The sequence below is a fragment of the Cydia fagiglandana genome, chromosome 10, assembly GCF_963556715.1.
Source record: "Cydia fagiglandana chromosome 10, ilCydFagi1.1, whole genome shotgun sequence".
Taxonomy (NCBI): Eukaryota; Metazoa; Arthropoda; class Insecta; order Lepidoptera; family Tortricidae; genus Cydia; species Cydia fagiglandana.
In genome coordinates, this window is record NC_085941.1 from 10,577,870 (window position 1) to 10,722,048 (window position 144,179).

The following is a 144,179-nucleotide window of genomic DNA, read 5'->3' on the forward strand; positions in this document are numbered from 1 at the left end:
TCACTCACGTTTCGCATAAATAATGTTTAGTTTTAAGTTTATAAAATACATATGTATGTTAGTCTGTAAGGTATTTGTAATATGGGCCTTGTTCCCTGAATTAAATATCTAAATAAATAAATAAATAAAATAAAAAATACATTGTTAAAAATTGTGTAATATACGGAATCCTTGGAACGCGAGTCCGACTCGCACTTGGCCGCCATTTTTTAATTTTTTGAATATATATCTATGTACATAAAAAGTAAATGTTATTGGTAAACTTGTCAGTTAACATGGATTTTTACTTTTTTTTCGTAAAACATAGTTTTTGCAACGTGTTACTTAATTGTCACTTTTTGACATATCAATAAGGATATTTAGGTGTCCGTGCCTTCGCTTGAACCACATTATGAGATAACACCCTTGTAACTCAGCCCTAATCAAGCGAATTCATCACCTAGTAGCGCCATCTATCGCGCCACTCAAGTACTAATGTCGCCCGGTTGCCAGCGCTCGGCTGCTTTCTCTTCAGTACGCTTTTGTAACTCAGCCGAGCAACACGTTTACAAAGCAAGTTTAAAAAGATCGAGAAATTTAAATCGAAAAAATATTTTGAAAATCTCCGACTTCGTGACATTCCGCTCGGTGCCCATGGCCCAGCGACGAGACGCAGTGACCTTCCTACAGGCACCGTCATAAAAAGTACACGGGTACGCCTCATGGCCTTGTCCTGTGGGACAACAAGCGTCGTCCCGTGAGACGACATGGCGTCGTCCCGTGAGACGACAAGCTTCGTCTCGTGAGACGACAAGGCGTCGTCCCGTGAGACGACAAGGCGTCGTCCCGTGAGACGACATGGCGTCGTCCCATGAGACGACATGGCGTCGTCTTGTGAGACGACAAGGCGTCGTCCCGCGAGATGACATGGCATCGTCCCGCGAGACGACATGCGTCGTTCCGTGAGACGACATGGCGTCGTCCCGTGATCGTCCTGACAGACGACATGGCAGCGTCTTGTAAGACAACGAGCATCGTCTCGTTAAAAGACCTTGTGACATTCGGCTCAGTGCCCGTGGACCAGCGATGAGACTAAGTGAGCTCCTATAGCCATCGTCCTTGAACAGAATACGGGTATAAATGACTCATGGCGTCGTCCCGTTGGACGACAAGCGTCGTTGCGCGAGACGACATAGCGTAGTCCCGTGAGATGACATGATATCGTCCTGTGGGACATCAAGCGTCGTCCTGTAAACAATAAGGCGTCATCCTGTGATACGACAGGCATCGCGATGAATTACGTCATCATGTGAGAAGACATTGCGCCATCTTGTGGTACCGTCCCGTAAGAGGATATTGCGTCCCAAGGGACTACATTGCGTTGTTCCATAAGGCTACATTTTGTCGTATCGTGAGACAGACATATGAGACGATATCGCATCGTCCTTGAAATGACATTGAAATGACGTTATCTTGTTAAACAAAAACCGTTGTCTCATCAGTCTCATGGCCTACCACTAACACGATAGTGGACGACTTATTGGTCGCTTTATCGATCGATGTCTGCACGGCGGACTCGCATTTAAAATCTGCATGGTCATGAACCAATGTGCGACCCACTTAGTAGACGTCATCATCATTGTAGCCGACCAAATGGTGTGTCACCTTTTAGAACGACGAGCAGCAGAATTTCTATTGGCGGATTTGGCGCGAAATTGATAACGAAATGTAGTTACAGTAATTGTTTCAACCTGCCGGGAAAAAAGGACGGTTTCCGTCTTGGTCGTGTACAAATGTTGGTCTTGGTCGATAACTGCCATCTCAATTGCCGTGAGATACCAAACAAACCAAAAATATACATTCTGAGGATCCTAAACTGAATGACTAACTGGCCATGGAAAATAGCAGTTAAGAAACTGTGAAAAGGGAAGAGTACAAAGTGAAAAACCGTGTGTTATACTTTGCCCAACTAGATCCTATACCAAAAAGAGAGAGGGGGAGGCAAGAAAAATTGACGTTAGCTTTAAAGAGGAAAGAAGACTAAAACTCTCTCTTCTAAATAGGAATACCAATACACGTATAATGCCAATTCATTAACGGCTCTGTCATAGGCTAACAAAAGATATCTCTTTATTGCGGCTCTAAACCTGAAAATAAATAAAGAGTTAATGATATATATGAGTGTATAATCATCGCACTAAATCCCTCTCTTAAATGATGAATGACTATAAGACTTAATAGTGTCTTTGGGAATACTGAAGCATCTCTAAATATTGACCATTAGCTAAAAAATTGCGACCTGTCACAGATAAATCTTTTACTTAGGTTAAATCGTCTACTATGTAGCTGTGAAACTAAGACCGAACTGACAAAGGCATTTTTAATGCTGTAAGCAACAAGCTCCACTTCGGAAGAGTATCTAAGCAGCGGGTTGTCAATCAACCTGCGCCGTCGGTATAACAATCATGCATCATAAAACGTTGACCGTAAACGTTACATAGTTCAATTTCAAAGGAAATGAACTCTTACTGGTGATATAACTATCGGAAACAGACGGCATTTGTAGGAGGTGCTTTTACATAATGTCTAAAAGGACCCTACAATATTAATTTAGTACGGCAATCCGCATAGTTACCCATGATTGTTCAATAGGAGGTGAAACATCGGCTTCTTTAGTGGTAATTGTTATGCCTATGTAGACGATGAAGCGCCCCTTCAAATTACTTATGTAAATAAATAAAGAATTTATGAAAAGATTTTTCGTAAGTTTAGTTAGAGTGGAGTTACTGATTTTGTTTCGAAAAATCGCGTATTGAATTAGAGGTGAAGCCGACTAAGGGACTAAACTGTCGAACCAACAGCCACGGTCCACGGCTTTACGTCATCTAAACGATGATTGTTTAATTTTTCCAAATAGATATATTAAAATGAAGTCACTTCAGAAACTTTAAACCAAGTGGACTGTGGAGCAAGCCAATATACATACAAATGTACAACGTACGTAAACGTACATACTATCCGTAATATGTAGAAAATATTTGCAGGCAGTCACCGATAGCAGATACCGGATTCTGACCAGAAATATCCTTCTTTTGATTTCCAGATGAGAGGCTTCCTTGGCAGATAAGGAAGTACTCACATGATTTTATAAAGAATAACAACATACGGTGGTTCAGGCAAAATGCAAGATCTAAGCGAAATGTGATCCTGGTAGTGAATCATGACTACAAATATGTTCGCCGGTTAAATAGAGCCTGCAATTTACTCTAAAAATCAACACTAGTTCTGCTGACATTGCAGCATTGCCAGATCTAAGTACTACAAGCTTAGCTGAAAGGTAGTAGTCCAGGGACTCCAGGGTTTACAGCATACTGTTGTAACAAGTCTCGTAGGGCATGTAATTGGAAACATCATCGTCAATGCAATCAATTAGAGTTCCAGGTGTAGTACCCTACAAAATCATCGTATCTTGGTTATAGGGCAGATGTGCTGCTAATAGAATTACAGCATTAGTTGTGAAGACAACTACAATTCATATATTCATATTGTAGTATATGTGAAATGGAACGTTCTCTTCTCCAGTGTCACTCCTTGTGTGTGGTTTAAGCTCCAATAAAATAAATCTACAAAATTAAGTAGTTTTAATCCAAGATATAATATTGGCGACGAGGACACTCGGACAGCACGCTGCATCGATTAAATTAACCAGGAGAGCATAAAATCGGTCACAAGTAAGAAATTAATTACTATAAATATACGTGATTGTAATGGCCGTGGCAAACGAACTTTGAGGTATCTACAAATTAAAAGGTACCTTGATAAATCGTTATTACCCACATTCATGGACCGACTGAACGTGAAATGAAACGTTATTATGACAGATGTCACTGCGGGTAAGAATGAAAATCAATTGACATTGACAGAAGACGCTGACAATGTTTTGATATCTTTGGTAAAACAAGGAAAAAGAAGTTACATTTACCGGTGTGGAAAAGACATTTTAATAAAGATAGTAAATGAAGAAGGTTTACAGTGCCCGCAAAATCCAACGGTGGACGCGTTACGAAAGTTGTTAAGTGATTACTATCAAAATAAAGAGCAAACCCAACCTAAAATTTCAAAACACAAGACCATGACAAACTACGAAATAAAACCATTTAACGGAGACAATTGGGAGGTCTTCGAACAACAGTTAGAATCTCTAATACTCCTAAATGATGTGCCAGAAGATAAAAAAGTGCCATTGCTTATTACTAAAATAACCTCAAATGTGTTTGAAACATTACAAATTTTGTGTAAGACAAAAAAACCAATAACATTAACTTACAAAGAGTTGTGCGACACGCTACGAGAAAAATATAAACTAACTAAGACACCATTGTTAGACAGAGCTGAGTTTCGACGACGCAACCAACTACCTACTGAGTCAATAGAAGAGTATGTGTTAAATCTCCGAAAATTATCTCGGAAATGCCAGTTCAAAGACGAAGACGACCAGATTAAAGAAAAACTTGTTGACGGAGTGTACTCTAAGCTAATTAAATTTGAACTGATGAAACAAAGTGCACAGGCAAAATTAGAAGACCTTATAAATTTAGCAAAAACAGTAGAGTCCGCATATAAGCAAGCTAATGGAGAAGAAGAAACTAGCAATATTTCATATGTTAAACCTAATTCCAAAACGCCAAGACAGAGGTATGACAAAAATACAAAGAAGAATAACAACATCAAAAATAAATGCTTCTGCTGCGGGAAGGACAATCACGTCAAAAAAGATTGTACCCTGAAGACAAAGTTTTGCTCGGAGTGTGGTCAGCAAGGTCATATATATAAAATGTGCCCAAAGAAGTATCGACAGACAAACATGTTGGATGTATCAAAAGAAGAAGACAAAGAGGATCAAGGATTGGAAGAAGTAAAAAACTTGTATGAAGAGTATGAAACTTATACCTTTGACAGAATGCCAAACAACTAATTGATCAGGAGTTCGCAGCAGTATTCAGCCCGGGGTGGGGTGCATTTAAAGGTGAAGCAATTTCATTAAAATTAAAAAAAGATGCCATACCCAAGTTTCTGCCGGTTCGTCGTGTTCCGTATGCACTTCGAGATAAGGTAAAACATGAAATTGATAGATTACAGAAAAATGGTCGCATAGTTCCAGTCGAACAGAGTCAATGGGGTACACCGGTAGTACCAATTATAAAACCTGACGGCTCTGTAAGACTTTGCGGGGACTATAAAGTCACTTTAAATCCAAATTTGGAAATAGACCATTATCCTCTTCCACATGTGGAGGACATTTTTGAAACTTTAAAACAGGGAGAATACTACTGCGAGCTCGATCTTCGGGAAGCTTACTTACAAGCTGCTTTGACTGAGGAGAGTCAATTGTTAACCACCATAGTAACAGAATTTGGAACATATAAGTACAAATACTTACCCTATGGAGTTAATACTGGCCCTGGTTCTTTTCAAAGACTAATGTGTAAAAAACTAATTGGTATACCAAACACAATTGTGTTTATTGATAATATCTACGTGGCAGGGAAAAGTTTGCAAGAAACGTATGAAACCCTCGTCAAAGTGCTTAAGAGGCTACAAGAATGTAACTTCAAATTAAAACCTGAAAAATGTAAGCTTTTCACTAGCCACATAGACGTGTTTGGTTTTCGCATAAATAAAGAGGGAATGAGTCTCATAAAATCAAATATTGAGCCATTGCTAAAGGTTCCAGCACCGACTAATCTAACAATGTTAAAATCATTTTTAGGTAAAGTTAATTATTACTCCCGGTTCCTAAAGGACATGGCTAAGATTCTTAGTCCATTATATGAATGTACTAAAATAAATAAATTTAACTGGACAGCGGACTGTCAAAAGTCTTTTGACACCATTAAAAATAAATTAGCCTCTGCTGACAATTTAAGACATTTCAACCCGGACCTCCCAATAATAGTAACTTGTGATGCTTCAAACTATGGACTAGCCGCTGTTTTATCAAATCGGGACCAAAATGGTATAGTTAAGCCTATAGCATATGCTAGCAAAAAATTAAACACAACTGAACAGAAATATGCTGCCATAGACAGGGAGGCCATGGGAATAGTGTTCGCGGTCACCAAGTTCTACAACTATATTTATGGCCGGCAATTTGAGTTAGAAACAGACAGTGCTGCACTAGTCAGGATTTTTGGACCAACTAAAGGTATACCAAAAATGGCTGCAAAGCGGCTACAACACTATGCTATATTTCTATCAGCTTTTAACTATAAAATTAAACACATAAAAACTAACAATAATCCAGCAGATTATTTGTCCAGAAATCCTGACAATAAAGAATGTACCAGCCAACATATCCATCCAATATATTATAATGTAGACAAATGTATGCATGTATTACATACAAACAGCACGGAAATTGACTATTTGAATTTCAAAACAATACAAGAAAATACAGAAAAGGATCTACTTTTGAGTAAAATAATTGAATATTGTAGAACAGGTTGGCCTAATAAAAATCTTATAAAATCTGAATTTTTACCATTTCATAATAGGAAAAATGAAATTAGCGTGGAGCAGGGCTGTTTACTTTGGGGACATAGAGTAATAATTCCAGAAGTGAACCAAAAAGCAGTGTTAAAAAGTTTGCATAAAACACACTTTGGCATTATTCGCATGAAAGAAATAGCACGGTCTTATTTTTGGTGGCCAAATTTAAATTCAGAAATAGAAAATATTGGAAAGTCATGTATCATCTGTTTATCAAATCTTAAAAATCCCATAAAATCCCCACAATCATGGCCAAAGCCACCTACGCCATGGTATCGACTTCATGCGGATTTTTTGGGGCCATTTTATAATAAAATGTATTTAGTAATTATAGACAGTTTCAGTAAATGGCCCGAGGCTTTTGAAATGTCAAACATGACAGCCGCTAAAACAATTGATGTACTAGATAGGCTATTTAGCCGATTTGGATACCCAGACCAACTAGTCACAGATAATCAGACTACGTTCACAGGTACGGAATTTAACAAATATTGTAAAGAAAATAACATTAAACAAATATTAGCGCCACCTTACCACCCAGCGACGAACGGGGCTGCAGAAAGATTTGTACAAACTTTTAAATCAGCTGTTACCAAAATAAGAGAGAGTGGATGCAGTATTAACTCTGCGATCAATTTATTTTTGTTTGATTATAGAACTACACCTCAAAGGACTACAGGTGAAACGCCGGCCCGTTTGTTGTTGGGGAGGGAATTAAGGAATAGATTTAGCTGCCTTAAACCTCCACCTATAGTTGAAAGTTTATCTGAAAGGGAGGGGAGAGAGGTATGTAAGAGAAAAGTTAAATTTGTAACAGGACAAAAAGTGATGGTTAGAGACTATAGAAAAGGCCATAAGCCTTGGATAGTAGGCAAAATAGTGTCAGAATCTGTTCCAGATTTAACTTATATAATTGAGGTTCAAGGTATGATGTGGAAACGTCATATTGATCAAATGGTGTATTGTAATGATGATGTCGATAGTAATTAGAATTAGGTTTTGTATCGTAGGCCAAGTTTAACTTGCATTTATTTATAAATGATGCCAAGATATGTACTATGTACTACTCCTTTTGGATAACTCTAAGAGTTAAGTTTTATATCGTAGGCCAAGTTGAACTTGTATTTATTTATAAATGATGCCAAGATATGTACTTGTTTTGAACAACTCATTAACCAATATGTTAACTCTAGGTTCAAAGCACACTGTAACTGATGTAGTTTATTTAGGGCTACAATAGCCTTAATGAATAATTCATTGCCATGTATTTAGTTTTAAGTAAAACTAGAGTAGTTTTAGAATAAGTCCGGGAGAGTGTAGTATATGTGAAATGGAACGTTCTCTTCTCCAGTGTCACTCCTTGTGTGTGGTTTAAGCTCCAATAAAATAAATCTACAAAATTAAGTAGTTTTAATCCAAGATATAATACATATATTCATGATAATATGCTTACATCATTGAATATAAGATATCTGTAGACATATATCAGTGTTACGTCAGGCATAGCTCACTCCGCGATTTTGTCGCGTCGCTCCAAGTACATGCGGCCCACACCAATTTTGGTGTCTAGCACTAGTAGTTGCCGCGCACCGCTATGTAACGGACACCTGCTCGCGTTTGAGCCACCTTGCGGTCATAATCTGTCGTAATAGACGCGTTTTCTTAGAGAGTGAACCTTCTGTACCTACAGTACATACTATTATTTATTTTATGATTACGTCAAGGTAGTGACATAAATATAATATGTCGCAGAAAGGCCAAGATCATCAAATAATTGTATATTTGTGGCCATCATGATGCCTAATTAACCCTAGGGTTCCCCCACGACCATAAAAACAGTCTAAAATCAACTGATACACAACTTAATTGCACGAAAGCCAATAAACAACATACAACGTCCTTGTATTGCTAAATTTCTAACCAAAGTACCTACAAATTATTAATAATAATAATTCAGCCTATATACGTCCCACTACGGGGCACAGGCCTCTTCTCACTCGCGAGAGGGCTTGGGCCAGGGTCTCCATGCCGGCCTAATGCGGATTGGGGCTTCAAAGTACAAATTAAGTAATCAAATTAATATTTGGTAATGAATGCGTCTACACAGGTTAAGGTTTGACAGGAATTGTGCCACAGCATCGCCCGCGCGCGCCGGTGCTGGCGCTGCACTTGAGATTAGATGATATCATGAGACACCCGTGGCTTGTGCAACTACAATGCTATAATGCCAAGAACTTATTGGTTCTCACCATATACAAATAATAATAATGTTTTAATTTGTCTGGGTGTTACGAAAGTTTCGCAATTGGTTTGTAAAGGTTGCACTACAATTTAAAGTGGATAGGTCCACCTCCTCTTTTCTTAGTCAAAGTGTCTTCCACCATCAGTCAAGAGGTTTTTACACTCTTATAGAATATTGTATGTATACAAAAGCATTAAAAACTCACAAATCGTGCTAAGTCTAACAATAAAGCATCGTACAATCCATTACTAGCGCGCGAACCATAAAATCTTCAGTTTGGGAATCAGCTTGCCACCAGAAAGAGTGAACATTAAACAACCTACAATTACAAGCCTTTTTTATATTAGCCTAAAAATTATAGGTGAAGGCATTGGAATTATTCAAAGATCAAAAAATCTTCTAAAATATCCTACTTGGTAGACGGATCTTCAGTCTACGCACAATATCATGGAGAGATGTCATCCACAACAACTGGAGTTGTCAGCATCACTTTAAATTCATAATCATCGCCTTCATACGATTGTCACCTGCGTGTCGGTGATTTTGTTCAGTCGTTAAATACATTCGCTTGCATCACTGACAAGCATATAATATAAAAGCTTGGTTGACCCGGCACCAGCTTAATTGGCATGTTTCCAGTTATCAGTTATCATGTTATCAGTTATTCATAATTAACACTTGAAATAGGTAGGAGGACTAGGAGGCCTACCTTTTCATATAAGAATTAATGAATTACTATTAATATGGTTGTTTTTTTAAGCAACCCTCGCCTAAAACTAATCAGTAAGGTAGGATGTATTATCGGCTCAGTTGAAACTACTGCTGAGTGTTGTTACTAGTTAGTAACGCATACATCAAATCATGAAGTGTTGTATTTTCTTCTTCACTTTCTTACGCTACTTTCAGGCAGAGGAGTACTCGATTCGAAATAAATCTCAATGGCTTCCACAAACAAGTACATCATGTTTATAATTATTTTTTTTTACACATTTGTTTACGGAATATGTTGTCCTTATGTAATGATAGCCCATTAACAAATAAACCTGGTATACCTAGTCAATAACTATTTATATCTAAATAATGACAACGTCGTATTCTAGTGGGTACCTATACTTACGAACATTTGGTTATTTGTCCACATAGACGTATATAACATTACATTTGGCCTATCATATGATGCAACTTACCAATTTATATTAAATTGTTGGAAAATACGATAAATCAGAGAGGACCCAAGCTTTTCCAATTAGTTACAAATTTTAAACAGTTGATGGGCCGACAGTGCTATTTTTGTGGTAAGCAGTAGATAAGTAGTAGTAATATCATTACATCATACAACAAAACCTTTTTATCACCTAGTGGGCTATTGTAAGGAAAGCATCAGAGGTAGTTTGGACGGGTTTAATGTAAAACTCACTCGATGTGGTTCACGTTACATGCATCAGAGCTACTACTTCAGATAGTGGTTACACTTAAAAATTGTACGACCTACAAGTACCCTTTTATATCTTTAATTATGATTTTAGGGACAGTTTTTCAACTAATAATTACACAGTTTTGTTTTATATAAAAAGTAATTTTATAGTCGCAACAGATAACTTATGTTGCAAGTCAGTGCTAACAATTGTCTCATCTATCGGTAATTTAAAAATAAGGAAAATCTAGTTTGACGCAAACAATCCTTTAATATATCTATATGGAATAAATTTCAAGACCACATTCTTATTATGTGATTTTTGCATAAATATAAATATTATCAGTCACAGTACGCCCGGACCAGCGCCGGCAGAGGTTTAAACACGTCTCATAATGTGGTTCAAGCGAAGGCACGGACACCTAAATAGAACCGTTTTTCCCCCGAAGGGTAAAAAACGGATATTTAGGTTCCTGCCGAAGCTTGAACCACACCTAAGGGCCTTGCCGGCTTATGTGGTACTGAAGAGAAAGCAGCCGAGCGCTGGCAACCGGGCGACATTAGTACTTGAGTGGCGCGATAGATGGCGCTACTAGGTGATGAATTCGCTTGATTAGGGCTGAGTTACAAGGGTGTTATCTCATAATGTGGTTCAAGCTTCGGCAGGAACCTAAATATCCGTTTTTTACCCTTCGGGGGAAAAACGGTTCTATTTAGACTAAATCCCATAGTAACAACATCGCCATCAAAAAGGCGTTTTGAACTATGTAACAATAAAAACTTGTTTTATTTTTTAAAATTGGTATTAACTCTGAAACTAGCCGCATTTCAAAAAAGTTTATAGGACATTTTTGTCTCTAAATATGATCAGGAATACGCTGTCAAAATTATTCGGTTTCCTCGTGTTACACCGTGTATAATAAATGAGTTTCGAATCCTAAGTAAAAACTATGTTATTTCGAATTTTAACAAGCTAATACATGAATGTGCATCATGTAAAAAAATCAATATGATCTTTTTTATTAAGAATTTATTAAGGATTATTTCTTTCATTGACACTTTTTTCCTAAAATATATTCTTTCCTCAAAAAATGTAAAAAACTGTGAACCGGGACATATTTCATGCAAAAAGGGGGGGTTGCGTCAGGGGGAGGGGAAGGGACGCTAGTGTGCGTAAAGCACCATACCCTATGGTATCATACTACATTCATAAAAGGCTGGCTATAATTAGTTTGTCTTCCCCATACATTAGAACACAATTTAACCGAATCAATAGCATGAGAAATGAAACGGATATTTCTTGTTTTCTTTGCATTAGCATTTTTCTCTCGTTAATTTAATCAATTTGCAACATAAGTAGAAGAATCCTCATATATCCATAAATATCAAAATATAAAAGGACATACATTTTCAGAAGAATTCCCCGTGCGACGTTGCCAAATGGTTTAAAGTACAACATGCTCGCAACGTTTGGATGTCAATAAGTCGACAATGAAAAATTATATTTCAAATCAATTCAAACTTGATATTTTTGACAGTAATGGGTTACTTAAATAAGAAGGCATTTTTCGCCCGGGTCTACTATGGTCAAATAGTCTAGTGGCTTTTAGCTACTGAGTATAAGTCTAACAAGTTGAACAGCATGACAGGGTTCAAACCACGAACAAAGACTCATTTCTTTTTGTATTTATTTATTTATTTTGTTTCATCTTTTTGGTAATTTTATATGCCTTATTTTTATAAGTTATTTTAAGTAAATGTGTTGTATTTGATTATTTCATGTAGGTATATCATTTCAATAAAATTTTGGAAACTTTTATTTTATACCTGGTCAAGCAAATCTTGTCAGTAAAAAAACCGGGCACGTGCGAGTCGGACTCGCGCACGAAGGGTTCCGTACCATAATGCAAAAAAAAAACGGTCACCCATCCAAATACTGACCACTCCCGACGTTGCTTAACTTTGGTCAAAAATCACGTTTGTTGTATGGGAGCCCCATTTAAATCTTTATTTTATTCTGTTTTTAGTATTTGTTGTTATAGCGGCAACAGAAATACATCATCTGTGAAAATTTCAACTGTCTAGCTATCACGGTTCGTGAGATACAGCCTGGTGACAGACGGACGGACGGACAGCGAAGTCTTAGTACCCCGTTTTACCCTTTGGGTACGGAACCCTAAAAAGGCGCGAAATCCAAATGTTCTATGAACGATATCCCTTCGCGCCTACATTTTTCAAATTTTCCGCCTTTTTCTACTGACAAGATCTGCTTGACCAGCTATACTTCGTCGATAGTTGACTTCTTATGTACCTATTCTGCGATCCTAATTAGCCTCATGCATGACTTTTTTTTAATTATTTTAATCATTATTTATATCCTTTGAAAACCGGAAAATAAAAATACTTTTATAAATCTTCCCATAATATTATTAAAAAATAATTAAAATACTGAAAATATTTTACTCACGTAAGTTTAGTTTCGAAGAATAACATACGCTTAAAATAATTCAAAAGAGAATGCTAAAATTATAAAATAAAAAAAAACTGGCATTGTCGGGGTTTGAACCATGTATCATAGCTACAATCTGATTTTTTTCAAAATAGAGGCTACGGGTGCCACGAGCACATGACAGTTGATGGTCGAAAACATTAGTTGCTTCTGAATGCCTTGTAATTCTTAATCTTTGCTCAAACGAGAATTTATTATTTAATTTCCAATCTTTTTTCAACAATAAACATTTCATCCGCTGCGCCCTCTAGGTTACTTTACTGTAACATTACGAATCTGCTGACATTTGACACTGACTTTAAGGTGACTTTAAGTACGTAAGTGTGCGTGAATGCAAGAAATTGCAATATTTTGCAGTTGGATTCCGGTAATAACGAAATGAGACAATGTTGAGTTGAACATGTCTCGATTTGGATGTAGTATTTTTTATAGTTTTCGCACATATTAACACATCTTATGAAACTTTGTATTTTGGGAGAAATAGTGAAAATCCACAATTCGTGCACAGTGACGCCATCTTTTGGCTGATAATCGGCATCCCATCCCTAGACATCCACCTTAAGGTGGTTCTCCTTGCTCGATTTTCATACAACTTTCTTGGCACCCTAGCTCCTATTATATAGGGTTTCTTCACTTGTATATGTAATGTTTGGGTAGTATATATATTTCTGTCTTCGCTTAACGTACAAAAATACTAGATTTTGATTAAAATTATTAAGAAAAAAGCCTTTGAATATTGGTAAAATTTTGCCTCATTGCTTGTTTGTGTGAGTGATGCTTATAGTATCGGTGTAATTCTAACATGGCGACTTCATTTGACAAGCAATCATTTTTAATTTGTCAAAGGTGTAACAGATGGCACTTTAAAACCGCAACACAGATTACCTGTGTATTTTGTTTTATTTTCACTCAATAGAGGGAGGTATATTTAATGCACAAAGCATGTTACGAGTATACCTACTCATTTAAGAATCTCCTTTCTAATATAATTTCATTCCCAGATTTAATATAACTTAATAATTATTATGATTATTACACAATAAAATACATTTATATATTTATAGAAAGGTCAGTCCAAACAATAATTCGCGTTACGGTCGTCCACCGAAAACCCTTGTGAATTCTGCTTTCGTTTCGGTAGAAATATAAATGTTCTCTGGAAAAGCCTATATTTATTGTAACAATGATTTTTAAACTAAAATACCTAGCTATATTTTTCTCAAAAATATATAGGTATGTGGAGAAAAATGTCATCTTCTTGTAAATAAACAAGATTCTATAATATCTTCTGCTTGTGCATAACAATAACATTAGTAGATGATATTTTTAGGGTTCCGTACCCAAAGGGTAAAACGGGATCCTATTACTAAGACTTCGCTGTCCGTCCGTCTGTCCGTCTGTCTGTCACCAGGCTGTATCTCACGAACCGTGATAGCTAGACAGTTGAAATTTTCACAGATGCTGTATTTCTGTTGCCGCTACAACAACAAATACTAAAAACAGAATAAAATAAAGATTTAAATGGGGCTCCCATACAACAAACGTGATTTTTGACCAAAGTTAAGCAACGTCGGGAGTGGTCAGTACTTGGATGGGTGACCGTTTTTTTTTTTGCTTTTTTTTTGTTTTTTTTGCATTATGGTACGGAACCCTTCATGCGCGAGTCCGACTCGCACTTGCCTGGTTTTTTTCAAAAATGCTGCCTTTCACCCGAGTTAAAACACTCTACTTTTCTTTTCGCATACGAGGAAAGTAAAATGCATGTGTTTTTTTAAATACATTTTTATAGTAGGTATTTTTGAGAGTAGGTATTTTCAATTAACAATTTGGCCAAAAGTATCGTTATTTATGGAATGGGGAGTCAAATATCAGAATGGAAATTGTATAAAAAATCCATTTATACCCAAATTTCAATTGCTTATTGTCAAAAGAATAATAAATTCGTACTTGGAATTGTAACCTAAACTGCTCTAGTGCAGAAACGTATCATTTCCTGCACACCTTTTACAACAACAATGACCCTCTTTCATATATTCGGTCAAATTGTGCTTTTTGAAAAACTAATTATAGCCAGCCTTTTATGAATGTAGTATGATACCTTAGGGTATGGTGCTTTACGTACACTAGCGTCCCTTCCCCTCCCCCTGACGCAACCCCCCCTTTTTGCATGAAATATGTCCCGGTTCACAGTTTTTTACATGTTTTGAGGAAAGTATAAATTTTAGGTAAAAAGTGTCAATGAAAGAAATAATCCTTAATAAATTCTTAATAAAAAAGGTCATATTCATTTTTTTTATATGATGCACCTAATTCATGTATTAGCTTGTCAAAATTCGAAATAACATAGTTTTTACTTAGGGTTCGAAATTCATTTATTATACACGGTGTAACATGAGGAAACCGAATAATTTTAACAGCGTATTCCTGATCACATTTAGAGACAAAAATGTCCTATAAACTTTTTGAAATTCGCCTAGTTTCAGAGTTAATACCAATTTAAAAAAAACAAGTCTATTGTTACATAGTTCAAAACGCCTTTTTGATGGCGATGTTGCTACTATGGGATTTATGTCTAAATATCCTTATTGATATGTCAAAAAGTGACAAGTAACACTTTGCAAAAACTAAGTTTTACGAAAAAAAAAAAACATTTTAAGTGACAAGTTTACCAATAGCATTTAATTTTTATGTACAAATTCATTCATAAAATTAAAAAAAACCAAACAATATTTTTTTTGGCGATATTGACCTAAACACATATTACATATTACATTTTAGGATAAAAGTGTCAATGAAAGAAATAGTTCCTTATTAAATTCTTAGTAAAAAAAGTTATATTCATTTTATAACACTTATTATACAAGGTGTCCTCAAGAAATGCGAAAGATTTTATTTCTGAGGTCAAAAGAAGGAAAAAATGTATGTATGAGTTTAGGTCAATTTAGCCGAAAACAATTTTTTTTATTGTTTTTAGGGTTCCGTACCTCAAAAGGAAAAAACGGAACCCTTATAGGATCACTCGTGCGTCTGTCTGTCTGTCCGTCTGTCACAGCCGATTTTCTCCGGAACTACTGGACCAATCAAGTTGAAATCTGATACACATATGTAAGTTTGTAAACAAATGAATTTTAAACATGGGGGCCACTTTTGGGGGGTAAATGAAAAAAATCAAAAATAAAAAAATTCAAACTATATCATGTTACATATCAAATGAAAGAGCTTATTGTAAGGATCTCAAATATATATTTTTTATAATTTTCAAATAAACAGTTTAGAAGTTATTCAAGAAAATAGGCAAAAAATTACTATCCCCCCCCCCTTTATCTCCGAAACTACTAGGTTTAAAATTTTGAAAAAATACATAAAATAGGTCTATACCTATAGATGACAGGAAAACCTATTAGAAATCTACAGTCAAGCGTGAGTCGGATTTAATTACAGTTTTTGATCCGACTCCTACGGATTTTTTAAAGATTTCACTCACGTTTCGCATAAATAATGTTTAGTTTTAAGTTTATAAAATACATATGTATGTTAGTCTGTAAGGTATTTGTAATATGGGCCTTGTTCCCTGAATTAAATATCTAAATAAATAAAATAAAAAATACATTGTTAAAAATTGTGTAATATACGGAACCCTTGGAACGCGAGTCCGACTCGCACTTGGCCGCTTATTTTTAAATTTTTTGAATATATATGTATGTACATAAAAAGTAAATGTTATTGGTAAACTTGTCAGTTAACATGGATTTTTACTTTTTTTTCGTAAAACATAGTTTTTGCAACGTGTTACTTAATTGTCACTTTTTGACATATCAATAAGGATATTTAGACTAAATCCCATAGTAACAACATCGCCATCAAAAAGGCGTTTCGAACTATGTAACAATAGAAACTTGTTTTTTTTTAATTGGTATTAACTCTGAAGCTAGCCGCATTTCAAAAAAGTTTATAGGACATTTTTGTATCTAAATATGATCAGGAATACGCTGTCAAAATTATTTGGTTTCCTCGTGTTACACCGTGTATAATAAATGAGTTTCGAATCCTAAGTAAAAACTATGTTATTTCGAATTTTAACAAGCTAATACATGAATATGGTGCATCATGTAAAAAAATGAATATGACCATTTTTATTAAGAATTTATTAAGGATTATTTCTTTCATTGACACTTTTTTCCTAAAATATATACTTTCCTCAAAAAATGTACAAAACTGTGAACCGGGACATATTTCATGCAAAAAGGGGGGGGTTGCGTCAGGGGGAGGGGAAGGGACGCTAGTGTGCGTAAAGCACCATACCCTAAGGTATCATACTACATTCATAAAAGGCTGGCTATAATTAGTTTATCTTCCCCATACATTAGAACACAATTTAACCGAATCAAAACGGATATTTCTTGTTTTCTTTGCATTAGCATTTTTCTCTCGATAATTTAATCAATTTGCAACATAAGTAGAAGAATCCTCATATATCCATAAATATCAAAATATAAAACGTGCGACGTTGCCAAATGGTTTAAAGTACAACATGCTCGCAACGTTTGGATTTCAATAAGTCGACAATGAAAAATTATATTTCAAATCAATTCAAACTTGATATTTTTGACAGTAATGGGTTACTTAAATAAGAAGGCATCTTTCGCCCGGGTCTACTATGGTCAAATGGTCTAGTGGCTTTTAGCTATTGAGTATAAGTCTAACAAGTTGAACAGTATGACAGGGTTCAAACCACGAACAAAGATTTCTTTTTGTATTTATTTATTTATTTTATTTCATCTTTTTGGTAATTTTATATGCCTTATTTTAAAAGTTATTTTAAGTAAATGTGTTGTATTTGATTATTTCATGTAGGTATATCATTTCAAGAAAATTTTGGAATCTTTTATTTTATACCTGGTCAAGCAAATCTTGTCAGTAAAAAAAGGCGCGAAATCCAAATGTTCTATGAACGATATCCCTTCGCGCCCACATTTTTCAAATTTGCCGCCTTTGTCTACTGACAAGATCTGCTTGACCAGCTATACTTCGTCGATAGTTGACTTCTTATGTACCTATTCTGCGATCCTAATTAGCCTCATGCATGACTTTTTTTAAATTATTTTAATCATTATTTATATCCTTTGAAAACCGGAAAATAAAAATACTTTTATTATAAATCTTCCCATAATATTATTAAAAAATAATTAAAATACTGAAAATGTTTTACTCACGTAAGTTTAGTTTCGAAGAATAACATACGCTTAAAATAATTCAAAAGAGAATGCTAAAATTATAAAATAAAAAAAAATTGGCATTGTCGGGGTTTGAACCATGTATCTTAGCTACAATCTGATTTTTTTCAAAATAGAGGATACGGGTGCCACGAGCACATGACAGTTGATGGTCGAAAACATTAGTTGCTTCTGAATGCCCTGTAATTCTTAATCGTTGCTCAAACTAGAATTTATTATTTAATTTCCAATCTTTTTTCAACAATAAACATTTCATCCGCTGCGCCCTCTAGGTTACTTTACTGTAACATTACGAATCTGCTGACATTTGACACTGACTTTAAGGTGACTTTAAGTACGTAAGTGTGCGTGAATGCAAGAAATTGCAATATTTTGCAGTTGGATTCCGGTAATAACGAAATGAGACAATGTTGAGTTGAACATGTCTCGATTTCGATGTAGTATTTTTTATAGTTTTCGCACATATCAACACATCTTATGAAACTTTGTATTTTGGGAGAAATAGTGAAAATCCACAATTCGTGCACAGTGACGCCATCTTTTGGCTGATAATCGGCATCCCATCCCTAGACATCCACCTTAAGAATAGATTATTTGATACACTTTTACATAATTAAGTAACTAAAAATAACGATTTACTTTGTGTGCTCGTCGCTCGCATATCTTGATTTTGAACTTCATTATAATATTTATAATACACCATTACATTGCATTTTTACATTATAATATTTTGTAACCACTTGTTGGGTGGAGAGGCGGATGAAAGATATATATATTTTAAGTAAACGTTTGTTTTATTTTACTAATATTAAATCAACACAAGATCATACATTTTTCAGTTATATATCAGAATTGACAGATAGCTAAGTGACACACTCTTTATCCTTTGTAGTGGTGATGTGCCAGTATCTTCTTATTTAAATACTGGTTCACCCGAGGCAATACGCTCTGTAAGTTGTAAGAATAACACAGGTCTTATATTCCCAATATTACCAGAAGTCGTCAGGTGTCATCAGTGCGATCTCCGGTTACGCACATAGATAATAAGTCTCGCGGTTACAAGTATTTATACAAGTCCTTCTTTAGGGAGCTCGGGAGTCGCTTGCGCGAGACGGGTCTTGATCCCCGCTCCGGATCATTCCTGGTCCAGAGGCTATCTATCGCGATTCAACGCGGAAACGCAGCGAGCGTGGTGGGAACTTTTGCGCCTGGAATGACTCGGGGTGGGTTATTTGATTAGTTTGGTTTTATGTGTTTTTTTTAATGATTGCTTGTGTTTTTGTATTTTATGCCTATTTGTATGTAATGTGTATGTATGGTTTTGTTGTGTATTAGTTTTATGTTAAGTGAATTATACAAGTTCGTTTAGGATAAACGCTCGTCTGCGTTCAATAAGAAAAGGCACGTATTTAACCGGTCAACTAATTAATCGAATTTGGGTAGTTCAAAATGATAGAAGTGGGTACCAAAATTAATAGTTTGGCAACTAAAACGGAGCCTTAAAATATATCAATATGAGTTGTATTTTAATGCCGTTACAGCTTTTGTTTATTTTTAGGCAGGTACCAAATATTTATTTGTCAACTGAATTATTATATTGGAGACTATTTATGAAGCACCTTTTAAAACCAAAACGGCTATCTATTCATTTAATAATGATGTTCTTTTCTAAAATATTTTGTTTGGTCACTACACGTCAACCTAACACGCTCCTCTTCGCTTCGCTCGTCGTCGCACCTATCTTTTGACTCTGGCCGAACACAGTGGTAACTATTGAAATTAGTAATTAAAAATTTAAAGACTTAATGGTATAATGGCCATTAGGTGTTTCATGATTAGGAATTTCGATTATAAGTAGGTATAGTATGGTATTATTGGTAAATAAATTTTTGGTGTTTTGTGGACTAGGTATGCATATGTTTAAATTTCAATTATTTAAAAATGAAGTATTTAATGCTTATGTATATAGGTATCTTAGGTATTCTGTTTACGTACAAAATATATAAACAACCAAATTTTATGATCGCTTTACAATATTAGTTGCCAACTTATTATTCTAGACGCCAACCTATAAATTCAAGTTCCCTATAATTTTTTTGGGTGGCATGATTTTGCTGCCAGTTTTTTAATAATGTGATGCTTAAATTTGAGGCTAATATAAATTTATTGGTGCTAAAATATTAATGCACAGCTAAATTATATTATTATAGGCCCAGTGAAAGTTCCTGTTTAATATTTTAGTTGCCCGGTTAATAATAAGCCATAAGAAAATACAACTTTTATTTTACCTCAATATTCATAAAGGGGCCTACTGATTACCAGTTCGCCGGAAGATATCAGCCTGTCAGTTTTTCTTAGTGTCAATTTTTAGCAACGAACAGTAGGTAATACCGGAATTACCGGACATAGATATATGACTTGAATGTTCATTCCAAATTTCGTGCCAAGTTTCATGTCGCTTCAAAATGAGAGTGTAACTTCGATTGTATTGAGGCGAGTGTGTTCTTTGGACCCCAAGAGTCTTTTGAGGGTCGGCGTCTTGTCAGCGCTAATGGAAAATGGCGTCGCTGCGCAGTTGCGCCTACGTTGCGTTGAGATCAATAGAGGTTGCCTAGACTCCGACGCTCGAGAGACGCTAGTATGTGGTCAGTTTTAATCTGGTTCGATAGTCTACAACTCGCTCGTGATGCAAGAGCAGACAACCGCTGCCCCCCTCGAGGCTCGCGGCTGGCATGCGCGCGCGCCACTCGCTAGTGTCAGCCATGGAGCACGCGCGTCTCTCCTCGCTCCTCGTTATAGCGCGTAAGTACTTTTGACTCTAGTGTTTACTAATACATTCTAACACCTTGTTCCCGTATACCCAGTACGTAGTATCTTGTGATTCTGTTTTCATTTAAGACATTTTTTGTGGTAGAGAAGGACGTATGTGTTTACTTATTGTGGTTTGAAACGCCTTTCGAAATACGGTGACAGACTTATCTGTGGGCAAGAAATCTGAGCTGGTTTAGTTCCTTTATTCCTCCTAACCAACCATTGTTTGTGAAACCGCTACTGGTGAACTGGTCTACTTTTCTTAGAGCTTATTTTACTATGGACACTATGGTAGGTACCTATATACAATTGTGGTTTCAAGCAACATTCTATAGTAGGTAATGTCTGGACCATGCAAGAGTCGAAGCTCTCTCGGTAAATAAGTACTTAGTGTTTTCCCTATATTTTTAGGTAAAAAAAATGGTTGTCTGTAAAGTCGGTTTACGGACGATAATTTAGTTAATTTTGCGTGATAACGTTATAAGAAAACATTACCATTACATTACGTAACGTTACCATGGAGATCTGTCTATAACGTGACACTTTTTCGTGCATGCTACCTGTGTTCATCGATTTATAAGACGTTATTCACGTCAAAAATATATCGCTACACATCCTTATTTCTATAGCAACACAGTGTGTTGCATGTATTGGGCCATTTTGGCCGTTACTAGGTACCTATCTATACACATTTGTTTCATGAAAAACCTACTTATTCTAATTACTTAATGACTGCCCTGTGACTGTGACAGTCTATAGAGCTATTTATACACCTACTAATAATAGTAACTGTCATTTGTTTTGATTTTATCGCTAAGGGCCACTTGCACCATTATTTACATCATAATTTCATAGAAGTTCGACCTTTAAAATAACACTTGCACTGCGTGTGTTATCAAAAGACTTAAAATATAATATAACACATATGTCGAAATTCCACTATTGTGTGTAATGTCCTCCAAAATATTGTTTTTGTTTAAATTAGGGTCTGTAATTGTATTTTAGATGGTACATGCTATTTATTTAATACCTACAGCAAGGGCACAGGTGTTGTTATGATGAAGCATTAATAATTTGGGGACAAACTTATGAAGGTTATTCTGTATAAGTATATACCTACATATTATGGCCTTGTAGATTTGAAAAACCCAATGATGTTTATCAAGAATACCTATCAAGATGTTAATAGACGTGGTCACATCATAAGAACTTGTCTGATTAATTAGGTGTAAGTAGTGGGAAGAAAATATTTAGTTTTCCTTATTTTTGGAAATAACACCTAGGTACTTAGGTACTTACAGTTCACACCATAGGTGGAAAATATGACAAACAGGTCAAAAACGTTCTGGAAAGTCGGTGTCTTTTTTGAGGACATAAGAAAAATTAACTATATGGTAACATATTTTCTCAGACTTTCATCTTACAAATTGTTTATTTTATGTCCACAGGACGGTAGGTATTTATGAACTGAATTAACCAAATATCAAGTTGTGCGTGACAAAGTTCAAATTCTAACAAATACCTAAAACATAGAATACCTACAACAGAATGAAAAATACAATAGGTATAATATAATACACCTTTCCTGTTAATGCATTGTTGGAGTCAGTCAACTTTCGATTCCCATAGTTACTTCGTGCATTGAAGCCATAAACGCGAGCAGAATAGACAATGGGCCCGATTCGGATTATGAAATAGACATCTATTAAACATCACCAAGTACTATAACGATATGTTTAAGATCTAACCTGTCAAATTTGGCATTTGCGCGGTTCTGGAGATACTCTTGAACGATTTCCACAGGATATGACTGAGAGATCTAATTCACATCTAATAGATAGATATCTTACTCTATCTAACGTAAAAGTGACATTGGGTGCCCGAATTGCGCTGCAAAAGAGAACTAGTTGATATCTAAACTATAACGTATCTAGAATGAATCTAGTACGTGTCATCTCTTGAATATCTTGAAGTTCGAATACGGCATAATGTCACAGTAGGCGTGGTGTGTGGACCACGTGATTCAGCTACAAAGTAGGTACCTACTTCTGGTCATAGACGAGTATTTGGTATCTTCTTCTTTAGGATGAAATAGTACCAGTTTAGACTTTAGTCTAATATCTAAACTCATCATAAATTATTTATTTGCATGAAAAGGGTACAGTTACAGATGTTCACGTTTGTTGTTGTCCTTATTCAGCTGATGCTGTTGATGTTATGTCCAATAAGTAAGTAAACATCATTCTATATCCTCGCCTTTTTTCATTTCGTGCATAAAAGGATTTAAAGGAGGCCTGCACTCAGCGTGGGAGACGTACCTATTAGGTAACGATAATACAATCTACATACCTATACTCTCAGATCATTTGTAGATTGTAGAACCTACATGTTAGAATATGTTATAGGTATTGTAATAGTTACCATTGTTGCGAGAAGCATCCACACGCCGATACCGTGTCCGTTTACACATTAATACGCATACCACAGATGCCTGACCTGATTGAAATGATAATATAAATATTAACTAAGAGCCATTCAACGTGCACACTAGCGCCACTACTAAATTATCGTGATTATTTAAATTTCACGAAAGATATTTAAAAAAGGAGGCCGCTACGGACTGTATTGTGTATTTAAGTACCTTTATGAATACATCAAACTATTTTTTATGTTGCTGGATTTGTCAATCTATGCGTCCAAAGTAAAAACGGCCGTTTTTGTTTTGAGTTCCTGGATCGACGAATCATGCAACATAAAAACTAGTTTGATGTATTCAAAAGGTGCTTAAATACACAATACAGTCCGTAGCGGCCCCCATTTTTAAATACCTGTCGTTAAATTTAAATAATCACGATTATTTAGCAGTGGCGCTAGTGTGCACGTTGAAGGGCTCTTAATGATTCTTCTTCTGTCTTGCGCTATCCCGGCATTTTGCCACGGCTCATAGGAGCCTGGGGTCCGCTTGACAACTAATCCCAAGAATTGACGTAGGTACTAGTTTTTACGAAAGCGACTGCCATCTGACCGTCCAACCCAGAGGAGAAACTAGGCCTTATTGGGATTAGTCCGGTTTCCTCACGATGTTTTCCTTCACCGAAAAGCGGTTGGTGAATATCAAATGATATTTCGTACATAAGTTCCGAGAAACTCATTGTCGATTTCTATAAGTGTATACACCTACTAATCCCAATCGTACTGCCCTCCTAACAATAAGTGCAATAACTCATATTAAATAATCATTAAATAATATACCTTGTTCTCATACAATGTGTCACACAAGCGACTGAGATTTAAAAATTAGTTATTGCACTTATCGTTAGGAGGGCAGCGTAGGTAACTCATTGTGGCATCAAAGAAGTTTGCAATTCTTGGGATAAAATTAAATGCAACAATGAAAAACTTGGTCTTATAACAGAAAACCCGAAAGTTATTCAACTAAGTCATGTTCATTACAACCGGTATAACACTTACTTTATTTGGTATTTTGAACGTAATCGCGCGGTATGTATTTTTTTCTAGCATTTTGCATGAGCACCTTTCCTCGCTTTTTTGCGTTGGCTGTAATCATTAATCAACATTAAAAACACTTAAGGGAGTACCTATGTATAATGTAATGTAATATCTTTGCATTAACACTGCGGGTGCAGTCAAGTATTACCTAGTACATAATACCAAAAAGAATGGTTAGTATAGAGGGGTCCTGTCATAGTAAATGTTGTAGTCACTGTAAATTTACTGCCATCTATCGACACACTATTGTAACTCAAAATAAACACGTATAAAATTATCAAAAAAATGAATATATATGGATAAATGATTTTATTATTTTTATATCATTTTGACCCATGTTCATTCACTGATATCTATGTGTTAAAATTGTTAAATATGAAACGGTGTCGTCACGCCATCTAGCCGAGAATAGGCTAAAGGTGTGTGCACCATCTATCCGAGAATGACTTTTTCTTGATTTCCGAGGCACGTTTTTTTCTTAGACTTTATTCATCTTATACGAAGTTACATATGTCTTGGATAATAGTAAGTACATATAGGCATAGGTAACCTATAATATTGATGCACATGATCAATGGCAGTCTTCAACACTGCGACATGACGCTAACAATGAAACCGGTGAAAATTCTCAACAATGAATCCCATGCTTTTACGATAGTAAACAATGTCTTCCGTAGCTACTGAATGAGTTTGGTGTCTGTCACCGGCCGGGTCAAGTACCTTGGGTGGGATCGCAAAAAGCGGGCCTTGAAAACCAGTTTGATACAAGCTACTGGAATAAAACTACATACAACGCAACATGTTTGCGTATAAGGAACTTGGAATTATGGGCATGTCGTGCGTTAACTTTACCTATATTACTATCAAAAAAGCTTATAATGTACTTACTAAAAACTTGGCAGCGCAAAGCAATAGTGGGGAATTTAAATAAGAAGCTCGACAAATATAACATATGGGCCGTAATTATCTGTAGGTACTTAAGTACGCTTCGACAATCCGTGCCAAGTCTACGACGATCATTACAACTAGGTACCTAAGTATGTTCGAAATTTACGTGCCTTGAAATGCATTAAATTTTTTAAATAATACATACCTATTAGATGTTAATTTAGGAAGTTCGATATTCATTCTAATAACTTCGTCGTAAAAATAAATCGCTCAATGTTCTTTTTTTCTCTTGCAGTGTTACAACTCAGCCAAACTGAAATCTCAAACACTCTACCAGAATCATGGTACGCCGCTAACGTTATAAATGATGGATCATACTCACCGAAGCCCTTATCTGAGATATTTTCAACGCAATCAACTTTCTCTTCGGCCAATCCAATCGTCGTGCTACAATCCACCACACCAGATCCGATTTTGTTCACGACACCCTCAAGTTCAACATCGACAAGCAGACCGAATGACAGAATAACAGAAATATCCGTTGTGCCCTTACCGACTGAACAACCTGCTCAGCCACAGTCGACAGAGTCAGTGACGTCGCAATCTCCACCGATCATATTTGCTGATACGCCGACAGCGCCACCACGGCTTCCCGAATTATCTCAGTTCCAACAACCACCCGCCCCGCCTTCGCCCCCACCAGTCTTATCAGCTCCCCAGCAAATTCAAATACAAACAGCGCCGCAAGGAGCGCCGCAAGTAACACCACCTCCTCCTACCTCTAATACACTTCCACCAGTTACGACTACCTTTTCTTCATTTCCACCATTTACGTCTACATCTTCTTCATTTGTATCAGTTACATCTACCTCTTCGTCATTTGCACCAGTAACATCTACCTCTTTGTCATTTGCACCAGTAACATCTACCTCTTCTTCATTTGCACCAGTCACATCTACCCCGTTTTCACTTCCACCAGTTACGTCTACCCCCTTTTCACTTCCACCAGTTACCAATAGTACCTCTTTTTCGGTTCCTCCAGTAATTTCTACCTTGTCTCCAGCAGTGCCTAGCACTAAGAATTCCCCTCAAGCACCCTGCACAAACAGCTCAAGATCAGGCCCTCAGCTTCCATCATTCAGAATTCGCCTGGTAGCTCCAAGCGGATCGGTGACCAAAGTCGAAATCAATCCTCCAATTACAACCACCACCAGAAGGCCCACTACGACGCGAACTCGAAGAACGAGGAACAATTACGACGGTTGCGTCAGCGGGTGCGGAGGAAGGAAGATCCCTATCTGTGCCAGTCCCTCGGGCGTGTCTCCCATCGACCCCAACAGACTTAAAGGATTCCCATCAGTGTGCCACATGGCGTGCCACAACTCATTTAGGAAGACTTGTAAGTAATTGCTTTATTTTACACCTATCATAATTTATTTACAAAACTTCCGTGAGACTCAGATTATAAATTTATAATAAGTACAGGTGGCAAAAAAATAACTGCATTTTCGTTGCCGGGGAGGTTTTGGGATTATACTGAGCAACTTTTACTATGGGACCAACGCAGAAAAAGCGAAAAAAAATTTGGCTGATTAATACGTTTTAGCTGGTCCATTTTCTAATATGGGAGGGTAAAATTTGTTTTTCTCGATTTCGGGATTGGTCTCATGGTAAAAGTTGCAGTATAATCACAAAACCCCCTGTCCCTGACAACGGGAATGCAGTTATTTTTTAGCCACTGTGTATATTAAAACGTGAGTGACCATTTTGAATAAATTAACTAGGTACTTACAATACTTACATGAATATTCAGCTTTATTAGTCAGGCGTAAAATTACGATACCTAGTTAATTAAATACAATTGGACAACGATCGGTAATTTTATGAAGGTCCAAGTCTAAATTGATGACCGGAGGAGAATTAACTTTCGGTTTCCCCGGCGTTGTGTGCGTGAAATAGTGCGTATCATGCTGCGATCACAACAAATGCAGACCGGTTTGTTCGTGCGAACGTTACCTCATTCGCGTTTTGTAACGGGCCCGATTATTGACAGATTTAGGTGCGCTCACTTAGTTTTACTCATATATAAGTCATAAAAATGACAGTTGAATTGGCTGAATTGATAGGTTCATTACGTTTTCACACAGTTGAACAATGCGTGATAATTTGGTGCGCATGTTAAATTTAAATTATAATAATTTTGCAAACAATTAAAGTTCAACTACTAAGGTTAGGCAAACCTTTCGTTGTATAAGGCAGGCAGATGTAAGGTTCATCATTATACCTATAATTTCAATCGGTCTCTAGGTTAACGGATTGATTGGGATGCATTGTGAGATCCCATGAAGCCAATTAAGATATGCCCAATATAGGTACATACAAGGTATCTACATACCTGATACCTGAGGGTACAAAGTTGTCTAATTAACGTGAATGAGTTTATTTTACGTGGAGGCAAAGGTGTTGTTCAACCTCTCGTGCTAATATTGATACTCGAGCAGCTACCGAGATAGCGAGTGGTTCGAAAAATGGAATCTTTAGCGTTTGGGCTTAAACAAAGTTTGCCACTGAGTGAAACATAAAACTTTTCACCACATCAACACGAGGAAGATATTAAAGCTATTAGATAATAAAAATAAAAAAAGTATTAAAAGTTAATTTGACCAGACAACACGAGGGAACAATTCAAAATTTGCATAAAATTACTTTGCCATTCTAGTGGGTAAAATGCAACTATGTAATCACTTTTTAATAGGTGTAATAAAGAAGCTTTTATGAGCTCGTGTGGTAAAAATGAAGTTTATTACCAACTTACACTTGTAAATTGTAGACAAAAAAAATTAAAAACGGCACTGGCTTTCGCAAACGCTCAACCGAATGGATGAAAACACGACGCATAGATAATCTTAATCAGATTATATTTAAATTTAATTTATACCTTATTGGGTAACAAACTAAGCCTACAGTTTTTGTTACAGAAGTTTATGGGAACCTTCACGTTACATCATTTAGCTTTTACTTAAGTATATTTATACATTTATAGCCCAATCCCTCTCGCGCGTGAGAAGAGGCGTGTGCCCAGCAGTGGGACGTATATAGGCGGAAATATTATTATATCTAATGTTTATATTATTTCCAGTGTACGAAAAGGTGGCTGATGGCCGATGCGGCCAACTACGCACGCGAATCAGGCCCCTTGGCTCCAAAAACAAGCTCAAGAAGGACGAACTCCAGAAAGCTACATATACTGTCGTTCAGGCAGGCCCGTCAGTCATCGAGTTTTCACCCTTGAACTCTTAGAGACGATTTTTTTTCGTAATTTTACAGTCAGCAGCAGAAGTTGCTAAGCGGGTGAGGTGTTCAAAATTACCTTGACACGCTCTTACTCTCATAACAATAAAGTAGCGTCAAGATCATTTTGAACACTTCGGCCGCTTAGCAACTTCTGCTGCTGACTGTAGTAATCTCATCAACGAGATTATGTCCAATAGACCAGTACGGATATGATGGTCGTTCTTGTCTACGTGACAGCGTGATAAAACAGTGTCCGTCACTTTCTATCCCATGGTGTTAAAAAGTGATAGTTATTTTATCACGTGGATAAATATGGATAAAGCCATCCATAATACGCCGGCAGGTACTGACTGAGACTATTTAAATCGTGCCACTATTTAGTAAAATTTATAGAATTACAGTACATTTGTGCTATTGTAATAAGAGTGAAATAAGACCAGTTAAATGATACTATATTATAGAGATTAATGAGATTTCATGTCTTTCGAGACTATGTACTTTGACTATCTTTCAAAATAAGGCGTCTTTAGAAAATAAGAATACGACTAACAGATTCTATCACTGCCAAATTGTACAGCGTACAGTAGGTATTAGAATATAATTATGTAATTATTTGAACAGGATTAATGTGACAGTCATATAAACACAAAGGAATATTGCGACACGGCATAAAAGCGTAATTTTATAACTACTAAGCAGTCATATAAGCATTGCCGTACCTATTCTCATGAAGTAACGAGTTATGAAAGGTAAATTAATTGATGTAAATGAATCAATAAAGTTTGCGAAGGAGAGCGCAACTTTCTTATAGAGGCTTGTCAAACGCATTTCAAACGTGTCAAATACTCTAATAATACTCTAATAATAAGCTGTTGGGGAGTAACGACCCCACGGACCCGAGTGCTCCCGAGAGTCGGTCAGGGTCTCCGTCTCCGGCGTGTCTTCGTCGGTCGGAGTGGACCCCAAGGGGACCCGCAGGACTCTCAGCTCTGGCTCGCCTTCATTGGCCGTCCAGAGAGGAGTCGCTAGAGCTATATGCTCCAGGGGTGGAAGTGTTAAAGGGCATAACGCCGCGAGTAACTTCGGAGAAAGCGCAGCACCACCTCTCGACACCCCTGAGCCGCTCACGCCGGTGTTGCACCTGGCCGTCTTTACGATGGCACATCAGGTGCCCATCTAACGAGTGGCGAGTCACCACCTGTCTCGATAACTTGTGTAAGCAATGTTATGGCAGGTGTCCGGACTTCTTTGCAATAGCCCAGTCTTTTTTCCCCCCAAACTTAAACCATAGACCAGTATTCTGACCATATTCTTTACAATAGCTTCCAATGCCTGCTGAAACCGGTTCACGGGTATTTATTGATGTACCCGTGAATGGGTTCCAGCAGGCGTTCTACATGACATCAAATCTCTCCAAACGGCCTCTACGTGTTGGATCCATATCCCCACGCACGCCTTATAAATGACCGGGCTCGAAAGACCCGAGAGTTTTAAAACGGAGATACAAATAATAATACTCTTTGTTATCAGATCAGTAGTAGTTTTAGGAAAAAGATGAACCCTGACTCTTATTGTAATTACTATAAAGTCTAATTTTATTAATTGTGAGATGCAAGAATATATTAAATTTGTCACGTAAGACGCTAGAGAAAACCTGAGATACTTATACTTATGATGCTTTATCACGTACTATCGTAAAACTGTTAACTGATAAATCATAAAACCTTAAAACTATTCGTGTTGCTGTTACTAGTCTGTCGGTGAACGAACGATATAATCGTTGCATAATGCACTCTGTTTATGCGATCAGATACATCTTCGTTTACTTTCAATATTCGATAGTCGTACGTATGTGTGGAAATATAACGAAGTATTTCACTTACCTACACATTTTAAAACGGGATTTATGTAAGGTTAATTCCGATTTTTGTAAAAATTACGAAATTATAATGTATTCTAACTGTGACTGAATACTTAGTTTTATATCAGCATTTGATATGAATGTTGTTGCAAGTGTTTGCCAAATGTTATGAGTCCGTCCATATTTTAACATTATTTTAGTAGTAAGGTTGTTTTTGTACTTAGACTATATTTTTAAAATTAAAGAATTATTACGAAAGAATAGTTTCAATCAATAAAAAAAAAACAGCTTTATACTTTTACAGTATTAAAATATTTTTTATTGTTTTTCTTGTCATATTCTACACTATTTACAATTCATTAATTATTTCAGTCCGTATTTGAAATAGTACAACTTATTGAGAATCATTTTATTCTTACATTATAAGAGAGTATTTTAGATAAACACTGCTCACAGAGCTAAACAAACATTAAATATTTCAAAACATACCTACTCCTTTACACCATATGGAATCTGCAAAGTTTAAAGGTCCGATTCGAACAAAAACGTCATTTTTAACACTGATATATCAAATCCATATCGTATCCAGACGTCGTATTTGACGGATCTTAAAGTTCGAATCGAGGCGATAGTTATGCCTCGGTCAATCTATTAGGAAATAATTTTATATTTATCAAGCATCCAAAACTAGCGCTAATTATTGATTAGGTACGCTTCATTCATCAAAGCGCTACTTTTTCTTATTAAATAAAGATGCTTAATATTACGGTCTTGCCAGAATAAAATAGAAATAAATAAATATTATGGGACAATTTTACACAGATCGACCTTGTGTTGTGGGTACTAGACGACGATAATATACACATAGAAGTAATATACACATAGAAATCATCCATAACTCTGCAACAAATATTTGTGATGAACACAAATAAATGCCCTTACCAGGATTCGAACCCGGGACCTCCTACTTACTTCGTAGGCAGGGTCACTACCCACTAGGCTGGGAGGCCGTTAAATATGCACATAATGATTAGTATCCAAGTTATTATATATGCTACATCTAATCGTAGGAACGAATATGTTCACACATCGGAGCATGGCTTACTAGTGTTGAAGAAATTCGAACCTTTCATACAGTAGCAGTCAAACATACCAGTCGGACAAGACGGAGCTAATTCGGCCTGATTTTTTTCGGTGCCTATTAGAAAATAACGAGCCGAATGCCATATACGCATTCGACTGAGCAGTTTCCTAACCGGCTTTAACGATGCAGTTGCGATGGTTACGCTAAAATATTTTCAACTGATTGATCTAAGTAACTTTCCTTGACACGTGTACAGACAGACATGTCTCGCGCACGTAGACACTAGAACAATTTCCGTACTAAGGCGTATACGCTCTGTGCCACAAGCCTTTCTCCTTCAAATTAGAGTGAGAATCAGCTAGTGCTATATTCCAGAAGTGTTGTTGGAAGTTGCCTTGCTGCTGGTTGCCTAGAAAAGCAAGACTCAGCAAAAAATTGTAGGTTAACCTAACCACAAGCCTTCCGGTCAGCGTGTGAATGCTGGTGGAATATTCTAGAAGCGTTACTAGAAGTTGCATTGCTGCTGGTTGCCTCGAATAGCAAGGCTTAGCAAAAAATGAGTAGTAAACTTAACCACAAGCCTTCAAGTCAGCGTGTGGAATATTCTAGAAGCGTTGCTGGAAGTTGCCCTGCTGCTGGTTGCCTTGCTGCTGTTGCCCGAACATCATCTGCTGCTGGTGGAAGTCCTGCGGCGCGCCGCCGCCCGTATTGTTGCCTTGATTCGGACCTGGTACCAAATTTCATCATTCATCATCAATCGTTCAATAGTTTCTTGTAATGGGGTTGGCCGGTTGAAATATTGAGCAGATGGTGGTCGACAATCGTCAAAAATAGATGACATAATTTATGAACTATGAACAGCCCCCTAGCAAGTGTGATCAAAATATACGAGCATAGCCTACGTATAATAACAACTTTTACGAGCAAGTGTTATGAAAAAAGCAGGCTGCAACGGTATTGAATTTATATTACCTGGCATCCTCATTCGTTTTGCGTTGCTGGCTCCGTGGTCATGGTTATTGGCTTGCACCTGATTCTGCTGATTCTGTAATAACGTATAAACAAATTACATAATATACCTCTATGACAGTGAATATTCGCTAGGCGGCTCATAAAGTTTGTATTGAATACTACGGTCGGAACATAAGCTGCGTTCTCACGCGCGAGTCCATACTTGAAGTCGCGCTTGATGTATGGAGTCGCGCGCGAGAACGCAACTTATGCTACTCATAGACCGTCAGGCGTGGCTCACTCCGCGATTTCGTCGCTTTAGCTACAGATAGCTAAAAGTACATCCGTTCCACACCAATTTTGGTGGCTAGCCATAAGCCGCGCGTGGCGCTGTCGCCACCTAGCGGCCAGAAGTATCAGGCCGCGTAGCCAAGATGCCAATCGCTTACGCTCCGTAGCTATCGAAACGCAACTGTCACTGTCACACTCATAAGGAAGAGTGATAGAGAGACATAATGCTTTTCGTTGTCGAAGCGATAGCGATTGTAACCTTGGCTAGGCCGGCAGTCCTGATCGTAACAGACACAGAAGACTCACTCTCTGACAAAACGCGTCTATTATTAATTCTGTGATACTACTAATTATTATTTTTTTAATAATTGAAACTTACATTATTTTGTTGCTGCTGTTGTTGGTTTTGTCTCGCTTTTGAATCACTCTTGTCATCCTGGTCGTCATCAGTCAAGAACTCCCTCTTTGGATAGGGAATGGGGCATCCAGAAAATACATCCTGAAATATTTATTTACGGTCATCATTTGGAAGGAAGTAGCTTACTTATAGGTAGTAGTGTACTTTATACTTAGAATAAAGATATATCGCGTCCCAAATGATAATCAAACTTCAATTCTAAATCTAACACCTCAAGGTTGTTTTTCGCCTACCCAAGTTAGACCCCAAGGACTCCAGGTGTTAAAACAAAGAGAATTTAGAGTTAGATTAAAGGGATATTGCCAAAGTAAATTATGTAGTCAGTACATTTACTGCCATCTTTCGACACATATGATTAACACTTTTAGAACGCCATTTGACTTTGGGCCTTATTTTTTTACTAATATGTGTTAAATTTGTAAAATGTTCAAAAGTACCGCCATCTAGTCGAGAGTAGGCCAAAGGTATGGCGCCATCGCTCAAAAAGATGGCACAAATTCTCTTTGACTAAAGAATAAATCGTTGCAGAAACACCTAATTTAATAAGAATTGTGTTAGCAAGTAATAAACAAATGCCTTACCTGAGTGGGCAATGGATCTTCGGAAAAGTACGGATCTTGCATTGCCATTTCCGACGTTATTCTCCTATTTGGGTCCATCAACAGAAGCCTTTGCAATAGACTGAATGCTTTGCTGTCTGGCTTGATCTTGTGTCTATCCATATATTTTCCTAGTGAGCAGTTTTGGTAACTGCAAAAGATATAAATGATTCTCTTTAGCATGTTTCAAGTGAGAACATGTCAACTGAGTCATTGTGAAAGAGATGACTTGGCTACCATCGTAAACAGTACGTATATGATGGTCGTTCTTGTCTACGTGAAAGCGTGATAAAACGATGTCCGTCACTTTCTATCCCGCAGTGTTAAAAAGTGACAGTTATTTTATCACGTGGATAAAACCATCCGTGATACGCCTGCTACTGTAGATATCCCATTCTTTGTTGTGTTTCTAATAGTAAGATGCCAGTGCTCCACAGAATACAATTTTGCTGGAGGTTGATGTACATTTTTCGTTTACCCTACTTGTTATACTGAACTCTTTTTATTAAATTGGCATTTTGCCAGTTCCCAAAAAAATTGAGGGACTGGTTTGGGGCTGACATTGAGTATGCCATACTTTTTTTCTGTTGTGCTAAGAAAATGTTGTGTAAGCATCATCTTATAAACATATTTCAAAAATACGATAGATAAACAATTTATATTGTTACCCCAAGTGCCACTTTTAGGTTATTGCCACAGAATAAGTTATAGTATTATCATACAGAACGGCCACGCACCGCCCCGCTCCGACTCGCATTACCTCGGCCCGCGACTGGCCGCGACATGAATCTGATGGACTTCTGGCGTCCTCTCAGTAAAGCGACTTACCGACACATACACAATGACGCGTGTACAGACGTGCCGCGCAGACATATAAACCTTTTTTAGGGTTCCGTACCCAAAGGGTAAAACGGAACCCTATTACTAAGACTTCGCTGTCCGTCCGTCCGTCCGTCCGTCCGTCTGTCACCAGGCTGTATCTCACGAACCGTGATAGCTAGACAGTTGAAATTTTCACAGATGATGTATTTCTGTTGCCGCTATAACAACAAATACTAAAAACAGAATAAAATAAAGATTTAAATGGGGCTCCCATACAAAAAACGTGATTTTTGACCAAAGTTAAGCAACGTCGGGAGTGGTCAGTACTTGGATGGGTGACCGTTTTCTTTTTGCTTTTTTTTTTGCATTACGGTACGGAACCCTTCGTGCGCGAGTCCGACTCGCACTTGCCCGGTTTTTTGATGTATGGCGTGTCCGCTCTGTTCTAATGTAGTAGCCCAAAAGTTAAAAATGGATGAGTTGTACTTACTTAGATCTTTTGAAATCTTTGACTAGAGTAGCATGCTCTGGCATCTTCCTGATGTCTTCCCAGTCCTTCTCCTGCGGAAAGCCCATGACATTGAATATCCTGTCCAGCTGGTCATGGTGGTACGGGTTGCTGGTCTTTATGTCTTCCTGTCTGCAGTGGAATATCGGCTCGGACGTGAGTAGCTCAGCAAAGATGCAGCCTATGGCCCAAATATCTGAAAATGGAAAATTTACAGTTTAAGTGCTCCAACCGCGGAAAATGGCGAGTATATGTACGTACGGCAAGCAACGTCTGTGCCTGATGTCAGAGGGCCTACCGTGAACCACGCAAAGAGTATAACGACAAAGAAGAGTGTTCCGTACCCGTAAGGATCATAAACGGGACCCTATTACTAAGACTCCACTGTCTGTCTGGCTGTCACCAGGCTGTATCTCATGAACCGTGATAGCTAGGCAGTTGAAATTTTTACAGATGACGTTTTTCTATTGCCGCTATAACAACAAATACTTAAAAGTATGGAACCTTTGGTAGGCGAGTCCAAGTCACACTAGTCCAGTTTATATTGAGTCTATACTTCATTGTTTTTAGCATTAGAAATTAGGTAAACAATCTTGATGTGTCTTTTAATTGAAAAACACGTTTTAAAAATAAGTCACGGCAAATATGTAACAATTATGAATCTAATACGATCATTTATATTCTTCTGCTTTCATAAGTAATAGTTTTTGATTTTTAAAAAGCGTTTTTCAATTAAAAGACATGTCAAGATCGCTTACCTTCTTGCTGAGTTCTTGCAAGTTCTTTCTAATGCTAAAAAAAACGAACTATAGTGTACAGAGTTAAGTATAAAGTGCTCTCTCTTTCTCTGTTTAGGAAAGTCTTAAAAGCTGGAATAATAAACTAAGCCCAAAGACTGCCACAGCCACACAAGGTTACAGTTTAACCCTTTACCAGGCTGACATTTCAAAAACCGGGCAAGTGCGAGTCGGACTCGCGCACGAAGGGTTCCGTACCATAATGCAAAAAAAAAACAAAAATAAAAGCAAAAAAAAAACGGTCACCCATCCAAGTACTGACCACTCCCGGCGTTGCTTAACTTTGGTCAAAAATCACGTTTGTTGTATGGGAGCCCCATTTAAATCTTTATTTTATTTTGTTTTTAGTATTTGTTGTTATAGCGGCAACAGAAATACATCATCTGTGAAAATTTCAACTGTCTAGCTATCACGGTTCGTGACATACAGCCTGGTGACAGATGGACGGACGGACGGACGGACGGACAGCGAAGTCTTAGTAATAGGGTCCCGTTTTACCCTTTGGGTATGGAACCCTAAAAATGACAATTGAATGTCAGTCTTACTCATCGAAAATAGAACACAAGTTTGAAGTGCCGTATGTGGGGAATATATATCCCTTAGCCTGGTAAATCTTTGGGAATTTAATGCTACTAAACATCAAATAATTTTACCAATAGCTTTAGTATAATGTCGTGCCCCTAACAAGAGTTCTGGTGCCCTGTACCAGAAGGTGACCACCACTGGATCCAAGTCAGCAAGGGGCTTCAATGGGGCATTGAACAGTCGGGCGAAGCCCATGTCTGCAATCTTTACCCTGCCCCGCTCAGGGCCCTCACCCATCACTAGAATGTTTGCTGGTTTCTGTAAATTTAAAAAATAGGTTATATTTTATTATCAGAAAAATTAAATGTGAGATTGAAGTTGTGATTGAATTGATTACATATGAAGGCAAATGCGCCTGTGTACAGGTCATTCCTAGAGGACTGCCATGGCCTGAGCATCTCACTTCATCCTTGACTATAATGTAAGTATTGAGAAATATTGTGATTTTTCTCCTTGTAATGATGAAATAGAACTATAAACAATAAGAACATAAAAAAGCTGGAATGCTCATTAGGGTAACAGGTGAAACCAGCATATTTTTGACACAGACATATTCATGTGGTCTTTCTTCAATATTGCAAACAGCTTTATTGCGAGTAACATGAATGGATACTTTTAATTGTCTTCAGGTTTCTTTTCTTATAATACAAAAAATCTTACCAAGTCTCTATGTAAAACCCAGTTGGAATGTAAATAATGTATCCCATCTAAAATCTGATACAGCAAACTCTTGACCATGCCCTTAGGAACCATAACAGACTTTTTGTTAGCCTTTGCAGCCCTGTGGAACTTGATGATGTGCCACAGATCATGCTCCGCATAGTCAAACAGCAGCCACACCTTCCGATCCGTGTGTGACAAGAAAACTCTTATGAGGTTTATCACATTTGAATGCTTCAACTCCCGGAGTAGCTGTGAAGAATATGTTAAGAGTTATTATTATAATTTTTAACCTTTATTAGTCCGAGTTTCTATATGGGTCTAACAATAAAGTAGAAGATCCCAACAATGCTTATGAAGTAATTTATTCATAACATAATTCTTAGCTCCATTTGAAATGAGGGATTTGACATTTTAAGCAACAATAACAAAAGTTGCAATCCTCTTAACTCCATTCAAAGAAGATAAAGGTGTAAGTAAACCTTTAACCGACCATTATTATGCAATACAATCAGTCAAGATTTGGTTTGTTAGACAGTGACCCTGTGGTGGTGCTGGTGTGATAGTGTCTAAATAAAATCTCTCTCTATCGTTCCAAATATCACTTTATAAGGCCTGTAACCAATAACTTGCTGCCTCAATATGTGAAGGATTCTTCACTAAATGATTTGAATTTAAAATTCTAAGAACTAAAAATGAAATAGACACGATTCCAAGTAGCATACTGGCGAAATTCGCGAATTTTGCTTATTTTAAGCTAAACAGAGATACACACCGCAATCTCTCGACAAGCAGACATCGATAATCCCGTGCCCTCGATTTGCTTCAACGCGTAGTCTTTTGTATCCGAGCCGTCTTTCCTCCTTGCCTTGTAGACGTGCCCGTAAGTCCCTCTGCCAACCTTGCAACCTTCGAAGTCAAACAGATCCTCGACTTTTGACCGCTCGTTTTGAGTCTTTATTTTAAAATCATAGTCCATCATAACCGGAGCCATTGTTTTATTTTGAAAATTGTCACCCATGGTGCTAACTGGTTTAGGAACTTCAGAAACTAGGTGCTTGTTTATTATTTACACTAGTATTATTGAAACTTACTTTGTAGATTGTACTTTACTATATTATGTTCTTATTATTACAGGTACAAACATAAAACTGAACATTTACAGAATTCGGCTCAATAATTCACTGAAGGAAAGTACTTCTACGTTAAATACTAATTTTCATTTCGATCATCTCTTAGTTTCTATTATTTTAAATACATTTAGGTTATGTTAGGGCCTCTACAAATGTCATCGATTTCGATTATCCCATGTCATTTGCGTTACATTACGGGTTTGATCGATCGATGGAAGTCTTTGGAATTTAATATCTAAAATCGCAAGCTATTTGTTGTAGATGTGTTGCAGAGTCTATAGAAGCTTTTATGTGGTTAATATAAAGTTGCTAACACACTATCGCACCGCACCAAGGTCATTGTGGGACGCACCCATAAGTAAGAGGGAGAAAGAGATATCGCTTTCTCCCTTTTACTTATGGGTGCGTCCCACAATGACCTTGGTGCGGTGCGATAGTGTGTTAGCAACTTAAGGCTTTTAAAGCCGTAACACACTACCGCACCGCACGAAGGAAAAAGAGAGGAAGAAATGTTTTGACCGCACCAAGGTGCGGTGCGGTAGTCTGTTATGGGTGATTTACATTCTCGTGCGAGCCACGAGTGCAAGCGGGGAGCTCGTGGCTCGTCTCACGCTCGCCTGGCTCACGTGGAGCAGTGGTTATTGGGCACAAGTCAGGGACTCGCGCAGGACGCGAACTTGCGTTTGGTTTGTCATTCGATTACAATCTATATAGTGCCGTTTGTGTTTGTGTTTGAAATTGATTAACTCGACGATCTTACGAGACGAGCCACGCGTGTAATCATTAGCTCGCCGTGCTTACGCGCTCAAGGCGAGCCACGAGACGCGCCGCGAGCCGCGAATGTAAACCGCCTATTACAGCTTTTAAGTAGCTAACACACTATCGCACCGCACCAAGGTCATTGTGGGACACACCCATAAGTAAGAGTCTTTCTCCCTCTTACTTATGGGTGCGTCCCACAATGACCTTGGTGCGGTGCGATAGTGTGTTAGCTACTATAAAGGCTTCTGTACGCACTGGGCCAGCGTGGGCCAGTCTGGGGGACGCATTTACGCGTTAGAGGGAGCAAGTGATATTGCTATCTCATTCTACCGCAAGGCTGCGTCCTTTGGACTGGTCGGCGCTGGCCCAGTGCGTGTGTACAGGGGCCTTAATAGGTTGTCAATAAAAACAACTCGATAACAAAAGTTAAGACGAAAGTGGAGGGCCCGCGCGAAATCGCCTTTTCATACAAACATAGTCCAGACGTATATCCAGAGAGGAAAATGGGAATGTATGTATGAAGACTATGAAGCTACCATCCCCTTCTTAAACAAGGACACAATTTAATGATGATGGATAAAAATAAAAATACGAAAATATATTAATATGCAGTTTTTACCTATATTAAACTATGTAAAATAAAAATGTACTTTAATAACTAATAGTAATAATATTTACAGATAACCAGCTATCAAAAGTTATCATGTTATCTGTAGACATTTCAATAAAATTTTTGGTTTGTTTTTGTACAGTTTGATGCAAATAGTCATACTCAAAAATATTATGCAGTCACTCGGATGAGTCTACAAGTATAGCCAGTGCCCGAGAGGACACAGCAGTTTCCATGATCTGGTTTAGTAACATACCCATATGGCCATATCATTATGTAATTTATTTCCAGACTAAAGGTAGTCTTGTGTGTGTTAGAAACATAAATCATTTGCATGTGGCTGTACTGACAAGAATAAAATTTAAAAAATATCATCATTTCTTTGCTGCCAACATTACTCCAGCGATGAGAGCCGTAATAGTGAATCCTTGTGCTACAATGCGGAGACGCATCATAGTTTGAGACATCTTGGATCTGCCTTGCCTGAATGACCAAAGCCCATATGATAATGCACCAGCAGTTGCTAAGCAGCCTGAAAAATTATCAAACAATACATTGTGATTAAAACATAGTGTAAAATTTGACCAGTTTCCCACTATTTGTAGGATTGATAGGTAAAACCTATAGCCCCCTCCAGACTATGCGCGTGAATCGCGGGCGAAGCCGCGAACGCGAGTGTGGAGTCCAGAACGCAGACCTGCGAAATCGACTCCACACTCGCGTTCGCGGCTTCGCCCGCGATTCACGCGCATAGTCTGGAGGGGGCTTATGATTATGCTATCTGTGAAATACTTTAAGACTGGTCAACCCCCCATTATGTTGTCAATAATACATTATTTAATTTAAATTACGCATCTTATTTATAATTTTACTATAAAAACCATTAGCAGCTCAGTTTCTTCTACCCTACCAAGGGTTAAATTAAGTTGTTGCTGATAAATCAGCTATAAATAAAAGCATGTAAATAAGAAATAAGTAAACTTTTAAACACATACCTATAGGGACGAACGGATTTTCCTCAAATTTTCTTGAAAATTTTTCTTTCATCGTTTCCCCATGATGCGCTCTTCCCATATCTTTGCGCAGTTGCACCCAATCTAAATCGGTCGGCTCTGGTTCAGTCGTCATTGTAAACAAATTTGCTGGTAGACAATGAGTAAATGAAGCAAATTTCCGATTATTGTATAGTTTTTCTTGCACAATAAAGCTGTTTTATAAATTGTACATGAAAATTTAATGCTAAAATAGAACAACAAATGAAATTACAAACAAGACATGCACTCGTGACATAAGGTCATAGATATAAGAATATATACAGATGCCTTCCAAGCGAGCTGTCAGTGGGACCACTTTTTGTTTAGTGTACGATTAACAAAGCGACCCACTTTGCTGTAGCCATGTCGATAAAGTCATATCGATAAACTACCGACATTTCTTGCAATTTTAATTTTACTTCAAAGGTTTAACTATACCTAAAATGAACAAAAACGCTTTTTTTCTTTATTGTGGTTATCAGATCACAATTTTGTAGTCACGCCCCAGGAGAGAACCAAGGGAAAGTTTAGATATTTAATTAAAATACATAAATACCTATTAAAATAGGTGGTCCGCAATAATTGAATTATTTTATTACATTATAATATATTCATTATCCATTAGCATTTCAATTATGTTTATGTTTAACGAAAATATTGAAGCTTCAATTAATCGCTATTTCGTTCCGCTGTGTAGCGTTTATCGATATATAACATGATTAAAATCGACTTTTCACATCCCTAAAAGAGCACAAATATACGTTTTTACGCACACATGCACAACCTGGGTCGCCTAAAAAGGGGCCACTTGGATTTGAAGTCCATCTTGTCAACAGTATAGTTGTCCTTTTTTGACAAATGGCATTTTAAAAGAGCGAGGAGAGAGAAATGATACTAGTTGCTGCGCCGTCAAATAGAACAATAAAGGTAGGGGCCTTGCATAAGGTCCATAAGGATGCTGTCACTGTCAGCTCACAACTGTCAGTGTCAAATCCTACCGCCAACCACGTGCGACGTCTTGCCTCTCTGTCGCACATGTAAATTCGTACGTAAGTGTGACAGGAAGGCTGTTGGCACGACAGAGACAAGAAAGGCATCACGTCGAACCATAGATATAAGAATATATACAGATGCCTTCCAAGCGAGCTGTCAGTGGGACCACTTTTTGTTTAGTGTACGATTAACAAAGCGACCCACTTTGCTGTAGCCATGTCGATAAAGTCATATCGATAAACTACCGACATTTCTTGCAATTTTAATTTTACTTCAAAGGTTTAACTATACCTAAAATGAACAAAAACGCTTTTTTCTTTATTGTGGTTATCAGATCACAATTTTGTAGTCACGCCCCAGGAGAGAACCAAGGGAAAGTTTAGATATTTAATTAAAATACATAAATACCTATTAAAATAGGTGGTCCGCAATAATTGAATTATTTTATTACATTATAATATATTCATTATCCATTAGCATTTCAATTATGTTTATGTTTAACGAAGATATTGAAGCTTCAATTAATCGCTATTTCGTTCCGCTGTGTAGCGTTTATCGATATATAACATGATTAAAATCGACTTTTCACATCCCTAAAAGAGCACAAATATACGTTTTTACGCACACATGCACAACCTGGGTCGCCTAAAAAGGGGCCACTTGGATTTGAAGTCCATCTTGTCAACAGTATAGTTGTCCTTTTTTGACAAATGGCATTTTAAAAGAGCGAGGAGAGAGAAATGATACTAGTTGCTGCGCCGTCAAATAGAACAAAGGTAGGGGCCTTGCGTCGAACCCATGAATCTTGACCACAGAGGTACAATATAAAATAAAGCCCCCCATTCACATTCCTCCCTCGTAGTCCGCCTCGCAGGACTACGGCGTAGGATATAGCTCACACACCCTCCTACGTTGTAGTACGCCTTGCAGGACTACGGAGCAAGAAATAGCTCACACACGGTAATGTTTGTTTTGCCGTCCATCACCAGTACTGCTTCGTTTCTAACAAGTGTCGGTCTACTTACTCTTGAAAATGTTACGTGCAATTAAAAAAAACCGGCCAAGTGCGAGTCGGACTCGCGTTTCTAGGGTTCCGTACATAAGTCCGACTCACGCTTGACTGCACATTTCTTATAGGGTTTCCTGTCATCTATTATTATAAGTAAAGAACTATTTTGTGTATTTTTTTCAAAATTTTAGACCCAGTAGTTTCGGAGATAAAGGGGGGGGGGGAATGGTCATTTTTTGGCAATTTTCTTAAATAAATTCGAACCTATGTATTTTAAAATTATAAAAAAAAATATGTCCATTTTTGGGTCACCAATTTACATATGTGTACCAAATTTCAACTTAATTGGCTCAGTAGTTTCCGAGAAAATAGGCTGTGACAGACGGACAGACAGACAGACGCACGAGTGATCCTATAAGGGTTCCGTTTTTTCCTTTTGAGGTACGGAACCCTAAAAAAGAAAACAGCTCTTCTGCTATGTATTTTCTTGTTATTGGATAAAAATAAAAAAGAGTGTGGGAAAAGAAACTGCTAAAATTTCGCCAGAAGCCCACTCCACACTCGTGCGCGAATCGCGGCGCGAAGCCGCGAACGCGAGTCTGGAGTCGATTTCGCATATCAGCGAACTAGACTCCACACTCGCGTTCGCGGCTTCGCCCGCGATTCACGCGCATAGTCTGGAGGGGGCTAGAGAGCGTCATATTTCTTAAGTGTTGGTAATAATAATGCCTATTCCTCAATTGTTTGTTGGAGTGATTCTGTGATTTCTGGTCCCAAAAACAGCGATTTTCTTTATAAAAATTCAAAAAAATGCCGCGCACTGTTGTCATACGTCAAACACCGTAGTCCGCAACGTAGGACGACAACCCATACACAATTCTACGCGGCGGACTACAGCGGTGGGCGGGGGCTTGCAGGATTCGTAGGACCCAAGAGGCATCCTACTTGGGTTTGTACAAGGCCCCTACGCTTTCTGTTCTCTTTGACGGCGCAGCAACTAGTATAATTTCTCTCTCCTCGCTATTTTAAAAATGCCATTTGTCAAAAAAGGACAACCATACTGTTGACAAGGTGAACTTCAAATCAAGTGTTGCCTTTTTTGATGCATCCAGGCTGTGTATGTGTGCGTAAAAACGTGTATGTGTGCTCTTTTAGGGATGTGAAAAGTCGATTTTAATCATGTTATATATCGATAAACATACACAGCGGAACGAAATAGCTATTAATTGAAGCTTCAATATCTTCGTTAAACATATACATAATTGAATTGCTAATGAATAATAAATATATTAGAAGATAATAAAATATTTCAATTATTGCGGAACACATATCTTAGTAGATATTTATGTATTTTAATTAAATATCTGAACTTTCCCTTGGTTCCCTGCTGGAGCGTGACGATAAAATTGTGATCTGATAACCACAATAAAGAATAAAAGCGTTTTTGTTCATTTTAGATATCGTCAAACCTTTGAAGTAAAATTAAAATTGTAAGAAATGTCGATAGTTTATCGATATGACTTTATCGACATGGCTACAGCAAGGTGGTGTTAAATTGTTAATCGTACACTAAACAAAAGTGGCAACAGTGACAGCTCGCTGAGACACCGTCTCTATATATTATAAGTCTATGGGTTTGTAGGATGGCACGTAGTCCGCAACCTCCATACACAATCCTACCCAACGAGGCGGACTACGAGGCGGACTACAAGGTAGGAGTGTGAATGGGGGGCTTAAGTAAAATAATATGCTACTTCTATGACTATCTATGACTGACCAATAGAAAAATGGAAGTCTGATATATTGGATTGATCGGATTGGACAATATGAATGGCATTTATTTGACGGCTCAACTCAAGAACGCTTTACTACGCTGTGTGCTGTGTGTGATTGACTAAGCTTTTGTACACGTTTCCTTCTTTGGTTTAATTTTAATAACTTTAAAATGTTCCATAATTGTGCTAAAAATTCTTATTTAAAAAGTGTAAGTACTATTTCTTTCTATCATAGTCTTATCATAATAAGCGGTAACGATCAAATCTTTATGATCGTTGAAACTTGATTAGCTACCGTCGTAATAGGGTTTTAGTTAACTTTCCTCATCCAAAAACGAAACGATATTATTCGTTATGCATGTTTTAGACGGCATAGGTACGTCATACAATATTGAAATGCCCTATTGTATTGTCCATTAGCAATTGAGCTTACATAAAATACACAGCTAATTTACGTTAAGTGGCTATTATACGAAGTACTACATATATTATTGCATTGCAGTCGTGCAGATTATAACCTACTCACCCACGCAAAAAAAAATAACGCATCCATATCATTTTAATGTCGCTTAGTGATTGATTATCTAAGCCCACCTTGAACCAATTTAGTACCTAATGATAAATCTCTTATTGTTATTGGAACTGAACCAAAAAAATTAGGTCCTACGGTTATTGGAGTAGCAAATAATGTGTAAATTTGGTGTTATTATAAGTAACTATATATATATATATCTCAATATTATCCTTTCTTTACAGATGACTTCTGCGAATCAGGGTTTGAAATCAACTGAATCCCAAATATCCTGAACGTAAAATTAAATATTGTAATTTATAATCTTTTATTCAATAACATTAACTCGTTTTTTACGTGTCCCCAATATGTTTCTATCCAACACTGATAAGTGAGTCTGCCTTATCATTTCTGCTCAAGATAATACTTATTCAGTCATATTCACACCAAGTAAACAGGTGTCTCTTGAATATTAAATATATTTTTTTGAATAGTGATTTGTTATTTGCTTTATTATTTTGTGAAAAAAGTTACAAAAAGTAAAAATGGCATCCAGTGACGCTGAGATTAAGGATGGATTCAACCTGCCTGTCTGGATGAAGATGAAACCTACTAGGTGAGTCATTTATTTTATGCTTTTTAGGGTTCCATATCCAAAGGGTAAAATCGGGACCCTATTACTAAAACTCTGCTGTCCGTCTGTCCATCTGTTTGTCTGTCTGTCACCAGGCTGTATTTCAGGAACCGTGATAGCCAGACAGTTGAAATTTAGCTCAGATGAAGTATTTCTGTTGCCGCTATAACAAAAAATACTAATTAATATAGTATAAAATACATTTTATACTATATAGTTTACCTTAATCTACCATAAACGATTCTATGTGCCTTTGGGCAAAAGCCTCCCCCAGTCTTCTCCACAAACATGATTATTAGATAGCAAACATTTTGTTGTAATTAATACCATAGTGCACAAAGAAAAAATCTATAACTAAATTTTCTGCTTAATTAATACGACTGAACTAGGGTATCAATGTGTGTACCTACCTACTCACCTAAATACAAGCGTAATGAACTGATTCATTTTTAGTTTAGGTCTTATTGAAATAAATTGCCACACTAATAGAAAGTAATAGAACAAATAAATCAAATAAATGTAAACTTAAATGGTGGTGTTAAATAAAAAAAAATCTCTCTATAATATTTAAATTAGTTATTTTTGATATGTGTCGACAACTTGCCACTACTGCATGATTATAAGTTTCCATTTTTAATTTTCGCTACTGGTTAGTTTAACAATTTGACAGTCAAAACTGTCCACAAATGTGCACAGTTATCATTTAATATGAACCTTAATGCATTCAGATAAGGTTTACAATGGAGTGTTATATGGAATAGTTTTGGCCTTGATAAGCAATTTGTCTATAAATATTTACTTGTTGTATGTGTAAGTAGGCACCTACACCTACAGTTGTACTGTAAACAACAAATGAAATATTTAACAGGTATCAACGTTGAACTAAGTACTCAAGGCTAACATCATTGCGTTTTGTGAATGCAGCCAAATGGGTTTGAGTTATAATATTGGCATTTCTTGCTGCAATTTCAAGGTGAGAGAATACTTCTAATTTTAACTATGACTTAATAAAGCTTTTTAAGCTGCATATTAGGAAGAGACACTAAAACACCTAATGTGTGAATGTCACGTCCTCGCCAGACAATGAATGAAGGACTTTGGAGCAGGATATCTGGAACCAAAGTACTTTAAAACGCTACCCATGAGCTCCATCATCCGACACATGGATATGGTGGGAATGGTGCACACCATGGGGAAACGTGACATAGGGCGGTGCAGACTCTGCATGAAGGCAGAGGAGACGCCCTTACACATCCTCACAGAGTGCCCTTGCCTAATGCGTACTCGTGACCTAATCTTGGGCGGACACATATTACGCCCGGAGGAGGTAAAGTCTCTCGAAACCAAGATCCTGCAGCTATTTGAAGTTGCAGGGTTGGATCGAGAGTTGTAGTAGGTGGCGATCACAATAGATCAGGAATGGTCGCAGTGATACATAGGCTTTGGAGCCTTATATAGCCCCTAATAAAGAAGAAGAAGAAGAAGATGGTGGGAAAGCTGTTGAGTAGTTGTCGGATCTTTCTAGGGGGTAATTGCACAAAAGATCGCTATGGGTCAAAGTGTATCCGCAAGGGCTCCCGAAAATAATAAGGCTGCGTCTTAGAAACCTGATCTTTCGTTTGAACGCAGTATTTAATATATTAATATCGCAGAAAAGCCATTGGCAGAAGCTAGTTTCTTACATTCGATTTTGTTAGGACCAGGAAATTATAATACTAAAATACCTGTCTGTAGTATCGACTTTCCTGTGACCTTCAGTTGAAAGCAAAATGAATTATATCTTTTACCTATCTACATATTTATCTTTGCAAAGTTTCTTGATATGCCCGGCATTTGTGACGTCACAGTCTATATTTACACGTCTGATGATTAGGATATGGATATCAACCTAGTTACCTAATCAATAAAGTATTATTAAGGGAGTAATGAAATAGTTGTTTAGGATACAAAAGTGCAGAAAAAAGGAAATTCGCAACGAGTGGTGATAAATTAAAACACGACTAATGGGAGTGTTTTAAATCGACACGAGGTGCAAAATACCTATTCGCACGTGTACCTATACGTTATACAGTACATATGGCCCTTTAAATTGCTTATTCCCGCCCTAGTGCGGGAAAGTCGCACTTTGTGGGAAATTCGGTAGGAACATATACTTTTATTTACGTGACTCCATGCCCCTAATTTTAATCATATTTAACATAAATATTAGAAGCATTCGTTTTACACATATATATATTATAAATAAACAAGAATTGCTCATCATCAATCTATACGTCCAAAGTTAAAACGGCCTTTTTTGTTTTGAGTTCATAGATCGACGAATCCAGCAACATAAAAACTAGTTTGATGCATTCAAAAGGTACTTAAATACAAAATACGGTACGTAGCGGCCCCCTTTTTTCAATATCTTTTGTTAAATTTAAATAATCACGATGATTTAGCTGTGGCGCTAGTGTGCACGTTGATGAGCTCTTAAAGGTATAAGATTTTCAAAAGTGAGTAAAATGTCTATGCGCATATTGCGCTTAATTTACCTTAAAAGGTAATAATGTTCCGTTTTGTATGAGTACCTAACCTATTGTCATTTATTCCCAAGCTATTTCCTCTAGTCACGGTATCAGTTATTAAAATCACATGCTGTGACGAAGTACTTTGTGTACTTACCTACAAAACTTCGTACCTACCTTATTGTTGATTGTACGGGAGGTGTCTATCACGTTTAAAACCTCGAGTATATTCACCGTCTACGGAATATAAAAACTTTCGGCCTTAATACAAAGGAATAAGATGCATTGTACTAACTACTGGCGAGATAAGTGTGACGTTAATACGCTGTATTTATTTAATTAGTGTCAGTTGACACAAATTTCCCATTACAATAGGAATGTGTAGCCAAGATTTTGACGGTATATATTATTATATCCAAGCTTGCCAACTGCGTAAAAGAACTAATTTATCTAGGACGGAAACAGATTTCGTGGAAAGGTCGAAAAACTTGAGTTTTCTCTTGGCCACGAGTTGTTTTTGCTTTAAAACATTACAGTAGAAACCGCTTAATACGATCACATCAAATATGACTTGGGGGTTACTGCTTTAGGATCTTGTAATAGGTATCTATATAATTATGATCATAAAAATATGCAGTCCATTTACTTATCAAAGACTATTGTAATCAGAGACAGGTAAAATACCTATTTCGAAGCAATTGAAGGTGACGTAGGAATACACATGTTTGTTTTATGAGTTGTCAGAGCCGTTTATATTTCATTTGTATGACATTTTTATTGTTGAGATCTTAGCTAATTAACCGGGCGAAGCAAGTTAATTAGCGAAGATTTCCGTTCAGCTCGGGCACAAGTGCTTTCGTATCTCCGGATATTCTCCTCTACAGATCGCAATTCTCAACCGGATCTTGTAAAATTTTGTGAGGAGGCTCGATGATTTAATATATTTTTTGTCGAATCAGTTTTAAACTATGCTCGCGAGGTCTACCGTTCACAGAGCCACTAGTACCTATATTTAATGCCAAGAAGTGTCTTCATCTACACTACACTGGACTTAAAGTCGCTGTCAACATGTTATGATGGTGTGGGTCTGTGGGTGTGTACTTTTCTTGATTAGCTGTGTCGTGAGATGAGATAGTCGATAATAACTTATACATATACACACCTACACTGTCGTTTTGTATTCGATCTACCTACCTGTTTGTCGTTTGCTTGGTAACTGGCACTTATTGGATTGCAAAACAACCTAGGGGGCTTGGCAAATACGTCACATCACGTCAAACGAGTTCGGTTCACGTGTGTCGCAATCGATCTTGAATATTCTCGGGATTCGTGTGCTACTCTGCAGCGGCGCCACCATAATGAATACCAATGAATTATATGGTGAAATGATGTACCTAAAAGGTACATCATGTACATATAATGTTTATGGCCGTACCTGTGATAGGAAACGAAATAATCGGCATTGAAAGTGGCGCCGCTGGGGAGTATGCTCCCCAGCGGCGCCACACAGTACTCATAGATAGAAATGATATTAGCTATTTTTTTCTTATGTAAATTGATGTACTAATGCTGTTTATTACGTACCTATTGAAAAAAAGAATTCTTTTGCATTGATTAGTGATTTTATTTACATTTTAATTCCGCATTCCGCCTTAACGGTATGAGTTGTAAGAGAGGCGCGCGGGTGAGCGAGATGGAGATAAAAATTCTTCCCGCGGGACCGCGCTCCCGCGGCCCGCTCCTGTTTTCAGTAATAAATACTTTTGTTTTTGCTTTCGTTATGTTTCTGTGTCTGTACTTCTGTATCAAAAGGAAAATTAAATATATTAAGTACGTTGTATTTTTTATGATTAAAAGTATATAATTAATAGTAAGTTATTTGAGTTATTTGTTTTACAAGGGGGAAAAGTTATTGTTTAACCGCTCGTGCTAATATCGATACCCGAGATAGCGTAAGATCCCAAAATTTAACCACGAGCGTAGCGAGTGGTTCGGAAAATGGAATCTTGAGCGTTGCGAGGGTTTCAAAGCACGAGGGTTAAACAAAATTTGCCCCCGAGTGGAAACACAAAATTTTTCACCACACCAACCCTTACCCGTAGCAAATATTAAATGTAAAATATTAAACGAAATCAAATCCAAATGAATGTTATTAGATATTTATCATCTAAAATCATCATTTAAGAGTCAATTCTTCCAGAAAACATAAGAAAACAACTCAAAATGTACAGTTGATTACTTTGCCTCACATGTGAATAAAATGCAACTTTGCTATCAGTTTTTGAAGTGCAAAGTACTTAAGCCTTTCTGAGCTGGTGTGGTGAATTTTACATTTTCTGTATGATAGTTTCAGATGAGAATTCTATGTTGTTTCATTGTGATTTTCAGTAGTCTGGTTTTAATTTTTGAACTTATTTATATTTTTGTGTTGGCTTTCGTTATGTTTATGTGTCTGTAATATAGAGGTACAATAATATAGCGATGAAACGGGGGAGGCGCCTAATGACTGAACGAGATACACTTATAGAACTTTCAGTAGGAGTAGCAGAGAAAGCGGTACTATTGCTTGTCCTTGTCACAGTCTCACTTTTTGTTTGTTCCCCACCATAAATTCAGTATGGGTTATGGTGGGCAACAAATAACCCGACCGAATTACGTAGATTGTTTTTGGTATATTGTCAGGAATGTTAAAACGTGTTTTTAATATTGTCGCATTGCGTATGTTTTGTCCCTCACGGAGGAACGCGCACACCACTTCTATAGGATGCTACCTTCTATGGTCTGTAAAAAGAAAAATAGTTATTTGTTTTACTAGGGGGCAAAGTTGTTGTTTAACCTCGCGTGCTAATATTGGTACCCGAGCAAGCGAATGATTCCAAAAAAATAAAAACAAAATCAAACCAAATCAAATTCAAATTAATCTTATTAAGTATTTATCATCCCAAAAAATCATTTAAAAGTCAATTCTACCAGCAAAAAAAAGAAAACAATTCAATATTTGCATTTGATTACTTTGCCTCACATGTGAATAACTGATAGCAATTATTAAGTGCAATATTGCTAGCCGTTTTTGTGCAAAGTAAGCCTGTTTCAAGATGGTGTGATGCTGAAAATATTTAATAACATTCATTTGGATTTGATTTTGTATGACATCTTACAGTTCATATTTTCTCGGGTTTGTGTGGTGAAAAATGTTTTATTCTATTCGGAAAAGAGCTTTTTCTTCCCTGTTAGGATGGTCAAACTGGCACTTTTCCTCCCTACAAGGAGGAATCAAAGTAACAGTTTTCTGTTCTAGCACACAATTTTTACATTATTCGCTTAAATAATCTGTTTAAGCATCAGATTGTGTCAACACTAAGAATCTTTAGTTTCCTCATAGTTGATGTGAAAAGCAGTATGGGTCACACGGTATCAAAATTATTTCGTCTTGGGCGTTAACACTTGAATCCCTCATCACGCTCAGGATTCTACTTTAGAAGGTTTGTGTGATGAGCACTTGATCACAGATATTTTTTTCTGAGTCATGTATGTTTTCTGAACTTTTTCAACTTTGCCCCCTTGTAAAACAAATAACTTACTATTACTGATTTAAACTTTCACGATTATTAAACATTATCAAACTGCACAACGGGACTTAATCGCGTATTTAAGTTTTAAGATTTACCTCCGACGTTTCGAGGACGGCGTTGTCCCCGTGGTCTCGGAGAAGACTGGCTCAAGTTGACATCAACATCTTCTAGCCGCGAACTTAAATACGCGATTAAGTCCCGTTGTGCAATTTGATAACTTACTATTAATTATATACTTTTAATCATAAAAAATACAACGTACTTAATATATTTAATTTTCCTTTTGATACAGAAGTACAGACACAGAAACATAACGAAAGCAAAAACAAAAGTATTTATTACTGAAAACAGGAGCGGGCCGCGGGAGCGCGGTCCCGCGGGAAGAATTTCTATCTCCATCTCGCTCACCCGCGCGCCTCTCTTACAACTCATACCGTTTAGGCGGAATGCGGAATTAAAATGTAAATAAAATCACTAATCAATGCAAAAGAATTCTTTTTTTCAATAGGTACGTAATAAACAGCATTAGTACATCAATTTACATAAGAAAAAAATAGCTAATATCATTTCTATCTATGAGTACTGTGTGGCGCCGCTGGGGAGTATGCTCCCCAGCGGCGCCACTTTCAATGCCGATTATTTCGTTTCCTATCACAGGTACGGCCATAAACATTATATGTACATGATGTACCTTTTAGGTACATCATGTCACCATATAATTCATTGGTATTCATTATGGTGGCGCCGCTGCAGAGTAGCACATATCGTGATTCGTGTTTTTATATAAATAACTAATTGCTTATAAATTATTTACCTATATTATTACAATTCTTGAGTGGAGACCGCGACTCGGCAAACGTAGTGTAGGACGCCCTCCGACCAGGTGGGATGACGATCTGCGAAAGACTGCAGGCAGATGCTGGATGCGGCAAGCTGAAGACGCTCTTTGGCGCTCTTAAGGGGAGGGCTATGTCCAGCAGTGAACTAATATAGCCTGATGATGATGATGATGATTTACCTATTAGCCGAAAGTCAGTGAGATTAAAAAAAAAATTAGACGGTCCAATTACATATTGCATTTTTTGATACTTACTTGAAAAATAAACTATCTGTAATGAATGAGAAATAAACTTTCATAAATGAAATTTCATTAAGGTAGAATATTGATTCCTGTCACTAAAGCATGTACTTACAGTCAACCATAGTGACAGTGCCAAAGTGGCCAAATATATCGGTATCGGTAATAAAGGTGTGATAGTATATGTCTATTTGATGCAGACTGCTCTATTTGATGAAGCCTGGTAGAATCTCAATATAAGTACAGGCTTCTAAAATCATACCTACGCGTAAATGAAATTAGCACATTTTAACCTGTATTGCTATAAAATTTGATGCCCGTTTTTTTAAGGTGTCTTAATTATACAATATAAGTTCTTGTCAATTAATATCCTGTAATTTTCTTAATGTGTATTGCTGGTAATTAAGCTTTACGAGCTACAGATTTCGATGGTCTAAATTTAAATCGGCTATAGTATCTACTTAGAGTTGGACTGTTGCCAATATAGCTAAGGAATATAATCGTTTTGTTCCTTATCAGTTATCACAATGAATAAAAATAACAATACAAGCGCCCTGTGCTGATAGCTTGAGCCCGAACGTCTAATACGAATTGTCATCGTGACTGGCCACAATTCGATAAGCTTTCACTTGTTTTTAACATTCACGTGCTTTTGGCAGTGACGTCACACATGATCAGATCTCTGATCAAGTCCTTAACATATTGTCAAAACGGTTATTGTTGCTAGAGTTATTGTCTTTACTTAGATAAGTAAATGCCTTTCATGGCATAAATCATTTTAAGATAAGTTGGTGACACTGGTCTGGTCTGATTGATCATTTGTTATATAAGTACTTTCTTTTTGATAAGTACCTACCTACACTATCAATCACACATTGAAATCATGTTTTCCCCTATGTACCCTGATCGCCATTCAGGTATTTAAATGGATGTCCAGAAAGAAATCTACTCAAAATTGTATGTATAATGCAGGTAAAAAACCATGACTACATCTAAACCTAATTATATTCGCACGAACAGGTTAAAAATGCATGGTCACTATGGTCAGGGTATCATGTCCACGCGACTTGTTCTCTGCATCTCTTCAATATGCAATGGGTACTTACATCTAGTAAAAATCTTCTATCATTTGGTTGTTTGGTTAGGCCACTACCAGTAATTCGAGCTACCATTTGTTTATTTGGACTAATGGCCAAGTCACGTGGTTTTGTTTATTTACATTCCTAAACGGAATAGTTCTGTATTTTGATACTGTCAACAACTGAAGACGTCATCAGTTTCAAATAGCCTATTTAATTAAGTAATATCTGGTTTGTATAATGAATTAATGATATTGATTATAGAAAAATGTATTGGTGGTTACTGCGGTGTTTCTGTTTACATTTTTCACCAATCAAATTTTAGATTTTAGGTTGAGAATATTGTTGATGATATTGAAGACGTTCTTCTCTAGCTTTAAGTAAAACTATGACATTGTCACTGTATTGCCCTCTTAAAAGATTTTATCTATACGCAATGTTGTTCAATGTAGTACCCAACCCAAGGTAGGAAGGAGTACATCATAGTAGAAGGTACGGATCGACGCGGGCTTGCAACATAGTCTAAGCAATTTCGAGGCCAAGCTCCGAGGAATGTAGGCTAACCTACCTACAATCAGTCGGTTAGAACAAATATTATTAGGCCGAGCGTTACCAAAAAAAATCAAGCGCCTCTCCCAACTATAACAAAGGTATTTTTCGGTTGTTTTTTCTTCTATACATGATATAGTAGGTTAGGTTAGTATTTCTTTTTAAACAATCGAGCTAAGGTAGTTTTCCATCACTTTTCCATCCTATAACGGACGTTCTCAATACTAACAACGATTAACTTGACTTATCTTGAAAATATACTATCACTATAAACTTCGTTTTTTTTAGCATTAGAAATTAGGTAAACAATCTTGATGTGTCTTTTAATTGACGAACACATTTTAAAAATAAGTTACGGCAAATATGTAACAATTATGAATCTAATACGATCATTTATATTCTTCTGCTTTCATAAGTAATCGTTTTTGATTTTTAAAAAGCGTTTTTCAATTAAAAGACGTGTCAAAATCGCTTACCTTCTTGCAAGTTCTTTCTAATGCTAAAAAAAACGAACTATAAGAAATGCTGTTTTTTCCTGTTGACTCTGTTGAAGGCTGAAAGACGCGCGTGACGTCACACTATCAATCTTTATTGACATGCAAAACAATGTATATATTCGCTAGTCGACCATCATGCGAGGGAAATGACATTGCTAGTGAATTTTAGATCAATAGTATAGGAAATCCTTTTATTTGAACTGAAAATAGGCGTAGGCGGTTAGGATAAATTATATAAAATTGCATAGGTGGAGTAATTTGGCGTCATCGTCACCACGTCGCAGAAACACTTAGGTCTGCGTCCTTCAACTTTGCCCGTCATTACGCGCTGTCACTTCAAACTGCATAGTTAACATGGTTCGACTCTAAAATTAATTGCTATTGTTTTATTATATCAATCTTATCAAGGCCAAAGGTGAATTGTGCCAATAACTTCAAAACAATATCACTTTTTATCAAACTTATCATGTTTTTCCTAAAGACCTTAGTAACACGAGCGACGATTGCTAATAATAAATGAAAAATGCCTACGGTTACGTAGTGAATAACACCGAGAAATTAATTCATTATGAGCAATTTTAATCTTTATGGAATGAGTCTTAATGCCTTTATTAGTCTGAATACATTGAAGGTGCCTTGGTACGGGCCTCGTTGCTATAGGTACATGTGTATAATACACCACCACGTACATGTACATGTTCCACGGAAAAAGGTACCTTATGGCGGCTGGCGCTTACGTCGCATAGCGCCGCAATAATATTAGAGCGGCGTTAATAATAGCGTAAGCGCCAACCGCCATAAGGTACCTTTAGCTGTGGGACGTCACTATTATGTATGTATAGGGTAATAGGTACATCACCCCACACGAAGTGTGTATTATCAATGATTTATCGGGCGTTGTTCTGAACTAGCAAAATTAATCTAAAAATGTGATATGGCACGGTACTTGAGCAAACAGATATTCATTGTGTGTATCAAATATGGAGTCATGCTTTGTTATTTTCTGTTCTAGAAATATTATATGTACTTTAGCACTTTATCACAAATATCTCAATATTGATGGCATTATGGATTATCGTCGATATTTCTTGTTAGATAGTTTTGTTTATGTCATCATAAGTTTATCTTATTGACTGAGTTGTTATCAAAACAAGTTGACAGTAATTGAATGTTTTTCTAAAACCACTTAGCCACTTGCTAATGCTTTTATTGATTGCACTATTAATAATATAATATTTAATTAATTTAATAGTTCAACATTACTCCTGCAACATATTTAAAAATATTGATCTTGCTATACTTAAGTAGTTAAGTTAGGATTGTTTTCAGTTTTCAATCTGAGATTTAGGTTTATTTACCACAGACAGACAGACGGAAAGTGCAGTCCTAGACAGAAGATAGGAATAGAGTCCCGTTTTAACCCTTTGGGTACAGAACCCTAACAATAGTTGGAAAGTTTTTACAACACTGTCGAATAATTTTAACTTCTTTCATGTTTGTGCCAAGAACTAGGAGCCCGACGATTTCGCGAGTGACCTGTGACGTGACGCTATTCTGAGCTTGTTGACGTCCTGTCTTTGAACTCTAGGAGCTTGAATAAGTTCAGGGAAAATGGATCTTAGTGCGGCAGGCGCTTAAGTCATTATTTCACGATACTCCCGTACATTTCCGACGCTAGGCGACGAAAGTGCCTAACGCATTACAAGCCTTTTTTTGCCTGAGAGTGACGTCAAGTCACGCGGTTATCCGAGGGAGTGCGTTCGCGGGCAGCTCCCATTGGCCCGTGCATATAGTGACGTCACAAGCAAAATAAATGTTATTTTGAAACGTTATCGAGAGATTAGATACATGTTTATGTGCCTACAACACGGTATATAAAGCATCTGCGCTTATTCTACAGTTTCAGTCTGTAACGCCTATATTAAACGCTCCTGTAGTTTTTAGTTTTATATTAGCGCCACCTCTTGAAGAGCGTGTGTTTTAACTCTGTAGATATAAATAAACTCTCTTTCGCACACTCTTGTTTTAGGACAGTACGGTGTGTTGCTTACGGGAGATTGTGTGATATATTTTCGTTTAAAAGATGTTTAGAAAACAGCGTAATGTGTTGGCACAAGTCAACAATTACTTTACGTAAGTGCTTTAACATGATAAGGCATTGTATTTTGAATTGTTTTGTGTCGATTGTTTGCGTTATCATTATCATTTTACATGGCATTGTTCGGGAAAACCCTTGTAACGTTACGTTGCGTCTTAACGTGGCATATCTATGTATATTTAATTTGGAGCGCGGGAAGAGTTGTGAAACGTATTAATACATATAACTACATAAGTGAAAGCTGTATTTTGTACTAGCAGTGATCGTTGCTCCGCTTGCAGAATTTAGTCTGCGGTCTTTTTCTACCCTTTACAATAAGGGAACGTTTTCTTAAAATAAATCCTTTGTTAGAGTAAGAGCTATATAGGTACATAGATACGCATATATACGCACTAGTTTAGCCATGGAAATGTAATAGACAGAGTTAGTTTCGCATTTATATTTAGTATTTATAGATTGCTGTTGCTATGTCGCAACGCGATATCGACATTGCTGCTTATCTTACATCAGTGCAAGTGACCGCTTACAATAACTAATTAATTATTATCTTTCCAGAGATTTCGAGCCTTTCGCGGCCTCCCCCCCCGGGCAGGACGATGCCTTCTTCATCCGATACCCCAACACCAAAGCCATGTTCGGATCCAACCTAGAGCGCGACGTCGCGAAAATCGTCAAAGAACCAACGGGTATTAAAGAGAAGGATTGGTCGAAGCACACCAAGCCGTGCCAAGATGTGCTTCACGGCATTGCGCCAATCAACACAGCTGGTAATTCTTTTATTATAGTTTGCTCATCAACTTGAAAGTTTCTGGCATTTTTAACCTTAACGACATTGGGATAAGGCACAAAAATGCGTACATAGTGTAAGAGTAAAAACACCAGAGCACCACTTATTAACAAGATTTATTAGGGAATCACAATATGAGAGTATAGATCTGAAAATAATATGCGAGGACGCTCTCGCGTAAAACCAATCTAAGATGGACGACCACCTCTAGTGATGTGACATTGTCGGTCATCGTAGTGATGTCAAACACCGACGGATGACGATCTCGCCGTATAGCTCGGCCATCTTCTGACCCGACCTACGTCCCGTCAGGTCACCGTTATCAAGGCCGCCACTGAAGACTACCGCAGCCAACGCAGTCGCAGCAAGCTGGGCCTTCACCAGGTGGCGGTAGTTGTTTAGTAGGTTCGTTTAGTTAGGTTAGTTTTGTAAGTTTATCCTTGTAGGTCTTAGACGGTAAGACATTGTATATTTTAATCCCTAACTGATGAGTGGTGTTGATGCGTTTACTCATTACAATCAGAGTAATTATTTTATATAACGATAACGTTCACAACAATGAAACAAGGAATGACTTTTCCGACAAATCATATCATAGTAGGCGAGGAATCACTATCGCACTTCTGAAGCTGTAAGAGTAAAAACACCAGAGCACCACTTATTAACAAGATTTATTAGGGAATCACAATATGAGAGTATAGATCTGAAAATAATATGCGAGGACGCTCTCGCGTAAAACCAATCTAAGATGGACGACCACCTCTAGTGATGTGACATTGTCGGTCATCGTAGTGATGTCAAACACCGACGGATGACGATCTCGCCGTATAATAGCTTTTTAGTCGACTGCGATAATCGCGAATTTAACCTTGGCATTGGTATTGGCTTTCATGTAATGAACTCGAATGTTCTTTAAATGAAATTCAGTTGTCAATGGTTTTACATTCTAAATGGACTAAAAGATAATGAATTCCTGTCGGTATTCTACAGGCTGCACTTCGGGGAGTGTGCCCAAGAGCTACACGAGCTTATACCACCGTCCCCATTCTACCATCGGACTTTTAGACGCACGGCCGGTTTCCATCCTTACATGGTAAATATTCCACCAATTCGCACGAAGCGCTTTGCTTCTACTTTCCTTATGCGAACTGCCAAGGAATGGAATTCCCTGCCGGCGTCTATATTTCCGTGTTCTTATAACCCGGCAACCTTCAAATCAAGAGTGAACAGGCACCTTCTGGGCGAGCTCGCTCCATCGTAGGCCACGTCTACGCCTCGGCTAGTCTGTGGCCATGAGTAAGCCCATTCATAATAAAAAAAAAAAAAAAAAAGAATTAATGATCTATAAATGTGTCACCAAAAAATGTATAGTTTTTTTTTTGTAGTTCGCGAAACAAGACAAAAGCTGGTTTCTAAATACCATTTTAGTATCGATATAAGAAGGTCAAGACTGATTATTGATTAATTATTTCTATCATTCCAACTATTATCACTCTAATATACCAATTATCGCTACTAGTGACCTACACTAATTGTGTCAAAGGGTTAATGCACTAAATTTATGTTTCTGCTACTAATACAAATATATCATCATCGAAACGGTATTAATGTTTTTATCTATGGACAATTTTGAACATGGATCGCTTAGATTTTTTCAGTATTAGAAAAACTATTGTATTGTACATGTAAAGGATTCAGAACGTCGGGATGTATTTTAAATCCATTATATACGATATAATCCGTTTCCATCGTTTTATTTCATGAGTAACTATGGCGGTAACTGAAGAAAATATTCCTTTAAAGTAGGTAAAGGTGGGCGATGTGTGCAGGTATCAGTGAATAGTGCTTTGTATGCATGTATGCCAACACTTTATTGTACAATAAGACAGGCTATGATACAATTAAACAGAAACTATACAATGTACAAAGGCGAACTTATCCATTATCCATGGTAATTTATTTACTGTCGTAAAGCCCGATTTAGACGATGCGAGAACTCGCATGCGAGTTTCATACCATTGCGGGTTTTGATTGGTCGGTTGAATTGGACGTAATAAATACACAGTCCGCAATGTAACTAAAATCGCATGCGAGTTCGCGCGCCGTCTAAATCAGCCCTTTGTCACGGACTTATACTCACGGAAGAGGGGTGCCTCCCAACACAAGCAAATATATTGCTACCTACATTTTTTTAAGAAATAAAGAAATTTGTTTTTTTTTTATTTCAGCGAACCCGATATCGCCGAAAGTGTTGGGAACCGATGAAGAGTTCAAGGGCGAGGGCGCCGCGTGTGGCAATTCCGTTGTCAAGGTTAGTTGATACACGATATCATATCGATCTTAACATAATAATACTCCTTGAAGTTGATTTGAAGCGGGGCTACCTTGTCACAGCAGGCGTCTTCTCAGAGTAGACTTAGGGCTGATTTAGACGGCGCGCGAACTCGCATGCGATTTTAGTTACATTGCGGACTGTTGGTCACGTCCAATTCAACCGACCGATCAAAGCCCGCAATGTAATGAAACTCGCATCTTCTAAATGAGGCCTTAACCTACCGTCGCTGTACAGAAGGAATTTGAAAATGGTTAGATTTCTTCTCGGGTGTTAACAAGTCAGGGAGGGCGATTCGAACTTTATTATCTCGTTATGAAAAGGTTATGGATATGATCTGTCAGCTGTCAATAGTGATCATTATTCAGAGATGTTTCATAACAAGATTATGATTAACGTAACGTTTAGTCAAGGTCACGTCCAGGGAAGAGCCATAGGTATCGGAAAATAATTTTACCTATGTTTATTATGAAAATTCAATGACTATCGGTATCGTCACATTAATGACCGACTGCGAACGAATACAAAGTGTATACTTTTGTAGGACGAAATGATGTTAAAGTATATTGACAATATGACATTTATGATGTAGTGCATAATTGTTTTCCATCGTATTTTCTTGGAAACTTTCGTATTTGTCATGCTGCTTTAACTGAATTAATAAGACACGTTCGTACGGCTCCATGAAAATACGATGGAAAATAATTATGCACTACAAGGTATGTACATAATAATTACGTGAGTATAACTTTACATCGCTTACAATGAATCATTTAATGCATCGCATCGGATTTTGACAACCTGGTTATCACTATTTGTGACTAATTTTGTTTTGAACAGTACACGTTTATGATAAAAAATGATGTTATGTTATGGTTCACCGATTATTAGTAGGTATCTCTGTTATTGCAATGTTTATCATTAATGTTATTGTTACTCATTGGTTACACAAGTGCTAAGCAATCTAAGCAAACCGCGGTTATTCTTATGACTTTGGAACAGTAGGTACAAAGTAAAGTAGGTGTAAAGTCAGCATCATAAGTAAAGGATGGCCTACGCGTCAAAAGTATCTACATCTACCAAACGATAGCTAACCATAAAATAAATATGTCTGTATATGTAGAACAATTAGACAGTAACTGAAAGTATTCCAGGGTAGTAGGTACGTACAGCTGTGCCGTTCTCGAGAATCTCCGTTTACAATGGGGAATATTCTCGAGCGAGAACATAAAGAGAGAACATTCTCGAGAATGGCACAACTCTAGTTGTAAAGTTTCATAAATCTTTTATGTTGTGCGATTCCATTGAGTAAATTAGGCTAAACTTTTGTAGTGTTTGTTTTACGTCTTAACTTATTCCTTACCTAGTACCTATAAGGGAATGCTCCCGGTACTGAGTTTGTATGGCGAGAACAGGGAATTCCCGGTTCCGGTACTGTATTTGTATAGAAAGCCAGTACCGGGAGCACTCCCTACATACTATTACTAAAACTTACTTGGTTTATGTGACCTCAATCCCACCTCTCGATACACTTTAGCTCATTAATCTTAGGTTAATTGGCTGATTAATAAATCAGCGTGAACGCTACGACTTGGGGCCCGATAAGGACTGAGCAGGGGGTCGCTCGAACACGGTCAGTTCTCGTGGTAGCGGAAGCAGTTATAAAGTTGACCCAAAAATTTTTTATTAAGCTATGAGCTTCATCACATATGTTCCTTGAGTAATTCTAAGCATTTCAAGCCTGGGAGGCAATAAGAAATGTGTGTCTACTCGGATTTGTAATGGATTCAAACTTTCAACCCCTTTTTAACCCTGTTAGGGGATGAATTTTACAAAACGCTGAAATTACTTTTCCTGTCTTTTAATAATATCCCCAAATACAAAGATTCAAGTCCCGCGTTCGAAAATTTTTTTGATATCCATACAAACTTTCAACTCCTTTTTTACCACCTTAGGGGATGAATTTTCAAAAACGCTGAAATTAGTTTTCTTGTATTTTAATAATATATCGTTTTACGAAGTTTCAAATTCCTAGCTTAAAATAAAACTTGAACCCCATACAAACTTTCATCCCCTTTTTAACCCCCTTAGGGGTTGAATTTCTCAAAATCGCTTCTTATCTCTTGTACACTTTATAAATGTAATCTAGTGTGCAAATTTCAACTTTCTATCTTTTGTAGTTTCGGCTCCGCGTAGCAAAAATCTCCAACCAAATTTTTCACCTTTTTACGTTTTTCTTGTAAAATTACTATGAAATTGAAAAAACAAATATCAGCAATGAATTCTACGTCTTTGGTTTATACGAAAATGATACCAAACTTGCCCTAGTACCCACCAGGATCAGAGTAGATTTTTTTTAAAGATGACGGATGGCGGCCGTCTTTGTACCCCACCCTCCCCCCCACTTCACGCTAGAAATGCTTAGAATTACTCAAATATCAGATGTGATGAAGCTCATAGCTTAATAAAAATTTTTTGGGTCATGTATGGCAGCGTTACATAACTGACTCCAGTATGGCGGAATAGCATGATTCTAGTATATATAACTGGATTTGGCATGAAAGGTGGGGGAAGTGACCGAGGATAGCCTTATGTATCTTTCAGTAGGAGTAGCAGCGAAAGAGCTATCATTGTTTGTCCTTGTCACAGTCTCATTTTGGTGGGCAACAAATAAATTCGACCAATCATAGTGTCCGCAAGCATTGCGTATGTTTTGTCCCTCACGGAGGCACGCATATATTTACCACCTCTATAGGATTCTACCTTATTATAGGAATAGGTATTTTCCTCAGCCAAGGCATGTCACCTGCGGAACTACCGAGAAGATTAACATTTCGCCATCTGTCTTAATCGATCGAATATACTAGTGCAGTGGTTCCCAAAGTTGACTGGGTTCCGTCCCACCTGGCAAAAACTGCCATTTATATGGCCCGACTCTTGGCCGCCTTAAATAGGGGTGTAAAATATTGGTAACCCTCAGATTTCCTACTAGTTTCAGGGCCCCCTAAATATTCGTTCGCGACACACAGTTTGTGAAATGCTGTGCTAGCTAGAGCAATCGAGAGGCCGATAATTAAATGTCCATGTTCGCGGTAGGCCCTCAATTCTAAACATTACAATCGTTGTTATACTCTGTTCGAGGCAGGTATTCCTTCTTATAAATAGGTATAAGTACTTAATGTAGGTACCTATAGCCTGATAAAGACTCACGGTCGGTCGGACCAGAAGGCTAATTCGAACGACACTTTGACATCATAATAATATCTTTAATGATGTCATTTTGTTATCATTCGCCTGCGCGTCTTGCTCGTACCAATACATATACCTACGGACAAATTATAGGTAGAGTGAAATGCACGCGCGGGTGATAACTAAATTACATCTTGAATTTCAATTGGCCTCCAGTTCTCTCGGCAATTTTTATCTATGTTGCGTATTGCCATTGTTTATAAACATTGCATCATTGGGAGTCTAGTCATGTCTATATTCTGTTATTTCTCCTCCGTATGGTCAAATGTAAGTAGGTATCTTGAGTTAGTAGCAATGCATTCTGTGAATCCTACAAGAAACATACATATGGGGCATTTCATATGAAGCGGACAGGAAAAAAAAAAGTGAGGTTCCCGAATTTTTTTATATTTGGTTTAGTTCTTCTTCTAGTAGGTATAAAACCGGACGCCAAATATTTTTTATATATGACGTTTATTTTAAAAATTATGAGCTTTTCAAAAATTACCGTAATTGAAATTCCGATTTTTTGAAACTCGAATATCGAATAATTAAAATATATAACTTATTATTAAACCAAGCGTTTTGTATAGAATTTTTAATGATATTTTCAGCGAAGAAATCAATTTTGAAAAATAAAAAGAAAATAATGGTTAAAACCGGAAGTAAACTTTTCGAAACCATTTTTCGAAAACTTCGACCAGTTTTTTTTTATTTTTTTTTATCTCAAAATATAGCCCTAAGTATGTACAAAATACACTAGAAGTTGCAGAATGGGATCTCCATTGGTTAAGACAATAGGTCAATAAATGTACATACATGTCGCCCTGAGTGCGACGTACCGTACTGGTAAACATACATATAGCAACTGTTTAGCTTATAAGAACATGTATTCAGTAAGACTGCTGGTAAATTCTAATCATAACATAATGAAATAAGAAAGTCAACAATTCTAACCAGTTTATTTCATAATTTTTATTATTTTACAATAAGAATCTATGCTAGAGCTCGTTCTTTTTACAAGAAGACCGTCAGTCTTCGGAATAAACGCATGAAACTTTTTTGTTCCTGGAATCGTGACTGCGGAATCAAACCTGGCCTGCAAAAATATCCTCTGACGTTGAATATCGTCTTTAGAGCAATAGTAGATTGCCGTTTGCTTCAAAGATGATTTTGCCCAGTCATACAATCGCATTGGTGAAATTATTGATATACTTGGAGGTAACTGCAAACTTGCACGCGTCGCCAAACGTTTCAGGTTCCCTCCGAGACCGTCGAGGCCCTTTACCGTGAGATGTTGCGTTAAAATGTGCCTCTGCATTCGTATTAAAATCATCCTTGTAATAAATAAGATTAACAAAGTTAAACCTATTGTTAAAATGTTGTGAGGCACCATCGGTTATGTATATGATTTTAGACGCAACTATTTATTTTTCTGAAAGGTGCTTGTGGAGTTATATCTGGTAGGCATAATAGGTAGCTGTGTCATGTTTTGACACAGCTACCTATTATGCTTGTCTGGTAGACGACCGGTCTGGCCTAGTGGGTAGTGACCCTGCCTGAAAAGCGCTGAAAAGATCATTAAAAATTCTATACAAAACGCTTGGTTTAATAATAAGTTATATATTTTAATTATTCGATATTCGAGTTTCAAAAAATCGGAATTTCAATTACGGTAATTTTTGAAAAGCTCATATTTTTTAAAATAAACGTCATATATAAAAAATATTTGGCGTCCGGTTTTATACCTACTAGAAAAAGAACTAAGCCAAATATAAACAAATTCGGGAACCTCACTTTTTTTTTCCTGTCCGCTTCATATGAAATGCCCCATATTCCTGAAGTGTCATTATGGAAACTTCTAACTATGTAAACAAACCGCCATATTGAAATTGTCAAAGAATGATGAATTTACTTGTGTCATTCTATGGAACTTGCTAACTATGTAAACCAACCGCCATAAGTACTGAAATCATCTTTGTTTTGTTTAAGTACATAGTTAGCAAGTTCTATAGAATGCCACTTTAGTGACTTTTGTTTACACAGTAAGTTCCATAGAATGACACGTTAGCATAGGAGCAAGTTAATAAGTAAAGAAACCTACGATACGGTGTTTTGTTTGTCCAATCGGTGGTCCTACATGACCTTCGGGGCGATATGTATCTTTCAAACTTGCCATTGTTTGTAAACATTACTTGTACCTAATTAGTGGTGTCACAAAGTACGGTTATCCTGAATAGCAAGTTAAAGTACCTACTCTCTCAAACATGTCATTATTTGTAAACATTACATCAGGTTGTAATCACTCCTAGTTGTTTTGTATCTGCCACCGAACGCTTAGGTATGTATGTAATTTATTCTTGATATCTAGGTGCTTTTATTTTGTAAGTTACCTACGTAGTGAGGCGTCTATATAAAAACGCACAAAATTGATATAGATATACATATATATATTGTAAAAAATAATTTGATCATAAATATGATGAGATCTATTCTTCGCGTTGAAGAATACTAGTGACTTGAATTTAGGTAAGGTTTTATTATAATAAAATAATAGTATTTATTAACAAACTTATGATACCTAATTGCAGTGTTTATTTTAAATTCTGTGTGAAGCTACATCTGTCCGTTGTTGTTTTATTACAACGATAATTGTCTGTAATTCTGCTTGATTGTTGTAGGTAGTTGGCCTTATTTTTGCAATTCGATGTTCCTTCCTGGCGGCCTTCTAGGACGGCTTTTACTAGTGCAAGGTTTTAGTGGCCTTTGGTTTAATCTTATTTTAAATGGATAAACTACACGATTCTTTGTCGGAGAAACGCCTATTTATTTTGTATAGGACTTTAGTTCTACAGTCTCATCTGTTCCAACTGATTAAATAAAAAAATTGTCACGGCTAGGGATATATACTGCGTCAAGCAGATCTTGTCAGTAGAAAAAGGCGGCAAATTTGAAAAATGTAGGCGCGAAGGGTTATCGTCCCATAGAAAATTTGAATTTCGCGCCTTTTTCTACTGACAAGATTTGCTTGACCGTCTATAGTTACCTACAAGTTTAACGTTTTTATTTGTAATAGAACACGTGCAAGGCATTATGCATGCACTTGTGCGGTCCGCGCGATAACGCTACCGCGGTGAAACGTACATTACAGTGATTTCAATCGTTCGCTATTCTCGTTTTTATTCTGTAAGCATTCATTCTATATTTTTTTGTTATAACTACCAATAGCTAAACAAAATGTATATATGTATGTGTATGTGTATGTATGTGTGTGTAATGTATGTATGTATGTGTGTGTATTGGTATGCTAAATATCAATATCAATTCTGTTACAATTTTTTGTACACCTAAGTCCACAAACGCACGTGTGGGGACAGACATTTTATTACATTCTTATAGGAATTAATGTAAATCAGTGTGCAGTGGCGTTCAAAAGTTGATGGATAGAAGTCGACCGTAAAGCCTTAATATTACGTTTGAAACATCGCCATGCACTTTTGAACGCCAGTGTACAGTCAAATGGGTGTACAAATCATCTCGAAAATATGTCCCATAACTCTCATGTCAGTGAATTAAGTAAGTTGTCTACTTCATATTTTTACAGTACCTACCAACTTTTGAGAAGCGTCATACATAAGTAAATTCGATAATGCTCGACACAAAGAAATGCACCTGTGGTTATATCATATTAATGTCAGGTAATACTTTTATTTTTTATAAACAGTGCTAGCTAGTGTTCAAGTCCCCCATCATTGTAGGTTTATCAATTTAGGTTACACGTCACAGAATCAAACAACTGTTAATCGTTCCAGGTCGCCCACCAGATGATCTCGTCGACGCGTTCCCCGCGCGGCTTCACGGTGGCGGCGCCGGCGGAGGAGGCGGCCGAGGCGCCCGACGCGGCGCGCTACGACCTGATGGCGCGGCGCGGCAGCCGCAGCCTGCCCGCCACGCCCGCCCACTCGCCGCCCGGCAGCCCCAACTCACGCCGCAAGAACAGGGGCAACCGGTAAGGGAATTGAAATTATTTGGACGTTGCCTTTCCCTTTTAACAACACGCGTAACAAAACGCCTCTGTTACGATCAGGACAGATATGGCCGCTAGGTAGCGACAGCGCCACGCGCGGCTTATGGCTAGCCACCAAAATTGGTTTCGAACGGATGTACTTTTAGATACCTGTAGCCAAGCGACGAAATCGCGCTTCGCCTGACCAAACCCTAAAAGAGTGCCCGAGTAACATCGTCGAAATGAATACTTCGCTGACGGCATCATCGGTGTTATAGGCGAAAACTGAAAACCGAGAACATACTACTTAATCAGTACAGCACTTTTTTCTATCGCAGAAAAACACTTAGTTACTAAAAATAGTCGGCGATTAGTACATTAAGTACGGATTGGAACATATTCACGAGCATAACATCTTTGCCACTAGCAACACTAGACGATTTCACGATTCACCTGTTGGTGTGATATAGCATCAACACGTAGATGAACACTACGCCAGATATACATAATAGAAATACGCCTCTAAGTAAAAGCCTGCACTAAAACGTGCCCATTGTACGTTACACCGGTTTTCATCTTTTGCGTATTCTGGCTTCAATGTAAAACTGATGTTAAATCGGTATTCTCTGATAACAACGTTTGTATGCGTCTGTATGTTGCCAATGTGTTGATCGAAAAAATTTGTTCGAAGAGACGACTATACTTATCTATGCCTTCTTTTTGCAGCTACTTCACATCACCGTTCGAGCCAGCGGACGACGCGAGCCACCGCTCCTGGCTGACTATGGCGCTGCTGGGCTTCAAGAAAGATCTGACCACTTCCACATCCACACTCGCCGAGGAGGACGCACTCGAAGCCAGATTACACGGTGAGTTACTTAGCAACAACTCGGAGAACAGGCAGAACCAACTACAAGGTAAATGCGAGTTACCGCATGTGGTTGACCATGGCGCTGCTGGGCTTCAAGAAAGATCTGACCACTTCCACATCCACACTCGCCGAGGAGGACGCACTCGAAGCTAGATTACTCGGTGAGTTAATTAGCAGCAACTCAGAGAACAGGCAGAATTAACTAGAAGGTAATTCGAGCCGGCACATCACGCGTTATCTTAGACGATCGCAAGTTACCGCTTGTGGTTGACCATGGCGCTGCTGGGATTCAAGACAGATCTGACCACTTCCACATCCACATTCGCCGAGGAGGACTCACTCAGATTACACGGTGAGTTACTTAGCATCAACTCAGAAAACAGGCAGGATCCACTAGAAGGTAATACATTTGACCCGGCAAATGACGCGTCATCTTAGACGATCGCGAGTTACCGCTTGTGGTTGACCATGGCACTGCTGGGCTTCAAGAAAGATCTGATCACTTCCACATCCATACTCAGATTACATGGTGAGATACTTGGTATCAATTAGGAAAACAGGTAAAATTCACTAGAAGGTAATTCGATCCCGGCAAATGACGCGTCATTCTAGGCGATTGCGAGTTACTGCTTGTGGTTGATTATGCTGGGCACACAGTCGAAGCCAGATTATACACTTGGTGAGGATAAGGAGGTGTCAAGAATGCCGAGGCGCTAGAGGGTAGGTTATCGATGTGCTCCTACCTTTACATTCACGTGGTTGTGCTATTTCAGATTTCTTTTTTCTAAACTATGACTTAGAACTTGGCGTTTAATAGTACTCTGAACTAAACCATCTATAATAATATTCTCCGGCAGACTAGACGGACGGTACGTCGTCGCTTTTAAATCTTACGGGAGCGAGCCATAAACAATAATAGATTTGGTAATTTTTCAAACAAAACTAACCTGACTTCGCTTTCCAGGTTCCCTCGCGGAATCAGTGGAGAGCCTCGGTCCGGCGCCCCGCAACAGAGCCGCCCCCGCCTCCGCCGCCGCCGCCTCCTCCGCCTCCCCCGCCCCCGCCCCCGCCAAGCCCGCGCCCGCCTTCCGCCCCCGCCCCTCCGAACTACGGGAGATGAACTTCTGGTCGCCTACATCTATGTAAGGCTCCGACTCGAGGACTATCTCGCGAATCTTATTTCCTTGTATATCGCGGGAGCTTTAAAATTAGGGTACTCAAAAACCCTATTGTTGACGTGAAGTCGATTATAAAACGATCATTATGAGGATGTAAGAATTCGTAACGAGACCCTCCTCGGTTGGGTACCGCTACGCTGTATTTTAAAAATATACCTATCTGTTTAATTATCTTTTTAGATAAACATGACTCGCTGCATTTACGTGCAGTGATGAAGTTTACTGATCGATTTACCAAAACTTATGTGAGGTTGTACTAATATATATTCATGCCTTAGACCATATCGCCGGATTTTCTAGTTTTCCGTTGCTACCACATCTTGGTCTTAGCCAGTTATCAATTAGTTCAAGTATGATAATCACACAATTAGATTTCTCTGATAAAGTAAATCGCCGTTCAGATCTTTCCATTTCCATTCTAGTAGTTTTCCTCGTATGAAGGTCGTTCAATCTAAAGTAAACACGTAATTTAATTAGCTGGCTTATCTACAAACAAATATGCAAACTAATAGTATTATCAGCGCATGATTATTTTTCTTATATTTAATCAATAATTATGAACTTGCAGTTTTGTCAAGCGAACAAGGACGCAAAATTTGAACCCATTGACACTTACAAAAGTATGAAATTTTTAAACTGGCCACGCTTAAGAACCGAACCTTTGACGCAGGTATATTTCGTGCATATATATATCGTACAAATGTCTCGTTTTTATTTTCGCATACATTATGTTACTATTTAATCATACAGTTTGTTTAAAAAATTAAGACTAGTTATATTTCATTTAATCACATCGTCGATTTTAAGAATTGTCGTTGTTATGCAAATGAAAACCCTATTGATAACTACACAAGAGTAAAAGAGTTTAATGAAGCCTATGAAGAGGCGATAGGTACTAGAGTGTTCTTGATTGACTGGTCGTATTGATTTCATGAGGTTTTGACTGATATTGTACTAAACTCTTTGAGACTATTTTGTACTAAAGTTGTAATGAACGGCATGATATATTTTGGATGTTATACGGTGCCAAACAAAGACATTGAAAGATTGTACGTTTATTAAAGTTATATAACAGCGTAGCGAGTAGGGTATGAATCTTCCGTTTTAGATTATTCCACTATTTTTAAGTCCTGTGTGTTGTGAATGCATTGTTACTAGAATCTGTCTAAACTAACTTTGCATCGGCTTCAATACAACAAAGTTAGAGAGTGTCATGACATTTTCAATTAGAAATTTGATATTCATGACGACATTGCCACACTTTGTCCTTTCAAATGCCATGCAGAGTTAGCTTGGTGCGACTTTTATTTTTCTGATAGAAATGACTGAATGATTATGACACAAAAAATATTTTTAAGTCAAATCACGTTTTGATATTACTACTGTTTTAATCCATTTATATCATCAATTCATTTATTATAGTATCTGAGTATTTAGCATAAACTGGGATAAGTCGATCATAGTTTTAGATTTTATTTGATTATTACTTAGTTATAGCGATGTTGTAACTTTGGATAATTAATGTTCGTCGGTTTAATGTAGTTGGTTGAACCATTGTTCAATTATATGCTTCATTATATGTTAAGCTAAATTATGATGACTTTTTTCAGAAATCATACTTAGTAGTGGTCATGCTATTATGACAGTATGAATTAACGGTTAGTTAGCTCAGTAATAAACTATGACTCATATTAAAAACAAAAGCGCATCTAGTTTACATTTACAAATGATTTTAATGAATTCTGTAATTAATGAAATTTGTAATTATTATTGATTGATGCACTTCGTTTTTAACATTCACTAATTCATTTAATTTATTTTATACTCAACATTACTTATTGAAGAAAGTTTTTCCGAGATAATATTTCACTATTGTATACTCGGAGGTCATAGAGAAATTGCGGTGGATATAGTAATCCCGTGCTAAAGTATGATATTATTTTTAAGTTATTCGGATATGAAATGTTATAAAACAACTAAAAATAGACAATTCAGTAAGAACTTGAGCAGAAATCATAAAGTAATCTTAATTCTTTTCTTATTAAGTATAAGCAAAAAAAAAAAACAAGCACATGAATTGTGTAATGTTGAAATAAATGTTCTTCTCCACAGAAAAATCTTTATTATTTGTTAGTTACCTTGTCTCATCGCATTCCACACATATTTTAATACAAGCTTTTTAGTTTAATGTCCCGTTGTCTGTGCGTCTGTAATCAAATCTTGGAAGTTAAATTTGACCCACTGCCTGGTTTCAGATTGAGCTGAAATTTGGCATACCACATTTAGGGTGACGATGCAATATTATGATACCATCGAGCTGATCTGATGACGGAGACAGGAGGTGGCTATGGAACTCTGTGATAGAACAACGCAACCTAATTGTGTATGGGGTTTTTAGAATTATCTCACGACTATTAGTTGCCTGTGGAATGAAAAGTACAGTCAGCGATAAAACCAAAAATTAAATAGTTGGCAAAAACTTATTCATAAAACATCGATGATATCCCAAATATTTTCAGAACGAACCTACAACAATTCGCTGGCCCAATATAATATTACAGGGTTCTATGTTACATTTTCAAGATAGTCGAAATTCGACTTAATGTCACTATGACAATGTTCAAATTTCAGTTCGATAAAAGTGAAACATAGAACCCTGTAATATTGGGCCAGCGAATTTTAAACCGACATCAGACAAGTAGTTTGAGACCCTTGAAGGACAGGACAGTTTTTATCAATCATCATCATCATCCCACGACGAAGTTGCGGGCAGAAGCTAGTTCAAAATATTACTTCTACATTAAGTGGGTACTAACAAAATTATTAATTATATTCCGTAAGTCCGTGTTTAAAATGTATAAAGGTCAAAGTGTTAACTTATTTTTAGGGCGAGTAAAATATAACCGTTTCGTATTAACACGATTATGAAGGCTAATTACGCACACAAATATGCTGAAACTATTTAACTTACTTAGGCTTGCCTACATTACCTCATGAAACAATTTTATTTCATTTTTGTAACAAAATGGGGCGCTTTTTCTGTCGCGTGACCAAGTCTCGTGTATTTTTATGATTACTAAAGCAATGGCCACGTTTTTTATCGTTTTACTGTGTATTTGTATTAATTGTTCACTACAAGATACAGCACACATGCATTCTTGACCAAAGTTTTGAGTTTGAAAGCAGAACCTGGTCCTACCAGTGGTAACCGGGACCCCATAACTCGTCAATTAATAAAATTACTAGCTATACCAGAGATAACTATATATAACTCCGTATAAGATAAATAAAGTCTAAGAAAAAACGTGCCTCGGAAATCAAGAAAAAGTAATTCTCGAATAGATGGCGCCATTACCTTTGGCCTATTCTCAACTAGATGGCGTTGACGACATCGTTTGATATTTAACAATTTTAACACATATCGGTGAAAGAACATGGGTCAGTATGGAACAATAAAAATTAAAAATCATTTATCCGTGAACATATTTTGATTAATTTATACATTTTCAATGTTATTTTAAGTTTTAATCGTGTGTCGATAGATGACAGTAAATGTACCGTGACTACAAAATTTACTTTGGTAATAGCCCTCTATACTATTTATTCTCTTTGCCTATAGTTATCGAGTAAATTGGATAACATACGGACAGACAGACGGACATGACGAAAATTTCATGTCGTGTCCATCAGTCGTGGTTAATCCACGACGGAACCCTAAAAATATATGTTTTTAAGGGACATTCTCGCGGTTTGCTCCAAATTTCAAGACTTCGCTTCATCATCTCAGCCACAAGACGTCCACTGCTGAACATAGGCCTCCCCCTTCGAAGACTTCGCTTCCTCCTCAGTCGTTCACTCTTGACAGAGTGGTCGTGGTTGTATGATGAGACGTATCTATTGTGGATAACGCAGCCCTCGCAATGTGCCTCCATTTGCCACGGTCTTCGGCGTTACGGAAACATTGGACTATGGTGGTTTGTGTCGCAGATTTTATCAGGTCTGTCCAGCGCGTAGGTGACCGACCTCGTGACCGCTTGCCTTCAACTCGTCCCTGGACAACGAGACGTTCCATGGAGTTTTGGTTTCGTGTAACGTGCCCGAAGTATTTGAAGATTCGTATTTGAAGAACAGTCGACGATAATCTCTCCTTCACTTTGAGTTCTTCCAAGATCGAAACATTGGTCCGAAACGCAGTCCAAGGAATACGCAGTAGTCTCCGCCAGCACCACATTTCGAGTGCGTCAATTTTGCGTCGGTCTTCGCTTACTGATGTATAAAATGTACCTAAATGATTAACATGCCGATGCTACCCGCCCTCAATTAGGTACCTACAAGGAAAGTTTGAGCGCTCCAACCCAAGTGAACGCACTACACGGTCGACATTATTACAGGTATTTTGCATGTCTGTATGCTGAAAGGGCAGAATTTACACGCGACGTCGCCGCACGCAGCCCCACGTGAGGTTCCTATTTATTCGAATACAACGGGTTCCTTGAGTCCGTAAATGCCTTGTAAATCCATCTTTGTTCAGCCTTGACGGAAAAGATTGGCTTTTAACGATAAGAATTAATGGGTAGGCGATCATAATAAAATAAAATGGTCTGTATGTACCTATAAGCATTAAGCACCTACGTGAATTCTATTCGTTGAGATTGACTGTTATTATTCAAAATATTATCATAGTATAGAGTAGGAAATTCTTCACTCACAGTCACTTTTTAGGGTTCCGTACCCAAAGGGTAAAACGGGACCCTATTACTAAGACTTCGCTGTCCGTCCGTCCGTCCGTCCGTCTGTCACCAGGCTGTATCTCACGAACCGTGATAGCTAGACAGTTGAAATTTTCACAGATGATGTATTTCTGTTGCCGCTATAACAACAAATACTAAAAACAGAATAAAATAAAGATTTAAATGAGGCTCCCATACAACAAACGTAATTTTTGACCAAAGTTAAGCAACGTCGGGAGTGGTCAGTTCTTGGATGGGTGACCGTCTTTTTTTTTTGCTTTTTTTTTGTTTCTTTTTTGCATTATGGTACGGAACCCTTCGTGCGCGAGTCCGACTCGCACTTGTCCGGTTTTTTATCTCATTTACCTACTCTGTATTCACATTACTCATACAATGTGTCTACCTAAAAGCAAGTTAAACCCAGGTTAAACCCTGTCAAAATTCAAGAAGACCTGTTTCCTCATTTTTGCCCATTTTTTAATTAGTCCCATTTCATTACTCAAATCGGATTTGCATTTGGGCGCCCGTGGCACTTAAGAACTGCCTAATTTTCGCCGTCAGAAAAAATAACTTGAGAGCCGAATAAAAATATCAAGTGTTTTTCATTTTACTCAGGTATAATGATGCTGGATGTCGTTTTTAATTTGTAGGCTCTGGCTTCATTTTCGAGAATGCTTATGAAACGAGCGGATAATTCATAGGTAGGTATACTTACCTACCTTGCTGATTAAAATTACTCGTGAGCGGGGACCAGTCAGCGTGAGCAATTTATATCAAAACAACATCAAAACCTTAAGAAATTGTTTAACCAGAATCGGCCTAATTGAATTGACGGGAATGAAACTTGCTGTAACTTTAATTTTGTTAGGTACGAACTGTTTGGAGGAAAAATTTCTGTCATTTTTTTACTTCGTCAAGCTTTTATTTCGTGTAATCGTAGTGGATACCTTAATACGAGATATCTATGTACCTATGTAAGGTGTATTCGGGTAATACCGAATATCGGATAATTCCGAAATTCAGATGAAAATCACCCTTAATTCCGTGATAATAAAAGTCTCATTTCGGAATTATCCGACAGTTTTCGACATTCGGAATTACCCGAGTAAACCTATGTATCTAAAAATCTTTCCCAATTTGAAACGTTGCTGGAATTGCGGCGATACTGCTTCCTCAGGTCTTACAATGTTTTTTAGAGAATAATCTTAGCTACATTGTTTCCTTGCATGTCGTGTTATGAAGGGGCGTTGAGTTGATAAATGCAGACAATAACGCCTTTCTAGCAAAAAAGGATGTATGAGCAGAAAAATCTGGGTTGTTTGTACTCCCTTCTGGAGCAAAGTGAGATAAGGATGGGCTCATCTGTGCAGCTGGGTACGTGATACGCAACAACATCAACTCTTGACCTCAGGAAATAACAAAAACTCTGGAAGCCGCGCTACGTGAATGCCTCGTGTTTGTGATAAAATATTACACAGATTTTTCGCGCGTGGGTAGACTCATTTTTTGTTTGAAATTCTAAGAGGTTTTGTAATTAGAATTAGGCTGAGAAGAAGAAGCCAAACAACCATTTTAAGAAACAATCCATAACTTTGTGTCGGCACGCGTAACAATTTTAGTAATTGTTCGCTCGCGATGCCGTCGGTGACAAAAAGTGGGGACGATTTCATAATCATCATCGTCTACAAAATTTTAAACTCTTTTAACTTCCAGACTGTTCGGTTGTGGAATGCCTTGTCGGTAGATATAAGATGTGCAAAGTCTCTAAAATTATTATAAAAATCTACTGAATCCCGTAGGTTGTCTGTATAAATATGAATATTGGATGTATAATGTAGGTGCTTGAAAGATGTAATTACCTAATCATCACATGTTTAGATCCCTGTGGGTTTCCCAATATAAATTAGTTAGTTAAACAAAGAAGTATATATAATTCCTTTATTATTACCTATAGCTCGTCACTTTGTAAGGATCTTGTTATGTTGTTATGTTAAATATGAGGTTGAATCTCGCACTAAACACAAATAATACCAGTGCACAATTTGTATCTAACCAGCGGATCGATATGAGCAGAGGTGACAGTGTCTCAATCGCGTCTGAGCATTTCGATTGAATTCTGCTTCTATTCACCACTCGCAAAAGGACACATGTGAGCGTGATTTTCAAGCCAGGAACCGTCATCTTTGTACGGAATACGACAGAGGTGAGAATTAATTGCGACGGATTGAACAACCGAACTAATAAGTTTATTGAGTTATCTAAGAGCATTGCAAAATGGAGATGTGTTTTGAGACTTTTGAGATGTGCGAAATTGCCAATTTAATTTCATCTAGATGACTGTGGTTTTCATATGTAGGTACTATAGTAATTTAAAACGATCACGTGCATAAAACTGATGAATTGTTTCGAGCTATAATTTTTTCATCATACTCGTACAGATTCATAAAGGGTGGTTCCACACAGCCGTAGTTATAAAAACACTAGCGAGACGCCCCGGCTTCGCACGGGTTAACAAATTATACACCTAAACCTTCCTCAAGAAGCAGGCTTGATAGGTGAAAACCGTATGAATATCCGTTCAGTAGTTTTTGAGTTTATTGCGAACACATAAACAGACAGACGCGGCGGGAAACTTTGTTTTATATAAAGTGTAGTGATGAAGCGTCTAAGAAGTACCTACTTATATAAACTGAGAAAACACCTCTGTCAACAAATTGAACCGTCCACACCTGTGTTAAGTAGCCTTACCTACAGAATTAAAGTATTTCTACGATTTTGTAGCGCGGAGCCGTAGGAGCCAATAAACTAGAGCCGATTACCTTCAAGTGCAAGCAGCGGTTATTCAGAAACTTAAAATGTAATACTAATATATTTTGATAAAGCTTGATTTTGATATCGGTGCGTCTCACTCGCACATATTTAACCGCGCCCTAGAACGAACAAGGAAGGGCAACCAATTTTATTATTGTTTTATTTTAAACCACAAATTCGAATTTTTTGAATAAGCTTACGAAGCAACTTTACTGCTTTCACCCTCATTGTAAAATATTTTTCCCCAGCTAAGTAGATTAAATTCGTAAGGTTTAAAAATAATAATATTTTAATAAAGTTCATTACAAAATTGCAATTTATTACTTTACCAAAAGTTCGAGTAGGTAGGTACCTACTTATAAAAATAACTACAGAATGGTGGAAACTGAAAACCATAACCTACCTACCTACGTAAAGTTAGTTACGTTTTCATTCCTTTAATTTGTTTTTTTTTTTGTTAAGCGTCAAAGAGGCAACTTCCTTTTTATGTCAAATTAAGGGCTAAATTATAGGTACCTTTATTTCCTATAGACTATCCATTATGTATAAAATATGTCATCTTCTATCAACGTTATAAAAATTCTACAAGTCACCAAACAAAAAAAAAGTTAGACGGAAGGCTTTCTAGCAAATGGGCTTAAAAATATTTTCAGTTGCAGAAACGTCTGAAACCAGGAATAGCACCAAGTGACAGTGCAACTGATGTGTTCTGCCCCGTAGTTGAGAAGGGTACATTTATTAAGTGTCTGGGTTAAAATTTGAACTTTTACTTTGCAGAATAGACCGTGCTTGGTTAAAATATTTATGGCGTCTAATATTGCAGAGTGCTGGGTAGACTTTTCTATTTGTGTTTTGAACTAAATTGCTAAATTTGTATTTATTTTCCTACTTCTATTAGTTTGGTTTCAAATCACGTTAACTACTTAAAATTCACGAAGGTTAAGTCTCGGTTAAGATATTTTTGTTCTTTAAGATCCTAAGGAAAATATGGAGGAGACTCAGTGTATCCCTTTGTTTAAGATTTAGATTATCCGCCATTTTTTTTAATTGCAAGTGTAGTTTACTGCCTGTAAACACTTAGCTATTTCAAACACAGATAAAAAAGTCGTGGTTGATTTGCATATTTGGCTGAATAATACCTAAGCGTATTTAGTAAGGGCGTTTTAACTTTAAAAGTTGCTGTCGCAAAAATCGAGAACGCATGTTTTTAACTTTTGAATGTTTGACTATAATAAACTATGCAGTTCGCCTCCAATTTTTTTAACTAGAAATGTCAACCTTGCCGTCCATTTTCTAGAAAAAGTATATTCCAAAATTTTACACACAGTTTGTACATGCATATTCGCCAAGATATTTTATAAAAATATAATCATTTCTTCCCAAGTTCTAAGGGGCAAAATTTACATAACAACCGCTCCCCCCTCGCCCCCCTACTAATAAATTTGACGGGAACATGGTGTGCGATTCATATGAAATTTAGATTTAATCTCAAATTGATTCGAGATGATCACCTAGACCAACCGCGCGAGCAATCGAATTTCTTCCCAGTCTAGTCACGTACTGGATACGTAGGTCGCGTGTGTTCTACTTCAATCGTAGACTGCCTCCAATATACTCCGCATTATGAAGAATTTAGACCGAATTTAGGCTGAGCAAGTTAGAGTAGCCACTTTCTCGAGCAAATTCTATCAAGTACCTAGTGAAGGCAACAATGGCTCGAGACGAGACTCCTCCTCTCGAATGAGGGAACGACTGAAGAGAGAGATGAACGACTGAATAGATCCTCAGGAATGAGGGAACGACTGAAGAGAGAGATGAAGAATTTTTCAAGTAGTAATATGTACAATACTCCGCGAACCGCTATATCCTTAGGCATTACCACAATACTGCATTAATACACTTAGGCTTTCTTATATGTATTTGAACTCCAAGACATACTGTCAGTTATAGGCACTCTAGCAAGTGTACTTTTAATATTTTTTTAAACCATTATAAAAGAAAAACCATCTCACAAAGTCTGAATCTTTCATATAAATTCTTCCGTTAGTAGGTACATCGTAAACGAAGGTAGAGGTAGTGTCGGACCAAACAAGTTAACTGCAGAAAGTGTGTGAGTATCATCATAAATGTCGAATTTCTATGAAGCTATACAAGCTTTCAAGCTATGTATATGACACTCCCCATGGACATATATATTACTTCGTAAGGACGCGGCTAACGAGCACTAAAAAGGGGGCCGCTACATGGGTGTGATATTTGCATTTATCACACCCCGGCGCTCAGTCGTGTGGCGAATTGCGCAGTAGAAAGTTGTCATGCAGCATAACACAAAAATGCCTTATTGCGTTGTAAAAGGGTGCAAAAACCATTATAGGAAGTATAAGAAAAAAAATGGGATCTCATATCATCGGTAAGTAATTTCCAATTGTGTTTATTTATTGCTTAAAACCAATTTTAAACGATAATTTTATTTCATTCTCACGAGCAACTGATGTTCGCTCGTACGTCATAGCGCTAATGCATTAACCTTGTAAGGACGTCATTTCTCTTTGGAAGTTATTATGAAGTAGAAATGCATACTGCGTGATTTGTATAGGTAAATTTACTTAAACATGATTAGTTGATTACCTACCGGATATAATTACCGAAATTAAAGTACCTATTGTCTGTCTTACAGAGTTTGTTCCCGTTTCTTTTACATAATTATTAAAAACATTCAAAATAACAAGATCAAGTATTTGTTATTGTTTTATTCGTTGACTTAGGTACCTAGTATATTAATTCTTGTCAGGTACCTATAAGTTTTTAATTAACTGTAGGTAAAACTCAAAAAAAATTAACAGGTGAGCGCTAGAAACAAAGCGCGCATTTTCAAACACCGATTAATTCACATCGCTGTATTTAATACTTTCCATTACCTACTTATATTTTTGCATCATGTTTGTGGACAGGTGGCACGCTCTCATTTCGGAGGCCAAGATTCTCTTTGGATCACTGAGCCAAAATAGTTAGTTAGTTTGTATTGCTGTTTCCTTCTTTTTTACTCTACCCGTTTTGCAAGCAAGAAACTAACAGAAATAGTTGTTCGCCCCATTTTACTCGCGAAAGCTCGGGAGGTACTTATCAAACTGTACTGCTGTAGCTAGTAGCTCCCCCAACTTGTCGACCTTGACAGAGCCGGCTTACACAGGGCGGCACACCGCACGGCGCGAATGTTTAAAATATTGCATTGCCGCCTGAGACGATAATGACATCACGAAATAACGTAGAAGAACGGAAACTTATAAGGATAAGTTCGCCCATTTTAATACAATACATATGTTAACTAAAGCATTTATTACGAGAATCATAAGTAATACATAGGCAAAGGGTTAGGTTAAGACATATGTAGGTAGGGTAGAAAATTGGTTTCAGTCGATGTGTGGAAGGGCGGCACCGTCGTCGAACTAAAGCCACCTGGCGGGGGACTTAAACCGGTGGCGTGTGCCTCGGATGCACATGCAGGTGGCACGTATAACGGCGTTACTGATCCTGCATCTCAGTCAGCTCAGTATGGTACTTAGAGAACGGTTCCAACGTTGATATATGGTTTCTGCCATATGTTTTATAACGGAGGACATTTGGGGTGCATAGACGCTGTCAACAGATGTTACAAGTGGTGTGAAAGTTGCATGTCGCATTTCACAGGCCGTGGAATATTTTCTCTGGTTTTCGTCTTCAGCTGATTTTAGTACAGATGTCACGGGTCGTGAGAGGTAAGAAGGAGCGTCAGTGTCGGCGACACGGATATCAAACAACGCCAACAAATACAACAAATAATTTTGATATAAACGCTCTTCTGATATAAACCGCGAATAAACTTAACAAGCCTTGTACGCCCGTACAAAGTTATCGCGAGAGTCGAGTTCACGTAGTTGTACGCAGTGTGTAACAGATGGCGCTTTTTTGCTGACATGAAGATCGCAACGGGCAATTCGTATGCATGCGCTCATCCATAGTTTATATCTATGACACTCCCACATTTTGTTGTATTCAGATCGGTGCATAGTTAGCTTATACGGACTCTAACTATTTAAAATGAACGACTACTCCGATTAGTATTAGAGCGGCAGTTGGTACCTTAATAGTAACGGTAGTGACTGCAATTTGTAATGCTCCATCTTGTATAAGTGATCTGTATCTCGAGCGTATGCCACGAATATATGTGGAGGTCGGGTGATATAACGCGGATCATCCCCTAGTCGAAACAAGCGTGGATACAATTTAGTAAGTAACGGAATTTGGAGCTTGGAAGCGTCTGCTAAACAAATGTGCGAAATATGTATATTGTATGTGTATGTAAGTAAGTAGGTGTTATAAACACGCTGGAGTTAGGTAAATGTATAGGAATATACATACTTAAATGCGTCTCTTGTGGTAAATGCGTCTTTTGAAGATATCTTCTAAACGCAACATATTATAACCGTCTAACTATTATAGCCGGCGGCATTAAAAACTCAGTGACCTCGTTTCGAACAGAGAGGATTGCAATAAACTGAAATAAATGTCGTAAAGTAAGAAAAAGTGACCAAGGCCTGGAGGCACTGGAGTGCCTCAGGCTGGAATCGAACCAGCGTCCTCTGCTATCCCGGCAGGTGCCTGTGCCATTCGGCCATCAAAAAAGAAAAAAAAAATCGTTTAAAAGAAATCTTTAAAAGACGCATTTACCTAAAGTGACGCATTTACCCCGTTTGACCATAAATAAAAATAACTCACGATTATAAACGAAATGAATGGGTTGTATTTACGTGATAATTTAACGCTTGTGGAACAAATAAATAGAACTAATTTTAACACTGAACGAAAAGCTTCCAGGGAAATTATAAGGTACTTAATACGGATCATAGCCAGGGATAAATTCCTAGTATTGCAAAATAATAATTAGGATTTTTTAATATTTTATTGCATGGCATATGAGGAAACTAGTAATCTTCACCATAAACACTTGAAATCCGTTAATCCATAAATTCCTGAACATTTGATCCCTTAATATATTTTAATTAATCTGATGATTGACAGATTTGAAATGATAAGCGTCCTTAGGTCATTTTCATTACCATTATTGAAAGGAAAACACGCGAATACCTAAACAGATATCTTAGGTATTCCAAACGTTTACCAGAACGAGCGAGTCAAGGGCTCATACGAACTATGTATAAATAATTTTCACATACGATTTTGGGTGAAAAATCGTATTCATAGTTTTGTATAAATCAAGCGACAAGAATAAATAAAATAGTAAATCGATTTAGGCATTCTTTTCACGGATTAGCAAAGTAATATTTTGGTTTTAATTAAAAAGGAAAATGCTTGAAATGCAAGTATTTAACAATACGATTTTCGCTTACAACGCTCACGTGCCAATTAGCTCGCACCAGTCGCACCTACATTCATAACTTCTAAAAAGGCGAGGCGATTACCACCTTCTGCCGGCGTATTATGAATGGCTTTATCCTCTTTATCCACGTGATAAATTAAATAACTGTCACTTTTAACACCGTGGGATAGAAAGTGACGGACACCGTTTTATCACGCTGTCACGTAGACAAGAACGACCATCATATCCGTACTGGTGTAGTACGGTAATTTATATTTACATATCATTGTATTCAGACACTTTTGACATCATTTCTATGCGCCTACGAGGGCTACGAGCTTATAGTAGCTTTGTTAACACATTTACTGCCAGCGCGAGCTACGCGCTACAAGCTTAGCCGATAACACGGGAAACACCGTATGTAGCTAAAAGCGGCTATGAACAGAGAACCCGCCTAGCGGGTCGCTGGCAGTGAATGTCTTAATTGGGATCCCCGATTACCTACGCACAGATGATGTATTATATGCTGTTTCGACTTGGGCTGTTAAGATAAAAAAAGTTTATTTAATATGAGCTTAATTACACTTGATTTATCCCAAGGTCACATGTTACTGATTTTCTCAAGAACTAGACACACTCGGGCTCATGCAACCAATGGGGGCAACTGGAACACCCGTATATGTCCGCAGTAGACACACAACCGGTCAATATGGCCGGATTATCCGGCTTTATGTTTCTGATGAATAATTGTGTCCACCACCCGACCCGGATTAAAGAGCTTTGTGCTGATTTAATTGACAATCCTAGTATACGTTGCCTATTAACAAGGCAAACAGGACAACGATAAGCCGATCCAATTATTAGGTCTAGATAAAATGTTCATTCCGTTTAATGAGTTTTTAAAGCTTTTTTCCGTGGCGCGTACCGAGCGATGTCAAGTGTTGGGAATGAAACGGCGATTAGTTTAAAAATATGTTCTTAATTTGACACTAGAGGTTCGTCCGCGCTTATTCATTATGTGACTACTAGTACACATTAAGATTACTACACTTTAAAACAAATACCGTTCCAGAAACGGTACATTTAGTCCCACGCATAAAATTCCGTGCAAACATTATATTAACATGTAATAGAATTTCTTAGACGGAGGAATGGAGATAGTCGCAAAATAACTATGTTCTATTTGCGAACTTATTCCCCAGTTAAATATTTAGCTTATTTTAGCAATTTTAAACATTATGGTTTTAAACGAGTCAGATCCCATTACGCCAAATTAAAATTATATTCAACAACAAAACCACCCACACATTTTTAAACTTAATTCTCTAATGTTCGTAACTAATAAAAAAAAGGTTTTGGGCTCATTTTGCACTGTTAAAAACGCCAGGTTTTTTTTATCAAAGTTTAATAAGGAACTTAATTCCGGACAGTAGCGCATACATAACTATACTACTTTCTAAATTAATCAGAGTGAGTTGTTGATAAATGAAATGTGGCCCCTAAGTAGTCCATTTAACCCGCGGTCAGCTGAAACGGCTGTGGTCGACGAATGGTCTTAGTAATTAGGTCCCATGGACCCTAAAAGGGTTTGCAAACCAATGTACCCTGAACTATGTCATTACGTTCAATGTGTTAACTGGAATTATTCGTTTTATGTAATGAAATGAATTTAAAGAAGTTACTTTTGTTTCTCGGTTCCTCCCTTTGTCAATATTTTTTGTACTTACCTACGTTAAGCCTAACAAGTGGCTATTGGACCTGGGAATAGTGACTTTCCAAACAGCCTAGACAAAAATGTGTACCTAAATATTTATGTCATGTCAGGATAATCTCTATTATAAAGTACCTTCATGTTTGTATATGTATAGGTATTTGTATAATGCCATTTCTAAACAGAAAGGAAGTTACACCAAGCAGCAAAATGCAAAAGTGCATACAAATTGTGTGAATGAATTCTATTCAGAACGAGGGTATTCACTTTTACAGCTCACTGTAGGTAAAGATTGTAATAATTACCGGCTCGAATCGAACTTTAAGATACGTCAGTTAATAGATCTAGAAACGAAATGGATTACATATGTCAGTGTCAAATGTGACGTTTCTTCAAACAAAAACGTCACTTTTGACACTGACACATCTATCGTTTCTAGATCTATTAATTGACATAAGTTCGAATCGGGCAGTACCTATTGATTAAAGTTAGATTAAAACCTCCTACCTAGATCGCCTTCAATCGTTCGCCTGAATTGTAGGCCTGAAGTGAGAAGTTCAAGTTCTCAAAATCTAAATATTGGCTAACATGTCCAGTTGTCCACATTAAAATGTACTCATTAAGGCCCGTCGACGACTTATCTCCGAGCATTAGATGAATAATTAAGCCCGGCTTGTCCACCCCTAATGGCCGCCGTCTGTTGCTTCTAGCTTTGTCTGACTAGGATAACGAACACAAATAGGGCCTTCTTTATTATAGCTACACCCAAGAGTAATGTATATAGCAATTTACATCCTACGTTTCTTGATTTTGATTCTGAAAACACTGAATAACAATTTTTTTCTCAGTATCAAAATGTAGTGTGTTAGTGCAATTAGTCTAGGGTTAGAGTACAGGTCGATTCAAAAGAGCTGGCATGAATCGAAATGGAAGTGAAAATGGATATGTATATCTATATATATATATCATATACAATAAAATGGTGGCTCTGACTGTATCTGACTCATACGGCCCGATTGGATCAATTCTTACATATAAGCAGTCACAATTCTCTTTTTTGTTTTAATACATAGACGACGCTGGCTACTATAAGTAAAGGTTTGCATTATTTGAAGGACTGAAAGGAATAGCCTCCCTATAGGTTTTCTTTTAAAAGGTCGCGTTGTGTGAAGAAGCATTATATATAATTAAGTCTGTCATACCTACGTGCGTAGATAAACAGTAACTATATAAACGTTCCTTTTCTTTAGATGTCGTCACCAAATTTAATATAAGTACACATCAAAGCTCTTAAACCGTTAAGTAGCAAAAATTGTTTTCGTATTTATCCCATAGTAAGTATAAGTACACACATAAATATTCCTAAACATATTTTTTTTTTATAATTCTTTCAAACAAATATTAAAGGCGAGTTTTATCATCTAGCTGTTTAATTATAATTTACAGTGTAACCCGGAGAAGTAGCATTTCAAGATTTAGTGCATTCCTATTCAATCTAAATCCTTGTTCCCAGGTTCGACTGTTTACATGACCAGTTAACTATATTTAATTCCTATGTGAATAACTAATTTCTTACTTAGTTCAGCAGATATTACAAAGGTCTCCGTAAACTGGGCGAGTAATACCAGTTTATTATGTGGCCGCTTGTCACAGGGACCGCAGCCCTACTTTAATAGGGATTCTTGGTTAAATTCGCTGCCTCACTTTGATTTGCCAGCAAAATAATTATGCTGCCAGCGGCGAAAGTTAGCCTGAGTTGGCCGACCCGACGCAATGTGAGGCTTAGTAAGTAGGCTTATTGTGAGGTTGAGAAGTTGTTAGACAAGATATTTGTGTAATAAATTGCTCGACGTGTAATGTTTCGGTTCAATTTCTATATAAAAGTTTTGCGCCCACCTGGCGTACACCTACGTAGGTAATCATTAAAAGCAGTTTCTTTATTATAGCGTTATTTGGTCAATTACTTTACTTCCAAATCTCAAAAATGGTAAAATATTTTGTTGTGAATACGGTATTATTCACAGCCAATTATTATTTTTTAAATTCGAATTTTTGTAAACTCAAAAGTAGTGGTAATCAACTTTTTCTTCCAAAATGCTAGGGTTCCTATGATATCTGATATTGCGGTACAATAATAATACGTAAACGACACTAATACTATACTCGTAATTCAGTGCATAGTTATAGTCAGATTTAATTTTCGAGGAATTACCACTACATTTGAGGTTATAAATTGAAAAAAAAAACGCGGCAGGTACACGGGCTAACTACCATGCGATGCAATTTGCAAATTCGATTATTTTATAAATATTTAATATGTAGGTATTTTTTCTGCGTAGCTTTAAAAACACGCCAATCGAATAAAGATGCCTATTTACTTAGCTAAACTTATTCGCCAAACAGTTTTCACATTAATCACATTATACTAATGTTTTTCTACAAAGTCTAAGAGCTTGCAGTACCTCTACAATTTTCGTTATTCTCTAGTGGAGTAAGCGACACCGCACCTCGCGGGGCAAATTTTTCTAAAAGCATTCGAAAGATGATACACTGTTTAAATATTCAACGGCCTTGTTGGTACCTTATCTATCTTAGAGATAGTTATGATATTGGAGAGATAAGGTTTTGCTTAAGAACTGCTACTACTTACAATCTTATTGCCTAAGATTTTTTTGGGAGCGGTAGGATGGGCTAAGACAAGATAAGAGCACCATGTTTTTTCAATAAGATCTATAGGTATGTGTTTGAGGATTTTTTATTTATTTTAAATGCTATAAAATAGGTAATTGTCAAATCAACTCTAAAATTAAAGTGATCCGAACTAATTTTTAGTTTCATTATTTGGCAAATCACAATATTTGCCAATTTCAATTTGTAACAAAAATTACAACAAGGATTCGATTTTCTACTAAAATCTAATTGATTGTAAGAGGGTGCAATTTTCTGGTGGGGTGAAATCTAAATCCGAACTATTTAACATTCGTTATCCGGCTGGTTAATTTTACTCAAAGTAAATAAATCTTGTTTTTGTTTTCTCCTAAGTTTCATAAGATTTTACAATAAACCGATTTAGATTTCACTCTCCAGTGGAAAAAATAAGGCTTCTGGAGCACTTACTTCTTTTAAAAGCGATTCGTCTAAACAATCTCTTTTATTTGTTATCTAAATAGCTCTCATAAATCTCAAAGATAAGACACAACTTTTCTTACCTATCTAAAGAAAGAATTTAATTACTTCGTATTAAAATTCGTCTGTTGTCGTCATTCGGCGCTCGAATTCGGAGTTGTTCTAATTAATATAGGTATTGTTACAAAGTCGTGTTTGCAATAACGAATTGGAAGCATTTCGACTTTCACAGTCTAGTTAATTTGGAACGCGTATTTCGGATCTTGCCTCATCTAGATTAACAAGGACGACGTACCTACGTATTGTGATGGCCTTTTGTAATCATCATATTAACGTTTAAAAAAGCAAACAAGATAATTGAATTATATATAAAATTGCATGTTCACCATTTTAATTAAATTTATTATTTTTCACTCAGACCTGATTCTGTGTAAAAAAGTAAAAGAGATAGTTAATTAAAAAAAAATTGAATTTATATTGCTAAATTCCATCTAGAGTGACAAAATTACTAGAAATTTAAAACCCTTATAGCGTGGCAAACAAGTTTGTTAGTAACAGTAGAATAAAAAAAAACTATACTCAGTCCTCTTTTTATTATGGTTATTATACTGCTAGTATTATTACCAGAACAAAACCACCATAAGAAAAAATCTATATGATTCTGTCTGCCTATGCTTCGCTGACAAACGACACATGCTAAACGATAGTATGACGATAACTTAAGGTTTGAAAATGTATAGCGATTTGAAGAGTTTGAATTACATTAAATGTTTATGTTCTGGGATTATTCTTTCCTTCTTAAATTAACAATTTATTTTAAATGTAGCTTATATTCTTAGGTACCTAATATACTTGAAATCGAGAATTGAGTGCCATACAAAAGGTCTTTAGAGAATCTTTTGTTGCGCCGTACACGCGCTTAGAGCAGCATAGGGAGTATTTGAATTGAAAACACACGGGCAGCTAGGGAACCAACAACTGCCACTTTTGAAACTGAGTACAAATCATATCCCTATAAATCTACACTTTGACTTTGATTATTGCAGAAAAAAGTTAGATTAACATTCATTTAGCAACTTTTTTCGGCGGTGCAAATATTATTTTATATTAGTAATAAGTGCACGAGATCACGCAGATCGCAGTTTTTCCCTACAAACAAGTCCGAAGCGTTATCCTGCAGGCACAGCACGGTTCCATTTTTATCGACTATCACTATGCTCCTCCCTTTCGCATTTACATACTTGTTAGAACGTGACAGGCATGGTGACAAGCGATAAAAACGCGACCGTACTACGCCTCGGTCGCATTTATATCACCTGTCATGCCATGCATCACTTTCGCCCTTACGTGTGTGTTAGAACGTGACAGGCATGGTAACAAATGAAAAAGAGCCGACCATCTTAGCCCTACAGTTTTAAGAGAGCCTTTACGAGTGTGGTGAAAACATATGACAACCGCTGGGATGTGCGTGAACGTTTAAGCTAAAATCTCTACTCCGTATGTCGCCAGCTAGCTTTAGGCTTGTTGAATTAGGCTCGCTCGCATGTCGCTGATTTCCCAGCAGGCCCGTCAGGTGATATCACTAGTTCACCTCATTGTGTCTGCACTCCGCTTGATTAAATATACATTAATCATTACACCTTTATTATTATGCTGATGAGGGTTTTCTAAGGATTAATTGACTTTAATAATACATCATCCTTTTGTTCAAACTTATATGGGTATTATGGACCCTATAAGACTTATGATAACATGGGTTAGGTTAGGTACCTATTTGGTTATAATATACGTACTTATAACAAGGGAACAAGATATTAGATTGAAAAAAATAACTTTTTTTACGTAATGTCAAATTCGCACAGACTATTGAATATAATACCGGGTATGGCCTGTAACACGAGCAAAAAAAATCAGCTTTAAGCTGTAAGGTAAACGTACTGGTGCTCGACGTGGTCCTAGTACATGTCGTCATCTTGAAACTTAAGTCATTGTCAATAGAGGTGACAGCAAGAGTGTCATATATTGGGCATTAGCATGTCGAGCACTAGTACGTTTACCTTACTCCTTAAAGTATAGTAAGTCGTATCAAAACACTAGTCGTGGCGAAACTTTAACACATGGTTAAATCTGAATTGTCCTCCAGGTGCTCCATCAATTAGGATTTAGTTAGTTAGCAAGACAAACTGATTTCCGCTACATTCTCGCTGGAGACTAGCGATGTTATTCATAGCTTGCTACAAGCCAAACCTCCTGTTATTTAGGTATTAATTGTTTGTGACATTGCGTATGATATTACCGTAGTCTGTTTGTTTGAACTATAAAGTAATAACAGACTATATAGTAGAATTACATTGTTCTTTCTAACTATAAATTAATGTACAATTACCTTTTCTTGCCGAAGATAGATGTGTCTTATTTCGCTAAAGGTTGATAAATGAACGCTACGAACGTTATTTCTAAGCCTTAGGTACCTACATTACGTTAGCCTGAAACCTCAGGTGTAAAAGGAACAAACTAGTTACTAATTAATGCCATAGTTTTGATAACCTTCTTGATATATGGTTTTCATAATTTATTAATTATACCCTATTGGGTATTTCTAAACTAAAATGATTTATTGTTACTTATTCATATTTTATTTTGCTTTAAGTTCGTCCATATTACATACCACAATCTGTACCTATAAAACCACGTACCTTTTAATATTTTATAGTAGATATTTACTATTACTGAGCTAAATAGCTCAGTAATAGTAAATATGCGAGTTAGTGACCGCCCACGGGGTCGCTAGTTCGTTAACCACATTTTATAAACCACGATGAACTAAGTTGATTAACTTTTAGTTCACCCTGGCTATAACAGTCGCTTACAGAGTATTCGTTTTAGAAATGCCAATATTATACACACACACACACACACACACACACACACACACACACAGAGAGAGAGAGAGAGAGAGAGAGAGAGAGAGAGAGAGGTCGCACAGGATCGAGAAAAGTGGCGCTGTGTTATGTCGGAGGCAAAGTCTCATTTTGGGTCGCTGAGCCAACGGAGTAAGTAAGTATAATATTATTCAAAAAACGTCCACTCCCCACCTCAAGAAGGATTTCCACAACAAGCAGGCGTGCTCTGACCTTTTCAGTTTTCTGCCTTACGAGTAAATGTCATTATCGAACTTTCCAGTCTGAAAGCATTGTGCTATGCCTACACACAAAACCTGTTTTGAAGTGAAGTTAGTAAAGATTTTTTTAATACACGCTGGGTAAGGGATATGAGTGCTATCACAGAGTAAGGGATATGAGTAAACTTAGGCTTGGTTGGCACGATGACCCAAAACGAGCCTTGGCCTCCAACACAGAGCACGCCACTTTGATTGGTCCAGAGCGGTATCCCGCCAGCTTTCGCCGACGCCGAGCTCACGGAGATCTGCCTCCACTCTCCCAACGGTATGTAGGTTGACTAACAGGACGGCATCTAGTTGGTCGACCCAAGTATAGGCCCTTTTGCCTGCCCGGTCTTCACCCATCCTTTCGAGGTGGCTAAGCCAGCGGTGTTGCGCCTGGCGTCCGTTGGCTCGTTGGGTGGACGACATCCGGAAAATTGCGGGTCACTGCTGGATGAGATTAGCTCAGGACCGGGACAAGTGGCGTACTAGAAGAGAGGCCGTGGGCAGTGGGCGATAAAGGGCTGATATGATGATGATGATGAAGCCAGCGGAGACGATGCGCTTTGGTCTCATCACTTATATTCGGTTCGGCTATCAGATATTCTATTTCGGTATTCTTTCGGATCCTCCAACTGCCATCATCTCTTGACGGGATAAATGCAAGGAAAATTTGTAGAGTAGCTAAACTTACTTGTTCTCGTTTACCATCTGCCGCTGACTGTATGAAGCTAGAGCACTGCATTGCACTATACTGGCTAGGTAGTCAAAAGGTCTCCTGTTGACGGGAACACAAGGTCAGGTTGCATGATGAAAAACTTTTTGTGCGGACATTTTGCTAGTTCAATTAAGATCCACGTAACAATGTAAACGTGTACACGGCATGCGAAAGTTTAAATTTTAGAACAGTGACATTACGATTAGCATATCGTGTCTGCTACGAACATTTTGTGATGACACGAGTAAATATATCTACCTCTATAAGTTTTATAAGTTAGGAACATCATAATATAATACGTACCTACATGGACCATGGGTATTTTTTATTAATATTCCGTTTGTGTGCAACTACATTACATTTTTAATTACACATTGTACAGTAATGTAATTATCGTCATCTACCGGGTGTGGCCTGTAAATATGAGCAAAAAATTAAACTGTAGGCTGTACTCCTCATATTGACCAACATTTGCTCAGCGACTTTTAAAAATAACTTGTGGTTTGATTTTTAATACACTTTAAAGTTTATTCTGAGACGCAATGTATTGCGAATTCTGTTATGTTTAAGGCGTGACAAGCAATGTCAATCACAATGATATGGCGTGGCGATGGCGTCCATTGAAGATAATATTTATTTTGTATGAAAGTAGGGAGTCTAAATACTTCATAATTTTTAAAAGTTGTTGAACAAAAGTGTCACCGTTTGATGAGTACAATCTATGTTTTAATTATTTGCTCATGTTACAGGCCGCACCCGGTATAATATTACAAATACCTTAGATTGAACAAAAATATACACACGACATCAAAAATACTAACTGCAGATGATTAGCACACTTTTTAAGAAAATTGCCTAACAGTCAGGAAAAGTTACATGAAATTATATGACTTATAAATACACAAAGTGCTAAAGCTAAATTATCTTAACTTCTGCTATGAAAGATTGCAACGTTCAAGTTATGTTCATATCATAATTTTATTTTAAAACACAATCGCGGTTTTATATATTCCCAAAAGAATATAAAATTTGCATAGCAATATTTGGTAACCTTAACAGCGAGTCGGGAGGTTACCGTCACCAAAGCTTTACATATTCCTGACAGTTCACTAAACACTCGCCCAAATGTAGCCAGAGTAATTTGGGCTCCATCGTATTAATTAGTTATAGTCGGTATCTTTAGGTATTTAAAAAAGAGTAAACAAAATCTACCCTCAAATGGCCAGTTGTAGTTAGATGAAAACATTACATGATCAAATAATGTAGGTTAAAGTCAAGTCGTTCAGTGACAGATCTAGGTAGTTTTGTACCTAAAGATACAAAGTATCTCAATTACTACAAGTACTAATTAAATTGGAAAATATCAATCTATTATCCAATTTTATAACCATAATAATCTTCATTTCGTGTATTCCCTGGTTTGATTTTCTCTTGCCTTATCTATTCCATATGTTTGTAATTTGCGTACCGCCACGCCACGCCCGTCTCGTAATAAGTTACTGTAGCCTAAGAAGGCTTGCTGAATACAACCCAGACTTGCTTCTTTCTTGAAAGTTGAAAAAAAATTAAACAGACTTAATAAAATGTCAATGTTCTGAAGGAGAAGGACGGGCTCGTACATGTTCACAAAATAACTTAAATTATTAACCACCTCTATAACTGAAATAACCTCTATTCTCACCTCTAGTAATGGAACCCTCTGTAAGTGAGACAGATTTTTATTTTTACCTGGCTAACTGAGACCCCCCTTCCCCTCAAGGTCCCACTTATCCACATTTCACTGTACTGGTTGCGCGGCAAGCACTTACGAGTAGCGACGAGAATATAGGGCCTGACTAGCAGAGGTTAGCTGCCAGTTAATTTCACACAGATGCTGATAGAGCACGAGCTTTGCCTTCCTTTTGTCACCTGTTATAATTCCTCCTAAACGTAAGGTAAACGTACTAGTGCTCGACATGTTAATGCCCAATAGATGACACCTTGCTGTCACCTCTATTGACAATGACTTAAGTCTCAAGATGACATGTACTGGGACCGCGTCGAGCACCAGTACGTTTACGTTATTTGACTTTTTCAAATAAAATAGCGGTCCCTCGCTTAAAACGCTTTTCAAGGCGTTATTAATTTTAGGATTGATCGCCTTTGACAAATTACCAAAGTGGCACAATCGAGAGAAAAATCTTTAGTTTTTTGCACAAGAATTACCTAAAATCTTAAGTGGTATTTATCTAATATTACGGAAAGTTTTCAGATAAAACAAAATGTAATGAAACCTTAATTAAAAACCTGTGGAGAAAAAGGTCCTTGGAATTATAGAGACATATAAAACGCAGCTAATCTTAATGTTTGAATTTTCTCAGCGATCTCATAAAACATTAGGTACCTACGTCAATCTTATCTAAGTAATAATTATTCTGCTGGTTAAAAATATCTAATATATTAGTTACTCTGTTCGTATAAATTAAACTTTAGAATTTTTGTGATAAGTTAGTAAGAGTTCATGAGTGGTATTCTTAGGGTCTTCAATTCTCAGCATGATCCATAATTATTTATCCTACAAGTTTTTGTGTAATTTTAAAATTCTGTGTTAGAATAAAAATAATTGTCTAATTTGCTGAACTTGGCAGAGGTCATGAAACAGTTGTTCAGATAGTTTTATTTGTAATAAACGTATTCATATTTTTATAGCCGGGTAATCGAATAGAATACGGAGTGTACATGGCAAACCTGCATGTACACTCACCGCGCGCACTGGCCGGGTGTAAATAAAAAAAACTAAGGGTTTCCCCCGTCTTTTGTTTTTTATTCATAAATTTTTCCTTTGGAAATGTTGTTGGATATAGCAATTATGTAATTATTATTTTAATGCGACTGTATGGTTATAATTAGTGATAAAGTTTAATACTAGGGCTGCCACTAATGCAGGTAAAGTTTGTATAATTGTATATATAGCATTAAGTTTAGGTTTATGTTGAAATTAAACCTAATCCAAGTCTTATTTGTACGTAATGCACGTCACTGGTTCTTGTAACGGAATAAGGCTTGGGTTAGGTTTCGACTACAAGTCTAAAGAACGTACGATTGTTCCAGCCCTTCCTTCTATCTTTAAATTGAAGAGCTCTACTTATTACTATTGCTGCTTATTATTTGGACGTTTGCTGCTGAAGCTTTCCTCTACCCACTGACCTCGCTGAGCCTGCGTTGCCAAAGCTGACTCTCGCAACCGCGGCCTAATAAAGTTGATCGTACGGTTCGACAAAGAATGGGATTCAAGAACGTTAAGGCCAGTGACGATATTTTATTGGTTAGATTCAAGTACTGACAGAAATTGGTTTATTTTATTGTACATATTTTCATATTATATTTTTACTGTAAAGAACCTGGTTTTCTTTTACCGTACCAGCTAGCCGGCTACAAAGGATAAAAAATTACTAATACCTATGTTCTGTGGTCTATAATATGTGTTTGCCATTACCAAAACAAAACTTTAATATGATGGATTAGACTAGTATTGAATTAGGTTTAAATTTAAATATCCATTGTACTTGTGCGCTCGGCGGTACCGCGGGGGCAGACGTTTTTTTGCCCGACTTATTGAAGCGCGGCTCTCAATCACCTCACGTCAGATTTCGCGCTGATTGATCGATACGAGTTTAATTTTTGTTTTCCTTTTCTGAGAGCGGCGAAGATTGTTCTAAAATTGAATTGAATATTTAGCCGGTGGGGAATGGTGGGGAGTAAGAATAGCTAATCGATGGCGAGATTTTTGATGTGTTTATGAATTATTATATCCATAAAGCAGGCTACTGACGAGCCTTCCAAAATTCCGTTACAAAGGATTCATCCAAATGGACGGCATCCTAATATTAAACATTGTACGTTTTTGACATTCACGGACCGATTTTGGATTGCAGCCACGCTATTTGGACTGTTGGAAGGCTCGTCAGTGGCCACCTTAACAGAAAACAATGGCGGATCCAGGATTTTGGTTTAGGGGCTTGAATATATTGGGGGAAGGTTTTTCATGGAGGGACTCAGATGTTTTGATGAAGTTTTGAGCCTCTTAGGGACTCTCCCTCAAATCCGCTACTGATAGAAAATAATTATAACATAAATAGTTTCAATATGAAAATTGTAATATATGGTGGAAATATATGAAAATTTACACTTAATAGTTAGGTATTCATTGATTTTCCCCAGATTTTATGTAAGACAATATAAAATGTAAAATTTTAAGGAGAAACCTTTTTTATAGGTAATACCTACTTACTTAAACGGAGTAGAAAAATAATGCACATTAGCATTACATTCAGGATTATAGACGGTTTAATTTTTCACAGAGCAAAAAACCTGTCACAGTAAAATTATCATAATTTAAACTTATGATCGTTCATAAAAACGGTCTTGTTATCGTTCAATATAATACCGGGTGTGGCCTGTAATACGAGCAAATAATTAAAACATAGATTGTACTCCTCAAACGGTGACACTTTTGTTCAACAACTTATAAAAAATATGAAGTATTTAGACTCCCTATTTTTCATACAAAATAAATATTATTCTCAGTGGACGCCATCGCCACGCCATATCATTGTGATTGACGTTTCTTGTCACGCTTTAAACATAACAAAATTCGCAATACATTGCGTCTTAGAATAAACTTTAAAGTGTATTCAAAATCAAACCACAAGTTATTTTTAAAAGTCGCTGAACAATTGTTGGTCAGTATGAGGAATACAGCCTACAGTTTAATTTTTTGCTCATATTACAGGCCACACCCGGTATAGCTTCCAAAAGGACAATATCGGAACCCTTTCACCTTACGTATTACATGATATATTTTGGCCGTATCTCAAAAACGTATTACCTTACTCCGGAGATTCGGGAGATAGCCAGTTTTGGGATTAAAAAGGCACATTTGAGTAAGGTAAATGCACCAGTTACATCCTTTGGGATGGAGGGTGTGACACGGGTACAACGGTGCTCTGGGGCGCAGTTACCACCGGCATTATGCTGTAATTAATTATCTTAGCCTGGAAGTATTGAAGCTGCAGCCTACACAAAAGCTTCCTATCGACAGCTTCGTTTTACATTACCTACTGTTTTGGTTTCATAAGTTTTTTGATTAGAAAGTTGAAGTGTGAAAGTGATGGATAATGATTAATGTCCAAATAAATAAAGTTCGTGGGTCCAATTCGTACCTACAGTTAGTATAAATAGACTGTTACTTTATTAGGTATATTTACTACAGTTTGACGTCAAAGCTCGAATGACGTAGGTAGAAATTTATGAATGTTATTAGGATAAAATTAAATAATGTTATTAAATTATTTAAGAAACAATTTGGGTCAAAAGTGTCTTAACGATAATGGGCTTAAATTTGTGGGGGATAGACTTTGCAGAGATTTAAAACGCAGTTAAACCAATACTAGAAATTTATTCAGACCTTTTATGAGTACTGTTATTGATCGACTGACAAATCTAAAGGTAAACAAACATTTCATGGAACCGTTGCTATCCAAAATCAAATTTGACTGGGTTCCACTTATTGCCAGTACTGTGTAACCTTAAAGTAGGCGCAACTGCAAATATCACATTATCATAATATTTCAATACGCCCCTTTAATGTGCATATTCTAAATAAACGGTAACACAATAAAACATACAAACACATTAAAGTGATATCAAAGAACAACTATTACAAAAGTAAACAATTAACAAGCAATGCCCAAACCACGCATGCACTTATAGTGCTTTTCTCTAGGCAAAGCCTTCGTTAATGGTCGTTTCTCAAAAAGTTGGCACCGCCACCTGTAAATAGGTTTATGTTAGAACTTTTTTTTCGTTATGTACAATTTTTATATATAAAAAATTAATACATATTTAGAGAGACTTTTTACACAGAGGCCTAATACTTTGAAAAATTTTTAATAAATATTGATTACAAAAAAAAATATTGTAACTACGTTTATCCGTTAACCTGCCGTGTCCCAACGCGAGGTACTGATGTTCCGAGCTATGAAAACCACACAAAATATTAACTTAATTTAACGGCATTACCGTATTTTATTAACATATATCCTTAAGTTTTAAAGTATTACTATCGCATAACAATATCATACTTATATTTTAAGTTATTCGGCTTCAAAGTTTGTCCAAGGCAATTCTTAACAGTCACCTGGCGCGTCACATTCACGACGATTGTATAACCCCCACCGCACCTTTCCCGTCTCACTCCACACGAGCTGAAGCCGTCACTCATCAGCTATCACCTGGTAGGACGAAGACGTGGTTATTGTGCTTCGCAAATAAAACACAAACGACAAAGTATCGGAAATTGGAGTTTGTAATGGGTAAGTACTCTTTATCCTGGAGTCGATATCTTGCTAATTATGTAACCTATCGCATTACTATCAAGATATGTAACGTAAACAATAGTTTAGTTTTATATGCCTAAGTATGGAGTTCATCAAGCTAATACATTTTGTGTATTCGCGATATAACTGCCATTTTCCCCATCACCTGCATATCGTCCACCTGGCTAAAACTGCCAGGTGGATGAGATTTTGCGGCAGGTTAATGTCACTGATACCACAACTAATACTCGTAACTATATAATTATATAGCGGTTATATCGCTTTTGTGTGTTAATTTAGGAATAAAAACTATCCTGTCTGTTAAAGCTGCATATTATTGAAATGTTTGTACTTTTGTCTTAAGTCTCGTTAACCTGTCCAAAAAAGTCAGGTGAATGATGCAATGGCAGGTGAACGAAGCGTCCTTCACCTGCCATATGACAGGTGATCGATAATTATTTAAAATCCACGTTACATATACTCAAACTAGATTTGTGACGTCCCACGGGAAAAGGTACCTTATGAGGGTTTTTAGTTTTAGACATATATTAAAATGTTTTGTAAAAAGTATAAGTATATGCAGATTAGTCCCGTTCTTGTCAAAAAAACCCAGTTCTGATGATGGGATCTATGAAGAATCGAGGGAACTCCTCAAATCTTAAAGGCATACATATAGTGATTTTTATGTTTTTATTTACAAATCAAGCATATACATTCACAAAAGTGACATTGGATGAAGTGGAACTGCTGATGAAGATCAGAACGAAACTCTTCAACGACGCATAGTTCACGTTTGGCGATTTGTCCTCTTCGTTATGTTTGTTAAGCAAGATAAGTTTATAAGCTGCATTTTTGTCAATCTCGAGTTCTGATGATGGGATCCATGAGGAATCGAGGGAACTCCTCAAATCTTAAAGGCATACATATAGTGATTTTTGTGTTTTTATTTACAAATCAAGCATATACATTCACAAAAGTGACATTGGATGAAGTGGAACTGCTGATGAAGATCAGAACGGAACTCTTCAACGATGCATAGTTCACGTTTGGCGATTTGTCCTCTTCGTTATGTTTGTTAAGCAAGATAAGTTTATAAGCTGCATTTTTGTCAATCTCGAGTTCTGATGATGGGATCCATGAGGAATCGAGGGAACTCCTCAAACCTTAAAGGCATGCGTATAGTGACTTTTGGAATTACATCAGAAAATCAAGCATTTTCATTAAAAACGCATTTGATGAAGTGGAACTGCTGATGATGATTAGAACAGAACTCTTCAATGATGCATAGTACACGTTTGGCGATTTAGATTTTGACTTGGATTGGGACTGGGGCTGGGACCCGGACCCAGACTCGGGCCCGGACTCGGACCCCGACTGTGACTCGGACCCGGACCTAGACTCAAACCCGGAGTCGGACCTGGACCTGGATCCCGGCTCTTATCTGAACCTGAACCCGGACCTAACCTGACCTGACCTTGCACCAAACCTGAGTTCCACTAGGTACTGCGAGGGTTCAACATCAGCTCTATCTTGGGTACTGCTTTCCCAAGTGCTCATCAAGACGTGTCGAATGACCAAAACAGCGTGTGTCTATGTTGCACCAAACCTGAGTTCCACTAGGTACTGCGAGGGTTCATCATCAGCTCTATCTTGGGTACTGCTTTCTCAAGTGCTCATCAAGACGTGTCGAATGACCAAAACAGCATGTGTCTATGTTGCATCAAACCTGAGTTCCAGTAGGTACTGCGAGGGTTCATCATCAGCTCTATCTTGGGTACTGCTTTCCCAAGTCCTCATCAAGACGTGTCGAATGACCAAAACAGCTTGTGTCTATGTTGCACCAAACCTGAGTTCCACTAGGTACTGCGAAGGTTCAGCATCAGCTCTATCTTAGTAACCACTTTTCCAAGTGTTCATCAAGACGTGTTGAATGACCAAAACAGCGTGTGTCTATGTTGCACCAAACCTGAGTTCCACTAGGTGCTGCGCGGGTTCAGCATCAGCTCTATCTTGGGTACTGCTCTCCCAAGTCCTCATCAAGACGTGTCGAATGACCAAAACAGCGTGTGTCTATGTTGCACCAAACCTGAGTTCCACTAGGTACTGCGAGGGTTCAGCATCAGCTCTACCTTGGGTACTGCTCTCCCAAGTCCTCATCGAGACGTGTCGAATGACCAGAACAGCGTGTGTCTATGTTGCACCAAACCTGAGTTCCACTAGGTGCTGCGAGGGTTCAGCATCAGCTCTATCTTGGGTACTGCCCTCCCAAGTCCTCATCAAAACGTGTCGAATGACCAAAACAGCGTGTGTCTATGTTGCACCAAACCTGAGTTCCACTAGGTGTTGCGAGGGTTCAGCATCAGCTGTATCTTGGGTACTGCCCTCCTAAGTCCTCATCAAGACGTGTCGAATGACCAAAACAGCGTGTGTCTATGTTGTACCAAACCTGAGTTCCACTAGGTACTGCGAGGGTTCAGCATCAGCTCTATCTTGGGTACTGCTCTTCCAAGTGCTCATCATGACGTGTTGGATGACCAAAACAGCGTGTGTCTATGTTGCACCAAACCTGAGTTCCACTACGTGCTGCGAGGGTTCAGCATCAGCTCTATCTTGGGTACTGCCCTCCCAAGTCCTCATCAAAACGTGTCGAATGACCAAAACAGCGTGTATCTATGTTGCACCAAACCTGAGTTCCACTAGGTGCTGCGAGGGTTCAGCATCAGCTGTATCTTGGGTACTGCCCTCCCAAGTCCTCATCAAGACGTGTCGAATGACCAGAACAGCGTGTGTCTATGTTGCACCAAAACTGAGTTCCACTAGGTACTGCGAGGGTTCAGCATCAGCTCTATCTGGGGTACTGCTCTCTCAAGTGCTCATCAAGATGTGTTGGATGACGAAAACAGTGTGTGTCTATGTTGCACCAAACCTGAGTTCCACTAGGTGCTGCGAGGGTTCAGCATCAGCTCTATCTTGGGTACTGCTCTTCCAAGTGCTCATCAAGACGTGTTGGATGACCAAAACAGCATGTGTCTATGTTGCACCAAACCTGAGTTCCACTAGGTGCTGTGAGGGTTCAGCATCAGCTCTATCTTGGGTACTGCCCTCCCAAGTCCTCATCAAAACGTGTCGAATGACCAAAACAGCGTGTGTCTATGTTGCACCAAACCTGAGTTCCACTAGTTACTGCGAGGGTTCAGCATCAGCTCTATCTTGGGTACTGCTCTTCCAAGTGCTCATCAAGACGTGTTGGATGACCAAAACAGCGTGTGTCTATGTTGCACCAAACCTGAGTGCCACTAGGTGCTGCGAGGGTTCAGCATCAGCTCGATCTTGGGTACTGCCCTCCCAAGTCCTCATCAAAACGTGTCGAATGACCAAAACAGCGTGTGTCTATGTTGCACCAAACCTGAGTTCCACTAGGTGCTGCGAGGGTTCAGCATCAGCTGTATCTTGGGTACTGCCCTCCCAAGTCCTCATCAAGACGTGTCGAATGACCAAAACAGCGTGAGTCTATGTTGCACCAAACCTGAGTTCCACTAGGTACTGCGAGGGTTCGGCATCAGCTCTATCTTGGGTACTGCCCTCCCAAGTCCTCATGAAGACGTGTCGAATGACCAAAACAGCGTGTGTCTATGTTGCATCAAACCTGAGTTCCACTAGGTACTGCGATGGTCCAGCATCAGCTCTATCTTGAGTTCTGCTCTCCCAAGTGCTCACCAAGACGAGTTGGATGACCAAAACTGCATGTGCCTATGTTGCACCAAACCTGAGTTCCACTAGGTACTGCCAGGGTGAATAGACAGTAAGATTGTATGTTTACTTATTCACAGAAACTTGTTGTTAAATTGGGAATCGAATCGAAGGTGAGGTGGGTCAGAATCCAAAATTTTAATCATCATGGTGGACAATAAGGTCCCTTTTTACAGAAGATGACACATTTTTCGATTATTTTTAGAAGGCATTGAAAATGATGTGGTGGACAGGTGGATGACACTCATTACAGGTGAACGATGACAAGAAACCAGGTTAACGGCAACGGACACAGGTTAATGACGCCTCTCGATAACCTGTCAATATTTTCATTGGAATTTGTACTTATTTCTCGATAACCTGCTTCTACTATCGATAACCTGGAGACAAAATATCTTTCACCTGTCCTTGATATCATTAACCTGAATTTCAAACGCCTATATCTCCTAAACTAATTGAAGGAATTGCTTCCCTTCCACATTTTCTAATAGTTAAAGTTGCCTTTTAACGATCCCAATAAAAAAAAATGCGAAAATGCAAAATTTTTGAAAAACGTTAACGTTAACCTGGCGGTGCCAACTTTTTGAGAAACGACCTAATATGTCGGCAAGCATTGAGTCGGTCGGTAAGTACTTTAACTCAATACTCTTATTGTCCTTTAATACACTTCGTACAAAGTGGTACCTTATGTCAATGTGTTTACTACGAGAATGGAACATTGGATCGCTCGCAAGACAAATCGCCCCCTGATTATCTACATGTAAAGATAATGGTGCAAACTTACGTAACCCAATTTCAGTAAGCAAGCTGTTCAAGTAAACTGCTTCTTTCATTGACGAGGCCAAGCTTACGTACTCCGATTCACAGGATGAGGTGCTGACACATTTCTGCTTTTGTGACTTCCACGACACGCATCCACCTCCTAACATGTAAACATAACCGGAATAAGAACGCCTGTCTATCAAACACCCTCCCCAATCAGCATCCGAGTAACCATGCAATGATTTACCTGTCTTTTTGTAAACAAGTCCATATTGTTTAGTATGCTTTAGGTATCGCAGCACGCGCTTTGCAGCGTTCCAGCATTCCTCATTAGGGCAATCCAAGAATTGACTCAATACAGCCACCGTATTCGTAATGTCGGGTCTCGTTCCCGTAGAGAGGTACATCAAAGAACCTATAATTTCACGATATGGATACTGTTCACTTTCACTGCACTTACTCACAGGTTTTTCTAACTTTTGTTTAAATTCCATAGGCGTAGATATCGTTTTACATGTATGCATATTAAATTTAATTAATAAATCGTCAATATATTTTTCTTGTGACAATTTCATTCCTTTGTCACATCTGTCAAACTCTATGCCTAACATATATTTCGCAATGCCATAATCTTTCAATTCGAACTTAGTGGCCAGTTCCTTTTTGAAATCTTGTATGCATTCACCTCTTTGCGAAGCGACGAGAATGTCATCTACGTCAACTAATACAAAGAGTTTAGTTTGCGAATCTATATTTTTAAAATAAAGGCACGGCTCATTCAAAGATGCTTGCAATCCCATGCACTTCAGCTGCTCGTCCAGTCTGATGTTCCACTGACGACCAGCTTGTTTAAGCCCGTACAGCGACCTCTTGAGCCTGCACACACTGCCTCCAGACCTCAGGTCGCATAACATCTTGCTAGCCTTTTCATGCAAAACTGAACCTGGCTGCTCCAATCGTGTTAGATCTTGCAAACACTCATCTAGGAGATCTGGCACCTTCATATATATCTCCTCTTCTAATAATCCATTTAAATATGCCGTATTAATGTCCAACTGATGAATTTCAAGATCTAGTTCCACTGCAAGTGCGACTAATAATCTTACCGAGTCAAGCCTAGCGACTGGCGCAAAGGTTTTCTGATAATCGACGCCGTAACGTTGGCTAAAACCTTTCGCAACTAGTCTGGCTTTTTTCTTCTCAGTTTTGTCGACATTCAACTTCGTTGTCAATATGTAGCGGCAACCAACAACATTTCGACCCATAGGTTTCTCGACAACATCGAAAGTATCGTTTTTGATTAAACTTTTAACTTCTGACATTATTGCATCTTTCCATCCTTTTCGCTCATTACCGGATAAGGCCTCCTTTAGAGTTATTTCAGCGACTCCAACGAAATCCTCACAGTCTGCATACTCGTCATTGATGAGTGAGTCTACCGATGAGTTATCAGTCGACTCAACGCCTTCTTCCAAGGGAACCTGTGGTTCCAATGGAACCTGTGGCTCTACGTCGACCACGTTGTATATCTTCCGTGGACGTCCAACATGACCTCGTTCCAGTCGCGGTCGCCCTGGACCTCTCTTTACTATCCTCCCCCCATCAACATGAACGTCGTCTTGATGATGATCATGTTGAGATGGTTCGGTGACAGTGTCTGGATCGTCTGTCATTTGGCGGGCTTCTACGGGAACATCATCTTCTCCCTCGGGTTCTGGATCACGAACGCTCGATGAGTCGATGCACTCATCCTCGTGATTGGAGATATGTATGACCGGATTTCCACTAGTTTGAGTCGGATGGAATTCTACATCTACCGATAAAGGTTGATTTTGAATATTTACCGATCTTCCCTTATCGATTTCAAAGGGGTCAATCTTCAGGTTCACGTTCTCTATATCTTCACTTTTTATTTCGTGAAATTTCACATCTCTTGACATGATAACTTGTCGTTGTTTCGGCATCCATACTCTGTAACCCTTGCGATCTCTAGGATAGCCTACAAAGATTCCTTCCAGACTTCTTGGTGCGAACTTGTCCTTCCCGGTTGACTTATCCAAGACGTGTACCTTAGACCCAAACTTATGTAAGTAGTCTAACTTGACAGGTCGCTCAAACCATTTCTCAAAAGTTATCTCACCTTCAAGACTTCTGGTCGGACAACGGTTTCTAACGTGGCAAGCCGTTGCTACAGCATCTGCCCAGAAACCCGGAGAAAGTCCTGATGAAATCAGCATACATCTTGCCATTTCTACCAAAGTTCTGTTCTTCCTTTCGGCTACCGAGTTCTGCTGAGGTACTCCAGGAATTGTCAATTGTCTTGCTATTCCTTCTTTCTTCAGGAACTCGTCGAAATCTCGATTACAGTATTCGCCTCCGTTATCTGTGTGGAGATAAGTTATTTTACGTCCGAATAGGTTCTCTACGTGATTTTTATATACCTTGAATGTAGTGAAGACTTCACTTTTCTTGCTAAGAAAATATACTTCACACCATCTCGTATGATCGTCGATAAAGGTTACGAAATATTTCGCTCCATTTATTGACGTATGCTGCATGGGTCCTACGACGTCAGAATGAATGATTCTTAACTTTTCATCGCATGGCCCACTCGACCTAGAAAAGGGTAACCTACTCATTTTTCCTTTCGCACAAATATCACAATCGTACAACTCAGTTACATCTGTCATCTTTAAGTTCATGCCAGATTTGTTTAAGACTCGGACAAGATCTTTCGCATTTAAGTGAGCTAAACGCTCATGCCACGACCATACGTCAACCTTTCGCTCAGAAATCGCTGACACTCCTTCACAATGTTCCTCAACGTAATAAAGATTACCTTTACGATTCGCGACAAGTTTAGTGTTACCATAGCTATCTTGAACACTAGCTATGTTTTTCTTGAACGTAACGCTATACCCTTGATCAGTAATTTTAGCTACTGAAATTAGGTTACATCGCAAATCCGGAACAAATAGAGTATTAGGCAGTTGCACTTCAGTTTCAGAATCATTATCGCATGAAGAAAATCTTACTGTCCCCTTACCTTGTACGTTTGTGCTCGAATTCGTCGCTAAATTTAGCTTACCAGACAACGGTAGTAATGTAGTACCAAATTTATCCGCATCGTTGCACAAATGTGACGTACACCCACTGTCGACGATCCAATCTCCATTCTCGTTGCAAACAGCATTAACATCTGAAACACAATTGAATGTTACAAAATTGGAATCAACATTTTGTAAGTCACTTGAGTTCGACACATACTTTGCACTATCTATACGTTGTTCTTTCTTCTTTTGTGTACACTCGGAAGCTTTATGTCCATGCTGGTGACATTTGAAACATTTGTACTTAAATTTCGAATTAGCCGGCTCATCACATGCGTGTTGACGTTGCTCTGTACCACTCTTTGGCTTAGAAGACCTCTTTCCTTTCACAAGAAGTGCCTTATCTACACTTTCTTTTCGATTTCTGGAATGTTCCTCTTCTAATATCTTAATTTTCAATGCGTCTGGTTTTGGCAACTCATCTCGAGATTCTATGGCACATCTGAAATTATCAAAACTGGACGGCAAACTATACAAGAGCATTATAGACGTCAAGTCATCATTCATTTTAATATCCATGTCCGCTAATTGGCTTATTACATCGACAAATCTCATGACATGTTCTCTCAAGTCACCATCTTCATCCAATTTACGCAGTAACAACTCTTTCAACAGCGTAGCCTTTTTCGCAGGTCCCTTGGAAGCATGAATGTTCTTTAACTTTAGCCATACCTCGCGCGAAGTCGTGCATCCTCTCACATGTCGCAATTCGCTTGGTGTTATGGATAAAATTAGGTCGGACTTAGCTTTAGAATCTGCTGTTTCCCATTTAGCTGCTTCGGCTGCTTCAGTTGGTTTCTCTGGTTTCTCGATACTTCCATTAACGTATCCCCATCCGTCGTTTTTTATTAACACTGCTTCTACTTGGATCTTCCATGTTTCGTAGTTTTTATCGTTGAGTTGATCAATCCTAACAGTAGTACTACTCATTTCGGCTGAAAAATTATTTCTAATACGGTTAACACTATTTTCGATCACTGATCGTGCGTAGGCACCATAACCACTGTGGGGGATAGACTTTGCAGAGATTTAAAACGCAGTTAAACCAATACTAGAAATTTATTCAGACCTTTTATGAGTACTGTTATTGATCGACTGACAAATCTAAAGGTAAACAAACATTTCATGGAACCGTTGCTATCCAAAATCAAATTTGACTGGGTTCCACTTATTGCCAGTACTGTGTAACCTTAAAGTAGGCGCAACTGCAAATATCACATTATCATAATATTTCAATAAAATTCATATTATGAATCAAAATCAAATTAATTTAGTTGAAATCTAGTATAATCAATGTAATTATAAATGAATGTGATTTTCTAAAACTTGTGTTGTTTTGGTGTACCTAAGAGAGTTAGTTGGTAGCGAGTTGCTTGTAATGACAGTATTCCAATACGCCTGTAATTGTTCTAATATCCAATCTAATTGTGTACTGAAATATTAATAATGTTGTTCTGACACCGAATGCGGCGTAGGTAAGTATAGCTATTTGTAATCATATAAAAACTCAGCTCAAAGAACTTCACAAGAAACATCTCGTCTTTAATATCGTTAAGTATTTCGTCTAAAGGAATGTCAGAAAGTAAGAAACTCACAATGCATCGAATCCCGCAGAGTTGCAGGGGGAGTTCCCGGCTGAACGCAAAGTACGACATTCCGATGAAAATAAGACTCGCCGGGAAGTTGCACGAAACATTCAATGACTCCAGAAAGTATCGTTATGGAATAAGGTAACAACTACGTGCTAGTCGCAAGCAAATATGTGCACATTCGCTTACTTATTTCGTTGCAATAAGGGACACAGTTGCACGTAGTGGTTTATAAAATTGTGGCGCTTACTATGTTTCTACAGGGACAGGGAAGCGAAAATATGTATTTTGTCGATGCATCTCCGAAGTTCCGCTAGGATTACATGAGAAATGTGGTTGTTTACATGTAAACACATTCACGTGAATGCGAGTTGACTATATGTAGTGAGAGTTATAAGTTTGTTCACGTCTTTAAAGTCAATCGCATTGTTGAACTATACTTCAACAAGTTCATTGGGGCTCTTATGTTTATACTTACGTGTTTTGTGTACTAATGTTAATCAATGTTTGGCTCTTATGATGGAATCGATGGAATTCTTAATTGTTTTAAGTTTTACAAAACTTTTTTTATTAATTTGTCATTTACCAGGTTACCGGATAAGGGCTTAAACGAAAAAGTCTTTAGAAAATAAGTTTACATGATTGATGTAAATTGATGTACTGATGATTACAGAGAAAGTACTATTAAGTAAGCAATTAATAATGTGAGTGAGTTTCTACACACAAATCCTTCCGAGTTCTAATCACAGGAATCACAGCATAGTGCTTAGCTGCGAAAAGTTATAGAAACAGGCTATAACTCAGCCATAAAACGACGCACCGTAGGAGGCTTTTACTGTGATATATCCTGCTGTTTCCCGCATCTAACATATTAAATATTAAGGCATAAGAGGAGTTTCACTCCTTCATTTATCATACAGACATCTTAAGGAATACCGAGTTTATTCAAGTATTTTAAAGATGCCGACGGATTGAAAGTAAGGTCATTAAATAAATATCCCTAGCCTGAGAACTTCTTCAAACTTTATACGGAGTTTTTCTTCGTGACAAAGAATATACATAAAGGTGGACTTTTTGTAAGTTTGTCGCTTATTACAAAATCAATTTAATTATTAACTCCACTTTGATATCTTTGATATTGGGAACTTTGAATTTATTTCCTTCTTTTTTATTTTTTCTTTGACAGTTATTGGGTCATATTTAAATGAGTACTACTAATAACTAAATAAATATAATATTGTGTGCCACAAAATTATTTTTTATTTCCAATATTGTATTAAATATCTGTATTACCTATATACAAGTTATTAGCTATGCAGCCGAAGAATTTAAAGATTTAAACAGCCTTATTAAAAAATAACTTTAAAACTATTAATTATAATACCTATTATTTCTGACCGTGTTAAGTATATCATATGCTAGTAATACTTTTTCAAAATTTATAGATTTAAGAGTCTCGCAACAGTAGTGTAGCTCTAATGGATATATAAGCTCAAAATGCTATTGAAACACAGATTCCAAGCCTAAATTGATTCCACGTTCTAAAACCAACTACTAAAATGGAGCTTTCCCAAATCCACAGCAAGTCAATTACTACAGCAATCGAGCGCTACCTGTTTAGCTACAGAAGGTTTTAACACCCTAGAATTTGCTGGTAAGATAGTACCTATTGGTAGTGGATAGTGGAGCTAGCTATCAGCTCCCTAATTAGTCTCCAAAATAACCTGTGCTATTAAACATTCACTCTGCAAAGTGCAGATCGGTGTCGCGAGTGCAGCTAAAATCGGCTGCAGGCTGTCACGGGCGTCATGGCTGCCCCGACTGTCTGGCCCTAGAATAGACCACGTCATAGACCAGGAGCTTTATTGGACTTATAGGACTTGAAGTAAGGTTTAATGTTAACATATAAGTCCCCTCTGTCTAGCCCTGACTAGATTTACGAGGCGTTTGGAGGTAAGATATTAAAAGTAAAAAAGTAGCTGGTACTTCAAATAGCCAAAAAAGGATATGTGACATACAAAAATTGAACAAAAAAAATATTTCGAGAAAAATTCCGTACTTTATATAACTAACTAGCCTAGATACGTAAACAGACGGTAAACTTTGGTATTTACTACTATTCTATCGAAAAAAGTAGGATTTGTCTAACGAGAAAAACCGACAGTTAGACCAGTAGGGGAGACCGAGGTGAGTCGTGACAGAGGAGAGTTGTGACATTGTCGATTTTTTTGAATCTATTAACTAAAAACTAGGTCGCAATAGCGCGCGTTTGTTAGTTCAAGTTGCGAGCTTACAAACGCACACTGATGCGAGCTCACTAACAGTTATTAGATTCCAAAAAATCGACAATGTCGCAACTCTCCTCTGTCACAACTCATCTCGGTCTCCCCTATCCATTAAAAACCCTAAAAAAACTAAAGTAATGTAACATAATATTTTCTACCATAACTTACCATCTCCCGCACTAATCCGAGACAATACAGACTAAACTGAAAATAGCGGGCTGTAAACGTGAAAATTGATTTTGACACATCATGCTATATCCGTGACTGAGTGCAGACCCTTTTGGATAATGCAAAACCTATTTCCGGATTTCAGCCGTCTGGCTTTCCGGAACTTATGACAATTGAAATATTGCTTTCGTGTTGTGGGCAGGTTGACATTTTGACGTGAGATTTAAGTAAAGTGGCTGCGGAGTTCGAAATAGACGCCGCGGTGTTAGATTTGTTGAGCCACTTTACTGTTTTAAACTTGGTTAGGGGAGATCGAGGAGAGTTGTGACAGAGGAGAGTTGAGACATCGTCGATTTTTTTGAATCTATTAACTAGAAACTAGGTCGCAATAGCGCGCGTTTGTTAGTTCAAGTTACGAGCTAACAAACGCACATTGTTGCGACCTAGTTTCTAGTTAATAGATTCCAAAAAATCGACGATGTCTCAACTCTCTACTGTCACAACTCACCTCGGTCTCCCCTACTGAAAGAGTATTCTCATACATATACATAATATTTACCACCATGTACAGTATCGAGGACCTTAACAATCAATTATTCGTCACCACGTACAATATTTTCCCCTCCCGAATCCGGATGGGGAAAATTTGGATACTTACAGTGACCTTTGCTCCGCGTACTCATAACGTGACAATTGCACGTTTTGTTCATTAGTAATTATATTAAATGGTAGCAGGATTATGTAAATCGGAGATATTACATACTTGAATTGAACTTCTGCTGTTTTGCTTTTGTTGTATCGGTGGGTATAATAAGCATTTATGGCGTCTAGCCCTCACACCATTAGCGTGGCTATTAAGCTTACTGATGTTTCAGTTATTGTACTATTGTTCCCTTAAATTTCATAATATTCACTAGTATTTATATTTATTTGAAGTAAAAGTAACAACTGCCAATAATTAAGTTTATCTACTAGTGATTCAAGCGTAACGCATTTTTATCGAGTGCAAATCGAGTCCAAAGTAGGTTTTATTTTAATACCGAACAGAGCCAACTATACGCAAACTGGTAGGTAAGTCATTTAGTTTGCATCTTAAGCCTGCCTGTCTAATATGCATAAACGTCTGTATAAACTGCCTATAAATGTCCACCTAATACCCGATTACTTACTGAATTACTTAGAGTTTTGCCTTGCCCTCAAATCATGATCAAAAACTCGAATATTTTGTGGAATGTGTACATAGGTAAGGGGATTGTTTATAGTCTTGCTAAATATTTCAGACGACATACTTAAACGATTAAAAGTACTCTTATAAAATAATTATAAGCACATTATAGCATGTCAATCTGAAACTTAAGTAACCATACCCTCGTAGCCGTACCGTACCTATGAATAACTTTGACACAAGCGTACGTAAGGCACAACTTCGCCACAGATCGCAGTATTGTCCCAACTTGGGCGCTAAGAACTTAACTAGTGCCAACTCCGCGCTCGGCTGCAAACATAGCGGCAAGTCATTCGATACGCATCTAGGTAAAGGCTTAATATTCACAACTAGCTACCCGCCCCGGCTTCGGACGGGTTAGGTACCTACATAAAACCTTAATGTGTGTAATGATAATGTAGTTTAGTACTTGTACATGTAAAGTCTGCGCACGATTTAAAATTGCAAGAATATGTATGCGGACCGTCATTAAATGAATTGTAACGAATAAATACGACGCAGGTAGGTACCTTTGTTTCGTTAGGTTTCGTTTTTAGTTAGGTAATTAATCACCAAAAGGTTTCGTTTTTAGTTAGGTAATTAATCACTAAAATAGCAGAATATTTTGTAGGTACCGTTGACCTATTACCTTGGGTTACCTTTTACAACCGCGTAGATAACCAGAAAGAAAACACAGCTATTTACTTAATTTTTGTATGGTGTACAGAGCTCTAGTATTTATACAGTGTTTATGTGTTGAAAAGTAAATTTAATTATTCCGCGCAATGAACAGGCTCTGCATTCGAATCGCCCACCGCGTGCAGTTGCAGTTAAGCATTCGCCTCACAAACAAGTATGCCAACGTGTTCTTTCGGTTTACACATTGTTCCTACGTAATTTGAGCTCACTCACATACTAGTTTGTCTGAGGCAAACACTCGTATGTGCTTGGTGAGTAATGGGAATAAAACGCTGGTTTTTAGGGTTCCGTACCTCAAAAGGAAAAAACGGAACCCTTATTTTTAGGGTTCCGTACCTCAAAAGGAAAAAACGGAACCCTTATAGGATCACTCGCGCGTCTGTCTGTCTGTCCGTCTGTCACAGCCTATTTTCTCGGATACTACTGGTCCAAATAAGTTGAAATTTGGTACATATTTGTAAATTAGTGACCCAAAGATGGATATATTTTTTTATAATTATCAAATACATAGGTTCGATGTTATTTAAGAAAATAGCCAAAAAATGACCATTCCCCTTTATCTCCGAAACACCTGAGTCTAAAATTTTGAAAAAATACACAATATAGTTCTTTACCTGTAGATGACAGGAAAACCTCTTATAAATGTGCAGTCAAGCGTGAGTCGGACTTATGTACGGAACCCTAGAAACGCGAGTCCGACTCGCACTTGGCCGGTATTTTTCTATATGTTTTCGCGTGGTGTTGTAGGTTGCGTGCGGCTTAGTTCTGTTTACGCTGATTTACATAAGTAATTAAAATGCTTTTTACAGCTGCTCCGCTAGCGGTTATTTTACATTAGTAGTATAATGGTAATTAAAGTTGAAGTTTATTTCAGTTCAGAATTCAGGGTTGAATGTCTGAGGCGGCCTAGCGCTGTTGTAACTTTATAGTTCGTTTATTTTAGCATTAAAAATAACTTGAAAGAAGGTAAGCGATCTTGACATGTCTTTTTATTGAAAAACGCTTTTTAAAAATCAGTAACTATTACTTACTGTCGCGCAAAGATTGTCCATAGCAATCCAGCCCGGGAACGCTGCCTGCGTGATGGGCACCTTACCAAGAGCGAAAAATTTTGATAGGTATTTTTAATTTTTAATTTTTAGTTGTAGTTAATTTTAGTTTTGTATTCATTTTATAACACTTATTTTACAATAAATGAGTTTTCTCCCCATTACTTAGAAAGCAGAAGAATATAAATGATCGTATTAGATTCATAATTCTTACATATTTGCCGTAAGTTATTTTTAAAATGTGTTTTTCAATTAAAAGACACATCAAGATTGTTTACCTTATATCTAATGCTAAAAAAAATGAACTATAGTGTTTATCTTGTTTCTAGTTGGTGAACGTGAATTTGTGGAAAGCGAATTTCGTATGAGAATTGATGAGTTAAAAATTAAATATTTAACTGTAGGTTACAATTACAACTACAATGTGATACGTAGGTAATGTAAATCCGTAGACAACCTTCAGTAATAAATAGGTAGGTAATGGCTCAGACGAGGCACAGAATAAATAATAGTACTAGGTACAGACTCACTCTCTAACAAAACACGTCTGTTACGATCAGGACAGGTATGGCCGCTAGGTGGCGACAGCGCCACGCGCGGCTTATGGCAAACCCCAAAATTGGGGTCGAACGGATGTACTTTTAGCTACCTGTAGCAAAGCGACGAAATCGCGGAGTGAGACACGCCTGGACGAGGCACTGTCTGAATTATGTACTTACGGCGCGATTCGGGAAATGAATTAGAGATTCACTAGTGAAATAGTAACGATATGTGACGTGATAGTGAATCTCTAATACATTTCCCGAATCGCGCCTTTAGTTCTTATATCAGTTGTAAGGTTGAATTGAACGAAGTAAAATGTAAAACTGTCTATTTTAGTAAAAACCTCAGGTGGTATCTGACGATTTAATCTAAGATGAGGCCCTACCTGGAAAGAAATGTAATCTGTGCTGATTCTTTTTTTAGATTCAACATGCCTATACATATCTACAAAGGAAATCGACACAAACACCGATTTCAATTTCGCAATATTAAAAACAACAAAACGGAATGATAAGCAAACGAGGGTCACCACGCATCGTGTAATCCCTCAGGAGCTGGCATGGCCGATAATTCATCAACGGATACCTATTGACACGTTGTACTGAATACTGACAGCGGTCGTTTCCGGACTTATCCACATTATACACAACAATATGTCCATCTCATTCCAAACAAGATTGTGTTTTAGGGCAATCGAAATAAGATTTATTTTTGTGTGGACTGAAAAACAGCTACGTTGTCCATGAAAGATTGAATTTTATGGGAAAAAGTAATTTATTTCTTATTTAGACGGCATAGGAATTAATTTGAAGTGCAGGCATCAACACAGATTTGTAGAATTCTGAGTTAGAGGGCCACTATTAGATTAAGCATAGGTTACCTAATTAATCTGTCAAAAGGGAGTTAATTTAGCAGGTATATTGTACGAGTATATTACTGTTCATTTGCCATTTGCGCTTATCCAAGAACTCAATTGTAGTATTTACAAATTAATGTATGACTAGGAAGCATTCCCTCCATTATACATATATTACACACACACACACACACACATATGGGCTGGCTTTTGAAACAAATAGAAGCTTTTTCGAGAGAAAACTATATATTTCCATCATGTTGTAATTTAAACCCGTGCAAACGTTTTTGAATGAAAAAGTTGCCGAAAAACCCAGAGCAACATTTGCTATAGGTACGTTTTCATCAGCTATATTAATAACTAAGCAGTACAGAAATATGGATAACTATGGTAAATAATACAATAAATGTCCGTTCCCTAGTATCTACCTAAGTCCCTAAGTATCCCTTATTCCTCAAGCAAACATGTTTCCTTTGTTTGTTGTTAAAAGTACCGTGATGTTAAACCGACACCGAATCAATCAAATTAACGGTGCCGGTAACAAATTTAGTACCGAAACCTTCGCTAACAAGAATTGACAGCCCACTGCTTACGCGGCTCTCAAAATAGCACGCTCTCTTGACAACAGGGATGGCCGTATTGCCATCCTCCAAGTTAGAAAGAGACATATAAAATCCCCTATTACAAACTGCAAAGCCTCCCCATTGATCACAGTAACGCGTAAAGCCTTTAAAAAATCCAGCAATTTATTTAGCGGTAACAACAGCTTACTCGGCCGGATTGTCTTGAAAATAAAAGCCATCGTTGAACCCGACCATTATTTCTCATGATAGGGAATAATTTCTTTTTGTTTAGTTAGTTTTCTTATTTTAAGCTTGTCTTCGCCCGCGGCTTCGTCCCTTTAAAGGCTGTTATAAAAAAATTAACCCCGTTTGTAAACAATTTTTTTTTTTAATATTACGATTTTTGCAAAATACATAAAAGTATATAACTATGAACCACAAAGGTAGACTAATCAATCATGGGCTGAATCGAAAGTTTGAGTTAGTACAGGGTCATACAGAATAAAATTAATAAGATTGTGATACAAAACTACGTACACAGCATTGTTAGTGTAGTTTTTGTAACATTTAAATAATATTTTTAAGTACTGTGTTAAAACATGTTCTGACCCTCATATATTTTTCAAGTTTTAGCGTAAGACAATACATATACCCCTATTCAAATCATAGGTACATTCTTAGCTTGTTCACTGTATGTTTATCTTAGGTTACATTATCTGAGAACGCTTTAAAGATTTACGAGTATACTAAGAGGGATAATAGTGATGTGCTGTTCCTGAGAAATATTGTTATATAGTTAAATATAAATTCTTTAACCTAACAGCTGGTTTAAAACTTACACCATTTTAACCTAAAGATACCTATCCCCTACCCCCGCCCCGGTTGGGGTTTTTCCTAATGCAAAGGAACAACCCGACAACAACCACAACACAACACGACACGACACTATTTAATTGTAAGTAGAAAATGTTTTAATTTAATTTTAAATTAGGCATAGTCCTAATGCTTATAAACTACCTAGATGTAAGATTTTATTTGCAATGCCCTAACAGGGTGCCATGTGTTCTCACAACCTTTTACTGTAACAACAAAATGTACCATGGTTTCGCAATAAAGAATTCTATTCTATTCTATTCTATTCCGTTATTATTTTTATGTCCGTTGTTGTTTCCCAGTGGCAGGCCCTTAGCAATACCGGATTGCCATGCGGGCTATGCGATCCCACTTTTGCCATTCAGAACACGATTGGCTAAAGGCCGGGTGCGTGTCGGGTTGTCCTACTTTGTGGCAGTTAGAGCAGCATGTCAGTGTTCTGTCTCTAGATAAACCAAGCCCATGGTAGGAATGCTTACCACGAAACCGCTGTAGCACTCAGTAACACAACAAACAAAATAGACTTTGCATTTATCACAGAGCCCTATATCAGGCCAAAAACCAACCATATGAGATCCCCATCTGGCTTTACTACTTATCAATTTCCTCTTCCCGACCGTCCGGCCAGGGCGACACTATGCATCGGAAACCACTTCCTCTCCACCCTCGGGATGGCTAAGTACTCGACTCCCAATTTATGCATAGTGCAGCTCACGGAAAGGTCGGGAAAGAAAATATTCCTTACCTCAATCTACATAGAACCCAGACAAGATGCGCATGAAACCCTCCGTACACTGGAGGTATTTCTCAATGACACAAAGGATGACACGCACATCATAGCCGGTGACCTAAATGGATGGCATAGTTTGTGGGAGAGCCCCAAAAATAACCAAAGGGGAAACTTAATCGCAGACATAATTATAACTTATGACCTGACTGTCTGCAATACGGGGAAAACACCAACCTTTGAGGTCATCACAAACGGGCAGCCACGTGTATCGATCGTAGACTTAACCCTGACTGGGGGACCACCGAGACGTGGCCAAAATCAGCTCAAGATACATGACTGGAAGGTGGATACGGAGATTTGCCCTTCTTCCGACCACCATGCCATAACATTCAAAATTACAACATCACCACAAAAGGAAGCTATAAAGTCAAACTATCCACCTTCCGATATGACACTTCCAAGATAAAGTGGAGCGAGATCTCGGAAGACATTAGGGAAGCTCTCCATTCCAAAATGCCCTCCTCAAACTTTTTGGCAACGTGCACCGAGTATCAACTTGACACAGAAATTTTCTATATGACTACCGATATCACTGAAACTTTTGATGAGCTAGTCCCTAGATCCAAAGGACCTCCCACGCGAGCACCATGGTGGAATGATGACCTAGAAGATAAAAAGAAAGCGGTCGTACAAAACCACCATAGACTATGCAAAGCTGTACGTAGAAATACACCTTTGGAAGAAATCCTAAAAGAGAGAGACGAATTACGCAAATCCTATTCTGATGCCTGCTGTCAAACATCGACCACGGCTTTTAGAGACTTCTGCCAAAGACAGGGTAAGGAGGATGTATGGGCGGTCACCAATCGACTAATAGGAACACGACCCTTAACCCAACCGCCTGCTACACTGCAATTACCAGACGGAACGTACACTGTCAACAGTGAGGATACGGCAAATGCACTACTTAACACCTTTTATCCAGACGATGATGAGAACACTGACACTACTAATCAGCTTAACATAAGAAGTCAGATGCGTGATCCTCCTGACACCCCGGATGAACCACCGTTTACAGTGACCGAAGTCTTAGAAACACTTAAGACAATAAGCCATAAGAAAGCGCCCGGATCCGATCACCTGACAGCTGATATCTGCTTGGAGGTCACTAAATTGTTTCCTGAGTCAATTACTGCCATAATGAACAGGTGTCTAGCTCTGAAGTACTTCCCTGACTGCTGGAAAGTTACCACCACTAAAATCATCCCTAAGCCCGGAAAAGATGATTATAATAAGACTTCGGCTTACCGCCCTATTGGCTTGGTACCTAAAGGTGTTCGGCAAACTCTTAGAGAAATTAATTATAAATAGACTTGTTTTATAGAAAACAAGTCTGCATATAGATGCATGAAAATGACTTTGTCATCCAGAGACAATTCGGGTTCAGACTGCAGACATCTACCACCAATGCAATCCATCATGCACTAAATGTCGTCGACAAAGCTAAAAAAGACAAGAAACTGGTGATTGCTGTTTCCTTAGACATCAAGGCTGCGTTCGACAATGCATGGTGGCCAGCCATCTTCAAACGTCTCAAGCACCTAAGATGCCCCAAAAATATATATGGAATCCTCCTTAGCTACCTAACTAACAGAGGGGTACAACTTGCATTTGCGGACTGCCTCGTGGAAAAAGCAACCACCAGAGGGTGCATACAGGGATCTGTCGTCGGCCCGGTTTTGTGGAACCTAATCTTGGACGACCTATTGGTAATGAATTGGCCAGCTGGCTGCCATATACAAGCATACGCCGACGACATACTCCTTGTGTGCACCTCCAAAACGATCCCTGAACTAGAGCGTGTGACTAATCTCGCACTATAGATGGTTGAGGACTGGGGGAACAGCGTCAAGCTTAACTTCGGCCATGAAAAAACTCGGATGATAGAATTTACTCAAAGGGCAAAACTTGCCAAAATAGTTATGGGAACACACCAAGTGACTTTTACTTCCTCTATGAAATTGTTAGGGATAACTATTGATCAGAAGCTAAGATTTACGTCTCACGCCCTAACCACGATGGAAAAAGTCAAAAAGCTTTTCTACAAACTGCAGACCTTCATCAGACCAACATGGGGCGTGCATCCAGAAAACATTCGCACCATTTATGAGCACGTTGTAGAGCCTATTGTGACCTACGCGGCTTCGGTATGGAAAACGGCACTCAAGTACAAATATGTAAACGGGAAACTATTATCCCTACAGAGGCTCTTTGCAATCAAGTGCATACGCGGGTTCAGGATACTGAGCATGCCTCTCTCCATAACCTTAGCTAAATTAACACCACTACCCGCCAAGGTCAGATATGTGGCAGAAATAGAACTCACTAGAATCTACGGCCACGCATCATTTCTGCCGGATGACTTACGAATAGAATCGCCCGTGACACCCGGAGCCCTTCTTCACCCTGTGCATAGGCAAAGAATAGAGTACCAATTACTCAACACACAGGAAGAGCTGGTTGAGGTGATTAGTAGCCACAGCCATTATGAACCATCTACCTCATCTCAAATCTGGCATATTTACACCGACGGCAGTCAGACTGATGACAAGGTTGGGTCAGCCTTTGTCATCTTAAAACCTAATACCCCAAACAACCCGATTGTCAAAAAGCTGAAGCTTCATAACTGCTGCTCTGTCTTTCAGGCAGAACTGCTAGCCATCAAGGAAGGCCTCCGATTTGCACTCGAGGGACCGGCACACCCCCACAAAATTCTCGTGTTTAGTGACAGCAGAGCGGGGCTAACCGAACTAGCAAACCCCAACAGCTACAATAATCATGCAAACTACATACATAAACTGATCGAAAGGCACAAAGAACACACCACAGTACAGTTTTTCTGGGTCAAAGCTCACTGCGGTATCCTGGGCAATGAGCTAGCCGATGCCGCAGCCAAGTCCGCAACCAAACTGCACCGTACTCCAATATCCCTATCAGCTATATTAAACAAAAACTTAAAACTAAACTCGCAGAAGAGAGGGCACTTTTGTACAATAATCCAAACCACTGTAAATATACAAAAACATTATTTCCCACTCACGAACAGCTAATAGACTACGTCAACAAAAATTCACTCACCTTTGCAACAACGCAATATCTCAGCAACCACGGGTTTCATAAGGTTTACCTTTTAAGATTTAAAATCGTAAATAACGACCACTGTCCCTGCGACCCTCCAGAACAAATCAAACAAACATTGGAACACTTATTAAATTAATGCCCAAGGTTTGCAGCTAAACGAACTAATCACGTTATAACATGTCAAAACTTACATATAGACCCTAGCAATAAACAAGAAATCCTCAGTAAAGATTCAACAACCGAAAGCTTTCACGAGTTCCTTGAATATATAGTTAAAAATCTGAAAAAATTCAACGGTACCTAATCATAATCACCAAATAGACAATACTGCAAACCTTAACATATCCTACCTTTTCCTTGCTTGTCCAAATTACTCTTCGCAGTGCATAGAGTTGATCACACGATCGCTTCTTGCACTCATGCTCTGTTAACACAAAGGTACACTCAACACACACATAACACTTTACAACTCATCACGTACTCTACACTTAATTCTTTCCCGGATCACACAACTACACACCCAGAAACAACGCGTATACCGATAGCGCCGAGTTTATGGCAACAAAACACTTTACAGGGTGGAGGGGTTTAGTCCGTAGGCGGCTGGGAGAAAAAGCTCCAACGCAGCCGAGTCGGGCATGCTGTCGGATACCGGGCCGGCAGTATCCAATGAGGATTACCTCCACCTCTGACAAAAAAAAAAAACACGACACGACAACGCAGCGACCGTGATGGGCACCTTTGTGTGTGAGCAGCCCGGGTTTAATAACAGTAGGTAGATGTTTATACATGTTTAATTTATATTTAAGTTAAGATATATTTAGGTTTAGTGATTAAGGGGATAATGGACGGCCGCTTCTTCATTTCCAGTATTGTACGATTGAAGTAAAAGACAAACTGCCGTATTCGAACTTCAAGATATTCACAAGAGACGACACGTACTAGATCCATTCTAGATACGTTATAGTTTAGATATCAACTGGTTCTCTTTTGCAGCGCAATTCGGGCAACCAATGTCACTTTTACGTTAGATAGCGTAAGATATATCTATTAGATGTGAATTGGATCTCTAAGTCATATCCTGAGGAAATTGTTCAAGAGTATCTCCAGAATCGCGCAAATGTCAAATTTGACAGGTTAGATCTTAAACATTATCGTATCTTGGTGATGTCTAAAAGATATCTAATACATGTCTATTTCAAAATCATCCTTAACAATATCTAAAATAGTAAACACAGTAGATCTTTGCACCGAACATGCCATAATTAAATATGTTTTATTAAAAAATATTAATATCAAGCATTAAATTGTACAGATGTAAAATAATATTCTCAGATTTGTAGAGGTAGGTAAATTACCGATTTCAGCGCCCAGCCACACATTCAAAAGAGCTGCCAATGGTAGCCTGTACCAGGCAGTCAAACTATTGAAAAATATTACTTAAGTATCTTAAAATAAAATAAAAAGTCATTTATTGTCGCAACAAAACTTACAGCAACAAATTTGAACAAATCGAACAAAAAGGAAGCAAAAAAGGTTACAGGTTATATAATAAGGTTAAAGTCCAATAGGGTTGTTGACTGTATATAAAATATAGAATATATGTAATATATTTAATTAACGAGATATACAAGGAGAACGAATTTTAACGTGACGTCGTGTCGTGTGTGCGTTCATATCTAAATAAGTAGTAATTGCTTAAGTACACACTTATTGTTACTTATTACAATAACCCACGAGGGAAGGATTGAAAGAAGAAGAAATTTTAACACAACGTGAAGGTACCTGGAATAAAAGCATCGACGCATCACTATTATATGCAATATCAACGAAACCCCCAGGTGAGGCTGCATGTGCAACTGATTTCGCCGATTCCAAGAACATCCCGTGGCCGGACCGGATACTCATTCATATTACAAAGATGTGATACCAACATGATGCGATCTAAGTGCGTCTTTATCGCTAAAATATATTGGTGTGACTGGGACGCCCTAATATTGACATGTTTTCGAAATCTGGATACGCCTCCCTAGAGTCCTGCGACATCGTATTTATTTTCTCCACTTTCCGTGGACAGTGAAAAGTAAATTCAGAGGACAGTTAGGAAATGCCACTTGAAAGGCGAGATTTATTTGAATGTTTGCTTTTGTAAGTTTTGTTATATACGTTATATTTATATCAAAAGCGCCAGCATGCATAAAATAAATAACACAAGATACACTGAGATATTTGTTACTAGCTGTGCCCGCGGATCCGCCCGCGTGGAATTCGGTTTGTGTCAGTAAGCTGCTAAATATATAAAAAATAGTAAATTACATTACGCTGTATTTTTTTATTCAAAAAATTATAACATTTATAATTTCCTGCATGATAATTTCTTAAAATAATTCTATCTTATTGTTTCATACTTTTTAGAGCGCGATTTGTAGTAGTCCGACTACGCCCGACTCTTTTAGTATGAGAAAGTCGAAGTCGCCTAGCTTTGGACCGCATTCAGCGCGCCACGTGCGTCGGGCTTAGCCCGATGCTTTGAGTATGAGGGTGCCTTCGGCTCCCAACTTTGGCAAGCGTACAGCGTGTCACGTACGTCGGGTTACGCCCGACGCTTTGAGTATGAGGGAGGCGCCCGGCTTTGGAACGCGTTCGTCGGGCTACGCCCGACACTTTTAGTATGAGGGCGCCAAAGGCGCCCGGCTTTGGCAAGCGTACAGCGTGTCACGTACGTTGGTCTACGCCCGACGCTTTGAGTATGAGGACGCCGGAGGCGTCCGTTTTTGGAATGCGTACAGCGTGTCACGTACGTCGGTCTACGTCTGACATTTAGTATGAGGGCGCCGAAGGCGCCCGGCTTTGGTAACCATACAGCGCGCCACGTTGTCGGGCTACGCCAGATTCTTTTAGTATGAGGGCGCCGAAGGCGCCCGGCTTTGGAACGCGTACAGTACGTACGTCGGGTTAAGTCCGAAGCAGCGCCGGATTAAGATATTTTGATGCCCTAAGCATTTTTAGACCGTGGTGCCCCCTCTCCCTAGGGTCATTAAGATTACATTATTTTTTTTGGTAAATTGAGTGAAGTTCATTGCCGCATTACAGCTGAGAATGGAAATCAGTTACATAATTTTATCTCGAAAATTGACAGTGCCGCAGCAGTAATGTTGCAACAGAGTACCTAATGCTGCTGCAGTCGCCACCCGAATGTCACCTTGATCATATCTTAGGTTAGAATGTAATTGAAACGCGAGCGAAGCGAGCGCGAAATTTTTTGGATATAAAAACGCAATTTGATAGACGGTTGTACATTTTTACTTTTAGTATGGAAATCAGTCACATTATTTTATCACGAAAATTGACAGTGCTGCAGCAGTAACGTTGTAACAGAGTAATGCTGCTGCAGTCGCCACCCGAACGTCACCTTTATCATATCTAAGAAAGTGATTGAAAACGCGAGCAAAGCGAGCGCGAAAATTTTTCGATATAAAAACGCAATATGATAGACACTTGTACATTTTTACTTTTAGTATGGAACTCGGTCACATCATTTTATGACGAAAATTGACAGTAACGTTGCAACAGAGTAATGCTGCTGCAGTCGCCACCCGAATGTCACCTGTATCATAACTTAGAAAGTAATTAACAACGCGAGCGAAGCGAGCGCGAAAATTGTTCGATATAAAACACGCAATTTTACTTTTAGTCCCAACCAGGCGCGAATCCAGGATTTCATACAAAGAAGGGATGGGACAGTTTTCTATCAGCCTAGCTTCGCATAGGGCTCGATATTTAAGGGTTTCAGCGAGGTTGTTTTCATGCATAAAAGATGCAAGAAAGCAGAGCTTGCAATTGACCAAGAGAATTGAATTGGCGAAGTGTGAGCAAGGCAGTAGGCCCAGCTGCGAAAGAGGAAAGCTTGGATCCACGCCCAAGTGTAATTAAGGCAGAAGATCAACTTTGCCGTAAGGCAGAAGGCCTCGCATAAGACCTAACGTCGAACCGCAAAAGAGTGAGAGAGAGTGAAACCCAGATAAATAAATATATACCTACATACAAACACGAACGCTGAAAACACAATACACACTCTCTCTCTCTCTTTTTTGGGTAGTCGTGAAAAATATGTCACTGTACAATGAGGGGTAATTAATTTACTGTCATTTAATTTTGTTGTATATTATTAAATCGACATAATTATTAAATTTAATTTGTTGATGTCCGTACCCCCTCATCTAAATCTAATTTGGCAAAAACCTTCCTCGGTGGCTATTCATGTCAGTACGTATTCAATTCAGCGCCATCTGTTAGTTTACCAGGGTACTCAATAGTGGTAGCACATATTTGAAAAAAGTTTGCCACTCCTTCCTAAGTAGCGCCATAAGATTCAGGGGCAAACTTAAATCAAGCGACTGTTGTGGCTACCCCCCCTTTTAAGGGTTGAATTTTTATAGCCTATAACCTGGCCGGAGATTTTCTCGACAGATTAGTAAAGTTTGCATCAAAATCCGTTCAGCCGTTTTCACGTGATGCGCGTTCAAATAAACAGACAAACAGATAAACAGATAAACAGACAAACAGACAAAAATTCTAAAAACTGTTGGAACGTGTTCTGTTATCGATTCTAAGTATCCCCAGCCAACTTTTTTTCAAATATCTTCCATGTACAGACTTTCTACCCTCTACAGCTTTATTATATGTATAGATAGATTAAAAATAAAATAAATAATAATTTAGCCTATATACGTCCCACTGCTGTGCACAGGCCTCCTCTCAAGTACGAAAGGGTTTAGCCTATAGTCTCCACGCTGGCCCAATGCGGGTTGGGAACTTCACATACGCCTTTGAATTCAGTATTATATTTTTTGTTTGAATTTCTTCGCGATTGCATGTAGGTTTCCTTACGATGTTTTCCTTCACCGAAGAGATATTTGTCATTCATTTTTAAAAAACGTGTAGGCATATATCATAAAGTTCTAATGGCTTTAAAAATAAATATTACAAAGTAGCGTCATATTTTATTCATGTTAAACAAGCGAATACACGCTTAAGTCTCTTAGTACCTAAATCACTGAGGTGCTTATTTAGTAAAATGAGCTTTGTAAAATATTATTTCACGAGTGAAAAATATGTACCTTTATTTATTTTAGCGCCCTATAATTCTGGAAAACGGTCCTATTTTGGTTGGTTAAATAATTAATTATATTTAATCGTATTATTTTCTTGGCAGTAATTCAAATTAAGTATATAATTAAAGAGACGTTGTTAGATTATTAGTTAGTTAGTTATTTTGATTTGATTTCGGCTACCTAATATTTATTAACACTTAACAATTAGGTCTAAATAGGAAAAAGAGTTAATCTGGGTATAAAGTTAAAATTTATCTAAGTAGTTATAGTATTTTCCACATAGCATGGGAAAGGTTGCTGATGAGATGAACGCTGTCACCGTACCGGAGCTATGTGAAAAATATTATAAAACATACCTACGTACAAAAAGATAGGTAAGTTAATAAATATTATAGTAACAGCACCAGTCATGGGACATTTAAGAGGAAATTTGGAGTATTTATGATATTTCCCGTATACATGTAAATGGTCTACCGCTTAGCGTGTTAAAAGATGAAAGTCCTATCCGTCTTTCATGTTTTAGGCGTGTTGTATCAAAGATACAGCAATTAGTTTCCACATATTTAACAAATTAAAACTATGCTTTTTTTCTCCAGTCATGGACACCAAAGCTCTAGTAATGGGCCCCCGGTAATGGACGTGGATCCAGTAATGGGCCCCCTATAATGGACATTGCTCTATCAGTATAAAATATTGAAATGGGGAATAAGTTACAGCAAAAAAATCAATTTTTGGTATAAGCTTTTATCACTGAATGTATTTTTCTTTCCACAGCCAATTATTATTGTATTAGATCCATCGAGACAATTCTAATATACCCAAACACAATTAGTTAGGGTTTATTGCGATAAAGTTCCCATGGCCACCTCCTGTCTCCATCATCAGATTAGGTCCATGTTATCATAATATTGCATTATCATCCGATTTGCATACTTAATTACGTGCTTACACAAAATTTCAACTGAATCGGAAATCGAAAAGCGGCTCAAATTCAGCTACCAAGATTGGACCCACACTAACTAACAGGGCAAGTTAAATAAAAGTTTGGAAAAACGATATTAATTTATCCGAAGTCCGAGAATACCTCCTGATTGACATATTTCGTAACTACATTTTACTTCTGTATTGTTTAAACATGAAATTATGGCATGGCAAGCATCATTCTGTCAATTGTCCCATAATAGGAGGTACGCAGTTTTACAGCTCCTAACTATAATGGGATTGGGCCAAATACCACTATTTTTTTACATCTGTGAAGTCACAACACAACATAGTGTGTTGTATACCTTATCTCATGGTAAATGCAATTAACAAAACACATTCTAGTTTTCATCAAGTATTAATGAATTGAAATTTAATAAATTAACTCACCTCTCTTAGCGAAGTTGTTAAGAATTCGTAGTGGTATTTTTTTTCAGTGACACGACAACTTTTGGGTTGACGCCAATTTCTTAAAAAGCAACCAAATTTAATGAAACTTCAAACTGAAACAGCTCTTATTTATGATAATATACAGCCAGTGTTTATAAACTACTTTTAGATACTTATTTTAGAGGATTTATGTTTTTTTGTCCCATTACTGGTTCCACGTCCATTATAGGGTATACTACTATATGCATAAAGTAAATGGAATACAAGTTTTACAGTCACAATAGGCGACATCGTTAAAAAACGATTACTTCCAGATAATCTTTGAGTAGCAGTAGACTTAGATGTAATTACTTAAACCGTGAAAAACTTCATTTGTAATTAAAAGCCATATAAAAACTTCTCAAAGAGGCCTCCCCGCGCAACCCCCGGCGCAAAGGTGCCCATCACACTCGCTACGCTACCGCGTTGAATTGCGATGGACAGCCTTTGTACCAGGAAAAGCCCACAGAGCGGGTCAAGACCCCTTTCTTGCAGGCGGCGACCTACTTACTTAAATCTATAACACTTTAAACTCTCGCGTTTTGTACACATATTTAATTACACCAACGGGTTTACCGCGATATAATTTAAACAATGATATCGCGGTAGACCCGTTTGTATAAATAAATACTTAAATCTAGTATTTAAAAATTCAGCAATGCTACGCTAAAATTGCATAATCATTATAGATACGTTTCTATTTCAAGAGTTCGTAAATATCAAGTGAATACGAAATTCCACAGTTGCAAGCCCGAAGTCCTACGCTGTCTACGCGGTCTCTTGCTTCGTATTTACCGAAATTTATGATTTCATTTCGCGTCGCATATTTCAGGGATGCGGCATTTTGCATCGAAACGACCGGCAATATCGTAATATCGTAACGTTTTGTGCTACAAGTTTAATTCCTACGCGTGTGTCACGTGGGGCTAATATTTTACCGCGGCCGATGTTTATTATCTGGGCGTGGGTTTCGTAGAATCAGTTGTGGCCCGATTATTATGTACCGATCAGGAATATATTAACCTAGGTAACTGAGTAAGAGTCATTATATTGATTGCATTGATTACGAACAGACGAATTAATCTTTGAAAAAGTTTGGATTTTAATGCTAATATTTTACAATAAGCTTTTATAGAATCGTACTAACTTCATAGCCAGTCATTTAGCGTCATTTGTTTCATGAGCAAAATAATAATATTTAATATATTCTTATAAAATTGATATTTAAATTGTGGACGCGTCATTCATAGTATACCTACTTGTAAAAAAATTATATACTTAGGGCCACTTACACCATACACTAACCCGGGGTTATCCGGTTAAACCTGTAGTTACCATAGTTACCAGTACAATTTGACAGTGGGTTAACGGTATCCGGTTAACCCCGGGTTAGTGGAATGGTACAAGTGGGCCTTAGCACCAATATGGATCTACTAAACTTAATACAATGATGAGCTTGCACGTGTCTTAATAAGGACCCATCAAGAAATAAGAGTATACTAGCAAAACGCAACATACCAGCAATAATCATTAAATTCTCGAGTGTAGCGTTAAGGTCATCATCAGTGTTAATATCAGGCACAGTGAATAAGGCAACAGTCGGCAAGTGCGAGACAGTTAGCTTACAGCGCGCTAACGCTGGCGAGATAAACCCGACTGCGGGACATTTGCGTCTTCCATCTTCCACTAGTTCCACTGTACCCGACACAGCGGTAGTGTAAAGGTACCGTTCAAATTCAGACTATCCAGCATTATTCCAATAGTTGCCTGAAAATAAAAATTTTCATTCATTCATTATTGCTGCAGTAAAGGATGACTCACGTTAGACCGGGCCGTGTCCGAGCCGGAGCTTCCGGCGCATCGTTTTCTATGAAAAGCATTACGTGATCTCCTGTCATGTCTGCTGCCGAAAATGTAAAAAAACTGGCAAGCAACATCGATTTTCAAATTAAAGGCTTATACTCGTATTTATTAGGTAATTACCTATGATGGTGGAATACAAGTGCAGAGTTTGTACTTTGAAATAATAAAGATACCATTTTTATATCCGTCTTAAAGTATCCCAAGACAACAAAATACCACCACCGGGTCGAAAAGCATGTAAGTATGCACCGCAAGCCGATTAGCGGTTTACCCGGTTTCTTCTTTAAGTAATTAATAGTACATTACTACAGAGGCCGGGACGAAAGGGGTTGCCGGCCGAAGACATATAGACGGCCGAGCGAAGCGAGGCCGGATAGGTCTGAGCGCGGGCAACCCCATTTCCCGCCGAGGTATGTATAGTGCTTTTCTCAAACATGCAATGAAATAAATAAAATAAAAAATCCACGAAACCCAAGTTTTATTTATAGAAAAAACTAAAAGTAAACTACACCCAAAATATAACCAACACGTACAGTCAGCAGCAGATATACCTGAGCGGGCAAGGTGTCCAAGAAAACATATACACTTCAATCGTCACAAAAATAAGGACATCTTAGTTGTCATTTTCACTTAGGCTTTCAGTTCGTCACATATATCTTAACTTCTGAGTTTTTCTTTAACACATACACCCTTATTTAATCACAATGACAATAACGGTTAGAATGTCAGTGGTAACTAAGCGCTCAAATTCAAGCTGCTGTCATTAATTCCTACACGCACTGCAAATCACGTACGTCAGCAGCCAGGGTGCCACCAGTTGCTAAGCAGTTGTTATTTCAATGGTAACTAAGCATCAACATTTTATCTGTTTAACTTTAAAATAAATACTGTCGCAGCTATGAATTGACACCTCCTTTCTTAAAGCAGTATTTTATCGTTAAGTGTCAAACTTAGACAATAAATAAGTAGGTTCTACGAGTATGATCGGTTTTTTATTTTAATTGTCATATGCGGCTGTTCTTCCAAACCGTAGAGCATATTATATATGTTAATATATTTATTTAGCCCGCTTACTGTACTAAAATATACTATACAGGGTGGCCCATTTAGATCGGCCAGTATGGGAAAATCTGATACTATAAGATATACACCGATCTCTCCTTAGGAACCATGTCATCGATTTTAGTAACACGAAAAACTGCATTCATACGTTTAAAATTGTGTACTCAGCTCGGGAATGGAACCCCGAACGTTTTGAAAAATAAAACTAAGACTATTTCTATTTAATATCGATTGTGTAGGTAGGTAAGCTTAAATTTAATGTTACTTTGAAATATGATGTCTGAAATTAATAAAATGCATTGTTTTCATATCCTTTAATTTAATTTAGTAAGTTTTCGAAGAGACCACCATTTTAGGGTTCCGTAGCCAAATGGCAAAAAAACGGAACCCTTATGTCCCTCATGTCTGCCTGTCTATCTATCCGTCCGTATGTCACAGCCACTTTTTTCCGAAACTATAAGAACTATACTGTTGAAACTTGGTAAGTAGATGTATTCTATGAACCGCTTTAAGAGTTTCACACAAAAATAGAAAAAAAACAATAAATTTTGGGGGTTCCCCATACTTACAACTGAAACTCAAAATTTTTTTTCATCATCACGTATAGGACGTGTGGGGTATCTATGGATAGGTCTTCAAAAATGATATTGAGGTTTCTAATATATTTTTTTTCTAAACTGAATAGTTTGCGCGAGAGACACTTCCAAAGTGGTAAAATGTGTGTCTTTCCCTGTAATTTCTAAAATAAGAGAATGATAAAACTAAAAAAAATATATGTTGTAAATTACTATGCAAACTTCCACCGAAAATTGGTTTGAACGAGATCTAGTAAGTAGTTTTTTTTAATACGTCATAAATCGTAAACCGCAATTTTATTGTTGCTTGCTGCTATGGAACCCTTCATGGGCGAGTCCGACTCGCACTTGGCCGCTTTTTTCCGCACAGGAGTAATCAAAGTAACGCCCACTGCGAGTTCAAACCTATTACAACGTTCTGATAGAAAGTCGTACATACGCTACAGTGACATAGCTTCAAAAATTATATAGCATAAAATCAAAAGACACAAATTATGAAATTAATAATAGATATGACACCCAAAAAATAAAAAGCTGTAATCTCTAGGTGAGATTTGAACCCGCGGTCTCTGCTTTGAAAAGCAAACGCCTGTTACTGAGACCACAACGTGCCTTGACAATTGGCTCTAAATTCCGCTTCAGTTAGCTTTCGCTATGTGTCATTCGTTTTGACGATTCTGTTAAAAGAAATAGTTTGCAGTAAGTTGACCGAGAGGCTCCTGTCAAATGGTTGAAGGATAAAACGTGAGATAGATGTATGTGATGACAAGACTGTACTGCTTTCGATGATTGTCAAAACGCTTTACTTGAAATTAGCATGGCTATCTTTCATTCAATATTCGACCATACTTGTATGCTTTAAAGTCTATTTTTCCATATTGTTCAGACATATTTGACACGTTGACCGCTTAGATACCATTGGTTTTTTGACAGCTAAGGTATCAATGACTTGTTGTAAGTGTAGAAATTAATGAATAGCGACTGTTAAGATATTTGTGACACGTTAAGCGCTCACAAGTAAATACTACTATGACAGCCAACAACTTTTTGACAGTTTAAACGTTTACCTCTCTTTGAGCACCTGGAGTGTATAGCGACTTCTGCTGCTGACTGTACCTATATCATTATCACGCTTATGTTTTACACGAGTCGTGTATTTTTACTACCCGTATATTTTCATGTATCTTTGATTTTTTCGCCTTGTATCCGTCTGACTGTCGTTTCCGTCACATAGTCTTTCATGTTGATATCATGTTTCACATACATCGTTGCTTTATGCATGGAGTAAATAAGTATAATTTCCACAGTGTTGACGAATTTGTAGTTACATTCATTTAAAATATGCCACAAAACTGTTTCTAATAAACTGTAAACCATTTTTCTTAGTTTCTCATATAATAAAATTGCCATAAGCAACCATATACACACTTCGTCTTTTACTTGGCGGCAGAGGCAGCAAGTTATTTAAAATCAATTCTGCTTACGCTGCCAATTCCAACACCTAATTAATTTCATTATTTCGTCGGAACTCATATTAAAGTCAAAAAATCAACAACGCACCATAAATCCAATAAAACAGAATGAATATTTTTCAACTTTACCTCCATAACAATTTAAAAAATATAACTACGCGTGTTTGAGTAGACCTTTTTACCGCTAACGTTTAGATGAAATATTTTGAATGTTTTTATTTGTGTAGTTAAATTTATAATTTGAAATTATAAAATTATAGAATGTATTATTTATTAAGTTCATGTTAATTTTATACAAATAAAACTGCAAATTATAGCAAACATTGTTTTTTGTTTTTTTTTTATAGGCGTAGTGGCAGAGTGTCATTACGAACCATAAAGCAAATACTGCCTCTAGGTTTTTTTTATGGATGAATGCCACGATGCTGTGTCACAAATATCTGTGAAATGAAAATTAAAAAAGAGGACTTTGCCGGCCTAGGCCTGCAAGATGTGTATGAAATTCCATTAACGACCTTTTGTCCTAGCCGCACCTGAAACGTCATACTTCGCAGCCTATTATAAGGAACATAACATCAATATTTCATTGCATGTTTGAGAAAATATTTTTACGTTTTAACTGCCTCAATTTTTGACAAGTTCCTTGTATATTTTGATGGTTTTACAGCTTTTCTTGGTGTTTTCGTGGATAATCCAGTAAGCGCATCACACTTTTAGATTTAATGTCTTTGAAAAAACAATAAAAAATCTTAAATTTAAAACTCTACAAGGCAGTTTTTAACATCAATGCCGACAGCAGTGGAGCGCGGCTTAGTTCACTTCTGCGAAACTTGTTAGTTCTGCCTTGCAGCTGCTTAAATATTAACTTACAATGATAACGTATTTTACAGAGCCTCTGTGCTTAGCTGTGCATTAAGCATTCGACATTAGCTTTACAGAATTAATATTTAACAACGCATTTTTTTTGCAAAATATTGTTATTTTATATTATAAACGCTAAACAGTGGAGCTAAATAGCGTTTCATTGAAGCTTCAATATCCTCGTTAAAAATAAACATAATTGAAATATTAATATTTAGATACATATATACACTACAAGAATTTTAATAACAAAACATGTTGTAACGGGTCACTCACGTTCTTTCTCGTCCTTGTTGTTATGGAGCGTAACATATCAGGCAATTTCTAACAAAATGTGAGTGAACCGTTCTAATATATGTATTTGATACTACAGTAATTGAAACCACTCAATATACACACTAGGGAATAAGACATATAAATACATAAATCATTTATTATATATTGCATTTTTTCGAGTAGATACTTTCAATTTGATTATTGAACATACTAGTAGGTTTCTTAAAACAGTATATTATTTTTGTCTACCTCTGGACACTTTTTAAAACTAACTACAACACGAAGAAAAATAGAGATTTTACTATCCTCTTTTTCTTTCTAGGCTTATTCTAAATCCGTTTCCATTCCAGGAATGCAGACCACTACTCCGGATAAGTATTGGAAATGTATTAAAATTTAATTTGGTAGAAAGCGCAACGTAACTTAGCCACGGCTTTATTCGGAAATAAAGTCAACATAATACCGATTCAATATGAAACTAGAATGAGCGCGGTTCATTAGAAATTCCACTTTCTAATGAACAGCCACATGTACGAGTAAGTATGTATACATATGTGGCGGTTCATTAGAAAGTGGAATTTTATGATTTTTAGTGTTCCGTACAAAACTTTGTTTACGGAACACTTATGGGATCACTTCGGTCTTGCAAATCAGTTAAATACGTTTTTCTCAGAGACCGTTTGACATAGATACCTAAAATTTGGAACAGTTATAGCAATTACCACCACTCATATTGTAAATAAGTCAAAACTGCTTATTTCTTATTAAAGGGGGATATTTAGGGGGTTGAGAGGGGTAGGCTGAAACTTTTTTCATTTGTAAGAATCGTGTGGGGTACCATTAGAAAGCTTGCAAAAAATTGAGCCGATGGACTGATTTTGACTTCATTTTAGACTGCAATAGTTTCGTCAAAACATGCATTTAAAGTTGCAAGTTTTCATACAAAAATGTTCACCTCTGTCCTGGCGATTTTCGCGAAAACTATAGCTAACAGGCAGCTGACCAGTCAATACCCAACTTAAAGAAGCATGGAGACGGCGGGAAAATTATCAGCTTAACTTTATCTTTATTAGTTTTTCAACTGCAGCTTGACCTTTGGTTGCTTAGGGCTAGCTAACTGATGCTTACACTGGTCAATTCATATAAGCAGTAATTTTAGCGAGAAACATCCTTAGTAAAAACTTTGGCATTGAAATTTATGACTTATGTCTTTGACACAAAGTTGAATTCTGCTTGCTTATTTTTGTGGGATATTTAATTTTATCTCAATAGCCTACTATAAGTATGAGAGTACAAAATACGAGCTTATTATATTGCAAATAAGTTTAAATTTCGCACGAGCTTTCCAACCAATGGACTAGGCATCTCAAAAATCTGAAAAATTCAAATTAAGAATTCCGTTCTTGACTGTCGTTGTGTTTTTTTTTCCACAATAGGACACATAGAGTTAGTAAGGCGTATAGAGATAATAAAGTCATTTAATATTTATGAACAGCTTTGGCCTCATGTATAGATTTTATTGAGAGTATCTGATTCGTCGAAACAATATACACAATATTCCTTTTCATTATGTACCATTACATTTCTGTATTAATTGTATAATTATAATATCTATTAATTATATTCAGTACTTATGTATATTTTTGAACGGATCGGTGAGCAACAAGATTCAGGGCTATAACCGCGAAAATAGAAGTTCGCAAATTGCGAGCATTTTTCTCTGTCCCTCTAATTACGCCTTCATTGGAGTAAAAGAGAAAGATCCCCGCAAATTGCGAATTTCGGTTTTCGCGGTAGCCCCTCAGTCCTGTTACGAGAAAATAATTTTGGAAGACATTAATAGTATATGACAGTTAAATATCACAGTTTTTAGAAACAAAGGTATAATTGACGAAATATTTAAAGTAAGCCGATCTTGTTTTTTAGCAGTTCTAAATAATATTAAAGTCTATATATATGGCATAGAACTAGAAACAAAATCAAATAAAAAAAAAATGAGGATAACTAAATTCAAATTGAAGGAGTATACATTTAAGGTATTATAGGCCAAGCGCGCACCACGATTTTAATTTTTGCGACACGATTTTAGAATCGCGCTGTAATATATCGCAGAAAATTCACTGCGCGCACTGCGATGAAAAAGTCGACGATTTGTTCATTCTCAACATGGATTTCGTACCAGTCGCTTGTCATGAAACGTGTCTTTAATATGCGATTGCTGTATGACTTTGAGCATTTATAACACAAAGGTGATCCCCGTCTATTTCCATAATTGGGTCAATTTTCAAATAGGCATTTTTTGCTGTCCCACGGCTAAAACTCGAAGTCCATAGGACTAAAAGACTGGGTATGTATATATTTTCATTCAGTGTATTATAAGCTTTAAAAATCATGCACAACTGTACCAAAAATATTATTTGGTCCTGACAAAATCGCATTTGAAGTTCCAAAAACGGCGAAATTTGCCGTTTTTCGCGTGTCCCAGTGGCGGCATCGCGCATTAAAAAAAATCATAACTTTGGATGTAGGCAACGTATTATAAACAACTTTGTATTTCTATAAAGAGCGTTTTCTAGAAAACCGATTTAATCATATTGATAAATTAATGCGTTATTTAATAAAACAAGGGAAGCCTTTTTATCGCTGTCCCGCGCGGCACCTGTTTTGTTATGACTTAAATATACCCCCTATAATCTTCTTTGTCTATTGAATAACGGTTAGATTAAATTTACAACGCAATAGTGCGGTTAGTTGGGCATCGATTGACATCAAATGTAAACCCGGAAACAGTTTAATTTATTTAAAAACAGATAAAAATCTCTTTCGATATATTTTGGTACGACTACAACGACATTTGTATGGACGCTGAATACGTTGGTACATAGTTGGAATAAAAATATTTCTTTTATAATAATAGTTGCAAATATAGTGTTAAAATATATAGTAAAATAAATAAGTGAACCTGTTGTATTGTGTAGGAAATATCGCTAAAAAATATTATTGGCGGCATGTCGTGACATTTGTATGGCGACATTTATACGGCTATTTTGACCGTATAAATGTCGATTGTGGCATACAAATGTCGACATAGTGCCATACAAATGTCGAGAAGGTGTTATTCATATGTCGTCAGGGTCTTATAAGTGCAACAAAAATAATAAATAGTGGCATATACATGTTGATACTGCCATATAATGTCGAAAAAATGCAGTATACATGTCAAAAGCGCCTTACAAATGGCTAAATAGGGTCATACAAATGTCGATCTTTAAACGTCCATATCTAGCTAACTATATAAAGTACAGAGGTGCCTCCTACAGTATATTTTTTGTTGTTAAGAAACCTTCCTAAAACGATGTTTATAAATCAGATTTATCAAAAATAAAAAATTGCCATACAAATGTCGAAAAAACACCCTCTTCAAAAATTGACCCAATTAAATGGTCAACATTTGGTTTGGAGAGCGAAATGCCGACTGAGGTCCGGCCGGGGTGCGATTTTATTATCATAGTGCGCGCGGGGCCATACAACTCCGCATGCTGCAATTCACTTTGCGACAATCGCGTCGCGAACAATCGCGGAAAAATGTGACAAATCACAATTTTAAAATCGCTGCGATTTTTTTGTCGCATATGCGCGCACTAACATATAAACACATACGTTGCATTTCTGCGACAAAATTATCGCAGGACAAAAAATCGTGGTGCGCGCTTGGCCTTACTCTAAATTATTATAATACATCAAGCATTCGCGAGATGTTCGACTTCGGTATTCAAACACAAAGCAATAGTATAAGAATCTAACTAAATGCAAAGGCCGAAGGAGCGATTCGAAGATCCGAAGCGTCCGACAGACTCGCGCCTCTCGTAACTTTTCCAAGTATTTTTAAGTACAAGTGTCTAAGTCGCAAGATCCAAAGGCTGAAGTCGCATTGGGCCGAAAGCCCGAAGCATCCAGGAGGTCAGTTCTAAACACAGGTAATTAATACAAGTGTCTAAATGCGAAGGCCGGAGGCCGAGCTCCGCGTAGGGCCGAAGGCCCGAAGCCTGCAAGATGTCAGTGGTTAAACACAGAACTGACAGCCTGGACGCTTCGGGCCTTCGGCCCTTCGCGGAGCTCGGCCTTCAGCCTTCGCATTTAGATACTTATACTATTGTTCTGTGTTTAAGTACTAACATCCTGGACGCTTCGGGCTTTCGGGCTACGCGGAGGTCGGCCTTTGGCCTTCACATTTAGACACTTGTACTATTGCTTTGTGGAAAAGCGATGACATTTTGCTAAATCTCGGCATTCGGCCTTCGCACTTAGACACTTTGTACTATTGTTCTGTGTGTGTAGTTGAATACGGTATCCTATTAAAACAGGCAAACAACCTCTGTAAAATGTAACGATGCGAGCGGTACGGCTACCATCAGTTTAGCATTGACAAAAACGCTACCGTGGGCGTGAACGTAATTTACTTTCTATGCATCTCGCTCGTACTGACATATTAGTGCGAAAGAGATATACCTATAGGAAGTAAATTACGTTCACGATATCGTTTATGTCAATGCCAAACTGATGGTAGCCGTACGGAACACTAAATGCCTCGAGCTATCTCGGGCTTGGCCAAATTATTTGACATTGGTCTAATAATTTTTCAGTCATTCTATATATAATTCATACTTACATAACACAAACTGTTTAATTATACCATATTTTATACTTAATATTAATACGGTGTATGGCGTACTCGTAATAAATGTACTTGTATACCTGTGTGTATAAATCACTTAAACTTTAAGTATACAGCACAATAATATGTGAAATCGTAGCTTTAAGTCAGGTTCCAACTGAAAATCAGCACCACTGATTGCGGTGGCACTATGTTCAGCGGGGGATTTATGTTTGTATGCTTTTCTTTTTCTGTGTTTTTATGTTGCAGCGTAAAATAAATGTATTTTCTTCCTTATTTTTAGAATATCAAACCCAGTGCGCCCATATTTGTATTATTTTTATTTTATACTGAATCCGCCCCAATAAGGCTTTAGCCAAGAACTCGGCACGTAGAGCAACGTAGAGGCTCGTAGCAGCTCGCCCGTAGCTCTGTAGCGCGTAGAAGCGTCTCTAACCAAAACACTACTCGTAAATAAAATTTATTACCGTAACTTTCTACATATACTTACTTGTACATGTTATTTTGCATTAAAGCTACTATCTCTTTGTGGTCGATTTAATCTGAGTACGTTGAGTTGGAGAGTAGTTTGATAAAATATTATAATTAACCTTTTAACCGCCAGCAATGTTTGATCGAGCGTGCTCGTGTCGCCACCGACAGTAATTGTACCACGCAGTGTGAGGTTGGCATAGTTAAGGGAGTTATAAATGTGCTGTAAAAACCAAATCAGATCTTTGTCTTATTTATCAGACTGTGGCGAAATGAGCTGCATATGTAATGTCTTATATATCAGACTTTGGCGATTAAAGGGGTAAAGGTTATTAACTTACTTACTGTTACGGTTTACGGGTTACGGTTACTTAGTGCAACCTACGCCATTTTCACTTACGGTTACATTCGGTTGACAACTACAATTGCGTTACTTTATAGCGTTGTAGCACCCAACATTATAATTCCTGTAATACAGAATTTGTGATTAATATAGGTATAAAATAGAATGTATCAACGATATAAACGAGCATACGGTCCGCCTAGTAGCCCGCGATTACCGTTGTCTTTACATTGCCAACTATTTATTTCTAGAACACTAATTTTACGTACGTAATCTTCATACAAATGTGATATACATGTGTATGTAATAATCTTATTAAAGTTATTTTAATAGATATTGGAATCCAATATCCACAGTGGCGGTTCCTCTAGACATATTAGCTGCGCCCATAGACTAGTTTGCATAGACTCCACGTTGTGAAATATATAGGAAGACTCGTGGTCACCACCGTTGGTTTTTTTTATACTTCAACAGATTTCTCCTTGGAAATAAATCGTCAGATGACAAGCAAAAGTCACTAATTACTAAAAAAAATAAACAAAAATCGACCTTCTTTTAGTACTCATATGGTTCACTATAGTTATGAACTTGTGGTGGTACTTAGTGACTTTTGATTGTCACCCGACGAAATACATAACGCGCGCAGATGATACCAGTACTAACGTAGACGCAACTGAAGCAGCCGCGCTCGTCTCCTTAATACATTTATAAAGGCGAGGGCAATATGAGTATTTTTTATAGAAAGTAATTTCATATGCTCTATCTAATATGCACTGATCTGTTGCTGCGTCTAAATTCGATAAGCTAGTTCCATTAAGGCAGAGGAATATTCGTTGGGGTCTAGAACTAATATTATCCATTCAGGAGTAATTTGAGCTTAAAGATGACTCACGCTAGACCGAGGCGTCCGACATGTCGTTTACTATGACGGCTGATCGGTGATCACGTGGTGCTTTCAATAGGAATCGAAGCGCCGGAAGCTCCGGCCCGGCCCCGGCCCGGTCTAGCGTGAGTTATCGTTTAAATACTACTGATAAGTTTCAAGAACTAAATTTAGAATGTGAATTAAATGTTGATAATGTAAGCAACGCTGATTAGATCGAATATGATTCAGAGTGCAGTCAGAATCAATAGTAGCGGTTGAAACAAGGCGTGAAAAATAGCTGCCATCGTGGAATAGGTACTTTTCCAAATAGAAATATATGTCTACAGTTCGCGTTCGTAGGTAGTCTTACGGCCCGATTCGCATTTAAGATACCTACGTCAATTAATAGATCTCGAAACGATATGGATTAGATGTGTCAGTGTCAAAAGTGACGTTTTTGTTTGAAGTAACGTACCTACTCTGCTAGCAATATCGAACCTCAATGAGTGGTCGAAATCTTTGTTTGATAAACGATATTAATCATTTTCTAATTCTCTTCCGACATAAAGAAAAAACCGGCCAAGTTCGAGTCGGACTAGCACACGAAAAGTTTTGTATCATTACGCAAAAAACGGCAAAAAAATCACGTTTGTTGTATGGGAGCCCCACTTAAATATTTATTTTATTCTGTTGTTAGTATTTTTAGCGGCAACAAAAATACATCATTTGTGAAAATGTCAACTGTCTAGCTATCACGGTTCATGAGATACAGCCAGGTGACAGACAGACGGACAGACAGACAGACGGACAGTGGAGTCTTATTATAGGTTATATGTCTCGTTTTTACCCTTTGGCTACGGAACTCTAAAAAATGCCAATGTTTATACTAAAAATCCACATATTTCTAGCAGATATCGAACCTAAACGACAGATCGAATCCTTGTTTGCTAAACGATACTAATTTCACAGCCGGTACTTAGGGGGCTTAAGGCTGCGCAGGAGGGGGGGGAGGATTTATGGCGGCATTAGATTCGCATTTGCAGCGAACACCGCGCGGAGGGCGGACGTAAGCGGAGCGGCGTAATGTTAATGTTCTAGTTTATTATTTAGTGCATCCTGTAGGGTCTGGATGTGATAGTTACTGTTAGTGATCCAAAAGACACGAGCCTTTTAGCTCTTTTTTTAGGGCTCGCCTCATCTCTTGACGCCTAAAAGCCTATTTTACTAATTAAATAGAAAAGGCTTTTAGGCGTCAAGAGATAAGGCGAGCCCTAAAAACAGAGCTAAAAGGCTCGTGTATTTTGGATCACTAACAGTAACTATCACATCCAGACCCTACAGGATGCACTAAATAATAAACTAGATATTTACTGTTCTAACTTATGCATGTCAAAATAATTTCTGGAAGATCATAATCTCGGAAACAATAATTATTTGTGGTCGACTTGTTCTCAATCACTTTAAATCGACCTAGTCCAAACTAAGTCAACTTGTGCTACTTAAAAGATAATATATAAATATGTATACTTGTAAAGTCGTAACGGGATTTAAACCAATTTCACTACCAGCTTTGCATTCCTCAGGCTAAATACAACTTGCATAACATTGCAATAAATGTCAACAACTGACAACATTGTTGGATTAACTTGCATAAAAAAATCTTCCGTAGTATGTATATATATTTACGTAAATATAATAGACTTAGACCGTAAAAAGTCTGCAGAGATTTTGATAGCCCACGCAGTGCAAGTGCCATTTTAAACGTCAAACTTCTATGAAATTATGACGTATAAATAACACTTACACTGCGTGGGCTATCAAATCCACTGCAGACTTTTATTGGTTATTGTACATAGAAATAAACACATAAGAAACACAGTTACAGAGTGAATATCTTCCCAGTTCTGTGTGGGAGTTCTGTATGGGATGTATTGCAGTCATTAAATAAGAAACGCCTCAAAACTCCTTACACATCCATAAACGTAAATAAGTTACAGTTCTCGCATGCAAAGAGTGATTGTCTGCAACGGAATATTTTTCAGGGAAATGAACGTCACTCGGTTTAGCATAAAATAATTGCATAGCACCAGCGCCGAGTGCATTTCGAGGAACGCGTGGAGTGGACTGTCTCACCTGTAGATGAATTGTTTCTGGCTCGACTCCTTCATTTAAAATGTCACCTTGCTTAACGATGTCGCGGGATTTATGAAGTAAAGTATTTTTTTAAAGTGTTTTAAGTAGAATTTAAATGAAGCTTTTTTACGTGTAACAAAGTAGGTAAAAGGTTACACCAAATTTCTTTAACCAAAAACGTTACTTTTGACACGATCAGTATCATATTGGAAACTAAATATCTGGAAGACCGAGCATTGCTCGGAATACATATATAAATCCAGAAATGCGCGTTGTCCCACAGATAAAACCTAGCTAGATCAATTTATCGCCCCCGAAAACCCCTATATAGCAAATTTCATCGAAATCGTTTCCGAGATCCCCGAAATATATATATATGTATAAATAAACAAGAATTGCTCGTATAAAGGTATTACTTAGATAGATACCTAACTAAAACTCGAATGGGGCTGTAAGTCATCAATGTACGTAATTAGCATTAAGGGTATGTAACAATAGTGTATCAACTATTAGGCATTAGGTATACCTTTTCAAGCTCTGAGACGTTTATACTTTAACTGACTGGCTTTCTTTTTTTAATTTTGTCACCACTGTTATCTTCGTACTAAGTCACTAAAGAGATGAGCTTCAATAAGCAGTAAGAAGTGTCGTTCGCGGCTGCTTAGGCGGTTATGCCTCTAAGTGCGAGCACTCGGCATAATACGGGCGTGGGTGCAGCGCGGCGTGAAAAATGATTTTATTAAAATTTAAGAAAGCGCGAGTCTTGAAGGAGGAAATTTAATAATACTTATTAGATTTCGCCTTTCTCAGTTTTTAAAGAGATGGTAGAAGTTTTCTTAAAGATGGTTATTTGGTCGCTTTCTACACATTATCGATCTATTTACTTGGTATTTTAAGCCAGCAATATATCTAAACTTAGTCTAAGGGCCCGATTCGGATTATGAAGTAGAAATCTATTAGATATCTTATAGACATCACCAAGATACGATAACGATATGTTTAAGATCTAACCTGTCAAATTTGACATTTGCGCGATTGTGGAGATGGTCTTAAACGATTTCCACAGGATATGACTTAGAGATCCCATTCTCATCTAATACATAGATATCTTACTCTATCTAACGTAAAAGTGACATTGGTTGCCCGAATTGTGCTGCAAAAGAGAACTAGTTGATATAAACTATAACGTATCTAGAATGGATCTAGTACGTGTCGTCTCTTGTGAATATCTTGAAGTTCGAATACGGCAGTAAACCTCGTAAAGTATTTATTCAGTTTTGTTATACCTACGTTTTTCTACCAAAGTCTGTTCAAACAAGGTAGGTGAACCTACCTATTTGTGAATCTGACCTCGTTGTTCTAACAATACATGCAGGACTGCAAGCTGCAAGCTAAGGATAGTAATTTCAGTAAAACAGAGCAAAAGGCGTGCGTACTTAATTAAAAACTTCACAACAGGTTGTTAGCCGGTGGGCGGTAAAAGGGAAGCTCCGCTCGCAAATAAAACCTTAAAGATTTTTTCCTAATATGCGTTTACGTAAGAAAATAATATCAAAAATGTATTGAACGTGCGCGCTCGCTCGCGCTATTGTAGCGCAACATTATGTAAGTTCGACGCGTTGATATGTAAGTTGAATTGTTATTAACTTTGATTTCTGAATACGCCCGTTAAGCGTGTACATCTGTACTCATATTTGTATCTGAAGTCTTCAGTTTTTTCCATTTACTATTGCATTCCCAGTTTATTACATTAATGTGAACAATTCATTATTAGGTATTTACGTGTATTACAATACAATGTATTTATTACAAAAACAATCACGAATTTGTTTACTTATTATGTTTTATGTGTAGGTATCCTTGCTTGTAAAAAAAGCCTCTTTACAAACTTCCTTTTGTTGGTAAGGGATAGCAAAGATATGCAGCGAAAATTCAGGTTTCGTTTGATTTAAATGGTTCAAAATCTATTGATTATTTGAATTGCCATAAGTAAATGAATTTAGAAACAATTCCAGTTGCAACTGTATTGTCGATGCGGTGGACATAACTGTCCCAGCGGCAGTATGCGACCGCAGCCCAGTGGCTTAGCTCTGACTATTGATCAAACAATATTATCACCACCTAATTACAAATTCCGGGTATAACCGAACTAATATATTCAGTGCTATAGGTAGTCATTTAATGTGATGTGAAAACTTTTTAACTCACTTAAGCACTCACGGTGTCAGTGTCGATTGTGACGTTTATTTAAACAAAAACATCACTTTGGACACTGACACATCTAATCAATATCGTTTCTAGGTCTATTAAGGGGCCCACTGATTAACAGACCGCCGGACGGTATCGGCCTGTCAATAGAACACAATTTTGACAGTTCCGAACAACTGACAGGCCGATACCGTCCGGCGGACTGTTAATCAGTGGGGTCCATTAATTGACGTATCTTAAAGTTCGAATCGGACAGTAAGTCACTAAATAACTACTAAATTAAACACGAATTTTCTTTATGTTTACATAATGTTTCTTAATGTTTACAGATATTTTTCTGAACTAAACGACGCTATAAAGTATTATTTTATTTTTGGTTGTGTAATTGGCAAAATCACTAATAAGATCTTTCTGAGAGCTGGCATAAAAAAAAATGCTACATTGACCATTACTTAACTTACCAATTTAACTTGACCTTAACTTATATAAAAATATGACAGTTAAAAGAAGACTACTATTAAAAAAAACATTATTTTTTCAACAAATAACATTTTAATCGATTTCACAGTTAGCTAATGGGTGAATCAACTTTTTCTTGTCACTAGTTGCCATGGTTACGGTCTCCTGGGTCACTCCTATAATATTAGTTTTTTTTGTACTTTAAATGAACCAAACTTGAATTTGTTGGTATAAGGCCTTTCCATTATGGGACATCTACTAAGCACGTTTGTAGAACATGGTACAGCAGTTCTTCTAATAAACTATGCTACTATTGTCTCCTGGCTGATGGGACAGAATAACAACAAGAAATAGTTGATCGACCCTAATAAGAATGTTGGAAACATGCAGAAAATACCACATAATTAGCCAGCGGTCAATTTTCCCGCTTTTCCGTTTACAAAGTTTGCACAAGATGTAATTCACTGTACCCCGGTTTTACATGCAAATTGCTTTCACCACCGTCTAATACCGATACTGCGCTTTAAGAAACTCAGACAAGCAATTTAAATTCACACTGAGAGAAAGTACCTACTTGAAACTCGAAACGCTTTATTACATTACGAGTATTTGGTCAAATAGTCACTTACGCAATAGTAACTTCAAAAATCACTCACACGTGCGTTGTATGTATGTATCAGTCAGTATACGAGTATAAGAGGTATGGGCAGTAGCAGTAGGTACCTAACTGCAGTGTATCATTCTTATAAAACAATATTAAAAAAAAATAAGGAGAATACTACCAGTTAGATTTATATTTTCGCCTCACTCGAGCCTATTAAATAGTGAGTGTGTACAGAGAGTAAAGTCATAAGTACTCGTATCAAAATCAAACTAATAAAGATTTTTTTAAATCTGATTGCAACTCGTCTTATAAAACTGAATCGTGTAATTCTAATTAAAGTGACATTCCATTTCCAACTGCAGCTGCAATAATGTTCATTTTCTATGGAAATTGACAATGACAGCGACGCGTTTCCATAGTAAAATGAACAGTATTGCAGCTGCAGTTGGAAATGGAATGTCACTCTAGACTCACCAGACTCGACTCGACCCTTTCCTAAAACCAATTATGTATCTTGTCACTTTATACCTATGGTCGTATGCTAAAAGTCTAAAGAGATATATCAGGACAACAAAATAAAAATGTTGAATGGTAACGTTTTGTAGAACCACGAAGCGCTGTGTAGGTAGGTACAATCGGAGACATTAGCGGTGAACCACCTTAAGAGCAAACATCGTTTAGACGTCTTGTAGACGGTCAGCGATAATAGTGATGACCAATAGCATGACATTAAAAAAAATGGGTTAGCTAGTTTATTGCCGTCCATTTTCGTTGTCACACAGCCGGCATTTGAAATTAAAACAATTAATCCAAAATGCATCCTAAATGGTTATCTTTATGGGGAGGCGAAGCTTAGCCTAAACAACAACAACTAATAAACTGTCCTTACTACCTATTGTTTATCTCATTACCTGTTTTTACCCTTTTCATTATTACAATAAAGAATCATAAATGCATCGTAATTGGTTATCTCTATGGGAGGCGGAGTTTAGCTCGCTCGTAAGGATCGAGGTAATTTTTTTCTAAAGCGGTTCACCGGGAATGTCCCCGATTGTACCTCACGAAGAAGCAAACTTGAATTAAACTTGTGCTATCCGCTGCAGTCGCAGGTAAAGTTTAATCTTTAAACAGGGTTATCAAGATGGTACCCGTGTTGCCAACTCGCGTTTAAAAAGTAGCTAAACATATTATTTTAAAGTTGCTTCACTTTCCTGCTAACTTTACTAGATACCAATAGAATCTATAG

At 37.6% G+C, this 144,179-nt stretch overlaps 6 protein-coding genes across 7 annotated transcripts; 4 read left to right on the forward strand and 2 right to left on the reverse strand.

Annotated features, from left to right (window-relative positions):
• The first annotated feature begins 5,022 nt into the window (after positions 1 to 5,022).
• On the forward strand, positions 5,023 to 7,784 carry LOC134668075 (uncharacterized protein K02A2.6-like). Its single transcript, XM_063525549.1, has 2 exons — positions 5,023 to 7,524; positions 7,623 to 7,784. The coding sequence occupies exon 1, from the start codon at positions 5,461 to 5,463 to the stop codon at positions 7,516 to 7,518; it is 2,058 nt and encodes a 685-aa protein (XP_063381619.1). The 5' UTR covers positions 5,023 to 5,460; the 3' UTR covers positions 7,519 to 7,524; positions 7,623 to 7,784.
• Positions 7,785 to 20,635: 12,851 nt separating this feature from the next.
• LOC134667851 (mucin-2-like) lies at positions 20,636 to 28,457 on the forward strand. Its single transcript, XM_063525240.1, has 3 exons — positions 20,636 to 20,729; positions 25,432 to 26,535; positions 28,276 to 28,457. The coding sequence occupies exons 1-3, from the start codon at positions 20,660 to 20,662 to the stop codon at positions 28,434 to 28,436; spliced, it is 1,335 nt and encodes a 444-aa protein (XP_063381310.1). The 5' UTR covers positions 20,636 to 20,659; the 3' UTR covers positions 28,437 to 28,457.
• Positions 28,458 to 30,580: 2,123 nt separating this feature from the next.
• On the reverse strand, positions 30,581 to 38,176 carry LOC134667849 (cyclin-dependent kinase 8). The gene is made up of 8 exons (XM_063525239.1): positions 37,782 to 38,176; positions 37,007 to 37,258; positions 36,415 to 36,604; positions 34,947 to 35,160; positions 33,617 to 33,785; positions 32,997 to 33,116; positions 32,348 to 32,420; positions 30,581 to 32,102 (listed from the first exon to the last, which is right to left on the reverse strand). The coding sequence occupies exons 1-8, from the start codon at positions 38,025 to 38,027 to the stop codon at positions 31,981 to 31,983; spliced, it is 1,386 nt and encodes a 461-aa protein (XP_063381309.1). The 5' UTR covers positions 38,028 to 38,176; the 3' UTR covers positions 30,581 to 31,980.
• A 1,330-nt stretch (positions 38,177 to 39,506) lies between these two features.
• LOC134667852 (HIG1 domain family member 2A, mitochondrial) lies at positions 39,507 to 40,807 on the reverse strand. The gene is made up of 2 exons (XM_063525241.1): positions 40,507 to 40,807; positions 39,507 to 40,043 (listed from the first exon to the last, which is right to left on the reverse strand). The coding sequence occupies exons 1-2, from the start codon at positions 40,637 to 40,639 to the stop codon at positions 39,886 to 39,888; spliced, it is 291 nt and encodes a 96-aa protein (XP_063381311.1). The 5' UTR covers positions 40,640 to 40,807; the 3' UTR covers positions 39,507 to 39,885.
• A 3,579-nt stretch (positions 40,808 to 44,386) lies between these two features.
• On the forward strand, positions 44,387 to 71,366 carry LOC134667853 (uncharacterized). 2 transcript variants are annotated; one of them, XM_063525242.1, is made up of 7 exons: positions 44,387 to 44,531; positions 45,079 to 45,449; positions 57,403 to 57,614; positions 59,863 to 59,945; positions 67,007 to 67,203; positions 67,927 to 68,069; positions 69,036 to 71,366. In XM_063525242.1, the coding sequence occupies exons 2-7, from the start codon at positions 45,379 to 45,381 to the stop codon at positions 69,215 to 69,217; spliced, it is 888 nt and encodes a 295-aa protein (XP_063381312.1). In that variant the 5' UTR covers positions 44,387 to 44,531; positions 45,079 to 45,378; the 3' UTR covers positions 69,218 to 71,366. The 2 variants fall into 2 exon arrangements, with proteins under 2 accessions (XP_063381312.1, XP_063381313.1); XM_063525243.1 differs by lacking the exons at positions 44,387 to 44,531; positions 45,079 to 45,449 and adding an exon at positions 56,709 to 56,882.
• A 46,113-nt stretch (positions 71,367 to 117,479) lies between these two features.
• LOC134668325 (uncharacterized) lies at positions 117,480 to 118,511 on the forward strand. Its single transcript, XM_063525806.1, has one exon. The coding sequence runs from the start codon at positions 117,480 to 117,482 to the stop codon at positions 118,509 to 118,511; it is 1,032 nt and encodes a 343-aa protein (XP_063381876.1).
• Positions 118,512 to 144,179: the final 25,668 nt, after the last annotated feature.

Coding starts and splice junctions, on each gene's coding strand:
- LOC134667853 (XM_063525242.1), top strand. CDS start 45,379: ATGGCATCCAGTGACGCTGAGATTAAGGATGGATTCAACCTGCCTGTC. Junction 57,615..59,862: donor TGCGCCAATCAACACAGCTG/GTAATTCTTTTA, acceptor TTTTTATTTCAG/CGAACCCGATATCGCCGAAA. Junction 68,070..69,035: donor ACTCGAAGCCAGATTACACG/GTGAGTTACTTA, acceptor TTCGCTTTCCAG/GTTCCCTCGCGGAATCAGTG.
- LOC134667849 (XM_063525239.1), bottom strand. CDS start 38,027: ATGGGTGACAATTTTCAAAATAAAACAATGGCTCCGGTTATGATGGAC. Junction 36,605..37,006: donor GGGTTTTACATAGAGACTTG/GTAAGATTTTTT, acceptor TTAAATTTACAG/AAACCAGCAAACATTCTAGT. Junction 32,103..32,347: donor AAAACGAATGAGGATGCCAG/GTAATATAAATT, acceptor ATTTGGTACCAG/GTCCGAATCAAGGCAACAAT.
- LOC134667852 (XM_063525241.1), bottom strand. CDS start 40,639: ATGACGACTGAACCAGAGCCGACCGATTTAGATTGGGTGCAACTGCGC. Junction 40,044..40,506: donor AAATCCGTTCGTCCCTATAG/GTATGTGTTTAA, acceptor ATAATTTTTCAG/GCTGCTTAGCAACTGCTGGT.
- LOC134668075 (XM_063525549.1), top strand. CDS start 5,461: ATGTGTAAAAAACTAATTGGTATACCAAACACAATTGTGTTTATTGAT.
- LOC134667851 (XM_063525240.1), top strand. CDS start 20,660: ATGCGCGCGCGCCACTCGCTAGTGTCAGCCATGGAGCACGCGCGTCTC. Junction 20,730..25,431: donor CTCGCTCCTCGTTATAGCGC/GTAAGTACTTTT, acceptor TTTCTCTTGCAG/TGTTACAACTCAGCCAAACT. Junction 26,536..28,275: donor CAACTCATTTAGGAAGACTT/GTAAGTAATTGC, acceptor TATTATTTCCAG/TGTACGAAAAGGTGGCTGAT.
- LOC134668325 (XM_063525806.1), top strand. CDS start 117,480: ATGGAAAAAGTCAAAAAGCTTTTCTACAAACTGCAGACCTTCATCAGA.